This window comes from Oncorhynchus mykiss, chromosome 16, assembly GCF_057628025.1.
Source record: "Oncorhynchus mykiss isolate SJ-2025 chromosome 16, ASM5762802v1, whole genome shotgun sequence".
NCBI classification, from domain to species: domain Eukaryota; kingdom Metazoa; phylum Chordata; class Actinopteri; order Salmoniformes; family Salmonidae; genus Oncorhynchus; species Oncorhynchus mykiss.
The window spans coordinates 43,847,429-43,991,607 of NC_143037.1; the positions used below are offsets into that span (position 1 = coordinate 43,847,429).

General features: G+C 43.0%; 6 protein-coding genes across 9 annotated transcripts in view; 1 reads left to right on the forward strand and 5 right to left on the reverse strand.

Annotated features, from left to right (window-relative positions):
* LOC110491981 (low-density lipoprotein receptor-related protein 1) overlaps window positions 1-27,273 on the reverse strand; it is a 137,968-nt gene extending 110,695 nt beyond the window's left edge. The window contains exon 1 of one of the 2 annotated variants that reach the window (XM_036946892.2): window positions 26,303-27,273. In XM_036946892.2, coding sequence (XP_036802787.2) covers window positions 26,303-26,459 — 157 coding nt within the window. In that variant the 5' untranslated portion in view covers window positions 26,460-27,273. The remainder of the gene's footprint in view (window positions 1-26,302) is intronic. The other variant, XM_036946893.2, reaches the window with a different exon arrangement.
* Window positions 27,274-48,108: 20,835 nt separating this feature from the next.
* Window positions 48,109-84,780, forward strand: LOC110491055 (RNA-binding motif, single-stranded-interacting protein 2). The gene is made up of 13 exons (XM_036946902.2): window positions 48,109-48,351; window positions 55,174-55,346; window positions 60,317-60,375; window positions 60,976-61,067; window positions 74,349-74,506; window positions 78,089-78,168; window positions 78,668-78,777; window positions 79,196-79,242; window positions 79,612-79,705; window positions 80,105-80,161; window positions 80,423-80,533; window positions 80,995-81,075; window positions 81,231-84,780. Exons 1-13 carry the CDS (start codon window positions 48,280-48,282, stop codon window positions 81,306-81,308), a joined length of 1,212 nt encoding a protein of 403 aa, XP_036802797.1. The 5' UTR covers window positions 48,109-48,279; the 3' UTR covers window positions 81,309-84,780.
* A 72-nt stretch (window positions 84,781-84,852) lies between these two features.
* On the reverse strand, window positions 84,853-94,685 carry senp1 (SUMO specific peptidase 1). Its single transcript, XM_021565896.3, has 17 exons — window positions 93,888-94,685; window positions 93,399-93,448; window positions 91,985-92,211; window positions 91,625-91,709; window positions 91,304-91,499; window positions 90,922-91,060; window positions 90,396-90,514; window positions 89,880-90,160; window positions 89,599-89,662; window positions 89,473-89,511; window positions 89,243-89,327; window positions 88,829-88,963; window positions 88,484-88,615; window positions 88,093-88,296; window positions 87,625-87,789; window positions 87,413-87,508; window positions 84,853-85,808 (listed from the first exon to the last, which is right to left on the reverse strand). Exons 1-17 carry the CDS (start codon window positions 94,025-94,027, stop codon window positions 85,746-85,748), a joined length of 2,220 nt encoding a protein of 739 aa, XP_021421571.2. The 5' UTR covers window positions 94,028-94,685; the 3' UTR covers window positions 84,853-85,745.
* Window positions 94,686-95,017: 332 nt separating this feature from the next.
* On the reverse strand, window positions 95,018-102,456 carry LOC110491989 (protein lifeguard 2). Of its 3 annotated transcripts, none has more exons than XM_021565900.3 (12): window positions 102,005-102,456; window positions 100,916-101,036; window positions 100,691-100,800; window positions 100,406-100,470; window positions 100,061-100,114; window positions 99,923-99,973; window positions 99,748-99,787; window positions 99,545-99,582; window positions 98,992-99,079; window positions 98,746-98,841; window positions 98,331-98,384; window positions 95,018-98,228 (listed from the first exon to the last, which is right to left on the reverse strand). In XM_021565900.3, exons 1-12 carry the CDS (start codon window positions 102,017-102,019, stop codon window positions 98,076-98,078), a joined length of 885 nt encoding a protein of 294 aa, XP_021421575.1. In that variant the 5' UTR covers window positions 102,020-102,456; the 3' UTR covers window positions 95,018-98,075. The 3 variants fall into 3 exon arrangements, with proteins under 3 accessions (XP_021421575.1, XP_021421576.1, XP_090058921.1); XM_021565901.3 differs by having other exon boundaries at window positions 100,691-100,797; window positions 102,005-102,335; XM_090202795.1 differs by having other exon boundaries at window positions 100,925-101,036; window positions 102,005-102,279.
* A 1,766-nt stretch (window positions 102,457-104,222) lies between these two features.
* mfsd5 (major facilitator superfamily domain containing 5) lies at window positions 104,223-108,066 on the reverse strand. The gene is made up of 3 exons (XM_021565898.3): window positions 107,855-108,066; window positions 106,462-106,856; window positions 104,223-106,311 (listed from the first exon to the last, which is right to left on the reverse strand). Exons 2-3 carry the CDS (start codon window positions 106,771-106,773, stop codon window positions 105,178-105,180), a joined length of 1,446 nt encoding a protein of 481 aa, XP_021421573.1. The 5' UTR covers window positions 106,774-106,856; window positions 107,855-108,066; the 3' UTR covers window positions 104,223-105,177.
* An 8,324-nt stretch (window positions 108,067-116,390) lies between these two features.
* LOC110491987 (nuclear receptor subfamily 1 group D member 1) lies at window positions 116,391-133,381 on the reverse strand. Its single transcript, XM_021565897.3, has 8 exons — window positions 132,704-133,381; window positions 122,393-122,707; window positions 122,043-122,131; window positions 121,715-121,859; window positions 118,998-119,590; window positions 118,692-118,877; window positions 118,284-118,494; window positions 116,391-118,040 (listed from the first exon to the last, which is right to left on the reverse strand). The coding sequence occupies exons 1-8, from the start codon at window positions 132,717-132,719 to the stop codon at window positions 117,841-117,843; spliced, it is 1,755 nt and encodes a 584-aa protein (XP_021421572.3). The 5' UTR covers window positions 132,720-133,381; the 3' UTR covers window positions 116,391-117,840.
* Window positions 133,382-144,179: the final 10,798 nt, after the last annotated feature.

Sequence of the window (144,179 nt, forward strand, 5' to 3'; positions counted from 1 at the left end):
GCCCTAGCAACCGCACAGGGGAGGGGCAAAAATAAAGACAGAGGGAGAGAGAAAACACAGTAAAAAATATATATAATAATAATAATTAAATTAAGAACAGACAGAAGCCGATGACCGAAGGAACTTCGATGACATGCACACACCTAGTCCCAAAGAGGGCCCACTGAGATGGAACAAGAGGCGAACCATGGCCCGAGGGCTATTAGTAGTTACAGCTTCCTCTTTATTGGTCATTTATGACCATTTCCTGTATTTGTCAATTCTGCCATGCTGTAAATACATTAGCTCCCCTTGCAGTGATAAACAGTACTACCCTTCCATTGATACTACCCGTCCTTGAGACAGTCGCAACAGCTGAACATAGCCAGACAAAAGGGCAGGTCCAGCAATGAGGCCAGGAGAGGTGTGGTACTGAGCCCAAATCAGGCTGCTGTGTGTGGATATTCTCCTCCTCGTCCCCTGGCCTTTCTAAGCCTAACCTGGAGCATAGATTCAGGTAGGAGAAGGGATCAGAGGAAGTATTAAAGCCTTGAGTAGGATGCTATGTACGGGCATTTCCCTATCATTCCCCCGCCTCTCCGGAGCAGCGAGCCTGGAGCAGCTCAGCCACTTGTTCTCCATGACTGGGCATAAAAACTGGAAATAAAACATTGCGGATTCTAATTTTATCAACGCTCCACCATACCAGTGTGTACACACACACAGATGCACACACACACACACACACACACACGGGAGAACCTCCAGGGGTAATTGGAGGTTGCTGGCTAGCTTTTCCCCTCAGTCGTCCCCTTTCAAAGCACAGTACTGAAATATCTCAGACAGAGAGAGGGATTGTTAATTCCTTATTAACGACCTTATGTTTTCCCCAAAGGCAAGGCCAAAATGCTGCAGACGGTGCAACATCAACCTGGGATATGATAGTAATCATTTGAATATGTTTGAGCTCCAGAAGGGGGGCGAATGAACGAATGAAAGAAATAAATGAATGGCCTTTATTTACCCTCCTGGGACTGGCTGGACCAAACAGTAAACAGGGGGTATTTAAAAGGCCATGATGCCAGCGGAAGCCAGAGCTGGCATTGCCAGTTAAATGGACTTCCTTTTCCTGCCACCTCTGAAAGGTGACTTGGATTACATTACCATTGGTGCTGTTATGACTAGACCTCCGGGAACATCCATCAATTAATCATTTCTCACCTCACAGCATTTCAACCAAAAGGAAAACAGCCACAACAGGATTGTGTAAGTCATTCAAATGTGTTAAACCTCGCAAGGCTGCCGGCCCGGACGACATACCTAGCCGCGCCCTCAGAGCATGTGCAGACCAGTTGGCTGTTGTGTGTTCTGACATTTTCAAGTTCTCTCTAGCTCAGGCCGCTATCCCCACCTGCTTCCATATGCCCAATATCATCCCTGTACCCAGAAAACAGAAGGTAACTGAACTGAATGACTAACGACCCATAGCACTCACTTCCGTCATCATGAAGTGACTTCGAGAAGCTAGTCAGAACACATCACCTCCTCCCAACTCACCTACCACCCTGACAAATCCAAGGACGACGCAATCGCCATTGCACTGAACACTGCCCTCACCCACCTGGACAAAAATGAATGCATGTGTGAGGATGCTGTTCATCGACTACAGCTCGGACTTCAATTCTATAGCACCCTCTAAGCTCACGGCCCTGGGACTGAACTCTTCCCTACGGAACTGGGTCCTAGACTTTCAGAAGAGCCGCCCCGAGGTGACGGAGGTAATGTTGCCGAGCTTTGACACTGATTCTCATCACTAGGATCCCACAAGGGTGCGTCCTCGGTCCCCTCCTGTACACCCACGACTGAGTGGCCTCACACAGTTCCAACGCCGTCATCAGCGAACTTGATGACACGACAGTAGTAGGTCTGATTACCAACAACGACGGGACAGCCTACAGGGAGCAAGTAGACTGCCTGCCATCCAGGACACCACCACCAAGAGGATCATAAGGGATCTTGTCGCACTAAGAATGAGTCAGTGATTGGGGTTGTTATGTTTAACATGTAACAAGGTCATATTAGGATGCTAAACTGAAACGGATGAAAACACCTAAAATAAGGTATTTCTACCGTTTTGATGTCAATGACTGTCAAAACAGTCCTCGGGCTATGTATTACACTCAAAAATATCACTCTAATTTGTGATCCAGATTCAATTTGACAGCAAATTACAAGTACTCATTTCATATGTACACTACAGTACAAAAGTTTGGCGTCACTTAGAAATGTCCTTCAATTTGAAAGAAAAACACTTTTTTTTGTCCATTAAAATAACATAAAATTGATCCGAAATACAGTGTAGACATTGTTAATGTTGTAAATGACTATTGTAGCTGGAAACCGCTGAATTATTATGGAGTATCTACATAGGCGTACAGAGGCCCATTATCAGCAACCATCACTCCTGTGTTCCAATGGCACGTTGCGTTAGCCTTTTAATTGATAAACTTGGATTAGCTAATTGATCATTAGAAAACCCTTTTGTAATTATGTTAGCACAGCTAAAAAGAAGCAATAAAACTGGCCTTCTTTAGACTAGTTGAGTATCTGGAGCATCAGCATTTGTGGGTTTGATTACAAGCTCAAAATGGCCAGAAACAAATAACTTTCTTCTGAAACTCGTCTTCTGAGAAATTAGTGCTATCCCATGCGAGAAATTGCCATGAAACTGAAGATCTCGTACAACGCTGTGTACTACTCCCCTCACAGAACAGCACAAACGGGCTCTTATCAGAATAGAAAGACGAGTGGGAGGCCCGGTGCACAACTGAGCAAGAGGACAAGTACGTTAGAGTGTCTAGTTTGAGAAACAGACGCCTCACAAGTCCTCAACTGGCAGGTACATTAAATAGTACCCGCAAAACACCAGTCTCAAAGTCAACAGCGAAGAGGCGATTCCGGGATGCCTGCCTTCTAGGCAGAGTTCCTCTGTCCAGTGTCTGTGTTCTTTCACCCATCTTAATCATTTATTTTTATTGGCCATCTGAGATGTGGCTTTTTCTTTGCAACTCTGCCTAGAAGGCCAGCATCCCGGAGTCGCCTCTTCACTGTTGACGTTGAGACTGGTGTTTTGCGCTGTTCTGTGAAGGGAGTAGTACACAGCGTTGTACGAGATCTTCAGAATAAAGTTCTTAGTATCTGGTCATTTTGAGCCGGTGAAACAAACCCACAAACGCTGATGCTCCAGATACTCAACTAGTTCTTTAAATCAGAACAACAGTTTTCAGCTGTACTAACATAATTGCAAAAGGATCAATTAGCCTTTTAAAATGATAAACTTGGATTAGCTTACGCAACGTGCCATTGGAACACAGGAGTGATGGTTGCTGATAATGGGCCTCTGTACGCCTATGTAGATATTCCATTAAAATATGTATATATTTTTAAAAAAATACAAAATTCTGCCGTTTCCAGCTACAATAGTCATTTACAACATGAACAATGTCTATACTGTATTTCTGATCAAATTGATGTTATTTTAAAACGGACAAAAAGGTGATCTTCTTTCAAAAACAAGGACATTTCTGTAGACTGTAGTGTATATTACTGTATTTTATTCTACTGTATTTTAGTCAATGCCACTCTGACATTGCTCATCTTAATAATGATAGATTTCTTAATTCCATTATTTTACTTTGAGATGTGTGTATTGTTAGATACTACTGCACTGTTGGAGCTAGGAACACAAGCATTTTGCTACATCCGCAATAACATCTGCAACATATGCGTACTTGACCAATAAAATTGGATTTGAGGTGAACGCTCTAATAAACATAGCAGATGTTGCTGCACTCGCATTTCTTATTTACTACTGATTTATGAACCTCAAATAAACCTATAACTAATAGTATAAACTACTTATAAACCCTTATTCCTTCCATAAGTCAATGTTGGTTATCAGACAAAAATAACAATATCTCTACAGGCCTACTGTATATGGAGGCTTTGTACAGAGAGACGAGAGAGGCGAGAGAGAGTTCTATTGTAAATCAGCATTAAATATAAAAGCAGAGTTCCTCTCTCAATACCCATTAGAAGCTGAGGAATGCGCTCAGTTAGTCTGGCCCACTTTGTATGATTTGTCATAATATTTGCTCAAGAAATACCTGAGAGGTGAAAGCCTTTTCACACAGCTGTCTGAGGAGGTCACAGGAAGCTACTGTATGTCTGTATCCGTGTTACTAGCCAGTCTGGAGGAGGTACCCTGTCCTGTATTCACTCACACATTCAAGCATCTCAGAGTAGGAGTGGTGATCTAGGATCAGGTTCCCAATGTCCATATAGCTATATTTATTATGATCTAAAATGTTAAACTGATCCTAGATCAGCAAGCACTCTCAAATGCCTTATGAGTAGGATGTTAACGAGGCCTAACAATTCATTGATGTCGTGGTTTGTCAGTGCTGTATTTATTTTACATACATTTATATGCATAAGGCACATTTGAGGCAATTACCAATTCAGCACAGATAAAAGTTATTCTCGTCACACTCTGCTGGTGAATGTCAATGAGGTGGCAGAGGGCAGGATGAGACGAAACTAGTCAGCGTCGTTGCTCAGATCACAGTGTGTGTGTGTGTGTGTGTGTGTGTGTGTGTGTGTGTGTGTGTGTGTGTGTGTGTGTGTGTGTGTGTGTGTGTGTGTGTGTGTGTGTGTGTGTGTGTGTATGTGTGTGTGTGTGTGTGTGTGGTGATAAAGAAGAGGTAGAGAACAAGAGAGAGAGAGAGTGCCAGAGCGACAGAAAATAAACAAACTGGAGACAGCATAAAATGCCAGAAAGAGACCACAGCAGAGTATGGGACAGTAGAGTGGGAGTTGTTCCGTGTCACCACTATTTAATGAGCAGAGCAGGCAGGCATATGACAGAGGCCTCCAGACACCAAGCCCAGCTGGGGGACACCAAATTACGGGCCCACTTTAACTCCCTCCCTCATCCTGCCATCCCTGGCCATGTCTCCCTCAATACGCCCATCCCTCCATCCCACCAAATCAAAACCAGACCCTCATAGCACATTCCAGCACCTTTTAATTGATTTCATGTGTAGGGTTCTCGCATGTGTAGGGTCCTGCACCTAAATATAAAACAGTACCGGCACCCAAAGTGAGTACCGGAACCTATTTCAGTCCAAGTCGAGCACAGTCCCTATCTGTACAGAACACAACAGACAGCACAAAGGTTTACTAACTGAGTACACTCAAAATGTTAAAAACACTTCCACATGTTCTAGCACTGAACTAACCAAAGTGGAACAGCAGCCTTTCATCCTTCCCATTCCCCAGTGGGTCGTTTCCCCGGGCCTGGCGATAGTGATTGGATTATATTACATGCTGTTAAAAAGGTAAGAGCCCAAATGGGAATCTGAAATGAATGGAATAAAATGTATGAGTCATACACACACACACAGTCAAGTTTGGACACACCTACTCATTTAAGGGTTTTTCTTTATTTTGACTATTTTCTACATTGTAGAATAATTGTGAAAACATCAAAACTATGAAATAACACATGGAATAATGTAGTAACCAAGAAAAGTGTTAAGCCAAAATACATTTTAGATTCTTCAAATAGCCACCCTTTGCCTTGATGACAGCTTTGCACACTCTTGGCTTTCTCTCAACCAGCTTTGAGGTAGACGCCTAGAATGCATTTCAATTAACAGGTGTGCCATCTTAACAGTTGTGTTGTGACACGGCAGGGGTGGTACACAGAAGATAACCCTGGTTAGAGCCAGAACAAGAATAGACTGACGAGTTTCAGAAGAAAGGTCATTGTTTCTGGCCACTGAGCCTGTAATCGAACCCACAAATGCTGATGCTCCAGGTCCTCAACTAGTCTAAAGGCCAGTTTTATTGCTTCTTTAGAAATCAGAACAACAGTTTTTAGCTGCGCTAACACAATTGCAAAAGCCTTTTTTTAAATGATAAACTTGGATTAGCTAACAATGTGCCATTGGAACACGGAAGTGATGGTTGCTGATAATGGGCCTCCCCATGCCTATGCAGATATTCCATTAAAAAATCAGCCGTTACCAGCTACAATAGTCATTTACAAGGTTAACAATGTCTACACTGTATTTCTGATCAATTTGATGTTATTTTAAAAATTGGGAGAAAAAGTGTTTTTCTTTCAAAAACAAGGCCATTTCTAAGTGAACGGTAGTGTGTGTGTCACCCCTAATATATATTAGTATATATATATATATATTAATATATATTAGGGGTGACAGAGAGGTGGAGGGCTCTGCGGGAAAGAGAGTTAAACCAGGGCTGTTTCCCATCACATATTCATTCTCTCCAACCCACCTCGCTTTCTGTTATATGGAATTTGGAACTTCGACAGAGTTCAACACAGTTCCAAAAACTGAAAAAGCAAACCAACCACTAGTATGTAATGACACCCTGGAGGTCAATTTGAAATAATTTCTTTGTTGCTCAGTTTAACAGCAATATTTCAAAGCAAGAATCCCCCCGCTTTGAAAGTAACAATTAAAACCAAACTAGGACCATAAGAAAGAATGAAGAGAAAGAGGGCAGAGAAGCTAGTTGTTATTGCTGGAGTTTCTGTGGTTCATTAAATATACAGTGGGACTTGGCACAAAAATAAATTGTGCAAGAGATTTAAGGAGGTAGTTAGTTAAACAATGGGATGTTATAGATCGATGTGTGCCAAATAAAATATTTGTTAAACTGTCTAGTTTGTTTCCAGATTTCTATGAAATCTGACCTATAATTTATTTATAATATTAGTTAAATAAATTGTTTTCCTTCCCCAAAAAATGTAATTAAGTATGTTAAAAGCAGCTTATTTGTTTTGGAATGGTGGACTGGTAGACTGCTGATTGGCCAGCTCATCCTCCTCAGGAGGATGACATCATCCTTTGAGGAAATGGCAAGCATTTCTGAAACGGCCCGTTTGAAAATCAAGTTTGAGGTGGTGTTTTCGAAGTGTTTTTTCTCCAATTTATGCTTTGGCCCATATATGATTATATGACGAGTCAACATTATTTGGGTATGAGAATATGATCTTTTATAAAGTGAGATTCTCACGGGACAGTTACTTTAACAGTTTATATAAAGCTGCTGTTATACCTGTGTAGTAACACTATCGCTGTGTTCGTGTAAAAGTTGCAGTGTTACAACACAGGTATGGAGCATCAATGTAGAGTGGAAGGGAACAATAGTAGGGCCCTATAAAATCTGTTGTATTTTTAATCTGATTCCGTTTAGTTTTTTCTCCATTTCCATTTTGTTTTTCGGGGTTTTCGTTTTTCCCCAATTGGTTCAGGGTTTCTCTCATAAAAATCACACTTTTTTAACAGAAATTAAATTAATAAAATGGATGTTCCAAGTCCACAACAATGCCTAAAACACACTAGTAGACCACTTTTGAGGTCTGGGAATAATCTAAAAGAAATTGATTTTGGGGTGTAGATGCCCTTTAATTAAAGTGCGCACCAGCTGTAACTGTAACTGTAGCACTCATGTGATTGCAGGGTTTGCAAAACAAATGGCCACTGAATTTATGCAAATAATCCTGATATCATTCTGCCAGGTAGGCATTTTAATTGAGAAGCTCAGACACACAGGGCACACAGGTAACCTAGTGGTTAGAGCATAGGATTAGCTAGTTTGAAAGGTCGATAGTTCGAATCCCGGCGCCGACAAGGTGAAAAGTCTGCCAATGTGCCCGTGAACAAGGCACTTAATCGTAATTGCTCCAGGTTTGCCGTTGATAATGGCTGTGACCCCACCCTCCGAGGAGAGTTGGGGAGAGTTGGGCTATGCAAAACAAATAAAAAATAAATCAAATTCACAAGTGTATTAATACCCACTTGTACACGTGTGAAATAGGACAAATATAAGCACCCGTCAAATTATTATTACACACACACACACACACACCAACCTCGGTCCCAACTTATTCAATGGAGGCTCTGTGCAGTGCCCATCCAACAGGAACAGCCATTTAGCTTTGTGCTAAAGGAGCAACTGGCCATGCAGTTTGACTGCAGCTTACTTTAAGCATTAACCAGCTTACTGTTCTCACACAATATCCATGGGTCATTGAAGCCCATTCTAATCCCCAAGTCATTTTCTAAGTGGTTAAACATGCATACAACAGCTGAACTGTGAGGGCCAGGCAGTCATCTCGTACCCTAGCTGGCTCCCCTCCCTTTTTGTACCATAAGCACAACAAAGGGGTCTGGGGCTGAACTCTGATGTAACATGATGAGCTGCTGCACGCTGTCACATAGGGGGGGGGGGGGGGGGGGGGGGTTGATAGACATAGAGAGGAGCCTATAGCGATTACGAGTTGCTGTCAACTCACTCTCTCCAGCAGCCTCTGCTCTCTGACGGTGAATGTGCGGCAGGCTACACCTCACTACACTGCCTTCCACAGATTCAGCTGGTAAAAAAAAACAGAACATGGGAGCCACAAAATGAATCAACGCTGGACCACAAATTGACTGAGGCCTTCATTCATTGCAGCTCTACGAAAGCCATAAAATAAAATAAAACTCAATGCATGGCTTACTCTTTACTTCTGAAACCAAGACAGAAAACAAAGACTGGGGGAGGAATTAAGCTATATAGTAAACATCGTATGAAAATGTTTGACGAAACAAGACAACTTATTTCAGTTCAAAGGATTCCCACTGTATTCAAGGTTTAATGAGGTTTAATGATTTCACCGGATCTCTGCTAGTGTGTGTGTGTGTGTGTCTGGCTCAATAATAGGCAAGAATGAACGATAAATAATTATTTGCGCCTTTCAAAAATACCCAAGGGCACTTACAGAGTAAGGACTAAAATTGTGAATATAAATATGACAACAATAAAACGACACCCCAAAAAATTGCAAGCTCAATAATACACACAACAACAAAAAAAACAAGGTTATCAAGGCAGTTAAAATGAAGACGATTCGGAATTGGTAGATTAAAAGAAGAAGAAAAAGAGAGCTAGACCAAGGTTTCAAACTATTGGCTGAATCCTAGTCGGAAATGGGGAGTTTTAAGATTGTTTTTGAAGGTTTGGATGGGGTCAGATTCGCAGAGTCAGAGGCTGGAAGGCTGAGGGTGGGGGGGGGGGGTAGATGTAGATGTGTAGCATGACAGAGAGACAGAAGTCAGCCAAGCCATATAGGAGTGTGGGGTAATGTGCTCCCGGGGCTTGGTGTGGTTGAGGAGTCTCAGAGCTGTTTTGGATATGCTGAAGTTCGTTGAGGGAGCTGAGCATTGCAATAGTTCAGGCTTGAGGTAATGAAGGCACGTAGAAGGGTTTCACCAACTGAGTCGGTAAGGGACGGGCGGAGTCCGGCGATGTTCTACAGATGGAAAAAGGCAGATTTTGTGATGTTTTAATGTACGTATCAAAGGAGAGTGTGGAATTGAGGATGACCCCCAGATTCTTCAGAGAGACAGGACAGAGTGCAGTGGTCAATGATAAAGTCAAACTGCTCCACCTTCTTCAGGAGACATCTTGGTGACCACCAGCTTTCTGAAGCTCATTCATGATTGTATTTATTTTAGACAGCTGGAGTGAACATGTGTGTCATCAGTGTAACAGTGGAGAATCCCCTGGGACTAAGCCTTGGGGGACCTCTGGCGGACAAGAGCACGGGTGGATTTGAAGTGCCCCAGGGTCACAAACTGCTGCCTGTCCGACAGGTAGGACCTGAACCGGACCAGGGCTGTCCGACAGGTAGGACCTGAACCGGGCCAGGGCTGTTTTGGTGATTCCCAGAGGCCTCTCCATCCTTTTGTAGGATGAGGAGGATGAGATTGCCAGGCAGCTGCTAGTAATAGATCATTGACCACTTTGACCAGAGCCGTTTCTGTGCTGTGATTGGCCCTAAAGCCTGATTGAAGATGCTCAAAGAGGTCATGAGAAGTCCATGTGCTGCTGGAGTTGGGAAGCTACAGCATGCGCAATGACTTTAGCCACAAATGTAAGGTTGGACATGGGTTGGTAGCTGTTAAGGTTAGCTGGGTCAAGTCCTTGTTTTTTTTTTAAAAAAAAAATTTTTTTTACCAAAATGTGCCAGCGCATATGGGACACATTGACAATGTCAACCATGAGGGGAGAAAGCACAAGACAGGTCTTGACTAGGGTGGTGGGCATAGGATCAAGTGAGCAGGTTAAGGCTTTGGTGAGTAGACCAGAGATGAATGCAGCAGCAACATGGGACAAGGCAGAGAGGGAAGAAAGGATTGCTACCATTTATCCATTACTCATTCAATAGCCAAGCATGCTCGAAAGTAAATAAACCAGTAGCCTACTTCAAATATTTCACAGTATGGGTAGGCTACAGTATTGCTGTGCGATAGGAGCATGACATTCTAGACTTTCATCTCAGAGCCTATAACAAGGCAGTAGAAACAATCATGTATTGATGAACAAAATATTGAACGACAATTCGTCTTTTGGAAGTGTGGGCGGTCGCATTCACTTTTAAAAATTGTTTGAATAGACAATTCATCTTGCAGAATGCGCACTGTAAAAGATTAAAACATTCTGCCCAAACCTCTACAGAACAAATGTGAGCACATTTGCCATTGTGCTTTCCTTTAGAAACTGTCAAGGCCCAGTTCCAACGTCTCCAAATTATACAGCAAATTAGGGGGTTTCTGTTTCCACAAAAAGTTGGGGGTTGTAACCGCGGGGTTGTAACGCTCGTTCACGAGCGCACAAATACAGTATGTCTCGGATTTATCAATGAAAACATATGTTGCGTGTGACAGTTTGATAAATCCCAATGATCTGTTGCACACGCAAATCCTACAAGCTCTATGTACGCATGGTAGATAAATGAGATCCCGGATACTGAGCACAGAAGTCAGCTGAAGCAGTGAGGAGTGAGTCGTTAGGTAGAAGATTGTTGATTGTGGAGAAGAGAGCTCTCTTTACAGATAATGCATTAATGAGCTGCAATGCGATGTCATTTCAACGTGGCAAATCGGGTCATATTTGGTAGATACGTTGATCAATGAGATTTGCAACCCATTTTCATCCACTCAAAAAGACAGCCAAAAGTTGAATTCCCAACTATATGCTTTCAAACCATCTAAAAGCACAACCCAATTCCAAAGGAAAATCTGTCTGATTTTTGGTTTAGTTGTCACCTAAATGTGTTATCAGTAGTGATGCACCGATGACATTTTTGGCCTATACGGATATCCAATATATTCCTTGACAAAAAACTGATGCCGATAACAGATATTTTACATTTTAGAGTCATTTTAAGCATTCTGGTACAGTTAAATAGTTAACACACACACACACGCATCGGTCTAAGGCACTGCAAGAGGCGTCACTACAGTCCCTGGTTCGAATCCAGGCTGTATCACATCCGGCCGCAATTGGGAGTCCCATAGGGCCGCGCACAATTGGCCCAGCACTGTCCGGGTTTGGCCTGGGTAGGCCGTCATTGTAAATAAGCATTTGTTCTTAACTGACTTGCCTAGTTAAAAAATGGTCACACACACACACACCAAAAAGTTATTTTGTTAGCATTTACGTATGTCACCATTACCAGTAAAACATCATCAAAACCTATTTCTTTCACTTACTTGCTGTGCTGTTTCGTTGTTCATTTCTTCAGTCGTTTCATTCTCAACCAGGATTTCTATGGAACGCCGTTTGCGTCTTTGCGTGTCAAAAAATATACTATTTAACGTGTCAAATAAGCTTTTTGACCAGTCAGGACCTGAAAGACTGCACATCACATAAAAAAATTTATGAACACGTTAAATTATTAAGTAGTTATTACACATTACACTATCACTACGATTCATCGATACGTATGCTATGATGCTGGTAAAGTTATCGCGCGTACTTACAGTGCTGGTCATTTTTTTTTAAACTAGCTAGCTCATGGATGGAAACAATGTTCTTCCCCATAAACATTGCAAAATGACAATCTGTTTCAGTAGCTATAGTTAGCTAGCTAACGAAATAGCTAGGTGTCATCATCTAAAATAATTTATAAGACTGTTCTTATTTGATTAATGGTGGTCGGACCCATCTGTGTGAAGTTAGCCACAATAGTGACTTTGCGGTTAGACTTCAAAATAAAAGTATGGCAAAATTCTACTATGTATTAATTTGCATCACTGTCAATGACATACTTTCATTTTTAAGGCAAACCACAAATTCCACTATTGTGCCTAATCTTTATTGCGGCGAGCTTCACAACACCTAACCCGGTCTGGTCGAGCCGGACTAGCCAGATGAAGCTAGCTGGCTGCTTAGCTTTGGGCAACAGGGTTAAGTAGCTGGCTAGCTATTTATTTTCATGGACCGAAATTTAATTTCAATTTGCGAACAACCTATCTAATACTTACTCACAAGGATTCCTAAATCATTGCTAAGAATAATGAAAATGACTGCAGTTTCTACTGGTCATTATTTTCAAGTTGGTTGTATTGGTGCTAGCTAGGTACCAAGCTAAAGCTAGCTACCCCAGAACAAACAAACAATCAAATGATGCTTTATTACCAATTCGGTATTGTAAACACATTGTTAGTGGCCGGTATTTGCAGACTTTTTTGTACAGCTTTGACAGTGCTACTGTATCTTTTTTGACACAAAGACCCAAACGGCACGCCACAGTATGTATGTTGTAGAGCTAATAGCAGTGACACTATTACTGCGTAACAACGGGAGGGCAACATCTGAAAAATAGTGCACTTGGTAGTGTGTACCGGTGCTCGACCAGTCGGCGAAAGCCAACATCACCCACGACAGAGAACAGTTGATTGTCAAGGGCAATGAAATCCATTATATGGCTTTAATGTATTTCGCCTTTGAGTTGTCTCACTGAAATGTTGTTACTCTTTCAAATTACTACTCGACTTGTTGACTGCTCGATCCACACAGCAGACATTGTGGGCTAGTTTAGGAATGCTGTGTTGCACGTATAGCGCAACATTTTACGTGGTGTCATTACGTCATGTACCAACGTTATATAGGTATGCACGTCAGCTTTAACAATGGTTTTGCACCTCGGTGTTAAATTAGACATCGCCCGATACCGATGTTGGCATTTTTAGCTATTATCGTCCGATTCCGATATGTTCACCGATATATTGTGCATCCCTACTTATCACTGCGATTTCAACCATTTAAAATGCACTTTGAATACAGTTTGATTTAATCCTATTATTCAACTTTTATTTTGGGTTGAGATGGAGACGTGAATCCAACACATTTATTATTAACTTGTAGATTCTATATACTGTCTATTTTGGGTTGAATTTAAACAATAGCTGTTGATGACTTCCCAAATTCTATATACAATAGGCATAAATAGCAGTGGTATGAAGTACTTAAGTAAAAATAAGTACAACTTAAGTAGCTTTTATGGGTATCTGTACCTTAAATCGTTATATTTGACAACTTTTACATCACTATATTCCTAAAGAAAATAATATACTTTTTACTCCATACATTTTCCTTGAAGTACTTGTCACATTTAGAATGCTTAGCAGGACAGGAAAATGGTCCAATTCACACATTAACAAGAGAATATCCCTGGTATCTGCCTCTGATCTGGCTGACTCACAATCTACAAACAAAGCTTGTATGTTTAGTATGAGTGTTGGAGTGTGCCACTGGCTATCCATACATTAAAATAACAAGAAAATGATTGCTTAATATAAAGAATTTGAAATTATTTATAACTTTGGTATATTTACTTTTGATCAGATAGCGCGAGAGCGAGAGATTCAAGTAGTATTTTACTGGGTGACTTGTCCTTTTCTATAAAAGTATCTTTGCTTTTAGTCAAGTATGACAACTGGGTACTTTTTCCACCACTGCTAAATAGCAACATTGATAATGTATATGATTTGTTTGCTCTGTTGAACCTACCCTTTGGAATGACTTCGATAGCAACGGTGAATCTATTCAGTGGAGATTTATCAACCAATCCTTCTCACGATAGTACATTGGTAATAGTCAGTGACAAATATTAAAGCGAAGCAGGGCTGGGAGACTGAAGGGGTCGCTGTAGATGGAAACTCTCCAGTAGGACGTGCTATCCAGCCTATATATTACGTTGAAGATCTGACGTTGTTTCAAAGGTACAAAATCAACATTTATACAAGGTTTGTCTATGTTGAAAATTGGTCCCCAGGATTGAATAATCCTGTGGTGGAAACTTTACCCTCAAAACAACAGTTTACAATGTATTTTACACATCACAATGCGTTGACAAATTGCGTTGAAACAACATTGATTTAACCAGTTTGTGGTTAGTGGTCAAAGACTTTCTTGGTGACACAAGGCTGACAAAGTGATCAAGTTGTCACGGACAGTGTAGCCTTTGCTGAGCAAACAAGTCAAACAAAACGCCCAGTCAAGGATAACTAAAGAAAAAGCTGAGCAACTGTGTGAAGTCCATACGGCCCACCACCTCCTCAAAGACCTCAGTACCGGGAGAGTGGTTCATTCTCATCCTAATGTATGCCATATGCAGAGCCAATCAAGCCAATGGCTGTGGTTGCGTCCCAAATGGCACCATATTCACTATTCACCAGAGGGATCTGGTCAAAAGTAGTGCACTAGACAGAGGACAGGGTGCCATTTAGGACGCATGGGAATCTGAGTTCAATAGCTGTGACTAACAGAAGCAGACAAGTCTGACACATGGCAGTAGTCCATGAAATTGGAATCTTATCACCACACATCAGTTGCCTCTCTTCTCGCTCTCCTCTCTCCTCCTGGCCAGGTGTGAAAGCAGGCAGCAGAGTGGAGGAGATTGAACAGGAGGCCCCAATCGATTCTCCAGTCGAGCGCAAAACACACACAGCCATGGAACAGCCTTGGAATAGCCAATGTGTTTCTGGAGGTGGAACCAAGACTTTAAGACTGGAAGAGTGCTCAGTGTAACAGCCGTTCTGCCTCGCTGAGCCTCACTGGTCATCCCCAGGCTTCAGGTGAAAAGTTCACCATTCAGGAGATAGAAAAACAACAAATCTTTAGTCACAAAGCCAGGATTCACACGTTTGCGTCGGATGTCAGGCAAACGTTGCAACCAGTTGCGACATTTGAAGAGCTAGGTTTACTCCTTGGGCTCCATTTGAACAAACCTAGAGCAATGGTCAATCTAAGCTCCGGCGTTATAGGTTCGGGGGGGTGTCAAATAGTTTAGATATTTTCACAAGCACAATTATTGGCGCAGTTGCTGGCATTGGCGTGAAAAGGGCTGTGTTTTGATGAATAGGCTTGGACCCTCTGGCAAGGCAGACTGTGCTCCATGGTTAAATACGTGTTTGCTTTAGGTTGTGTATTTACGGGTTTTTATATAATCAAATCCAAATCCAACGTTAGGGAAAGGGAAAGACCTAGCCAGTTGTCGAACGGATTGTATTCGACTGAAATGTGTCTTCCGCATTTAACCCAACCCCTCTGAATTAAATTGACATCCACGTGTTAGTCCATTATAGTTTGTTAAACAGCTTACAGAAACAAACATGTAGACTATCCCATCATTGCTAAATATGTTAACTTGAACCTGTTGGTAGTCCACATTGTTCTGAGTAATTGCATGGCTTCAATGTGGAAATATGCATACTGTAGCATTCACCCTGATATAGGGGCTAGGCCTACAGTAAATTGCATTATGGCTGAGCATGGTCATGCTAAATGTTGTCCATGAGCAAGATTAAAATTCATTATTGATAAGGCCTAAAAAGACAGCGAATAATTCTAATCAAAACGTGTTTTAAATAGGCTGTCTGAATACACTTACCGGCACCATAATTGCTTCCTGTGGGCATATAATATTAAAACAACGCCGACTATGAAGGGTTTTACGCATATCCAAAACTTTTCACAACAACTGGACAAAAGATCCAATATGAAGAGAAAGGGAGAATGTTCACTGACCGTTACACTGCGCCCAAATATGTTTAATATACACATCGAACCCATCTTACAGATCACATTCACACTTCTCCTGAAGTTGCTTTGCATGCGTGCCACGGACATTCTCACGGACATTCTCACCATTAAATCAGGACAGTGAATAATTCGAAATAAGTTTGGTTTTAATAAATTGCAACCATTAAATTCCAACAACAATAAATAGATGTAAAACGTAATGACAAAAATCACCAGCATAAAAAAAAGACAACGCATTGTGGTTGAAACAGCCTTCGTTATCATAGGCCTATGGTAAGGGTAGTCTACGGAGGGCTTGGGTTTAAAAAAAATATGAAAACGGAAAACAAAATTGTTACAAGAAAACCATATCTAAATACGAGGTTCACCGGGGTTATCATCTCGCTTCATGATGGGCATGGATACATGTAGCGTCCATCAAGGAGGGGGTTTTATGCCCCTCCAAAGCATGGCTAAAATAATGTTGGCCTGCCTACAATACATAGATAAAAAGGTTACGTCAACTCACTGTTTTGCGCCTCTCAAACTTGATATTTGAATAAAGCTTTGGTGATGAAGATTGATTTCCAAGCCGTCTCACGAACTTTATCGACGGTTTTACTTGATTACTGTACATTGGGCAGGACAAAAATCAAAACAGCCTTTATTGAGAGAAGAGGCCATGCTTGGATTTTTGTCAACTAAAACGGAGGAAAAAACGAAGTTTCTAAATCCTAAGAAGACAGGCACCATGGGCAGTGTGCGTCACAGCTAAAACCAGTTGTTGGTTGGTCTTAAATATCCCCACCAAGCGCTGCCTGAAATTAGCCCTTTGGGTCATTGTTTTAAATGACACACCTCATATTTCCACCGCAAACATGCTAATGTTAGACAGGTAAATTGCCAAAACTGGCGTTAGGGCTGGAAAATGCCAGTGACCCAGTTTTTACATGACGAAATGTTTAACTAACGTGCGTTTGACACTAGCGCCGCCTTAAAGCCAGCCGACAAATAGAGCCCCTTGTGTGAAAAGCATGGAAAATACATAAGCATTGGATTAAGGGTTCTTTAAACCTGGGACTAAGCGAGTGTTTACACCTGCACATTCTAAACTGGGTTAGCACCGATTTTTCGGGGCTAGCCAATCACAGAGTTATTACACTGTTACCTAATTTGAATATTCTACTCCATAAAACGTGACATTTGGTTTCAGGTAGCTCTGGTTGTGTGAACACAGGCTAAGCTAGCCCAATGTCAGTCATAGCCTTGGGCTAAGAACAATGCTGTGTGAAAGGGCCTATCGTTTCTATAACCTAAAGAGAAATCCAAGGCATCTTCCTTGTTCTCCATCTACATCAACACCCACACGCCCCCCCCCCCTCCCCCCATTATGTTCAATAAACCAATCTGCTCCTTTCAGGGTCTTATGGGAGCTAAATGCAGAAAACACCAATTACAACACACCCCTGCTATTCACCATCAACAAACACTCTTTCATCTAGCGAGCCTCACGCCTTCGTACAGGGAGAAACCACACTGAACCATTCATGCTAATCTGTGCATGCGTCTCTAATGGCACCCTATTTCCCTATGGGGCCTGGTCATATATAGGGAGTAGGATGCCATTTGGGACGCATCCTGCCTCTAGCCTCCAGTCTGTGCTCAGGCTAAATCTACGATGCTTTACAGGAAGAGGGAGGAAAGAAAAATGGATTTGATACAGTTATTGTGAAGGCTCCCACTATTGCCACATTGTTATTTCGGTTTAGGTTAAACCTGCATTGTCTCCCGCTAGGAAGTATTAGTAGACACCCACCACCATAACCCTGCATTTACTACAGTCTATTCAAAGGCTAAAAACATGGGAGACCTGTTTGCATCTTAATTCCAAAAGACACTGCTCCATTTCCCACCCCCTTTTACATAACTAAGATACATGGCTTTTTCACAAATCTCATTACAGAACAAAAAATAAAATGATAGAATTTGGTGTGCCACCTGAGAGTGCGCTATAGCGGACTACCTAAAAGCTTCAGCTATGTTAGGCCAGGATGTTCTAGAATGTTCCTGGCAGATGTTTCCAGCGGAGGCTCTGAGTGTTCCCGACGGTTACGCCACGCCCAGTTGTTTTGCAACGCTCGCGCACGCACCGCGACCGATGTGGTCAGCATATTAGGGTTAGAACCAGGCCCCAGGTTCTGGAATTCACCCTCTCTTCCCCTCCAGACCCACAGACAAAGGTCCAAAAGAAAATGACCCCTGATGATCATAGGGGGTCATTTACTTAGGACCCTTTGTTGTTCTATTTTTTTTACTAGACACTAGTATGATCCTGGAGATAATAGGATGTTAAGTGGAAATGTCCCTTTAAAAAGGGTCAGGTAAACAGAGTCTCCTCTGGAATTCACACTTCACCTCCTGACCCATCTCCACAGTTCAGCTCAGCCGTACCTTTGTTGTGGTCACGTAAGTCTGCTCAGTATCATAGGGGCATAGAAATGTACTTGGAAGCAAGACAGGTAGATTTGTGGGAGGCTTGATATGTAGGAGGTAACATGTGCACATTATCTGTAATGGTAACATACAGCCGTGGCAGTCGGTGCAGTTTTTGATGAGGGAGGAAGATATATATTTTTTTATGAGCATGGCCTTTATTTCTATTATAGCATGTTGGATGACTGTCATTCATATTCCATTCACCCAGTTCAATGTAATGTCGATAGGCTTAGGCTACTACATGATACTCAAATTTTCCCTATAACAACCATGAGGTTGCTACAACCTAGCCTATGAACTCTAGTTTACAACGTAGGCGCACACAGGTCGAGAGAAAAATTTGAGGTGACAGACAGTGACACATTCAATACCGCTTTGCACACTCGACTGCATCTAGACGATCTAGGGTGTAATCATTAGTCCAACAGTTGTAAACGAAAGTTTCTATTGAACAAATTCAGGTATGTTTATCCCGGTTTTGTTCAGTTTGCTTCCATCAACAGAATCAGCGGAATGAATACACCGCTGATCACGCGTAAACAAAGTTCACTTTCATAGCAGCCACGTCGTATTCCTTCTCACATATGCTCTCCCCTCCTCTCACCTTTTCCCCTCACTTGTTGACTTCAAATGGACAACACATCAGCTGTATGTGACCAAGTCAAACCATTTAACCGCTACACACAGCCTACATCATTGTCACCATATTAGCTAAAGTAACTTCATAGTCAACATAGCTAATAGAACTAACGCATTAGTAAACAGGGTACAATGAAGCAGTAGCATTGCAGTGTATGGTCAAGTAAGCAGTTCCGCACTTACACCGGTGAGCCCCAGTGGCAATACATTTGTTAAACCAAAAGCTTACCTTGACGAGGAAGAGTTCCAGTAGTGTGTTGGATAGCCATAACCAGCTAGCTAACATAGCATCACTCTGTTTGAGCAGGGTGTTTGAGTAGGCTAAACTAGTTAGTTGCATTTGCTAGCTAAGTAAGTGGAACTGAAAGTAAAAAATAAAATAAAAATATCTTGCTTCTCCTTCATTTTGGAAGAAATTTATTTGTTCAAACCTGTTCAACTATTGCCTCTCTGAGTCAATTACTCACCACATTTCATACACTGCAGTGCTAGCTGGCTGAAGCTTATGATTTCAGTACTAGATTAATTCTCTGCTCTTTTGATTGGGTGGACATGTCAGTTCATGCTGCAAGAGCTCTGATAAGTTGGAGGACATCCTCCGGGAAGTTGTGATAATTAATGTGTAAGTCTATGGAAGGGGGTGAGAACCATGAGCCTCCTAGGTTTTGTATTGACATCAACGTACCCAGAGGAAAACGGAAGCTAGCTGTCCTCCGGCTACACCATGGTGCTACCCTACAGAGTGCTGCTGAGGCTTCTGTAAACCTTCATTGCTAAACAGTCTGTTTTAATCAATAAATTGGGTGACGTGAATATATTTTGTATAGTTTTTTTTACAAAGGAGTCTCCAGAGTATCTCTTACAGTAACATACATTGAGTGTACAAAACATTTCCATGACTGACTAGGTGAATCCAGGTGAAATCTATGATCCCTTATTGATATCCCTTGTTAAATCCACTTCAAAATCAGTGTAGATGAAGGGAATGAGTCCGTTCAAAGATGGATTTTATTGGGGCCTTGAAACAATTGAGACATGGATTATGTGTGTGCCACTCAGCGGGTGAATGGGCAAGACAAAGGATTTAAGTGCCTTTGAACAGGGTTTGATAGTAGGTGCCAGGCACACCGGTTTGAGTGTGTCAAGAACTGCAATGCTGCTGGGTTTTTCACATTCAACTGTTTCCCTTGTGTATCAAGGATGGTCCACCACCCCAAGGACATCCAGCCAACTTGAGACAACTGTGGGAAGCATTACTGAGTAAACATGGGCCAGCATCCCATCCCTGGGGAACGCTTTCGACACCTTGTAGAGTCCATGCCCCGACGAATCGAGGCTGTTCTGAGGGCAAAAGGGGGTATAATTCAATATCAGGAAGGTGTTCTCAATGTTTTGTACACTTAGTCACAAGTCATGCCGTTCATCGAGTGGGGTTAAAATGATCCTGAACCTGTATTTGTAGGAGGCAGAGGCATCATGTGTATCTATTCCTGTAACACAAGTCATTTGAGGGTCAGTTGCTCTGTGTTATTAAATCACTTCTAAGCAGAGTGGTGGTAAAATGATCCAGATCCTTGCTGATGAGAACATTACACTGCACACCATCTTAACCCTTAATTACATGTTAGTTAATGCATTGCAAAGGTATTGCATTTGCTAATTTTACAGCATTCACATGCATGTGATCACCAGGTCACCCCAAATTTCTGGTTTGGCATCTTTTAGAGGATCCTGACTCAAAGATCAACAAAGCTGATATACGATCCAGACCAGCCGTTTAAAATGTGCAGCTACGGATAAATAAACTATCGAGCTAGGAAAGGACAGTCCTGGAACAGAACACAGCAGGGGATGGCCTTGCCCTCTGAACTTGGCCTGTCCAATCCCCTCAACCCCTAAATCATGCTGGGGACAGCCAGCGGAGCCCAGTGGTGATGCTGATGAATCCACATGTTTCAGCTCAAGTGGCTGACCCCTGCCCTATAGCATAGCAGCATCACTCACACACACACACACACACACCCTCCCTCCTCTTCCCTGGCCTCTAACATAGCAGCATCCAGTCAAACACACACTCACTTATCCCTTCTCTACCCTGGTCTTGCATCTGGACATCTGTGACATGGTTCTTTGTGCTAACAGCACAAGATCAGGTTCCTGTACCTTACGGTCCACTGTTTCTCAACACTGGTCATACTGTACATAGTGTTACCCATTCTGTACTGCACTGCTCTGTCCAATGTTTCCCATCACTGGTGATTGAGTCAGAAAGGTTGGGAAACAAAGGAAACAAAATGTTACTCAGACGTCATGGGGAGGGGGGTCTATACTTCAGCTGGTTTGATTCCTGCTGGTAACGTTTGTTTTGTTTTTATCCTCTGTGTGAGTGAGGAGTCAGCTCCTCCCCCCATAGTCACATCACATACACTGTGGATTAATGGTCTCACTCTGTCCAGATGTTTCCCAGAGCTTGGGAGGTGGGAGGCTAAGACCCGGGAGAGTAGACCTATCTATGCTCGCTCACAACCTCAAAAATGGTCCCTATCCCAGGATATGTCAAAAATAAAATAAATAAGGAGCTTTATTGTTAGATCTGGGCTGAAACGTTTCTGGAATGTTCATTCTTTAAAGGTCCAGTGTAGTCAAAATTCAGTTTTGCCTGTATTTTATATTGTACAACATTGTAACACTGTAGAAGTGTGAAATAATTTGATCAGTGTCATTTCCTTATATTTGCTGGTTGACAACACTATCTACACAGGACCTTCTTATCAGCAGGTTTGCATGGACGGGAGTTTAATCTTTCCATGGTGACATCTCCATGCAGTAAATTGGTTGATTGACCAATAAAGTGAGTTCGAAACCGCTCTGCAAATAACAGATAGATTTCAGTTTTACCCTACCGACTCAGACCACACAGGCAGTCCTAGCAAAATTCTTGCTTCAGAAAAGCTTTTTTTGCCCATTTTAATGCTCATTCTTTTTTGTGCACACACATCACCATACACGTGGTCTGCGGTTGTGAAACCAGTTGGACGTACTGCCTAATTCTCTAAAAATACATTGGAGGCGGTTTATGGTGGAGAAATTAACAAAATTCACTGGCAACAGCTCTGGTGGACATTCCTGCAGTCAGCATGCCAATTGCACACTCCCTCAACACTTGAGACATCTGTGGCATTGTGTTGTGTGACAAAACTGCACATTTTAGAATGTCCTTTTATTGTCCCCAGCATAAGGTGCACCTGTGTAATGATCATGCTATTTAATCAGCATCTTGATATGCCACACCTGTCAGGTGGATGGATTACCTTGGCAAAGGAGACACTCACTAACAGAGATTTAAACAAATTGTGCGCGTATGGAACATTTCAGCATTCGGTGGGCCCGTTCAGTCAGCTTGTGTGTCTAACTACGTCGCGGTGGAGCAGTTGTGGCTCCTAGACATTACCACTTCACAATGACAGCGCTTACAGATGACCGGGGCAGCTCTAGCAGGGCAGACATTTGACAAACTGGCTTGTTGGAAAGGTGGCATCCTATGACAGTGCCACGTTGAAAGCCACTGAGCTCTTCAGTATGGGCCATTCTACTGCCAATGTTTGTCTATGGAGATTGCATGGCCGCATGCTCGATTTTATACACCCGTCAGCAATGGGTGTGGCTGAAATGGCCAAATCCACTCATTTGAACGGGTGTCCACATACCTTTGACCATGTGGATGTAAAACAAAACAAAAAAGTCTACCTGTTGGTTGCCTGTTGTCACTTCTTCTCATTTCGCTAGCTTTTAAATTACATCCCCCCCCCCCATTGCATTAGTGAACTCTCACTCCACATTGATCCACTTTGCCGGTTTGATTGGCAATCAACATGGTACAAATGTGAAGGCTACCAGTTGGCTTCTGGTATTTTTATGGGGCGCATGTCATAAAAACTACATTGAAAAGTTTGTTGTTTTATTAAATGAATCATTTCAAATGTCATGGTGTATCCTTGTACGTAGCAATGTCACATGGATATTTTTATTTAAATTTAGAAAAAGCCATTTCAGTGTCAAAAATAGGCCTATGTTTTACACACACACAAAAAAAAGGGAATACTCACACACAACTCAGTGTTTGAATAATAACATCCGTTCGGATATTCATAACCATGCACATCCCTATTCCAGTCCAGACCAAAAAATCAATGTCCGTGGACATTGAAATCAAGGCCGGTCCATACCACACCAAAAAAAAAAGATGGCCAGCCCAGACAGGACCAAAAAAAGACATTGGCGTCAGTCCGTGCATAGTGGGTTCATTCCATTTCATTCAAGTTAACCATGCCAGTGACACTACAAATTATGGTCTACTTGACACTTTGTATTGCCAAGACATTGCCAGATGTTACAAATCATTGGCTACAATGTTCTAGCTCTGAAAGTGCATGGCCACAGACAGAATCATTGTTGCAAGGACGCACTGTAGCCAGTCATTATTCTCAAACTAGCGAAGAGTCCAACGCAGCCCTGAGAAGCACATGAGGATTTTAGGATGGCAATACATTGCAACATTATTTAATTCAGTTCTCTATAGGCTACCTGACTGTCATCAATGTTAGTATCTGTTGTGATTCATGTAGTCGCCCCCCCCCCTCCCCCAGACATAAAATTCGCTGCATGTCGGGACAAGTCACGACAACAGCCTACCTAGGTATAAAGATCACAACTGAAAAACCAAACACAGTTGTTTTTACTGCTTGCAGCTCAAAACAAACATGAAAACGTATATATCAACACAGTGATTCTGTTTGAACTATACCATCTAAGGTGTAGCCTGGTCACTGCTAAAATCCTTAGTTTACAGCAGCCTGGTCTCAGAGTAGACGTAACGTAGTAAATGTAAATCTGGGACACTAAAATGTGTATGATGTTATGTTTGGTACGGTTACATAAGATAGAAGTTAACCCTTTGACACATACCAACACACAGGTGTGTTCATTTTACTGTGGTCCCTGCAGCTCTACGCTCAAACCGGTGTGATTAGAACGCTTATTTAGAACGTCCAGTTTCGATTGATGCCACAGTCAGCGTTTGAGCCGGCCACACTTTTTTTCACAGAAACATTTTGCACAAACACAGATCTTACAATGTTACGTCCTGAATGTGACCAGTTTATTTTTTTAGATGCAATGTTCAGACATTCACAGAAGTAGCTACAGCATAGCACAATCATCCAAACCCGAAAAATGTGGGCTACATTAGTGCACGCGCTAACTGAGGAAATATTGACATAACACAAGTGGTCATATTTAGCCAACTCTAGCTCACCATTGATCGAAATAGCTTTGTAAAACACTTTCTAAAAGTCAGAAGTACTTCGACGATGGGTAGTTTGTGCGCACTGCCATGTTTGTTTTTTCGTGTCAACCAAAGATAAGGAGACAAGATGAGTTTGGTCTGTTTGTAGTAAGCATGTTAAAGGGATTGCGTTCCCTTCCGGAAATCTACAAGAAAGATGAGTGAACCATCCGTTCACCTCATTTTGTCATAAGAACAGAAAATAAAGGCACTTACTTTGATAGGAATGCACACATGTTCAAAGAAAGCTATTGTTTGTAAGCAAAACAACAATGAAAGCAATGCGAGTGCCAGACAGAACATGTGCCAGGGGGAAAGGTTTCTACAAGACTGTGCCAATGTCTGCATACTTGATCTGGGGAAGTGCTTGGGCTCTCGTTGAAGAGAGAAGTTTGTCCAACTCAGTAAAGCCTCAAATATAAATTGTCTGCTACAGTGAAATGGGCTACTTCTATGTAAATGAATGAGGAGGCGGAACATGCCTCAAATAAAACTTGGGTTAACTGTCCTGTTGCACAACAATTACATTGGAACAGTTGAGTGCACTGTGACCTCACAGGCTCAATTATTATTTATTTTTTCCAATCACGCTGGGGCAACGTTAGAGCTATTTGGAACTCAATTGTGAAAAGATATTTAGGCAAAAACGAAAGGAGGGTGGTTGGTTGGGGTGGATCGTGGGTGTATAACGGTCGTGTGTTCAAATCTCATCACGGACAACTTTTCAACTACTTACTACTTTTTAGCTACTCTGCAACTACTTAGCTAACCCTTCCCCTACTGTTAACCTAACTCCTAACCTTAACCTAGCTAACTTTATCTAACTAGCTAATGATAGATTTAGCCACCTAGGTAACATTAATCACAACAAATTGGAATTCGTAACATAAGTTTTGAGAATTTGTAACATATTGTAGGTTTTGCTCATTTGTAACAATGCATGAATTGCACATTCATAACATACCATACAAATTGCAATTCGTAACATCACACGAAATGGATGATCCACAAATGTGTGTATGGGATTTATGTAGAGAATAATACGAAATGCTCTGAGAGCAGGTTGCAGCCAGACCAACAGCCATCGATTCTGAACCATAAACGATTCACACATAGAAGGCTACCGTTTAGAACCTGCAAATGATACAAATGTGGGGGATTCCACAGCGGAGAAATCGGTGAAAAGCAGAGGCATGTTGATCGGGTCCGTGTAGCCTACTTATCGAATCAAGGTAGTGTGCTGCTGTGACGGTCTAGCCTACCTAGAACTGGGGGAAAGCAGGCCTTTCACTGATGTGCTGAGATACCATAGCCTTGTTCTACCTGCTGAATGACCTTACAACATTGAACGACCACCTTCTACATGAGCATGACAACAACAGAACATGAACAAAGGGCATATTAATTCTGAAACATTTGTGGGGCTACATCTGGGAATGGGAGTAAAACAGAGTAGCGGGCAGCACAACACTGAAGTCAATGTAGCCATGCACCGCTTTGAATCCCCGCTGATTTAAGCCAACAAAATTAAGCCATATGAAACTCAACATCTGTGGACGAGCAGTTGTCTTTGTCATGTCAACAACACCCTAAAAGAAGCATGTATGCTAGGCTACAGCAGGTGGTTATGAAATGAGCAATTGCCAAAAGGTGGGCAAGCTAGATCGCCTTTAGTCTGTCACACAAACATGGCACCTCCTAGGGTGATTAGCTTAGCTAGAAGGAAAAGCCCATGGCTCATATCGATCACATCGAGTCTGAAGCCTATTGGTGTTATGAAGGCAAATAGGCTAGCCTACCGTGTGGTGAATAGGCCTACACTGTATAGGCCCTATGTTGCTAAGTGGACATGCAGTTTCACAAAGCCATAGGCTAGAACACTAGAATGTCACTTACCATCAATAGCTCCTGTAGGAGACAGGATCTCCAAACCGAGTAGAAATCCCACGAAGAACAACCTCATTGCTAACACATTTGCATCACTTCTGTAGAAAATAATGGATAGAAAGGTCGATGGAATTCTAAAATCAAAGAATCTATTCAAACACCTCATCCGAACCCCGGAACGGTCCGGTGCGATTGTCCGTTCTCTTTACGCCCTGCAACCACGTACTACGAATAGCAAAGGTAGCTTCACAGTCAGCGGTATGGATAAAACTGCAGAAACAGGGGGGGAGGCTTGTTACAGCCTAGTTGAAGCTAAGGGTTGTGCTCATGCACAGTCATGTATATTTCTTATATATACATTTCAGCATGCATAATCCATATAAACCCGCACACTATTTTTCAAATTAAAATCTGTTGTGAACACAATGTGGCTTCAACATTCCTTTAGAAAACGTCCAACTAGTTCTCAAGGTCCTCAGATCTCCGTCACTGCAGCATTGTTGAAAATATCCCATGCCTTGAACCAAAAACTAAAAGCGCCTTTTTATTTGGGAGCTCCACTGCCTGTGTTGCTGGTGGTTACAACACGTTGACTGGATGGTGACTCTGAAGCACCAACACACACAGCCCTCTCGAACCAGATGACATCACCAATTAAATTCATTTGGAAATCGCGAAAACTACGAAGCAAGCTCCCTCTGAACAAAGGTTTTCTCACGAATTTCAACGCTTTTCAAAGCATGAAGCTGGCGACCCTACACCAGCCATGTTGGCGCATGAATAGTTGTGCTCTGCGGTTTTCATTTGATACACATAAAATAATAATAGGCATCAACTTGCAAACAAGTGGACACTCTCAAATGTATCTATTACTTTAGTAACAGGTCAGAAATATTTTAACACATATACAATTTAAGAATGCCACCTGGGTCTTGCAACATTGTAAAAGTGTTCCCCTGAGCTTTTTGCACGTGTGAAGTAACTAAGTAGAAATACTTTGAAGAACTAGGCTACTTAAGTAGTTTTGGGGGGTATTTGTACTTTACTATTTATATTTTTCGCAACTTTTACTCTATATTCCTAAATAAAATATACGAAACAAAAATGTAAAAGCAGTTACAGTTCTTATAAGTAAATCAGTCAATTGAAATAAATCCATTAGGCCCTAATCTATGGGTTTCACATGACTGGGCAGGGGCACAGCCTTGGGTGGGCCTGGGGAGCCAGACCCAGCCAATCAGAATGAGTTTTTCCCCATAAAAGGGCTTTATTACAGACAGAAGTAGGCATTGGCGTCGGCAACAGGTCTGGTGGACATTTCTGCAATCATCATGCCAATTGCACGCTCCCTCAAATTTGAGACATCTGTTGCATTGTGTTGTGTGACGAAACTGCACATTTTAGTGTCCTTTTATTGTCCCCAGCACAAGGTGCACCTGTGTAATGATCATGCTTTTTAATCAGCTTCTAGATATACCACACCTGTCAGGTGGATGGATTATCTTGGCAAAGGAGAAATGCTGACTTACAGGGATGTAAAACAAATTTGTGCGACAGTAGGGATGACATGTTATATTGATAGGTGTGTGTATTAGACCATATTGCTGTCCTGCCTGAGCATTCGAAATGTAACGAGTACCTTTGGGTGTCAGGGAAAATGTATGGAGTAAAAGTACATACACTGAACAAAAATATAAGCGCAACATGTAAAGTGTTGGTCCCATGTTTCAAGAGCTGAAATAAAAGATCCATGAAATGTTCTGCTGCTGGTCTTCCATTTTTACTTGAGTCCTTTGCTTTTCCCACCACTGACACACAGCTGCTCTAAAGGTTATGTTATACACAATCTCTGATAATTGTGCATGGTAGAACTCTCCAGAATCGTAACCTTAGGCTACTATGTTACCATACTGAAAGATGAGATGCATCCCGGACAGGGGTTGGCGAGTGGAAGGATGTTCTATTTTCTAAACAGTTCGTTTAATTTTCTATTCCATGACATCCAACTCAAGAGAACATTTCTGACTCGGACCCACTCCAAGTGCATTTCTCAGGTGAGAACCCCCTCTGGTGGTAGATGAAGGACATAGCAGATCATTTAGAGTGAGCGCCCACTGTTCATCTCAATAGTGTAACGTGCTGAACAATAACTTTAATACCCAAACATTTGCACTGACTTCAGACAAAAGCACCAAAGTTAATGAAACATAACCAAAACTACAGTACTCTTTGAAAATTTACTCTGGACTCAGACATAAAATCTGACATCATGGTCAAATCATTTCTGATATATGGATTCCCATCCATCTATGAATGTCAGCTGACTTCACAGTGCTTTATTAAAAACAATATCTACATTTCCTTCCCAAAGCAGCAGAGTTGTATTCTGGTTCCCAAGGATGTGTACCAAACGCTTCAAGGTCCTTCACTGAGGACCTGAAATGGGCCCACCACACCGACACCATGGGGAAGAAACCCCAACAACGCTTCTACAACCTATGGAGGCTTGTGTGCGGTAGCTCAGCCATGGAAACCCATTTCATGAAGCTCCCGACAAACAGTTATTGTGCTGACGTTGCTTCCAGAGGCAGATTGGAACTCGTTAGTGAGTGTTGCAACCGAGGACAGATGATTTTTACACGCATCAGCACTCGGTGGTCCTGTTCTGTAAGCTTGTGTGGCCTACCACTTTGTGGCTGAGCCGTTGTTGCTCATAGACGTTTCTACTTCACAATAATAGCACATATGTCACGCCCTGGTCTTAGTATTTTGTGTTTTCTTTATTATTTTGGTCAGGCCAGGGTGTGACATGGGTTTATTATGTGGTGTGTTTTGTCTTGTTTTTTTTGTAGGTATTGGGATTGTGGTATAGTGGGGTTTTCTAGGAAAGTCTATGGTTCCTGAAGTGGTTCTCAATCAGAGGCAGGTGTTTATCGTTGTCTCTGATTGGGAACCATATTTAGGCAGCCATATTCTTTGAGTGTTTCGTGGGTGATTGTTCCTGTCTCTGTGTTAGTTTGCACCAGATAGGCTGTTTAGGTTTTCGTGTTATGTTTTTGTATTGTTCGTTTTCATCTTTATTAAAGATGTATAAAAATTACCACGCTGCATTTTGTCCGCCTCGCCTTCACCGCAAGAAAACCGTAACAACATACAGTTGACCGGGGCAGCCCTAGCAGGGCAGAAATTTGACGTACTGACTTGTTGGATAGGTGGCATCCTATGACGGTGACACGGTGAAAGTCACTGAGCTCTTCAGTACGGGCCTTTCTACTGCCAATGTTTGTCTATGGAGATTGCATGGCTGTGTACTCGATTCTATACACCTGTCAGCAACAGGTGTGACTGAAATAGCCAAATCCATTCATTTGAAGGGTGTCCACATACTCTTGTATATATTGTGTATATTTTGGCGTATACAGTTGAAGTCGGAAGTTTACATACACCTTAGCCAAATACATTTAACCTCAGTTTTTCACAATTCCTGACATTTAGTCGAAGTAAAAATTCCCTGTCTTAGGTCAGTTAGGATCACCACTTTATTTTAAGAATGTGAAATGTCAGAATAATTATTTGTTACAGCTTTTATTTCTTTCATCACATTCCCAGTGGGTCAGAAGTTTACATACACTCAATTAGTATTTGGTAGCATTGCCTTTAAATTGTTTAACTTTGGCCAAACGTTTCGGGTAGCCTTCCACAACCTTTCCCACAAAAAGTTGGGTGAATTTTGGCCCATTCCTCCTGGCAGAGCTGGTGTAACTGAGTCAGGTTTGTAGGCCTCCTTGCTCGTACACACACTTTTTCAGTTCTGCCCACAAATAATCTATAGGATTGAGGTCAGGGCTTTGTGATGGCCACTCCAATACCTTGACTTTGTTGTCCTTAAGCCATTTTGTCACAACTTTGGAAGTATGCTTGGGGTCATTCTCCATTAGGAAGACCCATTTGCGACCAAGCTTTAACTTCCTGACTAATGTCTTGAGATGTTGCTTCAACATACCCGCATCATTCTCCTCCCTCATGATGCCATCTATTTTGTGAAGTGCACCAGTCCCTCCTGCAGCAAAGCACCCCCACAACATGATGCTGCCACCCCCCGCGCTTCACGGTTGGGATGGTGTCTTCGGCTTGCAAGCATCCCCCTTTTTCCTCCAAACATAACGATGGTCATTATGGCCAAACACTTCTATTTTTGTTTCATCAGACCAGAGGACATTTCTCCAAAAATATCTTTGTCCACATGTGCAGTTGCAAACCGTAGTCTGGCTTTTTTATGGTGGTTTTGGAGCAGTGGCTTCTTCCTTGCTGAGCGGCCTTTCAGGTTATGTCAATATAGGACTCGTTTTACTGTGGATATAGATACTTTTGTACCTGTTTCCTCCAGCATCTTCACGAGGTCCTTTGCTGCTGTTCTGGGATTGATTTGCACTTTTCGCACCAAAGTACGTTCATCTCTAGGAGACAGAACGCGTCTCCTTCCTGAGCGGTATGACGGCTGCGTGGTCATACATGGTGTTTATACTTGCGTACTATTGTTTGTACAGATGAACGTGGTTCCTTCAGGCATTTGAACATTGCTCCCAAGGATGAACCAGACTTGTGGAGATCTGAAGCCATGACATCATTTTCTGGAATTTTCCAAGCTGTTTAAAGGCACAGTCAACTTAGTGTATGTAAACTTCAGACCCAATGGAATTGTGATACAGTGAGTTATAAGTGAAATAATCTGTCTGTAAACAATTGTTGGAAAAATGACTTGTGTCATGCACAAAGACGATGTCCTAACCGACTTGTGGAGTGGTTAAAAAAACGAGTTTTAATGACTCCAACCTAATTGTATGTAAACTTCCGACTTCAACTGTATTGAATTTGTTATTTGGATTGTCAACTGAATTCATTCTGACATTCGTGGTTTTCTTGTTTTTATTATTTTTGTTATTGTTGGTGTACTTGGTTGACATTTTTGCTGCACTGTTAGGAGCTAATAACGCAAGCATTTTGCTGCACCCGCTATAACATTTGCTGAACTGTGTATGAGACCAATCAACTTTTATTTGAAATGGCAATCCATTCTCGGTATAGTGCACTCCCCATGGGCCCTGGTCAAAAGCAGTGCACTACACAGGGAAGAGGACGCCAGTTGGGGAGCAGACAAGGCTTGAGGCAATAGAGGAAGTTGGTTTCCATCTGGTGTAGTGAGCCAATGACAATGTCTATGTCCCCCTCAGAGAGAGACTAAGAGATCTGAAGCTGGCTAAGATAACTAGCCATAACAGAACAAGATTGCTGAGTTTAGTGGGGCCCACCATACTGTGCCTGTAGTCATTACTGAACTCTCTCTCACTTTCAGTCTCTCTCTTCCAGGCTCTCTCTCAGTCTACTTTGAAGACTGATACTCCAACAATCTGAGTGACTGAGTTGAAAATAAAATGATAACTGCTCCAACTTCCTACACAGTATACTGTGTAGTGAGTATGACTGTCCCGGGCAGTGGATTCCAATCGAAAGCATGTAGACGGTGTGTCAAGACATGTGAATGTAGCAAAGTTCGGGCCATTCATAATCCATTATCATGGCCTTAGAAAACATACAGGGATTTGGCCTGGTTTCCAAGGCCTGGAGCGAGAGGGGAAGTCAGAATCCAAACAGAGATCCTGTCTAGATCCCCCCCCTCTGAGAGAATCTCTATGTCCCAAATGGCACGCTATTCCCTATATTGTGTACTCGTTTCGTCAAAGGTAGTGCACTATGTAAGGAATAGGGAGTCATTTGAAAGGGATACAATATAAGGCTGGGTTAGGCTCCTACTGCTATAAGAAGTAAGCAACTTTTTACAAAATGGAGAGGAGGGATTTGGAGGGAATCTCTGTCTGAGTTCACTGTGTCCCTTACCAGACTTACTAGGTCTGTCATATTGAGACGATAACAGTACTATATTTACCTTACCAGTGATACCTAGGGCTAGAATACATGTGCTTACTAGGTCTGTCATATTGAGACGATAACAGTACTATATTTACCTTACCAGTGATACCTAGGGCTAGAATAAATGTGCTGTATGTAAAACCCAGTGAGGCAGACCATCAGATCACAAACACATATTTTGCATGCCTCTACACTTGACTTCTGCGTACAGGAGTTGACCTGGTTTGTTGCCATAATCAAACTACAATATCAGCAAACTATCTCAAAAAAGTTCTCGGCACAAAAAAAGTTAATTATATTGTGATGATATGCCTGCTGATGGATTTTAGATAGAGAGCTTATGGTCGGTTGATTTTAGGTGATAACACCAACATCATGTAGACTGCAGAAACTCTGCTTCTCTAGTAACCCTTCCAGACCTGCAGAGGGCGCTGAACACTTCACATGGTGTAAATGGAACGACCGCTCACTATTGTATAGATTTTCAACGGATATCAAACATCAAGATATGTGGGATCAATTATTATTGATGACAAATTATTATCAACACATATTTAGGGGTCTTTAATATGTTTACTTCTGTTATTTCATCTAAGAGCACAATAGCCATTTAATAATTGTAATAATATACTAATAACATGGAGATTCATTTTAAAAGTGGGATGAACATTTTATAGAAGTAACGGCTGCAGCGTTCATTCGTGACGTTTGAGCTTACTCTTACCGACAAAAAGGCTGCAGGGTGTGTTTGGTGCAGAAGTGTTCCAAAGCATTGATTGGTAGGAAACTAGATTGAGCCACAGTACGTTTTTTTTTGTCTGATCAGATGGTTGGGTGGCCCGAACATAATTATAATAATTTTTACACTGCAAATGGACCACAACAAAGCCCAAAAAGAGATTGTATTTGAAAATGACAATCATTCCATACTTTGATTACATTGAGACACGATCACATTTGTCTATTTTTTTTATTTTTATTTGTGGGAATACTTGGTTTCCTAAATGAAACTATTTTTTTGCTGAATTCTTGATGATTTTTTACATTTATTTGTAAAAATTTGGGGGGCCAAAATAAAACACCCGGGGCCACCTGTTGCCAACCCCTGCCATAGATGTTTGTTAAGAGACAGAAGTATAGAATGGCAGAATGTGAGGTATGTAGAGAATCTGTGAAAAACAGTGTCTGGGTATCCCTAGACTACAGCAGAATGTCCAGATAATCACACCTCAGCCCTTAGCTGAGAATAAACAAGATTGGGAAGCTGAAGTGAATCAACCTCACTACAAAGCAACATATCTGACTGCCTTTTATATTTAGTTTAGCATATACTTGAATTCCTTTTATAATCCTATTCAGTTGTAATTTGTTCTTTTAATACAAATAACCGACAATGATCATTTTTCACAGTTCAACCTGATAATCCCCCTAGAAGTCAGTGCTGGCATTGTGAAGCTGGCATGGACACAGCATGTGTGGGAGATAGTTTGAGAGAGTGCCAAGGTAAACAGTGCCTGACCACATGTTCTCCCAGGCAAGGCAATCTGGCCCCTTTCCAGACTGCACATCTGCAGCAGCGCACAGTCAATCCCCCTGCTTAACTGACCCAGCCAAGGAGAGGAGACAGGGGAGGGCATGAGAGGAGAGAGTCTAGGGGTGGAAGGGAAGAGAAGGAGTAGAGGGGGAAGGGAGGGAGACTAGGCCAGGGGGAAGGAGTGGAGGGGGGAGGGAGGGAGTCTATTGGGGGAGTAAAGAGGGAAAAGTAGCAGAGGAGGAGGTGAGGAGGGGCATTTTCCCAGACAGAAAGAACCTGCTTCCGTATCACAGACAGAGAACCCCCCGACAACCCCTACACAACCCAGCCCAGGTGAAATGACAAGAGAAGTAGGTCTACCTGCTGATATATGGGACAATTGAACAGATGAGAGACAACACAGGTGGAAAAACCTGTCTTCGAGATAAGATAAGCTAACTTGCCATCTAAATGAAATGTGAATCCATGGACCCATATGCTGACAGTATGGGATTGATGGAGGTCAGTGTCACACAGCGATTGAGATGTGTCCACACATTCGCAATGGAATGGTGTAAAAAAACAACATTATACCAGCAGCTGAATAGTGTCCCACTACTGGAGCTGTGTCAACATTACCCAACTGCATCGGCCCTCAGCCTTGGAATAAGAGGGATTGTTGTTGCATAAAATAAATGATGTTCTCTGTCACACATGTCCAGGTTCCGCTAGTACGCTGTGCTTCCATCTACAGTATGTTTGCAAGGAAACAAACAAGAACATGTCCATGCCTGTACACAAATCCTGGGCCTTGAATGAATTGGAGACAGTTATAGTATGTGTGCCTGTTCAATAAGCCTGTCTTTAAGAAGAATGACTTCTCAAGCCATCTTGTGACAGTCCGTGTGAGTGTGTACTTCTGTCTGAAGTCCATTGGTATTATCAGATAGATTAGTGGTTCGGGTCATCGGGCTTGCTTCCTAACACTATACTACAGCTTAATTGACCCATATCTCATTTATTGCAATATTACCTGAGCTCGTACATATGGTTCCAATCTCTATGCATTACTCATCACACAAAATAAATTTGCAAGACGAGCCACCCCCTCTAACTACTTGGCTCCATCTGCTCATCTGTTTAAGAAACTCATTATATTGTCTCTATCTATATCGTTAAAATACTCCAATTATGCACCTTCATCTTCAAATATACATACCTCCCAGACAGCCTACCTAAACCTTTCAATGGAGTCTGCCAGGATCATTCCCAAATCCATGCATGCAACACAAGACACTGTGAAATCCTTCACCCTCTTCACCTCACATAGTCAATTCTCTAGCAGATACAGAGGTTCCATTCTTTGTCATTCTTATCTTCATATTGCCAAAACATCATCAGTCCCCTAAATAACTTCAAGCGTAGACTAGGGGTCAGGCTGATGAACCAAACTACCAAGTACTCCCCTCCATGTAGCCTAGCTGTTACTATCACGTTTCAGGTAAGACCCAAATGCAGACTGTGTTGAAGTAAAACATGTTTATTACAGCAACAGGGGCAGGCAAACGCCAGGTCAAGGCAGGCAGGGGTCGATAATCCAGAGTAGTGGCAAAGGCACAGGCTTAGGGTCAGGTCAGATCAGGTCAGACAGAGTGGTCAAACAGGCGGGCTCAGAGTCAGGACAGGAAAGGGTGAAAACCAGGAGAGCGAGAAAAAGAGAGACGGGAAAAGCAGAAGCTGAGACAAAATGCTGGTTGACTTGACAAACAGGACGAACTGGCAACAGACAAACAGAGAACACAGGTATAAGTACCCAGGGGATAATGGGAAAGATGGGTGACACCTGGAGGGGGGTGGAGACAAGCAAAAGGACAGTTGAAACAGATCTGGGCGTGAAAGTTACACTCATATACACACACATGCACACACAAACATTATCAAACATGTTTTTTTATATTAATTTTCTAGGGGGTGGATCAGCTTGAATATTGCAAATAGATTGTGGCTTCTATCAATGTAATTGTCTGCACATTTCCAATCCGCCATATACATATGTTTTATAAATACAGTGTATATATATATATATATATTATTAATTTGATTTATATATCTACACTACCGGTCAAAAGTTTTAGAACACCAACTCATTCAAGGGTTTTTATTTATTTTGACTATTTTCTATAGTGTATAATAATAGTGAAGACATCAAATCTATGAAATAACACATATGGAATAATGTAGTAACCAAAAAGGTGTTAAACAAATGAAAATATATTTTATATTTGAGATTCTTCAAATTGCCACCTTTGATGTGATGACAGCTTTGCACACTCTCGGCATTCTCTCAACCAGCTTCATGAGGTAATCACCTGGAATGCATTTCAATTAACAGGTGTGCCTTCTTAAAAGTTCATTTGTGGAATTTCTTTCTGTCTTAATGTGTTTGAGCCAATCAGTTATGTTGTGACAAGGTAGGGGGGTATACGGAAGACAGCCCTATTTGGTAAATCTCAAATAAGCAAAGAGAAACGACAGTCCATCATTACTTTAAAACATGAAGGTCAGTCAATACGGAACATTTCAAGAACTTTGAAAGTTTCTTCAAGTGCAGTCGCAAAAACCATCAAGCACTGTGATTAATCTGGCTCTCATGAGGACCGCTGTCACGAGTCCGACCGAGGGTGTTTCCCTTTCCCGGGCAGGTGGCGCTCGGCGGTCGTCGTCACCGGCCTATTAGCTGCCACTGATTGTTTTTCCTTCCCCTCCTTGTATGTTGAGTGGTAGCACCTGTGAATGTTTAATTAGTTTGTCTTTATTAGACAGCTGGCCCGCCTGGTTGTTGTGCGGGATTATTTCTATGTAAACCTTCGGCTCTGTGGTATAGGCACGTGTTAGTGTCCGGTCGGGATTGTTTCCCATTGTACATTTTGATTTCCCTGTGTTTTGGGAACGTAACGTTTTTGTGAGCACCCTGTGGTGCATTGGTGCGATTAAAAGACGCGCAGCATTGAACTCTCTGTCTCCTGCATTTGACTCCACACCCACGACACCCGGAGCATTACAGAATCCCACACCTATCAAATTGATGGAGTCAGCAGGAGCAGCAGCCAACCCTCTCCCATCGATGGAGGAACGGGTTCTCCACCACACCACCGTCCTTCATCGGATCGGATCCGCGATGGATCAAGTGATGGAGAGAATGGACAGATGGGAGAGGAGTGGGCTCCTCTCTCCACCTTCGGCACCCACGGTTCCGGACTCCCCATCTCCCGACTCCAGCACCATCCGTCTGACGCTACCGAGGGCTTATGATGGAGCGGCGGCGGGTTGCCAGGGGTTTCTGCTCCAGCTGGAGCTATACCTGGCCACCATCAGACCCACTCCCTCAGGAGAAGAGAGGGTGAGTGTCCTCATCTCCTGCCTCACGGGTCGTGCCCTGGAATGGGCGAACGCGGTCTGGAATGGTCCAGACTCAGCGCGGGAGCACTACCCAGAGTTTTCCCGTCGCTCCCGCGCCGTGTTTGATCACCCTCTAGACGGCCGAGCGGCGGGAGAACGACTATTTCACCTCAGGCAGGAGAGGAGGAGCACCCAGGATTACGCGCTGGAGTTCCGGACCTTGGCAGCCGGATCTGGGTGGAACGACAGGGCCCTCATGGACCACTACAGGTGTAGTCTCCGAGAGGATGTCCGCCGGGAGTTAGCGTGTCGGGACACCACTCTGTCACTGGATCAGCTGATTGACATGTCCATTCGACTGGATAATCTGCTGGCTGCCCGCGGGCGTTCAGAGAGGGTCCTGTGCGTTCCACCACCCAGCCCCTCCGCTCCCATTCCGATGGAGTTGGGAGGGGCTGCGCCGAGGGGTACCGGAGGAGGAGGCCTTCCCTGCACCAACTGTGGTCGGAGAGGACACACGTCTGATCGGTGCTGGGGGGGTCCGTCTGGGAGTAGAGATGGCAGGCGGAACGCTTCTCGGTCACCCCAGGTGAGTCAGCATCAAACTCACCCAGAACCCCCTGTTGGCCACATGTTTGTCTTAACTTTTTTCCTTCGCTTTTTTCCCTCTTCCCAGCATAGGGCGCTCGTCGATTCAGGCGCAGCTGGGAACTTTATGGATCGCGGACTCGCCCTTAAGTTAGGGGTTCCGCTGGTGCCGATAGATTCTCCTTTCCCCGTGCACTCCCTAGATAGCCGGCCATTAGGGTCAGGGATGGTCAGGGAGACCACGGTCCCACTGGACATGGTGACGCAGGGGAATCATAGGGAGCATATCAGTTTCTTTATTATTGACTCGCCTGCGTTTCCAGTGGTGCTGGGGACTCCCTGGCTGGCCCGGCACAATCCTAAAATTTAGTGGAAACAGGGGGTTCTCCAGGGGTGGTCAGAGGAGTGTTCTGGAAGGTGTTTGGGAGTTTCCATCGGTGCCACGTCGGTGGAGAGTCCAGACCAGGGTTCCACGGTGTGCATTCCCCCCGAGTATGCCGATTTGGCAATCGCTTTCAGTAAAGTGAAAGCGACTAAATTACCACCTTATCGACCGGGAAGGGATTGTACGATAGATCTCCAGGTAGACGCTGCGCTTCCCAAGAGTCACGTGTACCCGCTGTCCCAGGAGGAGACGTTGGCAATGGAGACATATGTCACGGAGGCGCTGGGACAGGGGTACATTCGGTCCTCCATTTCACCCGTCTCCTCAAGTTTCTTTTTTGTGAGGAAAAAGGAGGGAGGCTTGCGTCCGTGTATCGATTATAGAGGTCTAAACGCCATCACAGTGGGGTATAGTTACCCTCTACCTCTCATCGCTACGGCGGTGGAATCGTTCCACGGAGCGCAGTTCTTCACAAAACTGGATCTCAGGAGCGCGTATAGTTTGGTGCGTATTCGGAAGGGAGACGAGTGGAAAACCGCATTTAGTACTACATCAGGCCACTATGAGTACCTCGTCATGCCGTATGGGTTAAAGAATGCTCCAGCCGTTTTCCAATCCTTTGTAGACGAGATTCTCAGGGACCTGTGCGGGCAGGGAGTGGTGGCTTATATCGATGACATTCTGATCTACTCGGCCACTCACACCGCGCATGTGTCTCTGGTGCGCAAGGTGCTTGGTAGACTGCTGGAGCATGACCTATACGTCAAGGCTGAGAAATGCGTGTTCTCTAAACGAGCCGTCTCTTTTCTGGGATATCGCATTTCCACCTCGGGGGTAGTGATGGAGGGTGACCGCATTAGGGCCGTGCGTAATTGGCCGACTCCGACCACGGTAAAGGAGGTGCAGCGTTTTCTGGGTTTTGCCAACTACTACCGGAGGTTTATCCGGGGTTTTGGCCAGGTAGCGGCTCCCATCACCTCACTGCTGAAGGGGGGCCCGGTGCGTTTGCAGTGGTCAGCAGAGGCGGACGGAGCATTCAACAAGTTGAAGGCGCTGTTTACTGATGCGCCCGTGTTGGCGCATCCGGACCCCTCTCTAGCATTCATAGTGGAGGTGGACGCGTCCGAGGCTGGGGTGGGTGCCGTGCTATCACAGCGCTCGGGTACGCCACCAAAACTCCGACCCTGCGCTTTCTTCTCAAGGAAGCTCAGCCCAGCGGAGCGTAACTATGATGTGGGGGACCGGGAGTTGCTAGCGGTGGTTAGAGCTCTGAAGGTGTGGAGACACTGGCTTGAGGGGGCTAAACACCCCTTTCTCATCTGGACCGACCACCAGAATCTGGAGTATATTCGGGCAGCTAGGAGACTTAACCCACGTCAGGCAAGGTGGGCCATGTTCTTCACCCGGTTCCGATTTACTTTGTCTTATAGACCGGGCTCCCAGAACGTGAAGGCTGACGCACTGTCCCGCCTTTATGACACGGAGGATGGGTCCACCGAACCTACTCCCATCCTTCCCGCCTCGAAGCTGGTAGCCCCAGTGGTATGGGAGGTGGACTCGGACATCGAGCGGGCGTTACGGGCTGAACCCGCGCCTCCTCAGTGTCCAGCGGGGCGAAGGTACGTGCCGCTTGGTGTTCGGGACAAACTGATTCGGTGGGCTCACGTCCTACCCTCCTCGGGTCACCCTGGGGTGACGAGGACAGTGGGGAGCCTTCAGGGGAGGTATTGGTGGCCTACGTTGGCTAAGGACGTTAAGGGTTATGTCTCCTCCTGTTCAGTGTGCGCTCAGAGTAAGGCTCCTAGGCACCTTCCTAGAGGGAAGCTACAACCCCTCCCTGTTCCACAGTGGCCATGGTCACATCTGTCCATAGATTTCCTAACCGATCTCCCGCCGTCTCAGGGGAACACCACGGTTCTGGTAATTGTGGATCGGTTCTCTAAGTCCTGCCGTCTCCTCCCGTTGCCCGGTATCCCTACAGCCCTACAGACTGCGGAGGCGTTATTCACCCATGTCTTCCGGCACTACGGGGTGCCGGAGGACATCGTTTCTGATCGGGGCCCCCAATTCACGTCCCGGGTATGGAGAGCGTTCATGGAACGTTTGGGGGTCTCTGTCAGCCTGACCTCCGGTTATCACCCCGAGAGTAATGGGCAGGTGGAGAGAGTGAACCAGGAGGTGGGTAGGTTTCTGCGGTCGTATTGCCAGGATCGGCCAGGGGAGTGGGCACGATACATTCCCTGGGCTGAAATGGCTCAGAACTCACTACGCCACTCCTCTACTAACGTGTCCCCTTTTCAGTGTGTGTTGGGGTACCAGCCGGTCCTGGCACCATGGCATCCGAGCCAGACCGAGGCTCCTGCGGTGGAGGAATGGGTACAGCGCTCCAAGGAGACCTGGAGGGCCGTCCAGGAATCTCTACGACAAGCGAGTGGACGGCAGAAGAGGAGTGCTGACCGCCACCGCAGTGAGGCCCCCGTGTTTGTACCGGGGGACAGGGTCTGGCTCTCGACCCGAAACCTACCTCTCCGCTTGCCCTGCCGGAAGCTGGGTCCGCAGTGTGTAGGGCCCTTTAAAGTCCTGAGGAGGATAAACGAGGTGTGTTATCGATTACAACTCCCTTCCTATTATCGTATTAACCCCTCGTTTCATGTGTCTCTCCTCAGGCCGGTGGTAGCTGGTCCCCTGCAGGACAGTGAGGTACCGGAGGTCCCTCCCCCCCCGCTGGACATCGAGGGGTCCCCGGCGTACACGATCCGGGCCATTCTGGACTCAAGACACGGGTGAGGGGCCTGCAGTACCTCGTGGACTGGGAGGGGTACGGTCCGGAGGAGAGGTGCTGGGTACCGGTGGGGGACATCTTGGATCCCTCCATGTTGAGGGATTTCCATCGCCTCCATCCGGATCGTCCTGCGCCTCGTCCTCCGGGGCGACCTCGAGGCCGGTGTCGGCGCGCTGCGGGAGCCACGCGTCGGGGGGGGGGTACTGTCACGAGTCCGACCGAGGGTGTTTCCCTTTCCCGGGCAGGTGGCGCTCGGCGGTCGTCGTCACCGGCCTATTAGCTGCCACTGATTGTTTTTCCTTCCCCTCCTTGTATGTTGAGTGGTAGCACCTGTGAATGTTTAATTAGTTTGTCTTTATTAGACAGCCGGCCCGCCAGGTTGTTGTGCGGGATTATTAATATGTAAACCTCGTATAGGCACGTGTTAGTGTCCGGTCGGGATTGTTTCCCATTGTACATTTTGATTTCCCTGTGTTTTGGGAACGTAACGTTTTTGTGAGCACCCTGTGGTGCATTGGTGCGATTAAAAGACGCGCAGCATTGAACTCTCTGTCTCCTGCATTTGACTCCACACCCACGACACCCGGAGCATTACAACCGCCACATGAAAGGAAGACCCAGAGTTACCTCTGCTTTAGAGGATAAGTTCATTAGAGTTACCAGCCTTAGAAATTGCAGCCCAAATAAATGCTTCACAGAGTTCAAGTAACAGACGCATCTCAACATCAACTGTTCAGAGGAAACTGTGTGAATCAGACCTTCATGGTCGAATGGCTGCAAAGAAACCACTACTAAAGGACACCAATAATAAGAAGATACTTGTTTGGACCAAGAAATACGAGCAATGGACATTAGAAGTGGAAATGTGTCCTTTTGTCTGGAGACCAAATTGGAGATTTTTGGTTCCAACTGCCGTGTCTTTGTGAGATGCGGTGTTGGTGAACGGATGATCTCCGCATGTGTATTTCCCACCGTAAAGCATGGAGGAGGAGGTGTTATGATGTCGGGGTGCTTTGCTGGAGACAATGTCTGTTATTTATTTAGAACACTTAACCAGCATGGCTACCACAGCATTCTGCAGTGATACACCATCCTATCTGGTTTGGGCTTAGTGGGACTATCATTTGATTTTCAACAGGACAATGACCCAACACACCTCCAGGTTGTGTAAGGGCTATTTTACCAAGAAGGAGAGTGATGGACTGCAGACGACCTGGCCTCCACAACCAAGTTGAGATGGTTTGGGATGAGTTGGACCGCAGAGTGAAGGAAAGCAGCCAACAAGTGCTCAGCATATGAGGGAACTCCTTCAAGGCTGTTGGAAAAGCATTCCAGGTGAAGCTGCTTAAGAGAATGCCAAGAGTATGCAAAGCTGTCATCAATGCAAAGGGTGGCTATTAGAAGAATCTCAAATATAAAATATATTTTGATTTGTTTAACACTTTTTTGGTTACTACAGGATTTCATATGTGTTATTTCATAGTTTTGATGTCTTCACTATTATTCTACAATGTAAAATAAAATAAATAAATAAATAAAAACCCTTGAATGAGTAGGTGTTCTAAAACTTTTGACCGGTAGTGTATATATATATATATTTTTTTTTTCCTCTGTCATTTTCCCCTAACCCTACCACCCCTCCCCTAATTGGAGTAACCTAATGGACAACAACACTTAGGCTTCTACTTCCAGCTTATACATACTGAATACTATTTACGGCCACATTATATTTTGTATTAGTTTGTTTATCGTTAGTTTATTTTTAGTCTCATCATTCAGCTACCTTCAACCCCTCCCATCTATCTCTGAACACCATCCAGTTTTAATTTCTACGTGCCATTTACATTTCAACTGTGCTCTGATGTTTCACAAAAGTTCTGAACCTTTCTATTCTCATAGTTTCTACAGGTTGTAAACAAAATAAAACAATTTTGCGAAGAGTATAATTATACTATTGATTCATATCACTCAGCAGTGCTACTTGCAGAGTTAACTCCGAGTAAATGTTGCAATTCTTCAGCCACTCCGAAACCTGTGACTAAAAACAAGCTACACATGGACAGTACCAAAACAATTTAATGATTACGTCTCTTCGCAGAAAGGTCTGCAGAACTGGAATGGTTGTATCCCCCATATACAGTACATTCGGAAATTTTTCAGACCCCTTGTCTTTTTCCTCATTGTGTTACGTTACAGCCTTATTCTAAAATTGATTAAATAGTATTTTTCCCCCTCATCAATCTACGCACAATACCCCATAATGACAATGCAAAAACAGGCAGAAGAGTTCAATCTTGGTTTCATCAAATCAGAGCATCTTGTTCCTCATTGAATGAGAGTCCTTTAGGTTCCTTTTTGGCAAACTCCAAGCGGGCTGTCATGTGCCTTTTACTGAGGAGTGGCTTCCGTCTGGTCACTCTACCATAAAGGCCTGATAGGGGGAGTGATGCAGTGATGGTTGCCTTCTGGAAGGTTCTCCCATCTCCACAGAGGAACTCTGGAGCTCTGTCAGAGTGACCATCGGGTTCTTGATTACCTCCCTGACAAAGGCCCTTCTCCCTGATTGCTCAGTTTGTCCGGGAGCCAGCTCTAGGAAGAGTCTTGGTGATTCCAAACTTCGTCCATTTAAGAACAATTGAAGACACTGTGTTCTTGGGGACCTTCAATGCTGCAGACATTTTTTTGCTACCCTTCCCCGAATATGTGCCTCAACACAATCCTGCCCCGGAGATCTACGGACAATTCCTTCGAACGCATGGCTTGGTTTTTGCTCTGACATGCACTGTCAACTGTGGGACCTTACAGGTGTGTGCCCAATCAGTGTCCAATCAATTATATTTACCACAGGTGGACTCCAATCAAGTTTTTGAAATATCTCAAGGATGATCTGAGCTCAATTTCAAGTCTCATAGCAAAGGGTCTGAGTACTTATGTAAATAATATATATATATACATTTGCAAACATTTCTAAAAACCTGTTTTCGCTTTGTCAATATAGGGTGTTGTGAGTAGATTGACGAGAAACAACATTAATTTAATTTTAGAATAAGGCTATAAGGTAACAAAATGTTGAAAAAAGGAAGGGGCCTCAACACTTTCCAAATGCACTTTACATCAAAAATCTCTTCCCAACTCTTTAGCAATCTGTATGGCACAGGTGTCCATTTTTTGGTCATTAAACAAAACTGGTATTCTTTTTTATTTATCACAATTTCCTTTAACCCATTTTGGTTTTTAATGCAGGGCCAACAGACAAGTTCCTTACTTTCTCCCCCTTCCTCCTGCCTCTTCCATTTTTTAGGTAATGCTGCGATTAGTTGGTTGTTTTTATTTCAAAAATGTTTTTACCTTTATTTATACAGTTTTTTCTCATTGAGATAATATCTCTTTTCCAAGAGAGACCTGGTCCAATAGCAGCAGGGGGAACAACGCTTCACTGTGTATTTGTGTTGTATATTTGTTTTAAATATATATATTTGTTTAATCAATTAGTATATTTGTGTTTAAGCATAATATTTGTTGTAATATTTCTTCTGTCTTTTCTGGTGGATTAAACTGAAATTGCAACTAACTTTCAATGGCTTATTTTGAAAATAGCGATATTTGGGAGGTTATTTAATTTACAAATAACCAAAAGAGAGAGTTTGTAATCTGAATAAAGATTTTTAGAAAAGGCCATTCTTGAACACGGGGTGAGCCATTCTTACTAATCTGTTAGAGAACCAGTTCAGATTTAAGTGGAGATTTTGTATGATTTATGACTTTAGTGAGAGTCATAATGCTTTCATTTTTGTACTATCTGCCCTCCGAATTCATATCAACTGTATAAATAGGCCATTTTAATTTTGTCTGGCTTGCCATTACAAATGAAATGGGATATATTTTGCTCATATAATAAAAATAAAAACAATTAGTCAGGTGTAGGCAGGCCCATAAGCAAATAGGTAAGGTTGATTTTTCCACAAATAGACAGGTATTTTCCTTTCCATGGTAGCAAGATTTTAGCTATTTTTGCTAACTTTCTAAATCTATTGTAGTGAGAACCTTTTTTTCTTTCAGGATATGAAAACTGGGTATGTCCACTTCACCGTTAGACCATTTCATTGGTAAATTACAGTTATGTAAAAGTAGTCTTTTTTTAGTGATCCAATACATCATATAGAATTTTTTATTTGGCTGTAATCCAGAGAGATTGGAAAAAAATATCTAGATCCTCTATGAGTTTATAGTGTGCTCAGAATTGTGGATTTAAAAGAAAGCAGGAATCAATAGCGTCCAATGACACCTTTGGTTATAAGCGCTGGATTTCAAGCCCCTTGATATTGTTGTTGGGTCTCATTTTAATAGCTAACATGTATATGGCCATAATAAAGAAATATGTCGATAGTGGACAACCTTGTTTCACTCCTTTCTAAGAAGTAGCCATTATTTACTATTTTATACGTAGGGTTACCATACATAACTTTAACCCATTGTATAAGAGATTTTCCAAAATTGAAATATTCTAGGCATTTATATATCAATTCCAGTAGTACTTTATCAAAAGTCTTTTCAATGTCAGTTATGAATACCAGGCCTGGTTTCCCAGATGTTTCATAGTGTTCTATTGTTTAGGGTGACCTTTGATTATCCCTAGTGCAAGGTGCACCTGTGTAATGATCATGCTGTTTAATCACTTCCTTGATATGCCACAACTGTCAGGCGGATGGATTATTTTAGTAGAGGAGAAATGTTCCCTAACAGGGATATTAACACATTTGTGGACATTCGAGAGAAATGAACTTTTTTTGCGTATGGAACATTTCTGGGATATGTTATTTCAGCTCATGAAACATGGAACCAACACTTTACATGTTGCACTTATATTTTTGTTCAGTGTATGTAATCTCCTGAGCTGCTTCCCTAGGCTTTCAGGTACTGTAGCTATAGCCTAGTTAAGGGTGTGTGTGTGTGTGTTTATGTGTGTCTGTTACCTTCCAGGGTATCTAGCCTTGTAAAGGGAGTATCTGCATGTTATCACAGATAGGTAATTACTTAGCTGGCAAAGCTGACCTCAGGAATGTAGACTTTTCCCTTCCCCCTAACCCCGCCCTTCCCCCTCCCGCTACACCCCTCCCCCTCTGCCCTTCTCTCCCATGTCTCCCTTCCCCCGGAACTCATTCACCTTTACCTTCCCCCCTGCACTCTTTCACCTTTCCCTTCCCTCCACCCTACACTGGCATTCCCCTACCTCCTTTCTATTACACTCACCCCCTTCCTTCCCTCGCTTCCTCCCTCAACCCCTCCTTGACGGCACACCCCCTCTCCCGTGAGGCTCAAAGTTCACCCCGACGCTTTCACAGAATTCTTAGATTACCTGTAATCTTCTTTTTTTCTAAAGGAAAGGGGAAAAAAACCTGTTGGTACAAGGCTGAATGGAATGGAATTATCAGTGATTTGGTCATAGCGAAAATGGTATATCGAGGGATGAATGTAAAAGTACACCATTGCACAACACAACAGAGTTTTCCCCAAAGACTGAAAAGCATATCTGGGGAATCAGTTGTCGTCTGCTTTTCACCAATTGAGGAATTTGACGACCTCAGTCACCGCAGCTCGGCTCCTTTCCTGACTACTTCTTTCCCGTTACTTGTGATGAGGAGAGTTCTGCTGAAGTCCCAGGCTTGCCTCCCAAATGGAACCCTAGTCTTTACATAGCACACTACTTTTGAACAGAGCCATATAGGTCCTATAAAGGGAATAGAGTGCCGTTTGAAATTCAGAGAGGTTGGAAAAAGGCTTTATGCTGGCTCTGACGCATACTGACTGAGTCACTCTACAAACTGTCCTTGAGCAGAGGGAAACACACTCCTTCTTGCCAGGACTGAACATCAACAGAGGCGAAGCCATGGCAGAGCCGGGCATAGGCACTGCCAGATTGAACACTGGCCCTCCCAATCAGGATGGCTTAAAATATATATTTTTTCAATATAAAATTAAATAAATGATTTTGACTTGTTGTTTGTATTGCCTCCTTACTAATCATACATGTTGAAAAATGCAGTAGGAGGTTCCAGGGATATAACTGGCTATATCGTAATTATATGGTACAACTTATTGCAATAGCCATAGATATGGATCATTGTTATATTGTCTGTGGTAATAACAATAGCGGCAGGCTACATACATTGTAGCCTACTTACAACTGTTACAATCTACCTGTCCCCATGACAACGAAACAATATACTCTCAAAAGGATAACGTTGATTTAAATGCAGGCCACTTGCACCCAGCCAATAATAACATTTCATAATTTGGTTTCAGTCACTTTAGTCACGCGGTCCTGGCTCAAGACGCAAACAAATGATCACACTATGATGACATCTGGGTGAAATCCCACGTGCCTTATATTCTGTATATCAAGGAGATGAGAGCTTATTTCTGTGTGCTGACTAGCCTAAGCTGACATTTAAACGAGGTTTAAACTGTCATTTGTGACTGTTCGGTGTATTTCTCTATCAGAAAGAACACTAGTAGTTGTATCTGTCATGTGAATTCATGAGTTATGCTGTTATGTGTTTATTATCTAATATGAATGCCACAACCAAAGTTCCCCCTGGGAACAATAAAGGTCTTCTATTTTTACTCTATTCTGTTCTATGCACATTCATACTACTATGTGGCTGAGAGTAAGCTTTTGCATACACACGTTGTGCACACTTGAGGGCTAATCAGGGTAGATACACAAGGAGTCAAGGCAGAGGGTTGAGGGACTGTGTTGCCAAGCAACTTGCAGTTGATTATAAAAACACTTGTGCCATTACATGATAATACGAGCCATCCCAGGACATCAGTGTCCTGATAATGACTAGGTTTTGAGATCATCCATGACCCACTGCCATACTTTTTTTTTACTGATGGTGTAATGCCATGTACCTTTGCCAAAATATTGGGCCATGGTCAAGGTTAGGCCATGGTCAATGTTATAACATTAGTCTATTAGTCCCTATGTTAGATATGATTAATGATGTGTATTAATAATTGATCATGTTATTGAAGACTATACAAGCTACAAAAAGCCTTTATAAAATGGCAATAAAAGTGAAATGTGTGTCCAGACTTTCATAGGAAATAGTAACATGTCCAAAGTCATACGTGTTCATTGTCTGGTGGTTTCCAGGTTTACCAAACAGCCTACATGGAAAGAGGAACACAGAAACGCGCGCTTTTTTTTTTTTTTTAACGCAAAGTCACATAGAAGGCTACACAATACCAGTGGCTGGGAGCTGGGAGAGCGCTAGTCAAATCACAACCCCAGTCAGATTCTAAACTGAATTTCCCTGTCTGACGTCAGCTGACTGCCTGCCTTGGCTGTGCTCTTCGCTCCAGACATAGTGCTGCTGCTGAAAAAAATGCTGCTCTCTGTGCCGCCGAGGACAGGATTCAACCCATACAACGGCTACACTAACAGAGCCAGTAAAAAGGTAAAGCGATGCTGTATTTTACTCCATCTGAATAATGTGCTATATGTTATATGTAGGCTATATGCCGGTCTCATTCCTCCTGGATTGTTTGTGGCAGTTGGGTTGCCTGGTTATTAAGCTGCAGTGTCCTTGAAAGTGGACCATTTATGCTACAAAATAACTATAGGCTATTTTGTCGATTTAAAATAGCTTGTAACTCTTGTCTATCCCCCAAACAAGATTGGGAATAGATAATAGAATAGAATACCGGTATAATGCATGGATTTATTGTAGGCTATGCGTCGGGGTGAACGTTAGTGCTCTTCCTCGCTCTGGTCATTGGCACAGAGAAAGTCAATGTACGGATTAAACTTGCGCGGCGAATAGCCTAGATCATTTTTGCGCTCGTTCTCGGGTTTATACCAATGTCTAATTGTTAACTGAACGACCAATTGTTGGATGTGTCAAATATATTTTTCATCGTGACGAGAGTAAGATCTCTCTTTGAGTAGACCGTAACGTAAGTTAACCAAATAAGTTTATTTAGTGTAAAGATTTACACCACCCCTTGAAATCCAACCTGGTCTCAGAGTATTTCGTATTATTCTTTATGTAAATTCGAGATACGCCAATTAAACGTATAGGGAAAGGAAACTGAATGTATTCACCTGGAATTAGTATGATATATTATGTTTCGTATGAGATGTATTAATTTGTGGCTGTCCATAACTAATTTTGTATGTTATGTTATGAATTTGCAAAATGTATGATATGTTAGCAAGGTGGATAGGTGGTGAACATTAGCTATCTGGCTAATGTTAGTTAGACTAGGGGTTAGGCGTTAGGTTTACGTTTAGGAGTTAGGTTAAAGGGTTAAGGTTAGGGGTAGGGTAAGGGTTAGCTAAAATGTTTAGGGTTAGGGTTAGCTAACATGCTAAGTAGTTGCAAAGTAGCTAAAAAGTTATAAGTAGTTGAAAAGTTACTAATTAGCTCAAACGCTAAAGTTGTCTGTGTTGAGATTCGTACTCACCTTTGTGTTCCTAGATGTTTGCTTTATACGCCTATCCGTCCACCCCAATGTGCGTAACCATACCAAACGTAATACATCATACTAATTTGCATGTCCCGGATTCACATTTACTATGTTACGTCTAGTCTATGAGACCAGGCTGTGATTGTCCGATGGCTGGTCAATATAAAACAGTGATTTATAGATATGGAAATATGAATATGCACTGCTGTACATAGTGTAGCCTTTTGAAATTGTTCAATTCAATATGCTGATTATTATTCAACATATTTGTAACAACCTAACAGTTTGTAATGATAAATTATATTTTTGGGAAGTTGATAAAAAAAAATTACATGTAAAATGAACATCCAGAAAACAGAAAAAATATAATGATGAAGTTGAATATGGAGTGTTGGATTGGGTGAGATATTACGGGAATTGAAATTAAGAAACGATAAAGCATATCTTTTTTCAAATGTAGCCTAATTGTAAAATTCTTTTAATACATTTTTTTGTGATCCTAGTTTTGATCCTGATGCTTTCACATTATGGATGGGGAAAAAAATGCATGTTTCTTGTGTCAAAAGCATATTCTATTATTCTGCATTGTGAATCTTGGTGTTGACTTGGTGCAACATTGCTGAAATACGCATTGGAAGTGTTCAACTTTCCTGAAACATAACCCTAGCTCCCACCTCCCAGGGCTGTGTTATTCGTTTCCCTGCGTCATGGTTTGCAGGAATTCAGATTGCTCAGATTAATTGCCTGGAATTCCTGGAATTCTGCATGCATCCCAAATGGCACCCTATTCCCTATACAGTGCACTACTCTGCCTTCAAACAATGTGCTCGTGTCAGGATAGAAGGGGTGTCTGCTACTCTGCTTTTGCAAACTCATGCCTTTTTTTTTGCTCATCGTGAGAGCTCAAACGTCACTCTGAGGGAAAACATGTAAACCCAAGGTCAAGTGGTAAACCCTGCTTTTTTATACCAGGAAAAAAGGGTGGAGGAAGGAGAGGGATTAAGATTTTTTTCTTTCTTTCTTTCTTCTGCTTTCGATTACGCACCCCTCCCTTACCCTCCTCTCTTCCCTCCCCCATTTTCTTCTTTTTTCCCTCTCACATACCTTGATTTCTTTGGTTGTTAGGGGTTCAGTTCCCGTGGACAAGGGAGCCACCAGACCTTTCCTCTGTATAGAGTAAAGTGAGCCACTTTTCTCAAACCCAATGTGTTTGTCTTATTCATCAGATTGCTCTGTCTTCATTTTCTCTTTCTTCAATGTCTTTTCTGCATATCTGAAACAAACAAAAAAAACGGTTTAGTTTTTTTTTGTACTTTTGAGTGTAGAGTTGGATCGACTCAGAGAGGGAAGAATGAAGACCCACCTGCCGTCTCTATGTTGTTGAAGAGTTGGTGAGGTTGCAGGTTGAAGTAGAAGCACCAGAAGAGTGCCATCGTTGTGTCCCCCCCCCCCCCCCCCCCCCCCCCCCAAAACCTTTTCTGCACACTGTGGCAGAATACAGTACCAGGCAGCAAACACAGAAAGCTTATACTTTCAGAAACATGATCTTTTCTACCGTGCCTTTGAAAATCTCTTGTGCCAAGCAGGTAGGCCTTTGCTTATTTAGACAGATAAAACATGCAATGTGTGATGTGTTTGTTGACAGATTTTGAAAATGTGTTTATGGAGAACTGAGTATAAATAGAACTGGGATCATTTCAGTGGGAGATCAAGTTTTTTTTCTCTCTCCTTGGATTTTCTCCTCAAAAAGCTTTCCTTGCTTCCCTGTGACGATTTGAGAAGGAGGCAAGGAGGGTGGATGTGAGGAATCGAGGAACATATTTTTGAGACTCCAGCTGTGGCCTGAGGTGTGGGAGCAAAACTCCGTCGCTTGCTGTGTACAGCAACATACTGTACATTGTGGAAACATACATCCAATAACCTCCAGGGCTAATACTTACAGTGCTGTAGTTCAGTGAGAGAGGAAGGACCAGCTCAGAGCTATCACCCACACTTAAAATGTCTCTTAAATATGTCCTATTGTGTACTGGTAAAGAATGGAAAGACTGCACTCAGATGAGGTATTATATATCTCACCATATTACAATACATTCTAAAGGCTCTACGTGCTTATAATGATATATAGAGCATTGTATATTTAGGTAATAAAGTGTAAACCATGTGATTTTTAAAGTAAGGTTTTCCTAGCCTGGTGTTGCATCCAGCCTGCTTGTGCTATAAGCCAACTCCTCTCTATGTTCGATGCCTAAGATGTTTGGCTTGCCAATGGTAGAAGTGTCGCCTACAGCACATACAAACAGTATGGGGCAAGACTAGGAGTTTCCCAGTACTCACTCGGTCATATTTAAAGGAAAACTCCACCCAAAAACAATATTTTGATATTTGTCTCATTAGTCCATTGTTGTCCATCATTTTTTTTATTGTATTTATTTAATTGAACCTTTATTTAACTAGGCAAGTCAGTTACAAACAAATTCTTATTTAGAATGACGGCCTACCCCGGCCAAACCCTAACACGGACGATGCTGGGCCAATTGTGCGCCGCCCTATGGGACTCCCAATCATGGCCGGTTGTGATACAGCCTGGAATCGAACCAGGGTCTGTAGTGATGCCACTAGCACTGAGATGCAGTGCCTTAGACCGCTGCGCCACTCGGGAGCAAAAGAAATGCGCGTAATGTTTTACATGTCAGCAATCAAGTTTTGAAGATATATGACTTTCAAAATAGAGAAAAACAGCCAGTATGATGCATTCTGCATCACGTGAGGCAAAACGCAGCATCATATTTCTGTATTTTGAAAGTTGCATATCTTCAAAACTTGATTGCTGACATGCAAAACATTTTGGGACTATATCAACAATGGACTAATGAAACAAATACCAAAAGATAGTTCTCGAGGGGAGTTTTCCTCTAATCCTTCATTGTCTTGAGAGACACATTCTTTAGTCTGTGTTCCGGTACTAATGAGGCTTTTAGGAATGTGGAGAACGTGAAAACGGCCGTAGAAAAGAAACCCCCTCTGTCTTACCCCCAATTCTGAGGGTAACTAACTAACACAAACATTTGTTTATGGCGTGGGAATGTAAAGAAATAATTTAACTCCACATTCTAATGCTGCTGCTGTCTGTAAGGAGCAGTGTGAACAAACATGTAGGAGGCTGTGTGTTTACAGTAGGGGAACAGGACAGGAAGGACTTCCATCAGACGCCAGTGTGGGTCAAACTCAATGCAGTGATCAAGAGTGCATATAAGAGCACACATTGTTCACACAATGCTGCAAAACCAATCTACCGGTAGCTACCGAATGGTAATGACACAAGATTTGTGATTCATAAGCATGTTCAGAAACAAATGAAAGATGGACTACGCACACTGACTGCACACATTGCAGCACATTAGCTTCCCCTATGTGTATTTGGGATGTACCTAGTTACAGCTAGTGTATGCACCTATACATCATGGAAATTCCACAAATTCATTTATTCATACCAATGCTATTAATCATGCACTGTGTTTTGTTTGTTCTTTATCCAACCAGGTGAATCCCATTGAGATATCAATCTCTTTTTCATGGGAGCCCTTCTGTACTGTTTGGTAGAACAGAACACCTGGAGCTGGCAGGCAGGCCGAAAACAGGCAGGCAGGCAGGCCGCAGGCAGACAGGCAGGCAGCAGGCAGGCAGGCCGCAGGCAGACAGGCAGGCAGGCCGCAGATAGACAGGGAGGCAGACAGGCAGATAGACAGAGGCAGACAGCAAACAGACAGACAGGCAGGCAGATGGGAGCCTGGTGGGTGTGGATCCATCTCATTCTCTGGTTCTCTGCCATCTTCCTTGTCTCAGAACGAGCAGAGCAGAGCAGCCTTAATGAGACAGTACCTTCTGACTGGAGAGCACATGAGAGGGATTAGCGCCTTCCGCTAGCAAGCTCCCCAATTATCTCCCCAATTAGATAGGCTTCAATGGCCCAGGCCCCATCCATCCATCCCCATTCATCCATCCATCACATAGATCCAGACAGGTCTCGTCCAACAGCATACAGCTCTATTTAGCACCAGTGCCAGGCTCCATCCTCTATCAAGCAGCACACCAATCCTTTAGCCAGGCCCAGGCCACATCTATCCAGCCCCATCATCCATCCAACACACACATCCAGACAGGCCTCATCTAGACCTAGGCCCCATCCAGCATACAGATTATATCTACTATATCTACCAGGCTTCATACAGCTCCATTCTGTACCATACAGATTCTATAGCCACACCCAGACCCAGCTCCATCCATTCACCAGCCACATACAGATCCCAGTACCCAGGCAGGTGCATCCCTCCTGATAGGGTTTACATGCAGGCTGGTATGCTGGGAGTAAAGGCAGAGCTAGCCACAGGGAGAGGTCGCGGTTGTAGGAAAACAAACAATGTGCTGCCCTGCTACTGATGCTGAAAAGAGGCAGATTAGAGGTGTAGAATGGGTATGGTGAATGAATGGGCTCTGTGAGAGTAACAACAGTGATTAATGACGGGGTGGTAAAACTCCTATGGAGGGGTTCAAGGCTGCGTGCTGCTGGGTGTTGTGAAGGCCATGATGAATGCAGAACTGTGGAAAAGCAGACAGAATGGTATAGCAGTAGAGCAGTGGTTTGGGAAGGATGTAACTTGTTAGAGAGAGAGGAGGAGGAGGAGGAGAAAAAAGGGGAATAAAGAAGAAGAGGAACTGTTTCATTAGAGCGGGTTACCAATTACACTTGCAGGAAACAATGGGCCAGCTAGTTGGACACCATTAGGTCAGCACTGGAGCAGAGTGGAGCGGAGTGGGAGGTGACTACTGAGGGCTGGAATCAAGCTCATTCGGGCTACTTTAGAGACACTAGGCGCTTTCCAGTTTTTCCTGTGTCTAATATGCTCTCATTTTCGACCGAGCTGACCACATCGATTCACAGGGGGACTGTTATAGGTTAAAACAGTAACTGATTTCCCCTCCAAAGCGGTGTCAGCTCAGTATTGATATAAATTGAGTTGTGGCTGTAGCAGCCCTGCAGAGTGCCGACTCGACTGAAATGTGATTCATGCGAGGAGTCCTCTGTCTAGAAGTGTATCCATGGTCTGGTGTTTATAGGTCATGATGGTAATGTTTTATGTTATTACTGCCCCCATTAGCAGACCATAGTAGCCTTACACTGAAAGCCTATCTAGCAGACAGTTAAGTACACTGAAATCCTATCTAGGAGGCAGTTAAGTACACTGAAATCCTATCTAGGAGGCAGTTAAGTACACTGAAATCCTATCTAGGAGGCAGTGTAGTGAAATAACCAAATTGCTATTGATTTCGCAGCCCTGGCCCCGGATTTGTAGGGTACTATATTGACATGTTGCCCTTTGCTTAACCACCCACTGTAACAGGTTATCCTGCTAATTGTTTCCTGAATAGATTTTTGTAGATTAGGTTACACTCTAGTTAAATATAAATCGGTGGATCATGAACAGCCTGGAGAGTTGACTGATAACAGCCCAGATGTGATCTAATGGACGTGCCTATTCAGGACTGTCGAGGAGTGTAGCATTTTACTGTGACAGATTGGGGTTCAAATCTTGGTTTCCTGCACATTTTAGCTAAAGCCTATAGGCATAAAGTCTCAAGCAAGGTTAGCCTACTCATCATGCCAATTGGTTTTTACCAAACCACCTCCCTTATATCCTCACCAAATGTCTAATCTCACCCAGAATCAAATTTTTCATACATGCTAGCCAGCGACTGCCCAATGTAATCATATCCTGTTTCTGATGTCATATCCTGTCTCTGCCTCGCTCCAGCCGACGTATGTGTCTTCCAGCCACCAGATGGCTCTACCCAGCCCCAACCACACCACCAGCAGCAGCAGCAGTAACGGCAGCCTCAGCGCAGAGCAGCTGAGCAAAACTAACCTCTACATCCGCGGCCTCCACCCGGGAACCACAGACCAGGACCTGGTCAAACTGTGTCAGCCGTGAGTAACTCATCAACAAATCACTCCGCCACCACACGTCTCAGTGAATCTATGGCTCTGTGTAAAATGAACGAACTGTGGTGGAAGAGAATAGTGAGAGAGGAAATTGTGTTAATGGGGATAGACAGGGCCTGAAATAATGCTTGAGCTGAAAAGGGCAAGAAGCGGGTGCACCTTTCACAAGTGTCTCACCAGTCAGTGGCCTGTGGACAGATCAACTGGACGTTTCAGGCAGGCACAACTGAGGGCAGACTTTCCAACAGCTAGCTTACTAAGCACGTTTTGTCTCTCTCCCTGGCGCTTCCTCTCTGTATGATGGTCTTGCCATCACCAGAGAATGGGCTCACTCAGCTTCCAGTGGTCTGAGTGGTTGGTATCTCCGCATTCAAATAAATCAGATGATTACAGCATATCCAATATGCATTAGACACACGGCAGTGATAACCAGAACTGTCATGCCAGAGCCACTTGGTCTGTGTCTGTTCGGTCTTCCATGAAACACCAAATGAAGAAGCCCGTTGGGTGAAGATGAAGGAGTTGGCTGCCCTTCATTGAATACTGGAGCCTGAGGAGAAACGAAACAGTAGAACGAGTGAGACGTAAAGATAGATGCTGAGGGAAGGAAGGAGAAAGAGGAGGGGGAGGGAGAGGGAAGGAGAGATTAAATGGGGAGAAAGGGAATGAAGGAGAGAGAGAGTGTGGGAAGTAAGAGAGGGAGAGGAAGGGAATCAGATGGAGAGAAAGCGAGAGAGAAGGCAAGAGGGAGGGGGAAGGAGAGAAGCAGAGTGAATGAGGCCTGCTATTTTCCAGCTGTCTGGAAGATATGGCTCATACGAGGCTGCCCAAACCCACAGGAAACCCTGAGCCCAGGGGAAAGGGAAATACAAACAAGGCCAGTGGCATGAAGAGGGGGATGGAGAGAGACAGCGGGAGAGAGAGGGGGGTGGAGGGAGAGGGGGAATTAGGAGGAGGAATGTAGGGAGTTAAGGTTTTCTGTGTGAGGTGGTATGTGGGTAGTTCTGCTGTTACAGAGTAGATACAGTCACTGTATTTTCTTGTGAGTAGAGGAGGGCATTAAACAAGGCGTACGGTTTTGTATACCACTGTTGAGATGTAAATATGCTTTGTTAAAAATAGGCAATAAGAATGGATGGCGCTATGCAAGGTCTACTCTACTGTCCACTGAGTGTACAAAACATTAGGAACACTTGCTCTTTCCATGACATAGACTGACCAGATGAATCCAGGTGAAAGCCATGATCCCTTATTGATGTCACTTGTTACATCCACTTCAATCAGTGTAGGTGAAGAGGAGGAGACAGGTTAAAGAAGGACTTATAAGCCTGGAGACAATTGAGACAATGATTGTGTATGTGTGCCATTCAGAGGGTGAATGGGCAAGACAAAATATTTATGTGCATTTGAACAGGTTATAGTAGCAGGTGCCAGGCGCACCGGTTTGTGTCAAGAACTGCAACGCTGCTGGTTGACGCTCAACAGTTTCCTGCGTGTATCAAGAATGGTCCACCCCGAGGACATCCAGCCAACATGACACAACTGTGGGAAGCATTGGAGTCAACATGGGCCAGCATCCCTGTGGAACGCTTTCGACACCTTGTAGAGTCCATGCCCTGACGACTGTTCTGAGGGCAAAGGGGGTACAACTCAATATTAGGAACGTGTTCCTAATGTTTTGTCCACTCAGTGTATGTAACTATAGAGCACTTGGCAATACAGGGAAGAACATGAATAAAGTGACGAAGTGAAAACCACAGGAAACATGAATTTGACATAACTAACTAACTAACTAACTAACTGCCAGTTGCTCCATGTGAGGCGAGGAGCTTTGAGCACTGATGGGGGTATCACACCTGGGTTCAAATAGTATGTTAAATCCTTGAAATACTTACTCTGTGTTTGAATAGGCTTTCCTGGTGCAATGGAATCAATGGATGAGTTTCATAAATACCAACCTTGCCCATCCGGCTCACAACTGACATGCTTAATCAAACTCTCAAATGATTTGAAGGAAAACAAGTACCGTTTGAACCCAGGCCTGGGGGTTATGGAAGGGAGGTTGTTCTGCCTCCTAGCCCCAGCAGCGCACCCTCTTTGGGTGGCTGGCTCTGGCCTGGTTCTAGCTGACTATGGGTGCAATGCTAGACACTGTACTCTCTGCTCTCTGCTCTCTCACACATGGCGGAGTCTCCTGCCCCTCCAACCTCCCTCTCTCCACACCATACAGCCACAGGGTTAGACCTCCCAGCTGAATGCACTAGTAGATGGGCATCTCTCCATTGCACAATTAAGGAGGCCAGCAAATACTGTACTGTACACAACTAGTACCCAGGAGGAGAGAGAGAGAGAGAGCTTGTAGCAATCTTTCCCTCATGCAGTATTCTATGGGGATATCCATAGTTCAACTAAGGAGGCCTGCAAATGCGATATAATGCCCAGAACAGAGAGCTAGTAGCAACCAGTTTCCCCCGTGTAGTTGTCCTATTCTAGGGATTGCTTTTCATTTGCACACAGAACAGTACTATCCATAAATAATGTTACTAGAAAACAGTGGATATGTTATGCCAAAGCATAATGTATTTGATGGCATAATGTATGTGATGGCATAATGTATGTGATGGCATAATGTATGTGATGGCATAATGTATGTGATGGCATAATGTATGTGATGGCATAATGTATGTGATGGCATAATGTATGTGATGGCATAATGTATTTGATGGCATAATGTATTTGATGGCATAATGTATTTGATGGCATAATGTATTTGATGGCATCCTGCATAGATCAGCAAACGTAACATGAAACACTAATGTTACATTAGAGGTCATATGGGACAAGTTTGCTTTAGAGCATATTTACAGTATGGTGGAGAATGTCCTTTAGCGAATTCAAATCTCTAAAGTTGTTTGGAATTGTAGTGTAATATATGCAGAATAGCTTCATTTCCTGTTAGGTTTTAGTAGCCTGTTTTTTGGAAGATGCCAGTTGGAGGAACATGTGTATAGAAAGAGCATGGGACACCTGTCCGGTCTGTCTCTGTTAGTAGGTTGAGAAACCATGAGAGGATTTTCTAAGCAACAGCCGTCTCCTTAACAAGTGTGTGATGTTCATGTGCTGTAGTAAAACAAAATAGTTCAAGGGCAGCCTTTACTCCTTTGGTTCGTGTGTGTGGGGGGGGGGGGGGGGGGGGGGGCTATGCTAGGGAGATAGAGGAGCAGTTAGGACCCAGAGATGAGGCTCTGTTCTGGGCGTTGTGTTAGCTAGCAGAGTGAGAGAGAAAGTGTTGCTGTGGATCCCAGCCAGCCAGCCAGCCATGCAGGGTTGCTTGTACAGCACAGAACAGCACAGCCAAGGCAAGGAGAGTGAGATCAGGTTACAGAACATACACATGCCTTAGAGAGATGCAGGGAGCTGATATCCTGCTTCTGCAGTGTTGGTGTAGAAACAGGGGAGATTGTAAAGCTAGGTCTACCGTACAAATAATTTATAGAAGGCAATGTACAAGCCCTATATGTTCCTCCTGGAACAAAGATGATAAAGCCAAGACTTCTACATATACAGTGAGCTCCAAAAGTATTGGGACAGTGAAAAAATGTTTTCAACATTTTTATTTTTTGGGGGGGCGGGGATTTGTAATGATACAATGACTATGAGGTTAATAAAGTGTAGACTGACAGATTTAATTTGAGGGTATTTCCATATCGAGAGAACCGTTGAGAAATTACAGCACTTTTTTTTACACAGTCCCTGTCACGGATCCCTCCGGAACTTTCATCCCGCACACCTGTCCCCTATTATCACTTATTAGTACTGGTATAAGTGTGTTCTTGGTTTACCATTGTCCGGTTGATTATTGTTACAATGTCCGTTGGTTTGTGTGAGTACCTGTGCTGTGTGTTTTGGCTTTCATGCCATTGTGGATTACGCAGATAATTACTAATCATTGTGCGCTTGTGTTATTTATTCGAGGTGCTCCTCACTCTTTTGTTTGGGTTTCAACCCTGTGTTTTGTGTTGTGTTTGTTTGGTCTTTGTCCCCGTGCCTTTACACGGCACGCCGTAATTTGGGTATAATTTAAAAAAAAACTATTACGCATTCCTGCGCCTGTCTCCCGACCCTTCATACTAGTTTTTTGGTACCAAAAGTATTGGGACAAATTCACTTATGCGTATTAAAGTAGCACAAAGTTTAGTATTTGGTCCCATATTCCTAGCACGCAATGATTAGATCAAGCTTGTGATTTTACAAACTCGTTGAATGCATTTGCTGTTTGTTTTGGTTGTGTTTCAGATTATTTTGTGCCCAATAGAAATGAAGGGCAAATAATGTCATTGTATCAGTTTAAATCCAAAGTGCTGGAGTACAGCGCCAAAACCACAAATGTTTCACTGTCCCAAAACTTTTGGAGATCACTATTTCCAACTACAACAACACAATTAGCAATCATGCATTGGGTCATTTGTTATAAGCTAGGTCTGTAATATGCATTAATAGACAGCATGTACAGGCCCTATATGTTCCTCCTGGAAAGAAGATAATTAAGTCAGATGAGTAAGATAGAAATGTACGGCTGCCAGGGAAACAGAGATCCTATTGGTATATTTATGTGTAGTACTACACAGTGTGTAATGTAGTATTGCTTATCTACAATCTCAGGAAATACAACCGTACACCAACACTCCATTTCAGTGTGCTCCGCCTTGAGATGACACGGTTAGGGTGAGCCTCATAGACAATGATGGAGTGATGTTGGATTGAGTAGGATGTGGGCATCCTCATGGGAATCACTCCACCGGTTCTACCCCCCCCCCCCCCCTTAAATGCCTTTAAAATACCTCCACCCTGCCAACTTTACTAATGTGATATGACGTTAGTGATGTCTGTACGCAGCAGAAGCGTTGCTTGGTCCCCAGAAACCCTGACCATCCATCCACCTCTGTGTTTTCCAGGTATGGGAAAATTATGTCCACTAAAGCCATCCTGGACAAGACCACCAACAAATGCAAAGGTGAGGAGAGATACACCCACCCAAACACACTCACACCTACAGTACACACAGATGTATGTCACGATCGTGATGTGACCCAGAACGTTGGTTACATGCAGGAACTCCACATCTGGCCACAGTAGAAGGATAGACTATTCTCCTAAACCTGCCTCCACCACAGAGGTTCTGTTCTGTAGCGTTATCCTAAACCTGCCTCCACCACAGAGGTTCTGTTCTGTAGCGTTATCCTAAACCTGCCTCCACCACAGAGGTTCTGTTCTGTAGCGTTATCCTAAACCTGTCCACAGTGCAGTAGTGGAGAGATTCTGTTCTGTCATATTATCCTTAACCTGTCTGCTGTTTCAGCCCCATTCAATGCTTACTGCACAGGACCTGCATGATTTGAGGTGTCATGGCCATAGCTAGATACTGTATCTATCTCTATGTTCATGCCTAAGGACAGGTGGTTTTCATTATCATGTTACAGTCTATAGTTTTACTTTTTTCCTGGTCAGGTCACATAGTCCTAGTCAGAAAACTCCCTGCCCTAGGCCTGTTGCCATAGTATGTACTTCTCAGTGTCACAACTCAAAGTATATTTGTCTGTCGTTGTCCCTGCAGGCTATGGCTTTGTTGACTTTGACAGTCCGTCCGCGGCACAGAAAGCAGTGACAGCACTGAAAGCTGGTGGAGTCCAGGCTCAGATGGCTAAGGTAAGAGGTCTACTCTCTCTCTCTCTCTAGCTCTCCCTGTTTCTATATCGCTCCCCCCTTTCTGAGAGCAGAGCTCTCCTTGTTGTGGTTGTTCTTTTGTCTTTGTGTGTTGACCCTTGAGAGAGTAGTGTGTTGACCAATTAAGCCCATCGGTGTGTGTATGTGTGCCTGCGCTTGCCTGCGTGTGTGTTTTACAGAGGTGCTCAGGGAGTGTGTCCCAGGCAGGCAGCTCCTGCTCCCTCAGCAACCTGTACAAAGGGCTAGCCTGTTCTCCCTAGTGGAGGGAGGCAGGAGGCTGAGTCACTGTCTGAGCAGCTCTCTCCCCAGCCCAGTACCAGGGCCCAATGCCCAGCCACGAGCCTTGTCACACCGGCTGGCCTCTCGGCAAACTCTCAAACCACACATTTGGCATCCGCAAACACTCACACACAGACTGCTTCAACCTCAGACCCGCACCATCTCTGACACACACTAAACGTACACTTGGCAACTACACACACACATACAGTCCGTCCATGGCACAGAAACACACACACTGCCCACAGGATCAGAACGAGGCAGATGCGAATTTCACCAGAAATGACTCACAACACATTTGGCAACCGCGCACGCACGCACGCACGCACAAACTGCTCCAACCTCAGCCCCACACCATTTCTGACACACACTTAACTTACACTTGGCAACTGCACACACACACACACACACACACACACATACACACACACACACACACACACACACACACACACACACACACACACACACACACACACACACACACACACACACACACACACAGGATCAGAACAGAGCAGATGACATTTCACCAGAATGACTCACAATGAGTCAGAAATGTGTCTGGGTAGGTATCAGCCAAGGTTGTAAACCTCCCAATGAACACCAGACATATATACAGACTGAAATATGGGTTATTCAGTATGTGAGAACACTTGTGAATGTCAGTAATCCAGCACGAATGGAGATCAGCTTCCCAGCTAACAATTCTAGGGAGAGAGAACGTTTTTGTAATGTTAGCCATAATGTTCCCCTAACGTTTGAGTGGTCCAGTTCTCCGTTAGTCAGGGGAACATTTTATCTATTGCTTCTGAATGGCGCAGCGTTCTAAGGCACTGCATTGTAGTGTTAGAGGCGTCACTACAGACCCTAGTTTGATTCTGGGCTGTATCACAACCGGCCATGATCGGGAGTCCCCTAGAGTAGGGCACAATTGGCCCAGCATCGTCCGGGTTAGGGCTGGGGTAGGCTGTCATTGTAAATAAGAATTTGTTCTTAACTGACTTGCCTAGTTAAAGAAAAGTTGAAGAAAAATAAATCTATGTTAGCAAAAACGTTCTGAGAACCTTTTTAGCATATTTTGGTGTTAACGTTAGGAGAACATTCCCTTAATGTCGAGAATAACTTATCTACCATGTGGTTATAATGTTCTCAGAATATACAACATTAATGTTCTAGACACGTTGAATGGGACATTGCTGCAACATTCATGTGTCCAGTTGTCTGAGGGTTCGAAAAAATATTCCATCAAGGTCCCATCAAACATATACAAAACATGGTTGCCATGTTCTCAGAATATAAGATATGAATGTTCTAGACAGGTTTTATGAGAACAGTGAAAGAACATTCTGGTTTCCAGTTTTCAGGCCTTGTTACTGTTTCCAAGCCTATGGGTTTGTAGCTTCAACCCCGCAGGACACACGCACACTAACACACACCAACGGATTAATGGCCTGCTGAATGTTGTTTTCTCTTTTCTCTTGATTAGTTTGTTCATTTCCATATTATGTCTAACTCTGAGAATCTACCCAGGGCTGACAATAGCCCATATTAATATATGTACCCTTAGAAATAAGGTTCATGACATCAATAACTTGCTAACGTCAGATAACATTCATATATTAGCCATTTCTGAGACTCACTTAGATAATTCCTTTGATGATACAGCAGTAGCAATACAAGCATATAACATCTAAGAGACAGGAATGCTCATGGGGGAGGTGTTGCTGTATATATTCAGAGCCATAGTATCCCTGTATTGCTTAGAGAAGATCTCATGCCAATTGTTATTGAAGTGCTGTGGTAGGTAGCAGGTTCATTTGCCTCGTCTAAAGACTATTATTTTGGGGTGTTGCTATAGACCACCAAGTGCTAACAGTCAGTATCTAAATAATGTGTGAAATGCTTGATAGTGTATGTGATGTAAACAGAGAGGTCTACTTTCTTGGGGACCTGAATATTGACTGGTGTTCATCAAGCTGTCCGCTCAAGAGGAAGTTTCTCACTCTAACCAGTGCCTGTCATCTGGTTCAGGTTATTAATCAACCTACCAGGGTGTTTACAAACACTACAGGAACAAGATCATCCACATGTATCGATCACATTTTTATTAGTACTGTAGAACTTTGTTCTAAAGCTGTATCTGTCCCCATTGCATGCAGTGATCACAATGTAGTGACTATATCCAGGAAAGCCAAAGTTATAACAGCTGGGCCAAAAATAGTGTATAAGAGATCATACAAAAGATTTTGCTGAGACTTATGTGGATGATGTAAAAAATATTTATGATTATTAAGGGGCATCCAGATGCTGCACTTGATGCATTTATGAAGTTACTTCTTCCAATTATTGATAAACATGCACCTGTTAAGAATCTATATGTTACAACTGTTAAGGTTCCATGGATTGATGAGGAGTTGAAAAGCTGTATGATTGAAAGAGATGAGAGGAGTGGCTAATAAGTGGCTAATAAGTCTGGCTGTACATCTGACTGGCAGACTTACTGCAAATTGAGAAATGATGTGACTAAACTCAACAAAAAGAAGAATAAACTGTATTATGAAGCCAAGAATGATGGAACAAAAACATTTGAGTACTTTAAATGAAATTAGGTGCAGAAAGACAAATTCAACTCTTTTATCGAAGGTTAAGTGCAGCTGGCCCAGAACAGAGCAGCATGTCTTGCTCTTCATTGTAATCAGAGGGCTAATATAAATACTATGCATACCAGTCTCTCTTGGCTAAGAGTTAAGGAAAGACTGACTGCATAATTTCTTATTTTTTATAAAGAAACATTAATGGGTTGAAAATTCCACATTGTTTTCATAGTCAACTTACACTCAGCACTGACAAAAAGCTCAAAGTATTATCTAGAGCCATGAGTACATGGAACTCCCTTCCATCTCATATTGCTCAAATAAACAGCAAACCTGGTTTCAAAAAACAGATAAAGCAAAACCTCACGGCACAACACCTCGCCCCGATTTGACCTAGATATTTTGTGTGTGATATGTAGGTTATGAATGTCATTTTTAAATGTACGTAGTTCTGATCTTGAGCTGATCTTGTCTATTAATGCTCTCTTTATTATGTCATGTTTCACAACAGCTAGTTGGGATTTTCCAACAGCTAATGGGGATCCTAATAAAATATCAATACCAAGCCCATCAAGGCCCTGATTGGTGAACCACTGATCCATTTATAGCTCTTTCCGTCTGTTGGCAAGTTTAGGGATACACACACACACACACACACACACACACACACACACACACACACACACACACACACACACACACACACACACACACGCACAGTGCTTTCAACACACAGTGTTTTCAACGTACATACTTGTCAGACTTCGACATACATGATTACATGTTCATGTATACAGTAACTATAGGTGTAAGCAGTAGGGTGAATGTACTTTGAAGTATTTATTTATTCATTTCACCTTTATTTAACCAGGTAGGCCAGTTGAGAACACCTTTATTTAACCAGGTAGGCCAGTTGAGAACACCTTTATTTAACCAGGTAGGCCAGTTGAGATCACCTTTATTTAACCAGGTAGGCCAGTTGAGAACACCTTTATTTAACCAGGTAGGCCAGTTGAGAACACCTTTATTTAACCAGGTAGGCCAGTTGAGAACACCTTTATTTAACCAGGTAGGCCAGTTGAGAACACCTTTATTTAACCAGGTAGGCCAGTTGAGAACACCTTTATTTAACCAGGTAGGCCAGTTGGGAACACCTTTATTTAACCAGGTAGGCCAGTTGAGATCACCTTTATTTAACCAGGTAGGCCAGTTGAGAACACCTTTATTTAACCAGGTAGGCCAGTTGAGAACACCTTTATTTAACCAGGTAGGCCAGTTGAGAACAAGTTCTCATTTACAACTGCGACCTGGCCAAGATAAAGCAAAGTAGTGCGACACAAACAACAACACAGTTACACATGGAATAAACAAACATACAGTCAATAATGCAATAGAGAAAAAGTATATTTACAGTGTGTGTAAATGATAAGATAAGGGAGGTAGGCAATAAATAGGCCTTAGTGGCGAAATAATTACAATTTAGCAATTAAACACTGGAGTGATAGATGTGCAAAATATGAATGCGTAAGTAGAGATACTGGGGTGCAAAGGAGCAAAAAAAGAAATAATAAATAACAGTATGGGGATGAGGTAGTTGGATGGGCTATTTGCAGATGGGCTATGTACAGGTGCAGTGATCTGTGAGCTGCTCTGACAGCTGGTGCTTAAAAGTTAGTGAAGGAGATATGGAAAGCTCTGTTAAAAGTACATTCAAGAAAAACTTGTATTGATCATGGTGATTCAGGAGTACAATTAAAACAGGTTAATATGCCCCACCAACATCAGACAACTATACTGAAAACCCTTAAATTGTTGAAATAAGTCAATCAAGTCACTGATGAGGACTGTCAGATTAAGTGGTACCTGCCATGGACATGGTTGTGTAGTAGGAAGATCGGCCTACAATGAACCAGGAGGTTGTGAGTGCAAATCCCAGGTCAGGATATGATGAATAATAATTACTGTATAAATGAACGTGCACAATATAATCATGTGTGTCACATATGTAAGTTAAAAAAATTGTACACTGAGTGAACAAACAATTAGGAACACCTGCTTTTTCCATAACATAGACTAACCAGGTGATGTCACCAGTTGAATCCACTTCAATCAGTGTAGATGAAGGGGAGGAGACATGTTAAAGAAAGATTTTTAAGCCTTAAGACAATTGAGACATGGATTGTGTGGGTGCCATTCAGAGGGTGAATGGGCAAGACAAAATATTTAAGTGCCTTTGAACGTGTCAAGAAGGCAAAGCTGCCGAGTTTTTCTCGCACAACAGTTTCCCGCGTGTATCAAGAATGGTCCACCACCCGAATGACATGCAGCCAACATGACACAACCATGGGAAGCATTGGATTCAACATGGGCCAGCATCCCTGGGGAACGCTTTCCACACCTTGTAGAGTCCTCGCCCCGAAGAATTGAGGCTGTTCTGTGGGAAAAAAAGTAGGGGGTGCAACTCTATATTAGGAAGGTGTTCCTAATGTTTTGTACACTCAGTGTATAATAAAAGCACCGTGTGTGTGAGTATCCCTAACCTTTTCAACCGACTCAGAGGGGAACGGATCAGTGGTTCACCAATCAGGACCTTGATTGGCCCTGTAATTTTTCTTGGGACACAAACGTTCTCGCAACGTTCCCATGAAACGTGTCTAGAACACGAATATCTTAAGTTCTGAGAACATGGGAAACAGCTTCTGGGTATGTTCTATGTTACATTAAGGGAATGGTCTCTTGGAAACATTCCTTGCACATCACAGGAACATTCCTATGAAAACATCACCTTTTGAGACGGTCGTACCCCCATCACAACCAATAATATAAGCTTGTTTACACAATTGTTTGTAAACAATGCAATTGTAAACCAAGCCTCAAAACATGATTAAAACAATATTTTGGATATCATGGATGGTCAGTCCTTGCATCCATACCTCTATGAATTTGAGAGGGGTTATATTTCTCCAGCCCCATCCCTCAGCTGTTTACCAAACTGCTTTGTTATTGTTTGAACTGCAGATTGCCTCGAAGGGAACGTTGTCTAAAATAGTTGGGTTCTCAGTGGTTTTGGGTGTGTGTGTCTGTGATGGTTGGAATAGTGTGTGTGTGTGCTTGCAAAGTGTTGATTTGGTGTTGGTTGTTGTTGATGAGAGGTGTGTGTGTGTGTGTGTTCCTCGGGGAGAGACAAATCACCTTCACTGCAGGTCGCAGTGATTACACTATGCATAATTCATGAGCTTGAGATGAATATCAAATGCATTTTACAGCTTTTTAATCACATCTGCACACTAATGAATATGCAAAACAGTTATGGTTGAAATTCAGATACGCTATCATACAAGTATCTTACTTTGCTGTTAATTCAATTCAATTTGTTTGGGCAGGCAGGTAGTTTACTGAGTAGAAGTGGAAGATCTATCGAATGAATCAAAAGCATATGACATCATCCAAGCATTCCTACTTGGGAAGGACTACTTTGAGCTTCAGATCGTATTTGTCACAGCTGCATAATTTTACTGATGCCTGCATAGGAATTCAAGGTCAGGATTATGCATGTGACTGACATATTTGGTCATGCCCTGGTCAGAGCCCCATTGGGAATATGATGGTGCGTGGAACCATAGGAATGAATCAGAATGATTTCCAAAAGTCTCTGTCCAAATCTGCCCTCACACAGTGTATAATTCTCCACAAAGATCACCCAATTATCGTAGAGACTCAGAGCCCATTGAATTGCAACTATTCTATGATATCACATTACTTCACTGACGCATGAACCCGCAGTGCTGTTAACACAGCTAGTCTCACACAATGGGCCTGTCTTCTTCTCTCTCAGTGACTGGCTGTCTAATAAAGTGTTGAAGGGGGGGGGGACTTGAGAGAGACGGACTTGAGAGACAGAGAGAGCGAGTGAGGAAGTGAGGCAGAGAGAGAGAGGGAGTGAGACAGAGAGAAAGGAAGGCAAAGAGAGGTGCAGAGAGAGAAGTCCAGCCAGACTCCCAGCTAACAACAAACGTTCCCACAACTTGAGAGAACGTGTCCTTAAGAGTCTCATTAGGTCATTAACTAGCATTTTCATAGGAATGTTCCTGTGATGAGCAACTGTAATATCCTATGAATCTCCGAGTCATGGCTGAACAAGGACAAGGAAAATATAAAACGAACACGGATTACAAAGGGAAATCCAACTGCAAGCTGCCCAGTGACACAAGCCTACCAGATGAACTAAATTCCTTCTATGCTTGCTTCGAGGCTAGCAACACTGAACCATGCATGAGAACACCAGCTGTTCCGGACTACTGTGTGATCACACTCTCCGTAGCCAATTTGTCTTTTAATTGTTTTAATTTCATCTTTATTTAACTAGGCAAGTCCGTTAAGAACAAATTCTTATTTACAATGACAGCCTACCAAAAGGCAAAAGGCCTCTTGCAGGGACGGGGCTAGGATAAAAAATATATATATAGGACAAAACACACATCACGACAAGAGAGACACCGCAATACTACATAAAGAGAGACCTAAGACAACATCATAACATGGCAGCAACACAGCATGGTAGCAACACAACATGGCCACAGCACAACATGGTAGCAGTACAAAACATGGTACAAACATTATTGGGCACAGACAACAGCACAAAGGCAAGAAGTTAGAGATAACAATACATCTCGCAAAGCAGCCACAATTGTCATTAAGAGTGTCCATGATTGAGTCTTTGAATGAAGAGACGGAGATAAAACTGTCCAGTTTGAGTGTTTTTTGCAGCTCGTTCCAGTCGCTAGCTGCAGCAAACTGAAAAGAGGAGCGACCCAGGGATGTGTGTGCTTTGGGGGACCTTTAACAGAATGTGACTGGCAGAACGGGTGTTGTATGTGGAGGATGAGGGCTGCAGTAGGTATCTCAGATAGGGGGGAGTGAAGCATAAGAGGATTTTATAAATAAGCATTAACCAGTGGGTCTTGCAACAGGTATACAGAGACCAGTTTACAGAGAAGTATAGAGTGCAGTGATGTGTCCTATAAGGAGCATTGGTGGCAAATCTGATGGCCGAATGGTAAAGAACATCTAGCTACTGAAGAGCACCTTTACTTGCCGATCTATAAATTACATCTCCGTAATCTAGCATGGGTAGGATGGTCATCTGAATCAGGGTAGTTTGTCAGCTGGGTGAAAAGGGAGTGATTACGATAGAGGAAACCAAGTCTAGATTTAACCTTATCCTGCAGCTTTGATGTGTGCTTAGAGAAGGACAGTGTACCGTCTAGCCATACTCCCAGGTACTTGTATGAGGTGACTACCTCAAGCTCTAAACCCTCAGAGATAGGAATCACACCGGTGGGGAGAGGGCTTTCTTCTTACCAAACCACATGACCTTTGTTTTAGAGGTGTTCAGAACAGGGTTAAAGGCAGAGAAAGCTTGTTGGACACTAAGAAAGCTTTGTTGTAGAGCGTTTAACACAAAATCCGGGGAGGGGCCAGCTGAGTATAAGACTGTTTCATCTGCATATACATGGATGAGAGAGATTCCTACTGCCTGAGCTATGTTGTTGATGTAAATTGAGAAGAGCGTGGGGCCTATGTTCGAGCCTTGGGGTACTCCCTTGGTGACAGGCAGTGGCTGAGACAGCAGATGTTCTGACTTTATATACTGCACTATTTGAGAGAGGTAGTTAGCAAACCAGGCCAAAGACCCCTCAGAGACACCAATACTCCTTAACCGGCCCACAAGAATGGAACGGTCTACTGTATCAAAAGCTTTTGCCAAGTCAATAAAAATAGCAGCACAACATTGCTTAGAATCAAGGGCAATTGTGACGTCATTTAGAACCTTTAAGGTCGCAGTGACACATCTATAACCTGAGCGGAAACCAGATTGCATACCAGAGAGAATACTATAGACATCAAGAAAGTGAGTCAGTTGATTATTTACTAGTTTTTCAACACAGTTAAGATCAGCTTGATCTCCCTCTCTAAATAAAGGACACACGTGGCTGCCTTCCAAGCAAAGGGACCTCCCCAGAGAGGAGAGACAGGTTAAAAAGGTCAGAGATAGGCTTGGCGATGATAGAGGCTGCAACCTTAAAAAACAAAGTGTCTAAACCAATTGAGCCAGATGTTTTTGGGGGGTCAAGTTTAAGGCACTCCTTTACTGTCAGACTCAATGACTTCCTGCAGGGAGAAACTTTGTAGAGAATCGGGGCTAATCGCATTAGAAGGGGTGGAAGATGAGGAAATGTTGGACGGGCAATGAGGCATGGTTGAGTCAAACAGGAATCCTGACTTAATGAAGTTGTGATTAAAGAGCTCCTTGTCAGTAACAACCACATCATCAACATTAAAGGACATGGGCAGCTGCGAGGAGGAGGGTTTATTCTCCAGGTCTTTAACCGTTTTCCAGAACTTCTTGGGGTTAGACCCACAGAGAGAGAACTGCTCCTTAAAGTAACTAACTAAGGCCTTCCAGATAGTCTGAGTGCACGTATTTCTCATTTTCCTGAACGACAGCCAGTCAGCCTGAGTATGTGTGTGCCGAGCCTTTCTCCAAATGGAATTCTTGAGGTGGAGTATCTCTGTCAGATCACGGTCGAACCAGGGGCTGAACCAAATTTAATTCAAATTTTCTTTATGGGGCGTGTTTGTCAACAATACCACTGAAAATGTCAAAAAAGAAGGTCTAAGCGTGTTTGACAGAGGGGATCAAGCTGATTCTATACCATTTTACAGAGGCCAGGTCATGAAGGAAGGCTTGCTCATTAAAGTTTTTTCGCAAGCGTGTATGACAAATCAGGAGAGGTCGTTTCAGTGAGCAGCCATTACGAACACAGGCTGTAAAACAGTGATCACTAAAGTCATTACAGAAAACACCAGACTGATACCTATCAGGACTATTTGTGAGGATAACATCAAGGAGAGTCATACCTTGTGGGATTGGTAATAATCTGAGAAAGATTTAGGGAGTCCTATTGTTTTAGGGCTTGGTCAGGTGGTTTAAGGAGGTTCCAGTTTAGGACAAATTCAGACATAGTAGAGCACTAGGGAAGGTAGAGCACAGGCCGGTGTTGATGGTGGACAATGACACCCAGCAACAGTCAACAAGAAGCTATTTGAAAGTGTAATGCTTAAAACCAGCAGATCAAGTAGTTTGGGGACAGACTTGGTGGAGACAACCGAGCACTGAAGGTGTTCCTTGGTAAAGATTGCTACTCCACCACCTTTGGAAGATCTGTCTTGCCAAAAAGGTTATAACCAGAAAGGTTAACATCAGTGTTCAAAACACACTTTCTTAACCACGTCTCAGTAATGACCAACACATCTGGATTGGAGCTGTGAACCCACACCTTCAATTAATACATTTTAGGTAATACGTTTCTAGTGTTAACATGCAGAAAACCCAGACTTTTACGAGAGCAGAAATCTGTGGAACAGATATCAGAGCACAAGTCAGATTGGGGATAGCAACAGTAGATGGCCCAGGGTATGCATGCACATTTCCAGATATCATCAGCAGTAATAAAATCAGGGCACGGCAGAGGGGCGAGCTCTGCAGTGTTAATTTTTGATGACATTTGAATGTGCATCAGATGGCAACAAGATTATATTGTACAGCAATGTCATCAGATAACATGAATACAAAGCCGGCGAGAGGTGGTTAGAATAGGATGGGAGGCCGAGAGTCTGTCGAACCAATAGAGAGTCAGAGTCCCTAGTGTGGGAACAAACATAGTCTGTCCCACAGTTGGGTAAACAAGCACATTCATAGTCAACAAATCACGCAGGAGTCATGAGGCAAATAGCATAGAGCACAAGAAATAGATATAACGACTATAACGGCCATTGTAAGTTTAAAGAGTCACTCGCCCCAACAAGACAACTTGAGAGAGTAGCTCTCTGAGTCCAGTAGGCTACAAAAGTCTGAGATAAAATCAATAAATAGTAGTCCTATACTAGTTAATTTAAGTGCTTCTGATGAAGCTCGCATAATAAGCTTCACAAGTTAATTAGCCTACCTAAAATTCTGATCAGTCCAAAGTCTGCAGTGTGTGTGTGTGTGTGTGTGTAAGTGTGTGTGTGTGCTGGAGGCCAGTGAAAGCTCGGGAGAGGAAGACCTTTAAACAACATTCACAAGGCCGCAAGGCCAGATGGATTATCAGGAAGCGTAGTCAGAGCATACGCTGACCAGCTGGCAAGTGTCTACACTGACATTTTCAACCTCTCCCTGACCCAGTCTGTAACGTTTCAGGCAGACCACCATAGTCCCTGTGCCAAAGAACGCCCAGGTAACCTCTCTAAATGATTATCGCCCCGTAGCACTCACATCTGTAGCCATAAAATGCTTTTAAAGGCTGGTCATGGCTCACATCAACACCATCCTCCAGGACACCTTGGACCCACTACAATTCACATACCGCCCCAACAGATCCACAAATTATGCAATCCCTATTGCACTCCACACTGCCCTTTCCGGCCTGGAATGCTGTTCATTGACTACAGCTCAGCGTTCAACACCATAGTGCCCTCCAATATCATCACTAAGCTAAGGACCCTGGGACTGAACACCTACCTCTGCAACTGGATCCTGGAATTCCTGACGGGCTGCCCCAGGTGGTGAGTTTAGGCAACAACACATTCGCTATGCTGACCCTCAACATGGGGGCCTCTCAGTGGTGCGTGCTTAGTCCCCTCCTGTTCACCAATGACTGTGTGGGCTCGCACGACTCCAACACCATCATTAAGTTTCCAGATGACACGACGGTGGTAAGCCCGATCACTGACGATGATGAGACAGCCTAAAGGGAGTAGGTCAGAGACCTGGCAGTGTGGTGCCAGGACAACAACCTCTACCTCAATGTCAGCAAGACAAATGAGCTGATCATGGACTACAGGAAATGGAAGGCAGAGTATGTCCCCATTCACATCGACAGAGCTGTAGTGGAGTGGGTTGAGAGCTTCCAGTTCCTCGGTGTCCACATCACTAAGGACCTATCATGGTCCAAACACACCAACACAGTCGTGAAGAGGACACAACAACACCTCTTCCCCCCCAGGAAGCTGAAAAGATTTTGCATGGGCCCTCAGATCCTCAAAAAGTTCTACAGCTGCACCATTGAGAGCTTCTTGACTTGCTGCATCACCGCTTGGTATGGCAACTGCTTGGCATCCGACCATAAGGCGCTACAGAGGGTAATGAGTACAGCCCAGTACATCCCTGGGGCCGAGCTACCTGCCATCCAGGACCTCTATACCAGGCGGTGTCAGAAGAAGGCCCTAAAAAGTGTTAACCACTCCAGCCACCCTGGTCACAGACTGTCCTCTATGCTACCACACGGCAAGTGATACCGGAGCGCCAAGTCTGGGACCAAAAGGCTCCTGAGCAGGTTCTACCATTAATCAAATGGCTACCCTGACTATTTGTATTGACCCCCTGTTTATCTGCACTGGCCCTCTTGCACCGGCTCTATGCACACTCACTGGACTCTCCCCACACACTCAGACATACTACAATGACACTCCAACACACACATAGGCTACATACGCTCACACACACAAAACAAACACACACACATGCATATTGATGCCACACACACATAGACACACTTTCACACCTTTCACATACTGTATATATATATATATATATATATATATATATATATATATATATATATATATATATATCTGCTACTCTGTATATCATCTATCCTGATTGCCTAGTTACCCCTACCTACATGTACACATTACCTCAATTATCTCAAGTACCCCATACCCCTGCACATAGACTAGGTACCACTACTCCTTGTATATAGTCTTGTTATTTTTATTTTATTGTGTTACTATTTCCATTAAAAAATATATATATTTTTAACTCTGCATTGTTGGGAAAGGGCTCATTTCACGCTAAAGTCGACACCTGTTGTATTCGGCGCATGTGATAAATAACATTTGGTTGGTGTATGTTCTGTTTGACATTAAGAGACTGTTTTCCTAACTCTAACACCAAACCATGCCCAAAAAAGATTCTCAGAAGGATTTTGCTAACATAGATACAAAATGTTCCCCTAACTTACGGAAAACTGGACACTCAAACATTAAGGGAATGTTACAGGTAACATTAAAAGAACATTCTCCCTAGAATAGTTTTCCTCTACATCTCCAGTTATTTCCACTCCACAGCCTCCTCAAAACATTGTCAAGCTTAGAAAGGCAAGTGTGTATGTTGTTAAAGGCCCCTCTTTCTCTTCTCCCTGTCTGTGATCCAGCAACGGGAGCAGGACCCCACTAACCTGTGCTTCTCCAACCTGCCTGTGTCTATGGACGAGCAAATTTAACCTTGTATTTCTCCCTCCCTCCCTCCCTCCCTCCCTCCCTCCCTCCCTCCCTCCCTCCACAGCAACAGGAGCAGGACCCCACTAACCTGTACATCTCCAACCTGCCTGTGTCCATGGATGAGCAGGAGCTGGAGAATATACTGAAGCCCTTCAGTCAGGTCATCTCTACACGCATCCTCAGAGACGCCAACGGCACCAGCAGAGGAGTGGGCTTTGCCAGGTAACCAACTTTGACACCTCTGAAATAAAGTCTTAGGTCACAGCTACTTTAGGAAATGCAAAAAATAGATTCCTGCGTACTGTATCATGTAAACAGTGGGGCAAAAAAGTATTTAGTCAGCCACCAATTGTGCAAGTTCTCCCACTTAAAAAGATGAGAGAGGCCTGTAATTTTCATCATAGGTACACTTCAACTATGACAGACAAAATTAGAAGAAAAAAATCCAGAAAATCACATTGTAGGATTTTTAATGAATTTATTTGCAAATTATGGTGGAAAATAATTATTTGGTCAATAACAAAAGTTTATCTCAATACTTTGTTATATAACCTTTGTTGGCAATGACAGAGGTCAAACGTTTTCTGTAAGTCTTCACAAGGTTTTCACACACTGTTGCTGGTATTTTGGCCCATTCCTCCATGCAGATCTCCTCTAGAGCAGTGATGTTTTTGGGCTGTTGATGGGCAACACGGACTTTCAACTCCCTCCAAAGATTTTCTATGGGGTTGAGATCTGGAGACTGGCTAGGTCACTCCAGGACCTTGAAATGCTTCTTACGAAGCCACTCCTTCGTTGCCCGGGCGGTGTGTTTGGGATCATTGTCATGCTGAAAGACCCAGCCACGTTTAATCTTCAATGCCCTTGCTGATGGAAGGAAGTTTTCACTCAAAATCTCACGATACATGGCCCCATTCATTCTTTCCTTTACACGGATCAGTCGTCCTGGTCCCTTTGCAGAAAAACAGCACCAAAGCATGATGTTTCCACCCCCATGCTTCACAGTAGGTACAGTGCCTTGCGAAAGTATTCGGCCCCCTTGAACTTTGCGACGTTTTGCCACATTTCAGGCTTCAAACATAAGGATATAAAACTGTATTTTTTTGTGAAGAATCAACAACAAGTGGGACACAATCATGAAGTGGAACGACATTTATTGGATATTTCAAACTTTTTTAACAAATCAAAAACTGAAAAATTGGGCGTGCAAAATTATTCAGCCCCCTTAAGTTAATACTTTGTAGCGCCACCTTTTGCTGCGATTACAGCTGTAAGTCGCTTGGGGTATGTCTCTATCAGTTTTGCACATCGAGAGACTGACATTTTTTCCCATTCCTCCTTGCAAAACAGCTCGAGCTCAGTGAGGTTGGATGGAGAGCATTTGTGAACAGCAGTTTTCAGTTCTTTCCACAGATTCTCGATTGGATTCAGGTCTGGACTTTGACTTGGCCATTCTAACACCTGGATATGTTTATTTTTGAACCATTCCATTGTAGATTTTGCTTTATGTTTTGGATCATTGTCTTGTTGGAAGACAAATCTCCGTCCCAGTCTCAGGTCTTTTGCAGACTCCATCAGGTTTTCCATCAGGTTTTCTTCCAGAATGGTCCTGTATTTGGCTCCATCCATCTTCCCATCAATTTTAACCATCTTCCCTGTCCCTGCTGAAGAAAAGCAGGCCCAAACCATGATGCTGCCACCACCATGTGTTGCTTTTACGCCAAACATAACGTTTTGCATTGTTGCAATTGTTGCATCTGACCAGAGCACCTTCTTCCACATGTTTGGTGTGTCTCCCAGGTGGCTTGTGGCAAACTTTAAACAACACTTTTTATGGATATCTTTAAGAAATGGCTTTCTTCTTTCCACTCTTCCATAAAGGCCAGATTTGTGCAAAATAACGACTGATTGTTGTCCTATGGACAGAGTCTCCCACCTCAGCTGTAGATCTCTGCAGTTCATCCAGAGTGATCATGGGCCTCTTGGCTGCATCTCTGATCAGTCTTCTCCTTGTATAAGCTGAAAGTTTAGAGGGACGGCCAGGTCTTGGTAGATTTGTAGTGGTCTGATACTCCTTCCATTTTAATATTATCGCGTGCACAGTGCTCCTTGGGATGTTTAAAGCTTGGGAAATCTTTTTGTATCCAAATCCGGCTTTAAACTTCTTCACAACAGTATCTCGGACCTGCCTGGTGTGTTCCTTGTTCTTCATGATGCTCTCTGCGCTTTTAACGGACCTCTGAGACTATCACAGTGCAGGTGCATTTATACGGAGACTTGATTACACACAGGTGGATTGTATTTATCATCATTAGTCATTTAGGTCAACATTGGATCATTCAGAGATCCTGGAGAGAGTTTGCTGCACTGAAAGTAAAGGGGCTGAATAATTTTGCACGCCCAATTTTTCAGTTTTTGATTTGTTAAAAAAGTTTGAAATATCCAATAAATGTCGTTCCACTTCATGATTGTGTCCCACTTGTTGTTGATTCTTCACAAAAAAATACAGTTTTATATCTTTATGTTTGAAGCCTGAAATGTGGCAAAAGGTCGCAAAGTTCAAGGGGGCCGAATACTTTCGCAAGGCACTGTATGGTGTTCTTGGATGCAACTCAGCATTCTTTGTCCTCCAAACACGACGAGTTGAGTTTTTACCAAAAAGTTATATTTTGGTTTCATCTGACCATATGACATTCTCCCAATCTTCTTCTGGATCATCCAAATGCTCTCTAGCAAACTTCAGACGGTCCTGGACATGTACTGGCTTCAGCAGGGGGACACGTCTGGCACTGCAGGATTTGAGTCCCTGGCGGCGTAGTGTGTTACTGATGGTAGCATTTGTTACTTTGGTCCAGCTCTCTGCAGGTCATTCACTAGGTCCCCCCGTGTGGTTCTGGGATTTTTGCTCACCGTTCTTGTGATCATTTTGACCCCACGGGGTGAGATCTTGCGTGGAGCCCCAGATCGAGGGAGATTATCAGTGGTCTTGTATGTCTTCCATTTCCTAATAATTGCTCCCACAGTTGATTTCTTCAAACCAAGCTGCTTACCTATTGCAGAGTCAGTCTTCCCAGCCTGGTGCAGGTCTACAATTTTGTTTCTGGTGTCCTTTGACAGCGCTTTGGTCTTGGCCATAGTGGAGTTTGGAGTGTGACTGTTTGAGGTTGTGGACAGGTGTCTTTTATACTGATAACAAGTTCAAACAGGTGCCATTAATACAAGTAACGAGTGGAGGACAGAGGAGCCTCTTAAAGAAGAAGTTACAGGTCTGTGAGAGCCAGAAATATTGCTTGTTTGTAGGTGACCAAATACTTATTTTCCACCATAATTTGCAAATAAATTCATTAAAAATCCTACAATGTGATTTTCTGGATTTTTTTTCTCATTTTGTTTGTCATAGTTGAAGTGTACCTATGATGAAAATTACAGGTCTCATCTTTTTAAGTGGGTGAACTTGCACAATTGGTGGCTGACTAAATACTTTTTTTGCCCCACTGTATCTCCACACTTAAACATTTATTGACAAATGCAATGTTATGATCATATATATCTTGGCTTTGTCAAGGCTTGCCAGGGTCATATTCAGTTGCCAAATGTTGTCGAACATTGCAGATAGAAATGCCATGAATAGTGGTGATGTGATTCTGTATGTTAGAGAGGCATGTTTGTTAGCCTATTTCTCTCTGAGCGTTCCAAAACATTGTGTCCTGCTTGACGTGCCCCTGGTAAACTCACCTGTCTGCTGAGCCCTCTGCTGGTTACTGGGGATCGTACAGCATCCTGTAAATCAAGTTTTATTTGCAGGATGGAGTCAACAGAGAAATGTGAGACTATCATTCAACATTTCAATGGCAAATATATCAAGACTCCACCTGGAGTACCCGGTGAGTCATCTTTATCACATCATGTTTTCAATTTCTTTTGAGAACAAAGTTTATTCTGTATGATGCCTTGGTTGAAAGGGTCAGGAGCAACAGAAAGGCTAGATCTTCCACAGTATCTTGGTTCACTGTCATATTTTAATTAAGCAATAAGGCCCGGTGGTATATGGCCAATATACCACGGCTAAGGGCTGTTCTTAAGCGCGACACAATGCCGAGTGCCTGGACACAGCCCTTAGCCGTGGTATATTGCCCATATATCACAAACTCCAGAGGTGCCTTACTGCTATTATAAATTGTTTACCATCGTAATTAGAGCAGTAAAAATAACTGTTTTGTCATACCTGTGGTATACGGTCTGATATACCACAGCTGCCAGCCAATCAGCGTTCAGGGCTCGAACCACCCAGTTTATAATGTATAATATACAGTATAAACACACAGATTATACCCCTTCAGTGCTCCACAGTCACTCAACCCTCTTCTTCTCCTCTCCTCCCAGTGCCCTTGGAACCCCTGTTGTGTAAGTTTGCAGACGGAGGACAGAAGAAGAGACAGAGCCAGGGAAAGTACCTGCAGAATGGCCGTCCCTGGACAACAGATGGGGAAACGGTGAGTTCTCATTCAGACAGTCAACAGTCTGCCATCTTCCCTGTAGTCTTTCTTGTTGCCATTTCACCAAGGCTGTTCAGGTACTTTCAACTATTTTTAAGTACAGTGACATTAAAGTAACTGTGTTGCTTCACCTTCTACAAGGAAATAGCAAGCATTTTTTAAATGGTCGGTTTGAGATACAAGTTTGAAGTGTTTTCTCTCCAATTTATGCTTTGGCCACAAAGTATAGGATGAGTCAACAACATCATTTGGGTATGAGGTAACAGAACATGAACTTTTAAAAGTGAGACAGTTACTTTAAAGCTCAAGCGGGATTTTTTGTCTCAATTTCTTTCTGGTTAGATATTTCTCATTCAAACGCATGTATTACTGTATGTGTGCTTACTGCATTGTATCTGAATGTGTTTGACCACAGGGAGGAATGACACTGACCTATGACCCCACCACAGCCTTACAGAACGGGTGAGCGAATACTCCACCAACGCCTCCACCACACCAACAGCAGTCATTGCATTTTGGTACACCGTTCCGACGGAACGCTGCGCTTTGCCTTGCAGCGTTGCGGAGACAGTGGCGGTGCGCGCCGTGTGGTGCGTCAAACTGTAGGCGTAGGCGGCTTGACAGAAATGGTAGCAGAAGGCGAATGTCGAACTTTTGTCGCGCACACAGCCAGATGATGCCGCGTACCATTTTGCGCCGCGACGCTGTCGGTTTGATCAAAGGTGTTAAAACCTCAATGAGATGATCCTGGACGTATGTACAGCAGGGACGACCGTGTGTGTTGGACACTGATGGGTTTCTTCTTCTTCTTCTCTCTCTGTGTGTCTGCAGGTTCTACTCCTCTCCCTACAGTATGGCCCCTAACAGAATGATCGCTCAGACATCCCTCGTCCCCTACATGCACTCTCCTGTTAATACCTACCAGGTCCGTCTGTTGTATTTCTGTGGATATAATACTGTGTACAGAGGATTTATTTATTGTTATAAACTGGGCGGGTTCGAGCCCTGAATGCTGATTGGCTGACCGCCGTGGTATATCAGACTGTATGCCACGGGTATGACAAAATGCTTGTTTTTACTGCTCTAATTACATTGGTAACCAGTTTCTAACAGCAATAAGGCCCTTCGGGGGTTTGTGGTGCATGGCCAATAATGCCACGGCCAATGGCTGTGTCCAGGCACTCCGCGTTGCGCCTAAGAACAGCCCTTAGCCGTGGTATATTGGCCATATACCACAGCCCTTCGGCCCTTATTGCTTAATTCTGAACATTTGCAGAGAGCACACATCTTATGTTGTGTGTCTGTCTTTTTTTCTCCGCTGCAGATCCACAGTCCACAGTCCTGGATGCATCATCATCAGTCGTACCTCATGCAGCCCTCAGTGAGTTTTACCCACTGCTATTGTGGGTCTGTTACTGCCTATTAGTGAATCAGTGTGATCTTCCTGTCTCTCACTTTCTGTGTCTGAGAGAAACACCTGTTAAACATAAACATACCGACACTGTGTGATGTTTGCACTCAATGTTTGAGCTGCGTGACAAACAATTGTGTGTGTATGTGCATACATGCATACGTGCATTTTTGTTTGTCTATGTGAATGTTAACTCTGTGTGTGTGTGTGTGTGTGTGTGTGTGTCCATAGGGCCAAGTCCTGACGCCAGGCATGGACCATACCATGTCCATCCAGCCAACCCCTATGATGGGGCCTCTCACACAGCAGCTCAGCCACCTCTCTATGGGCAGCAGTGGCACGGTCAGTCCCAACGGAACACTACTGTCTAGACATACAGTAGATACTTTGGACAAAGACATTGTGTTGTCAGTGCCATCCATAATGCCACTTTCTATCCCTCAATGAAGACAGTTTTACTCAGAAAAGAGACAAATGTGAATACAATTCTAGAATGATTACCAGGGGCGCAACTTTGGTTTAAGAAGTGGGGGGGGGGGGGGGGGGGGGGGGGGGGGGCATAATCCATTTTTTTCTCTCTCTATTTTTTTATCCAGTTGGATAAACACTCCAAACAGCCTACCCGGCCTATTGGAGGCGTCCACATGGTCCTAAAGCACAACGCTGCCTCATTTTGTATCACATTCCAATGATAAAACAAATGCAATTTCAGAATGTGGGTGGGGGGACATGTCCCCCCCGTCCCCAGTGAAAGTTGTGCCCCTGATGATTACGTTCTAACAGTTTCCTCCTCTCTATTTTAGTATATGCCTGCAAACACACCTATGCAAGGGACCTACATCCCCCAGTACACCCAAGTGCCTCAGACCACTGTTTCAGTCGAGGTAAGAAACGTCCTACTACAATTTACTTTACTGACTTTATTGTCCCTGTGGGGAAAATGTGTTGCATTTACACATTTCAAACTATAATGTGGTATGAAACAACTGGTCTCTTTACTGACGATTGATTGATGAATTCTTCTTCAATATGTTAACAGGAAAGTGCCATCCAGCAACAGGTTTCCCTGGAGACTCCCACAGAACACACAGGTTACTCCTATCAGCTTAGAAAGTGAAGAGGAGGGACAGGTGGGTTATACTAGAGTCTATTTCCTGGGCCACCTGCGGTCCCGTACAGCTCAGCGCATAGTGACTCTGGACAGAAGCACCAGACAGTCACACTATGGACAAAAGGATATTTCAAAATCAGAGGTTATGGTAAACTCTTGAATACAGATGAATGGATACTGTGAAAATGAACAGAACATGGGGCATCTATTTTGACCACAGAACATGACTCTACAGTCGAAGAAAGAGAAACCACACACAGGATTTTTTTTTTTGTGCACATATTAACAAATTATTTTCCTAAATATTCTGGGGAGTCAGAATGAAATCAGGATCATAAAAGTTACAACAACATGCGTTGTCGATTAGCTGTACTTTTTTTTTTGTAAAATATGCTGATTTCGTTTTTCATTTCATCATCTGTTATTTGTAAGCTTTTCACCTGTATTTTTTTGGTATAGATTCAAAAAGTCACTAATCAAAGATTTTTTTTGTTCATTTCACAATGCCATTGTTGTTTTTGTTCATTTCACAATGCCATTGTTGTTTTTGTTCATTTCACAATGCCATTGTTGTTTTTGTTCATTTCACAATGCCATTGTTGTTTTTGTTCATTTCACAATGCCATTGTTGTTTTTGTTCATTTCACAATGCCATTGTTGTTTTTGTTCACTTCACAGTATTTTTACTGGTACATTTTTGACGAGAGAAGGCTGAACCAACTGCTTAAGTTACTTAGATCATAGACGGTGTCATATCTGGTACTATCAACTCAGATACCGTTTTTAGCACTTGGGTCCCTAGTTGAAATTCTCACAATAATTCTCAGAATCTAAATAGATATTTAGAAATAATGCTTAAGACAATCAAACATTGAATTGATTATTTCCTGATTCTGGCCAATTATAATAAAATCATGCAGGGAATAAAAATATATATATATATGCATGATTCAATTTGACATGAAATACATTTAGTTGCTGGTTGTATTTGGGGAATTTAAGCTTATATTTCTCCAATGCCAACCAACAACATAAATAAGTCTTTACATTTGGTTTTAGTGGGTTAAGCTGCTACCCTTTTAAACAGACCCAAAGTTGTTGTCAGGAGTTCACATTATTGAGTGTTGCGCTCGTAGTTTAAACAAGTAAATTCGAGATCCAACGCTACTTTCTCTCTGTCTGTTTATAGATGCCTCTGTTTTTGTTTATTCGGTTTTGTTTTGATTCCGAGTGACTGTTTTTTTTTTATTTAAAGAAAGTTTGTGAGATCTTTTTTATTCGATTTAATACTTTTCAGATTGATACATTTATTTTTTTGGTAGTGTGCAGCGAGTGGTTACATGTTTCTATGGACAAGTAGATTTGTTTTTGAAAGATTTGTTGGCTTTTTCTTTTGGAATGATGTCTGTCATTAGTCATTTTTGGTTTTTCTTGTTCTCAATCTCTGTTTTAATTTTCAATCACATGGAAAATGCTCTAAATGTTTGAGAGATTTCAAATCAGTCTGTGTCATCAGTTTTGGCACGTTCACCGTTTTAAAGAGGTGTGCTCAACTACTCATCACTCCAAGATAATTATGGGCTCGATTCAATCCAAATTGAAATGTAAAGGCAATGTGACCGCATTCACGGTAAACGCTGCATATGTTGGCTCAATTGGAAATGACCATTAAATGTCTATTGCGCAATCCGTAACAATTTCAGCTTCGCTGACTGAATCGAGCTCTAAGTGTAATGCCTCTTAGAAATGATTTCAGAAATGTGTCCTACGTGGTAGAGTAGTCACTAAATCAGTGGTTAGGGAATGCGGTGTGAAAAGTAATAATACCTCCTACCCAACAAGAGCAATGTAAAGTCAGCTGAGTGTTCGTGTGCAAGATTCAGAGACGTTTTCTAAGCTCTTAACTTCTATGGTTCTCCAGGCTGCCCCGCACAGTAACAGCGGGTAGTCTCCATAGCTTCACTCTTCCGTCAAACGTTCACAAACCAGGCCTAAATCCCAGGTCAAACATCCAATCAGACTGTTTTGTTTCTTAAAAAGGCCAGTGATCTATGCAATTAAAAAAAACAAAAACACACACACATCCACAATAATGCAATACTTACGCTATAGATGAATTTCAGAACTTTTTCAGGTGACAATGGGCTGTTTGTTTGTCAATAGTGACTTTTGAAACTTAGCATTCTGCGATTGGTGGCTTTCATTTGAGTTCATCCAAAACGTTTAGTTGTAAGATTACAAGCCTCGCTGTTCATCAAAATGACAGTGAGATCGCTGCATAGAAGGGAATATCTGTATATGCTCTACAGGCTGTCTACTAACCCTAACCTTAAATCGGTGATAGTATGACCATCTGTAGAAAGAGCATCGACAGGTGGACTATCCAAATAAAGTGTTACCATGTACAGCATGGTTCATGAGGTTGGAGAAAAATCACTCGGCTATCTTGCTAAAGGCCTCACACCATCTCCTAAAAATGGGATACTGACTACCTTGTCCATCCAGATACACAGTCCTTATTGCTGGTCAACCAAAATATTGGTTGTTGATTTTTTTGTTTGTTACCAAAGACATCATCCGGTAGACATTCAGACATTTCCAAGTGATCAATGCTTGGTTTAGAATACATCTGTAGTTCTTTCTTTTTCCTTGATTTGTGACTGTACATGAAAAGGTTTGTTGACACTAGTAATAAGCTTTATGAATTGTCTCATGATTTAATTTGTGGTAGGAAGAATATTATCAGAAATGCCTTATAGATTTCATCAAGAGAGGATTTAAAAAGGGTGCTACACACTAAATTGCTATCTGGAAAAATGTATGCACTGTCTGCAAAGTGTTTGATAAAACAGGAATTATTTTCTTGTAATATTTACGCCCACGTAGTATCAGTCTTAGGAAACCACAATTTAATGTTTGTTACACTCATTTAATTTTGAGGACAATCATTCCAGATTTGAGTTGAAATCAAAAAATATTCAGCATTAGTTTGAGATGTCGGAATGCCCTTGCCCTTTGCCGTAGTTCAGACAATCATTTACATGAAGTCCACTTGAAACATCTTGCTGCTAATTTAGGATTTTAAAGGTTGCGTAGGAGTGGGCTCTACTGCTTTGTGTTTCATTGTACAATGCCAACTAGAGGGAGGAAATATTAGTTGAAGCTCCGTCCAGCAATAAGTCACCAACGTCATGTCAGGTTAAAAAGGAACACATTTCAGTCATTGGCTCACAGCCTTAACATCTACTATCCCCTGGCTTTATCAAGTCCATTATAAAGCAATCATGTACAATCTTTTTCACTTTTGTCAATCATTAATTTGCCCTTACGTGCCACACTAGCAGGTCTATGGCGGTGTTTTAAACACAGCCTTTTCTAGACTAACAGCTTTTCAAAATGATTTTTTTGGGGGATTGATGTTATTTTTGAACTAGGTCATTTTTTTTAATTAAAAGGAATCCACTTTTTTTTTTTTACAGTTTGTCCATGTGCCTTTTATTACCAAGTGTGTATGTCATGTAAAGTACACCTTTCCAAACAGATGCACACACACAATACTTGAGGAATTTATTTCTAAAAAGAATTTGTTCTAGATACAAAACAGATAATAAAAAGGTACAAAATGTATATTAAATACATTATCCAAGAAACTGTATACTCATCAGTATATACACATGTTGAAAATATCCAGAGAAAAATGCACTAACGTTTTTTTTTGTTTTGTTGCTTTGCTTATTAAAACAAAATAGACTTTACATTTCAGGTTACACAATTTAGTCTTGGAATAACAGGTCTCTTGGTCAAGGAAGCATCACGGCTGCTTATCTGTTGATGGGGTCCAATCAACCAATGAGGATACTCGTGTCACCTCAAGTACCACACAATAGCAATGTATGGAAACACACCACTGCCATATCTAGGCCTACCCTTTTACAAATTATACTCTGAGGTCAGTTGCATATATTTTCCATTTAGCTAAAAACCACTATCAAAATGTGGGTTTCCAGATATAAAGCAAAGAATGTCACTGCATCTCGAACTCTGTTCTCTCATTTAACCAGTTTATTGAACCAGGTAAGGGGTGTTGACCGTAGACTAGAAAAATAAAAGGTGTTAACAGTCATCACATCACCAAGCTCTCGTCGAATTATACTTCTGAGTAGTTTACAAAAATATCGACAGTGACAAAAATACAAGCAGTTGCACTGGTTGGCCCAACTTCACTAGACGCGATCCTCTGACGGGAACATTTCAGAGTATCATTTGTAAAATGAGAACAACCCCCAAAATTGAAAGAGAGACCTTTGCTTGCTAATACACAGGAGGTTGTGGTTGCAATAAATGTATCCTCCTGCAATGGAACAGCCACAGCGTCATGGGCACCGTCCTCATTTCAGACACTTCCTCGCTCTTGACCTGTTCAGAAATCTCTTCCCAATTTCATCACAATAGTTTCCGATTCAATATCTCCCAGACCATGCGTCTCCTGAAGTAGGGCATGTGTTTCTGTCAATTGGAGGGAAGGGAAATACGGAGTTAAATACTGAGTTAGTTACTCATAGGCTCAATCCCAATGCCCCCCCCCCCAATATATGGGCGTTTTACATTTGTATGAATTGTAATTCGTGTTTTAGGGACTCCTGAGCAAACAGGGCAGATTTAGAAGAATCTAGCTAAAGCATTTAACGTTTCTGCAAATGTAAAAAAAAAAAATTGCAAGTTTGCCTTCCCTTCATTAAAAAAACTTTTAAAAAACAACGTAAAAGTCCGACTTGTCATCGTTCTTCATTGTGGTAACGTTAGAGATTGAAAATATTGGTCAGTAATGTAGCTACCAAACTGCTATTATGCAATATCGTGCTTCAGTACTACTCCACATTGGACTACAGCCAGAGGATGGGTAACGTGACAGGCACATTGTTATTTTGTACTTGTCATACTACGGTGAGAAATGGAAGGAAAACCATTACTACCGCAGCTACAGGCACTGTAGCTCGTCGTCAATGAATTGCGTGGTAGGTTACCCTTTGGCCGCTACTGTTGTTCCCGAGTGATGTCCCGTTCCACAGGGTTATTCATCTCTCCCTACCACTAGTTGCTCTGTTTGAGGGACACTCTTCCACCGGGGGGGGGGGGGGGGGCAGGAATGCTCATGCTTACCGTTACACTTCCATTAAAAGCAGAGTCGCCAACAAGTGCCAATCTCTTATAGTGACCGGGCATCACATTTGAGCAAATAAACAGCGGTCTCTTACAAGTGCCAGGTTAAAAAAGCTTTAGGCCAGTCTGATCTGGTGGAATTTCCCAGCATCTCTCTACCTCGCGCTACCTGATTGATCCCTGCATTTCAAAACGCAAGTCTGTCCGTATAACCAGGGAGAAATACTGATCAATTCAATTGCTTTGGCAACATATGGAGTGCATTCTAAATGCAGCCAGTGTTCCAAATATAGAACAGGGCTGCTTTAGAGTCTATTGACACACCCATACGTCAATCCAAGTAATATAATAATAAAATCCATCAAAATCCAACAGTTTAAGCTAAAGATATCCCTTTATTTGCATGGGCTGCATCTCAATCCATCGCATCAGTGTTTGTCAGACCATGAAACATCCCGGAAAATCAGTCTTCTCAGAAAATGAATCCTTAGGTCCGAACAGTTAGGCCTACAAAACGAGTATGAACCATCCATTGAAAGTTGACTCTCACGAACACGATGGTGTTCTCCGTTTTGCTCTATGACCCCCACAGGTGGCACGGGACTCGTCTGAAGCTAACCCAAACAAATGAATGGAAGTATGGAGGTAGTTTTGTGCCTACAAAAATAAGGGGTGTGTCAAAAAAAAACAAAAAAGGCTGAGGAAATATATTTTGTTTATCTCCTAGATATAGGACAGACACTTTGACACCGCATACATTTTTTGGACTGTCTTTTTTTGCCATTTCTGAATGTGTTATTCACTGCGTTATGGGCTATAGTAGTAAAGGCCAAATTCAACATTTTATCAAATAAAACATTTTCAAAACACCTCAAGATGGTATTAAACACGGGCCTTCCCCCCCCCACCCCCAACAGACACAGTGACAGCTTGGCGGTTGAAGTACTTACTTGTGTAAATGTGATTGGCTTGTCTTTGGTGATGTACTCAGCGTATTTGCAGGTGAACATTCCACAGTCACTTCCGTTCATCTGCTGAGGAATCTCCTGTTGGGAGAAATGGCTTGAGATCCATTTTTCAAAAGACGGCAACATCTATCAGTGAAGTGTCAAAGCATGTTGAGTTGAGAGAGATCTCGGGTTAGATATAGTGTAACACATACGTTGCGTTTCTTGCTTTGCAGAGTCCATTCTGACGTATCCAGGTCTTTGCCCTTCTTGTCCTTGCTTTCCTGCTGCAGGTATTGCAGCAAAATCCTGCAGGCTTCGTCATTGTTCCCTCCCATTGAATCAAAGTACGTGACAGTCTTCTTACGGAGATCCACCACCTGAGAGAATTATTATATATTTTTTTTTTAATATTAAAAAACAAGAGAATATTTCATATTAAAAAATATAACAGTCAATATAAACATCACACGACAGATTCTGTCTAGTGTGATTCCCACTATAGAACCAATCTAAACCGGACTGCGCTGGCTCCGATTTTTTTTCCATTTTCACAGAGTCCTTTCCCAGCATGGCTCCAGCAACTATGGTGGATGCATAACCAGGCCAGGCCACTGTACCCCCCCCCCCCCCCCCAGGTAGACAGGCAGCAGCAAAGTACAATATATTGTATGTTAACTCACAGAAAGGCACCAGTGCACCCCGAGGTGGACGGGCACCAGTATGATGTCCACTGAGAAGATGTCCATCTTTTTGGTCCAGCGGCGTACGGCAGAGTAGCCTGCGCCGCGGAGCTTGGGGAAGAAGAAGGTGTTGAAGGTGTGGACCGTCGGCAGGCCGGGATCCTTCCCGCGCTCCACTAGCAGGTTCATGTAGAAGTTGATCACCTTGGAAAGAGGAAGCGGGGGTCAAGCAGAGAAAACAGCATAGAGCCACGGATAAACCCCTTCTGTATTAGTTATTCTCTTGTCTGTATAGGCACAGACACACAGAGAGAAGAAATTACTAGCCGCCTCCAAAAACAGTGGTATGAGACGGCGATATAAACAGAAGCAGCGTGTGACGTGCTCTCACCTCGTCGTTGAGCCAGTTGAGGTGGCTGAGTGTCTGGAGGTCTTTGCGTGTGATGGTGAGTCTGAATCCTTCACTCAGCATCTCGTCCTGGCTGCCTCCCCTCAGCGCCCGGCACACCTCCCCCTCCATATCCTGGCCACAGACACGCAAACATGCTGGCTCAGCTAAAGGCTGCTCGCTATGTACATTCCTGACGCACACAGTGAGCAAATCCATTTCACTTATTTAAAAACACACTTAGTACAATTATTGCAATGCAATTTTATTGGTAATGAGCTGGCTCACAAACGCAAAGTGCAGAAATAGGCACAACATACGGGGCTAAAAACAAACGGTGAATTGTACCTCGGTGAGCTCAGGGAACTCCTCGGCGGGTTTGGGTCCCTCGACGAGAGGAGCCAGAGGAACCTCCTTCTCCAGAGGGACTCTGACATGCAGCTCCACGGACCTGTTGCCCAGCTGGCTGTCATCTGACAGACGCTGGACCAGACCACAGGACAGGAGGGTTAGACAGACCACCAAATCATTTTCTATTGAGTACAGGCTTAGCAGGACAAGCTGAGTTGAATGCTGATTTCAGAGCGGTCCTCCCCGTGTAAAAGAGCATCCTCATTTCATATGGCTAATAACCTAGAGGTTGAACGAAGCATAGAGGGGAAAACTTCCTATATTTTCCCAATGGGTGGTCAATGTGGGACTCGGTATAGACATGAGGGCTGACGTCACACCATTGAGGGCAGAGAAGGGGATGCTAACTACCTGTCTCAGCAGCTGAGCAGCTAGGGCCTCCTGCTCCTCGATCTGCCTCCGTCTCTCCCGGGCACGAGAGTCATACATGCTAGTCCTGGAAAACACAGACACACACATCCGACTTGAGGACTTCTAGAATGAGCTAGAGGAGGATTTCAATTGTATTCAGTATGCACAGGGGCACAGCAAGATACGCCGTATGAATTTATCAAGGAATGGTGACAAATTAGGGGACTTACAATTCCTTGATCCAGAGTTCAGCTTGGAAGCATGGCACACTGGAGAGACAGACAGAGAGTAACCAGGCTAGATGGGAAACACAAAGTAAATAACGCACACCAACATAAACGATTCAAAACACATACCTTGAACTGCATGGCTTTTTGCCCTTCTTCTCTTTCACAATGATTACGGAGTCCCCATCATGCGCTGCAGAACAAGCCATGGTCCAAATTAGTACAAGAGAGACAAACAGGCTTTTATAGAAACACAACACATAAAACTAAAGATGGCACTGCGGCGTTATCATGTCCTGTCTCTGTATACAGCTGTATACTGCTGGTGGCGATAAATCAATGTACCTCCTTGGGGTCAATAAACTACTACACCAACTCTGATGAAGTGGAAACGGGCTAAGACGTTTCACCTGATGACTGTGTGTCCTGAGAAGAGGTGTCTTGTAGGGTAGCTGGAGAGGGGGCAGACTGTAGTGTCTCTGGTCCCCTGGGGCTGAGGTCTGAGTTGGGGGCCCAGGTGTGGTTCCCTGCCCCACTGGAGGAGCCCTTCCCTGGGCTGGGGACGTTGCTGTAGCCCTGGCTGAACTCTGGACGGGGGCTTGGGGGTTCACTGGGGCCCTCGGAGGCATCTCCTGCCCCCGTAGGGGACGAACACTGGAGCAGATGCCTGCTGGTGCTCAGGAAGCTGGTGCTGAGAGAGCGAGAGAGAGCGATTATAAGAAAGGAGCACCAGCACACCAAATGGCCAAGACGTAGGACAATCAAACCCAGGGAAGAAGTAGAAAAGGGTAGATTTGATGAAAACGTGTGTGGTTGCATCAACGTGAGAGTACAGGTCCTTGAGCACGACTGAACTGTCAGTCATCCTCGGGAACTTGAGGAGAGCGAGAGGACTGTAGCATTAGCGGTGTGCTTGTTGTACTCACAAGTCTCTGTGTGAACGCGGAAAGCCATGGGGGCTGCCGTTGTGGAACGACAAGGACTGGCCACCTGAGACCATGGCCAGCAGCTGTCTGTACACAATCTTCTCCTCCTCACAGACAGACTGGAGCAACACAGAGAGGACCCATCACTCTATATTATAAATAAAGCTTGGATATGAGGTAGAGGCAACATTCTCCAGGTATATTCAGGACTACGTGATATGAGCAGGTCGTAACTGAACTTCCCCCTGGGGAAAAATACTTATTCTATTGTATGTATATGGACTTATGTTATGCGAGACACACAGGGATAGACACAATAGAATAAGTATCTTTCCCCAGAGGGAAGTTCAGTTACACCATGCTTCTATCACGTAGTCCTGAATATACCTGGAGAATACCTGGATCCTTTTAGCCGTTGGGCTGTTTTCAAATAACTCTGTTACATAATAGCGTTATTTGAAAACAGCACCAATAGCAAAAGTTCAGCAAGTGGGAGCCATAAATATTCTGGTAGCTGGTATCTCACCTCTTGCGCGGTGCAGCGAGCCCCGGCTCTGAGGAGGCGGTTGGAAGGGCTGCCGTGTGAAGGACTCTGCACAACGCGGATGGGGAAGGACTTCTCATACATGCTGGTGAAAGAGCTGCATCCTGCTGAGGTCAACTGGCTACAGAGAGAATTCAATTACTGCACCGAACATGTTACTCATATTATTGTGAATAGAACCATATCGAGCACAGGAAATAGAACACTTTCAAGCACTTTGAAATTCAAGCTCTTTAACAACCTTGCAAAGGGCCCTGTTCAAAAATCAAGCCTTTTCAAGGTTTTCAATGCTTGATTAATAGCAGAATGCATTTTTTACCCAGTCAGAAAGGCAGGCCTAGATCTATTGACAATATGAACATACCTTGTTGATGCAGGTGTTCTGAGGTGGCTCCTGCCCAGACGGGTAGAGGGACATGGCTTAGGGGTACTGCTGGAGGAATGAGGCAGACTGACAGAGTGCCCATTCGTTTTGGGCGCATCACGATGTGTGAGAGCCATGCACACTTGCCGTCTGCAAACCTTCGATCCTATCATCGTCTTCTCAATTCTAAAGGACTCTGCCGTGAGCGGAGGAGGAGAGAAAGTGTCGATTAAACAACAGTCCATTTCCATATCAACATTACTGACATTTCCAGCCGGCAGCAGGAATGGTTTCATAGACATTCTTAGAAAAGAGTATTGCCTGATTTAGAGTTTCTCCATTCCAGAGTTGTCAAGGGAGCGACACACATCCCATCCAGGGGATCAGAGTACCTCACCTCAAGGACCTGAAAACAATACCATAAAAACAAATGGCATCATTGTTCAATAAGAATATAACAGAGCGCTGGCCTGTAATAAACTGGAGTAATGAATACGTATGAATCTACTACTAGATCTGGGCTCATATTCAAAAACTGTCTCAAAAGTGCTGATCTATAATCAAGCCCCCCCCCCCCCCCCCCCCCTATTCATTATGATTTAAAACTCGAAAACTTATCCAAGATTAGCACTAATACTTTGTGAATTAAGAGCCCTGAAACATCATAAAGAGATCCAATACCTCAGTCTCTTCCCAGACAGATGAGGAACGAGGTGCAGAAGTTGAGGGTTCAGGCTGAAGCTCTTTTGCTGGCTCTTCATGAAAGTGTTCTTCCGGAGGGGGGTCTGGGGAAGTGGGCAGTATGTTCCTCAAGGTAGGAGTCACACTATTCCGTACCCAGGATGCCACGTTGGAGCTATGGCTCTTCACCCCTTCAGCTGCAGTCTTCACTGTGTCAATGAAGACCCCTGTTGTCATATGCACAAACACATCATATCAGTTCAGATAGGGAACCATGGACTGTATACACTACATGACCAAAAGTATCTCATTCCAAAATCATGGGCATTAATATGGAGTTGGTCCCCCCCTCTACTGCTATAACAGCCTCCACTCTTCTGGGAAGGCTTTCCACTAGATGTTAGAGGGACTTGCTTCCATCCAACCACAAGAGCATTTGTGACACCGGGAATGTTGGGCGAGTTGGCCTGGCTCGCAGTCGGTGTTCCAAATCATCCCAAAGTTGTTCAATGGGGTTGAGGTCATGGCTCTGTGCAGGCCAGTCAAGTTCCTCCACACCGATCTCAACAAACCATTTCTGTATGGACCTTGCTTTGTGCACGAGGGCATTGTCATGCTGGAACAGGAAAGGGCATCCCAAACTGTTGCCACAAAGATGGGAGCACAGAATCGTCTATGCTGTAGTGTTAAGATTCCCCTTCACTGAAACTAAGGGGTCTAACTCGAACCATGAAAAACAACCCCAGACCATTATTCCTCCTCCACCAAACTTTACAGTTGGCCCTATGCATTGGGACAGGTAGCGTCCTCCTGGCAGCCGCCAAACCCAGATTCGTCCGTCGGACTGCCAGATGATGAAGCATGATTCATCACTCCAGAGAACGTGTTTCCACTGGTCCATAGTCCAATAGCGGCAAGCTTTACACCACGCCAACGACACGTGGCATTGTGCATGGTGTTCTTAGGCTTGTGTACAGCTGCTCTGCTATGGAAACCCATTTCATGAAGCTCCCGGCGAACAGATCTTGTGCGGACATTGCTTCCAGAGGCAGTTTGGAACTTGATAACTTGTGTTGCAACCGAGTACATACAATTTTTATGCGCCACGCGCTTCAGCACTCCCGTTCTGTGAGCTTGTGTGGCCTAGCACTTCACGGCTAAGCCGTTGTTGCTCCTGGACGTTTCCACTTCACAATAACGGCACTTACAGTTTCCCGGGGCATGCTGAAAGTCACTGAGCTTTTCAGTAAGACCATTCTACTGTAAATGTTTGTCTATGGAGATTGCATGTCAGTGTGCTCTATTTTATACACCTGTCAGCAATGGGTGTGGCTGAAATAGCCTAATCCACTCATTTGAAAGGGTGTCCAAATACTTTTGCAAAAATGCACAGCCAAGATTGCTGTTAGCTTACCCATCCGAAATCTCTTCACTGCCAGGTCATCTTGGTCACCATCCTCCAAACTATAAAAACAGGGGGGAAACAATATCCAACATGAACATGTGCCAGAGAATCACTGACAGTGCCGCGGCGGCGGCGGGGGTCTTGCTGAGTACGCACTTTGGTTGCTCAACCCAACTGTGTCAGACAGTGTGCCATACTTCTGTAACGTTAGCTAGCTAGTAGTAGCTAACTGGCTGGTCGAAATCTCACCACCATCTCAAATAGACAGGTCCGCAAGTTTAGCTACAACTCACACATAGTTGACAATTAGCTAAACATAGCATTTAGTTAGGTCATCCAGTGCCACCACGAGCAGGTACACTAAGCTAAATTAGCTAGGTAACGTTAGCTTATTAGATTACTAACGTTAGTAAACTAACGTTAGCCAAGTTAGATTACTACACAACAAATAGATGACAGATAAGTTAGCTAGCTAACATTAGAATAACCTTAACTTACCAGTCGATGGGTCTTTTTGTCCTTATCCGACCACCTTGTTGTACTCCGTGTGTATCATTATCTCGTTGGTCGGGAGCTGGTACTCCATTGCGGAGATTAGCGAAACCCGTTCCAATTAATTCATAAAATTTATTGAACATGTTTAGAGAAGTTTAAAACCTCCCGCCCGCGAAAATGTGTATCGCTATGGTTGCTTCCAACCCGCCTGCCAGCGCAGGAAAAAGCACATAAAGCCACCCAACGTCATTCAACCGGGGAAAGTAAATCGTTGCTAGTTAGCTAAACAACACTGCTAACCAGCTAGCTATCAAGTTACCGTTCTCCGTCCCTTGAAATTAGCTAGCTTGTGGTTAGCTAAACTAGCTAGCTAACAATCCTGGTTATGTGGCTGTAGCGACTAGGATTTCAATCACTACTATCACATTCGACAATGCCATGTATATTTCTTAAATAGCAAAGAAGTCCAAAGTACTTCAAATAAAAAATAACTCATTAAACGATAACCTCTAACCTCTCCCGCTTCTTCCTCATTCAAAACCACAACATGGTCGTCACTAGTTACCACAGCCACTAAGTAAAAAAACATCCCTATTTCTAAAATGTATATTTTTAAAATGTGATTTTAAACCTAACCTTAACCACACTGCCAACCATATGTATAACACTAAACTTAAATTAGGACCAAAAAGCAAATGTCTTACAAATTAATTTGTAGGAAATAGCCAAGTTTGACTTTGTGGCTGTGGTAACTAATGGAAACTACGCAACATGGCCGACCTTGGCGTTCTACCATGATACGTTTTCATTGGATGAGCAAATTGAATAGATACAATTATTATGAAACGCGATTGGCTGGTTGGAATGCTTTTTTCATGGCGCTTCTTTGACGAAGTCAACGTCAGTTCAACTCCTATCAAAAAGTAGAGGCGGAACGAGAGGGTTTACTACATCCGAAATCTGTCCGCCAAAATGAGACCACAAAGTGAGGAATTTTTCTATGGAGGATAAAATGAGTTTCGAATGTGGAAAATGTCCATTTGTTAGAGCGGTCCCTCGACTATCTTGTCAATATAATATACATCGTTGCTCGTATCTAGTTTAGTGTCGGAGATACAAAAAAACCTAGAAGATTGGTGAGTACATTTTTTATTTTATTTACAGCAAGAATTGTAAACAAAAAATGAATTTCCTAACACACTATGGAATAACACTCAACGCACTTAACCAAGAGAAACATTTTTTTTTACAACAGCAAATTAAGTACAATTTGTTCAGATAAGACTATTCCAAGGCCACATATTTCATACACAGATGAACCATTCAGGGTTTTATTAAGAAAATATATGTACGCTTTTTTCAGGCCAAATACACTGTAGTATTATTTTCTTGCCATGTACACATCAAGAAAGTTTGCAAGCATGTTTAAAGTTAACTCTTTCATGTCACAATAATCAAAACTCTTTGCTTTTACAAAAAAATATCAACTCTTTCAGTGTCTATAAAAACATTATGCCACGAGGTTAAGCCATCAATTTACAGTGCCCTCTGTAATTATTGGGACAGTGATTTGGTTGTTGCTCTGTACTCCAGCACTTTGGATTTGAAATGATACAACGACTTTGAGGTTAGAAGTGCAGACTGTCAGCTTTAATCTGAGTGCATTTTCATGCATAGCGGGTGAACCGTTTAGAAATTACAGCACTTTTTGTACATAGTCCCCCCCCCCCATTTTAGGGGACCCAAAGTATTGGGATAAATTCACTTATATATGTACAAGCATTTCACTTAATAACATCTGCTAACCATGTGTATGTGACCAATAAAATTTGATTTGATTAAAGTAGTCAAAAGTGTAGTATTTTGTCCCATATTCCCAACACGCAACAATTACATTTAACTTTTGACCAACAACTTGTTGGATGCATTTGCTGTTTGTTTTGGTCGTGTTTCAGATTATTTTGTGCCCAATAGAAATGAATGGCAAATGATGTATTGTGTCATTTCGGAGTCACTTTTACTGTAAATAAGAATAGAATGTTTCTAAACACTTCTACATTAATGTGGATGCTACTATGATTACCTCCCCTGATATTGTAATGGTGAGAGGTTAGCATGTCTTGGGGGTATGATATTTGTGCGTCTAACTTTCTCACTCATCGTTATTCACGGTTCATTCAGGACTATCCGTAATCATGGTAGCATCCACATGAATGTAGAAGTGTTTAGAGACATATTATTTTCTTATGTACAATAAAAGTGATTCTAAAATGACACGATACATTATTTACCATGAATGTCTATTGGGCACAAAATAATCGGAAACACAACCAAAACAAACAGCAAATGTATCCAACAAGTGTGTAGAGTCACAAGCTTGATTTAATCATTGCGTGCTGGGAATATGCGACCAAATACTAAACTTGACTACTTTAATACACATATAAAGGGAATTTGTCCCAATAATTTTGGTCCCCTAAAATGGGGTGACTATATACAAAAGGTGCTGTAATTTCTAAATGGTTCACCCGATATGATTGAAAATACCCACAAATTCAAGCTGACGGTCTGCATGTTAACCTCATGGTCATTGAGTAATTTAAAATCCTAAGCGCCACAGTACAGAGCCAAAACAACAACAATGTGTCACTGTCCCAATAATTATGGAGGGCACTGTATAACTAACTACTGGAGCAAATACATATATTTTCCACATCCCCACATTGTAAAGGTTTTCAAGATTGGCCCCCAAAACATGCTTAGCAAAGCATATGTATCGAATCATTGGTTTAACCCAGTCCCAGAGTCATATATTTAGATTCTAAATACAATCCACTGGGCACACACTGGTTGAATCAACGTTGTTTCCACGTCATTTCAACAAAATGACGTTGAACCAATGTGGAATAGACATTGGATTGACATCTGTGCCCAGTGGGATGACTCCTGTTTAGCTATCTGTAAATAAATAAAAACTTAAAAGAGTTAAATAGCAGCCAACCTAGCTGGAAAATTGTAACATGGAGGGAATAATACAGAACAGAATGTTACAAAGAAAGAGAAGGGTGGTGAGTAAACCCCTACTGACATCATTGGACTATGGCTCATCATATTGACAGGATTGCATTGCATCTCCAGTTTTAGTGCAACTAGATTAACTCATGTTTCGTCTAAAGCAGCTAAGGAAAGCCAAGCAATTTGCCTACGTTCAAATGAAATCAGAATTGGCTTGAATTGCCTGCATGCTCCGGATCTTGTGTTCCTTTGAGATTTCAACCAGTAGGCTAAGAGTTGACAGACTGGAGGAGAAACAACAAACCATCGACTTGCTGTGCACAGATGCCATTGATTTAAATGTGTCTTAATATGTGTGTCATTTATTTTGTCATGGATACGTGTCTTGTCCTTTTTTGGATTTATTGACGATGCTGAGTGATAAAACAATTTCCCAAGTTTGGATCAAAAAAAAGGAACTACTTTACTCTCTCTCGCTCTCTAAAGCTGAGGGTCACCACAATGTGTTATGCGCTGATGGAATTGGATGTAGCCTAGTGCACTACTGATGAACTAAGCACAATGATGTCTACGTTGCTACACTGAAAGATATTCAGATATTCATGCCTTTCAGGGCAGATACTTTTAAGTTCCTCTTCATAAGAGGTGATAAATAGTCCTGTAGAGCAGTGTTATTCATGACTGTTGTTGTTAAAAGAGAAAGCAAGGACATCACATCTGCATAAGACAAAAACACCTACAGTTCTAGCTTTTAGACAGACTCAGTGTTTTGCATGTGTTTTTCACACCTATCTACCGTTAGCAATGTAATTCTATAGATCGCCGACCCTATAGGTGAAAAGTACTGTACATTCTGGAGATTGACAGCTAAGCAGACAATAAAGTAGTATAGGTCCATATCATGCTAGAGGGGGAAGGAAAATCACACTAAGCTGAGACTGTGGGAAGAAGTGGTGGATCAATAGGTTGTGTACAGTACATCTGGTGAGATCAGAGCCTGTATTCATACCGTGTCTCCGAGTAGTGTCGACCTAGGATCATATCCCCCCCTGTGTGTATGACACTTCACTGTGATCTAAATGGCAAAGCCGATCCTAGATCAGCACTACCACTCTGAGACTATGAATACGGGCCGTGTTTGGATGGAAAAGCTGAGATGCTGGCCTGGAGGTGGATTCAGTTTGTCCTCTCTGTTCCGAACAGGGACAGGAAGAAGGAGAAGATGTAGATAATGTCGAGGTAGATGTTGAGAGTGGCAAAGACGTATTCCTCTGGACTTATTGTGTAGCGCTTGTTCCCCATCAGTAGCTGGGTGTCAAACGCCAAAAACTGAAACGGAGAAAAGAATTGAAGTATTACAGTAGTTGTACATCTCTCTTTGTCATTGGTGGACTGTCAAGTAAAAACAGACTATATATGTTTTACACTTACCATGGTAAAAAGTAACGCTCCCAAGGCACCATAGACACCATGCACCCAGGGCACCTGGAGCACAAAACAAGCTGATATTATATCTCTCGAAAACGTGAACGTTCAATTAGATCTGATGCAGCTGTATGCTTGATGTTTTTTTTTTCTCTCACTAATTGGTCTTCTGACCAATCGGATGAGCTCTGAGAAAGATCTGATCTGATTTGTCAAAAGACTAGTTAGTGGGGGGGGGGGGGGGAATGCTGCCAATTCCTCATGTTAGTCTCCACCTGCATTTACTTATTCACCTCATTCATTATATAGTTTCTGATTAGGGTAGTTTTACTTCCTGCTATGTATAGCACTTTACTTTGCAGGCTTTCATGTATGACAATGTGCTCTACAAATAAAGTGTATTATTATTATTAGAACTTACATATCCGTAGGGCAATGCAATGGCCAGGACCAGTCCAGACACCATCATGACCATGCAGAAGGTAAACAATACACCTTGGCATGATGTCACATCAAACTGAATAGGGAAAAAAAAGGGAAGATAGGGCAGCAAAAGAGAAGGTAACTTGGCCATGAGGAATAATAACAACCTATAACCAATTGTGAATCATAGAAGCACAGAGATCCTATTAAATTATAGAATTCCCTTTTTCACAGGCAGACTGACCTTAGTTTGGAAGCTGACGAGAGTGACAGTAAGACAGACCATAGCAGTAATACCCAAACACATCACCACTGACTTGGTGTTGTAATAACTATTAGAGGGGGGAAGATATGGTACAGAAATTATTTGCCAAGTATTTATTTACTAAGAAATGACACCAATTTTTTTTATACAGGAATAACATATGAATGACTTATTTTGGTGAATACACAGTAACTAAGCAAGCCTAAAATGTAAAACAGTGTTACTAAGCCCATGTATACCTTTGGCATATCTGATCGACACTGACACTGGTTAAAGCAGGGTTGCACCAAACCTCTTCCTGGAGATTTACCAACCCATACGTGTTTTCAACCCAAAACTAATTTAACCCACCTGATTCTACTTATTAGCTGTTCACCGAGACCTTAGCTGAATTTAATGTTACACGTTAGCTGTTTAACTGGCTGCAAAAACCATCGTGCTAGCCATACTGAAAGTCTGAAGAAGCAGGCATGCAAAGCATAGCGGACAACGGAGACAAACAAACTGTAGACACAGCTATGGGAGACTGTACCTGGATAGCATCCCTGTCATATAGGAGAGAGAGAGGGTCTGCAACAGGAGAGATTACAAAGTGAACAGACATTACCGAGAAAGAGGGGTCACACAGAGGAGAAGTCTGTGATTCTGAATTATGTGTAGTACTTCAAAGTCTTTGGACAATGTGTATAAATGTTGTAAAGATATGGATTGTTTCCAACACTCTATGATACGTACAAAGATGGCGAGCAGGATCAGATTCCATGGAAACTGTCTCCTGTGGGAAATACAAATCAAACATAATAAGTACTGTAGTTAAGTACTGTTGTTAAATTCTGCTAAAATGATACATTCTCTAGTATCATAATAACTGAAGTTGTGTTCACCACACACATTAACACTGTGAACTCACCTTGGTCCAGGACAGCAGACGAGTGTAATATATGTGACAAAGAACACAGCACTGTGTGAAGAAATAACATATATTTTAGTACTTTCAGAATGAAATCAACATAGTAATGATGTATGCAAGATCAAAGCTGTGACTTACTAGGAAGCCCAGTACCATCCAGGGTTGGACTGAATGTAGTTCTTCACTGGTTCACTGATGAAGGGACCAAAAATAATTGTAAATATGCAACGTTTGCCCATTTTCATCAAAGTACTTGTTCCTGTGTGTGTTTTCCTGCCTGTTATGGTAACAGGCCTGTTATGGTAAACTGCTGCTTCCTATCTAGCACCTGTGACAGGTTTATGTCTGGTGCACAGTGATGTAACATCACTGTATCAAAGTGTAGGTCTTCCTGCGATTGTCCTGACCATCTATTGCCTGTCCAGGTAAAACTATAGAAGGATGGAGAGTGGCATCCGTATTTAGAGGTTATAGAACACGTACCAGAATGTGAAGAGAGCCACAATGGAAAGAGTGACAAGAAGTTGAATCATCAAGATGGCGTAAACCTAAACGGGGGTAACGGGGGGGAAAAAGACAACTAAAAGGAGGTAATGAAAAACACAGCTTAAAAATAGCATACAGTATCTGTATGGCCTTAACATACGGTAGTAATAATGTAGTAATGGGGTAGTATTATAGTAGTAATTGGCTTGCATAGGTAGTGCAATGTAATAGGGTGATAAGGTAGTAAGTAATAAGGTACTAATAGCTATAGTAATAGCCTACCTTGCGGATAAAGATCCGTCGGATGTTTTTATCACTCCAGCTGAATTCTGTGAGCATCTCCCCATCACTAGGATAAGCCCCACTGTAACAGGGGCTGCCGCTGATGCCTGCTGACAAGTTCAACACAAACACACACACAGGAAATGGTCAGTTGTTTTTTCACACTTTTGTTCATAAAGAGAGGGGAGTGAAGAAATGACGGTTCTTTCTGCGACACTGACATACCTTTCTCACCTGCGCCAGTGGCCTCCTCATAGGTGGGAGGGGCCGGTGGCCCTCCTGCTTCTCCACTTGAAGTGCCATACTGCTTCTCTCCTGCTTCAGCAGCCTTGTTTGCGACTGTAAGCTGAGGGTACATAAGATAACGGACTCAGGACTAATCAGGACTAAATAGCTGTTTGGAAATAAAAATACCTTTTAATAAAACAACAGAGGATGATTATGAGCCACTAATCAACTGAGAAACTTGAGCAGAAACTTTTAAATCCAAATTCCTTTTTTAAGAACAATATATATATTTTTTAAATCCACATTTTAAAAGCAAATACGATGAATTCAGATTCACAATTTGGGACTAATTTGAAATCTGATCTGATGCTCTGATTGCTGACTGTCCGATTTGGACTGAGATCGGTCCTTAGACAAACCCTCTGCTGTAGCAAAGCTCCACAATGTGGGTGTAGACGATCCAGGATCAGTGAATGAGTCATCATTACACAACACTGTCCAGATGGCTAATGAATGTGCCAATGAATATCCCTCTCCTCCCTCTCCATATTTCCTACATAAAAATTGAAATCTGTTGTGACCTCATTTACAGTCATTAGTACGGGTAGGCTAATACAGTTTCTTTAACTTCCTCAGCTTTGAGTCAATGCATAACAGCAACACTTAAGGTTATATATAATGGGGGGGGGGGTTCATCCGTGTCTCTGGACTGAAGGATAGTGACGCAGGCTGAACATTACCCTCTCTCCATCTCCATACAATCGAGTTTTATAGCTGTCATTTCGTCAACTCTGCCATTCTCTGATGACAATATTATTCTCTGCTGCCGAAGAGACGTTGCGTCGTTACTGAGCAACACAAGGAGATTAGCTCCTCAACAGAGGCAGGTGAGAGGATGGAGCGACAGGTACAGCCTACGTACATGCTGCCACAATGATTACGTAACATTGTGGACCACACGCACTGACATAAAAAATATAAGCCAAGAACCTTCCTTTTTTTTTGACTATGGGTTTACTGCAGATTGAGCATGGGAATGAATGAGGATACAGTGAGATCTATAGGATGTATCTGTAAAGCCCTTACCTTGCCCTGGGTCATAATGGCTGTGTCTGGTGTCTGCAGCAAGCACTATGAGGCTTTATTTATCTCTCTGCTCCAGTCAAAGAAGCTCTGTTTTCCTCCTTCCTTTGATATTCTATCCTCTCTTGTATGTGTCCTTGATGCCCAGCAGTTCTTGTACAGTCAAGTAAAAGAACTGACAACGGGGTAAGATAGAGCCTGGGAAATAGTGTCTCCCTCTGCTGATGCTTCTCGTAGATTAAACCCCTTCTGATGCTGCAGCAGTGGCTTAATCCAACAGCCCACGCAGTTAGGATTCTCACAGACCCCCCACCCCCAAAAAAAGGAACATTCTAGCAACATCCAGGTGAAGCAGCAGTGCTGTGGGAAGCTTGGACAGTACCAAACTGCTTAGCAAAAAGGGGTGGGCAGATGCTGTATCGGTATGTGAGGATAGGGCCAGAGAGAACTGGAATATTTGGTCTGCAGTAAAAAATAAAAAAGGAGAGAGGGTGACGTAGAAGGGAATACGTGATCTGAAAGTTACATATTTGCCCTCTACTTCTCTGTCTGTAGCACTTAGGCTAAAAATAAAACCTTTTCTCGTTTTGAAATCACATATATTTTCTCCATTAACTAAAGAGCCAGATAAAGCATCAGTGGTTTAAAATGTTCTATGTTTAGGTAATGCACTGATGCAGTGTTCGGCATTCATTCATGAAAGGCTACTAACATTCACGAAAATACTGGAAGCTCCTACTAATAAAACATTCATGTAACACTGTAGAAGAGGCCTGCATTTTATCTACATACACCAGACAGTTTATTAGGTACACCCATCTAGTACCGGGTCAGACCCCCCTTTGCCTCCAGAACAGCCCGAATTATTCAGGGCATTCTACAAGGTGTCGGAAAACTTCCACGGGGATGTTGGTCCATGCTGATGCGATGGCATCGCGCAGTTGCTACAGATTGAATGGTGGTACATTCATGCTGTGAAAAGCCTGTTCCATCTCATCCCAAAGATGCTCTATTGGGTTGAGGTCTGGGGACTGACCGGGCCACTCAAGTAAACTGAATTTGCCGTCATGTTCCAGGCAATGTTTTTCCACATCTCAGTTGCCCAGTTTTGGTGATCATGTGCCCACTGGAGCCGCTACTTATTTTTAGCTGATAGGAGTGGAGCCGGTGTGGTAGTCTGCTGCAATAGCCCATTCGTGACAAGGACCAACAAGTTGTGTTTCGAGATGCCGTTCCTCACGCCCGTGGCCGCCGGAAGATGTTGGGGGTGATGTCAAAGTTATTATAAATGTTTTCATTTCAATTTATCAGGAGGTGCTGCAGCAACCTCAGTAACTGAATACCTCAATGCCTGTCTTCCAGATTTTTATAATCAAAAGAGAACCATAGGGCTCTTCCAGAGGCTTGGCTGATGTGTAAAACCTGCAAATTCAGATAAACAAATGGGTTCACACTCAAAAAGTTGTCACAAAGCTTACTTCAATATTCTGTTTAATTATTTTCACTGCATCAGGGATAGAGTACAGACGTTTCGGCTTTACAGCCTTCTTCAGCGTGTGTGAGGTACAATATTATTTAATTCAAAACAGCATTTGTAAAGATCCACAGATGAGCAGCAAGTGCTTCTAATCAGGATTGCCAGGGATGAAGCTTTTCCGGTCTACCTGTCTACAAATTATTCACAAAGAATTACAGTCCATATCAAATTTTGCATGTTGTTTATGAGTTGACCCCACATATTTATGAACGGCTTTGCCTGATGTCCTTGAATTGATATGATGCATTTAGGTGAGCGGACACCTGGGGCGATTGATTTGTGAGTTGCCCTTCGTGCCCAATCCCATAATTCTATTTCTTTGTGACTAATTTGTACACAGGTAGACCAAAAAAAAAGCCACATTCCTGATAGTCAAATTAAAATAAAATTGTACCTACACACACTGAAGGCGGCTGTAAAGCCAAAACGTCTGCGTACGCTATCCCTGATGCAGTGAAAATAATAAAACACATAGAATAACAAAGTAAGCTTTTTTGAGTGCGAACCCATCACCCCTTTATATAACAAGCCACGGCCAAGTGACTCACTGTCTGTTGGAGCGATCCATTTTTTGAGAACGGGGTGGTCTCCCTAATAAACTGGACAGCAAGTGCATGTGTAGTATCACAACCTGAATCTGTCTAACATTATCACTGCAATTCAAAAGGATCACACAACGACAAAGACGGTATTAAAATCACATTTATTCCATATTTACAATATGTCCTATTTTACTGAAGGTTCTGGAGAATAGAAAGCGAAAAAGAACAAGGCAAATACACACACACACCTCTCCAAGACACATTAAGTATCCATTCAGAATCTAAACACCCTTAACATTGGTGTTTAATTACTACAATGTACCTAGCAAGCCCCATAAGTCAAAATAGCAACTGTTTGTATACCAAAACAGGCATTGATAATGGAATGGCCCCGATATTCATCCACACAACAAGCTATTTATAATATTTTTCCCCCCCTTTTGGACACTACTGACAATGTCAAGAACAAGTGTAGCTACACATGCCCACTGATTGACTTCACAGTTGCTTTCATCATAAGCAGTAAGACTGAATTGATATATTTGTACTTGTTTTAAATGATATGAGAGTGGGTGATAGTTCTGCCGAAGCGAGCAGCTGGGCTAGTGATGTAAGCCCCGTTCTGCTGTGGCTGAGTGGTACACCCTGAACAACGCAGTTGATAAACACTACAGCATGTACAGGCTAGAATATGAAGAACATCCTGGAGCAAGACTGGCACCACCTACTGGCACAACATTATTACACCAGCATGTGCGTCAGTGTGTATGCAAGTGTGCTTCAAAAGAAGGGAGATGACGCAGACTGCAGCATTATAACTTAAGAACATATTTTTCTTCATATACCCAACAATATAGCGAAACAATTGCTAGTCCCTGTTAACAAAACGAAAACAAATAAATATCAGGAAATCTTGTAACCTTACCGACACCAGATTATTTTAAATCATTGTCTAATATTGGTAAATCCTAGGTTGATTAAATGTCAGGTTTCAGTCCCTCAAAAGCTCATTTTACTTTCCCAAACGAGTCTTCATCTGTCAACAAAGCAGTAACTGTATTCCAAGTCATTGTTGGGACAATAAAGACCTCTGAATGTCATATCTCTCCCTCTCCTTTGGGCCCCTCTAGTCTGAGATCCACATCATTCCTTCCCAGAGTAAAGAGACTAACCACAGCCAAGAGTGCAGCTAGCATCATAACAGCACAGCCCCCAAACATGTTTCTAGTTCCACTACCACTCTCACCCCCTCCAGTCCCAGACACTTCTCCATGGAGCGCCAGGAGCCCCAGGCAGGCCAGAAGGTGCAGAGGCAGCCTGAACCAGGCCAGCACCCCGGCCCTCTTCTCCTCCGGGATCACCCTCCCCTGGAGGAAGCTGACAGCGGGGAAGTAGAGGCCACTGGCCAGCTCCAGCAGCAGGAAGGCCAGCAGGGACTCGCGGGGTCTGGGCTGGCCCGGGGCAGTGGAGAAGATAAGCATGAAGAAGGAGAAAAATGCAAGCAGCATGGAGAAGCAGAGGAGGTGACCAGGCTGGAGGCGGTAGCGGGTGGATGTGGCCAGGCGGTAGAGCAGGGACCCAGCCATACTGGCTGCCATCAGGCAGGAGAAGACAATGCCCAGCGGAGGGCCGTGGGGGTCCAGGACCGGGGTCCACAGGAAGACAAATATATAAAGTACACTCTCAAACAGAGCTTGGACACCTCCTAGCAGCATCACCCGTCTGTCTGATAACAGACAGCGGAGACATTCCTGACAGCTGCGCCAGAACCGGGCCCGTGCTGATGCCCGGGCCAGGGGCACTGAAGCAGCAGGACCAAGCAAGGACGTCTTGTCCCTCTCCTGGCCTCCCTTCTCCTCCGTGCCCCAGTCAGTCAGCACCACCCAGCCACAGGCCCCCAGGCAGGGCACAGCCAGGAGGAAGGGAGCCACAGGCCCCAGGTGGAGCCACTCAGCCAGCATGTTAGCCACCAGCCCAGCCCCCACTGCCAGCCCGTGGTTCCAGCTAGCAGCCTTGGTGAAGGTGCTGGGGATCCATTCTTTAGGGAAGTCGTGGGCGTTCACATGTCGATGCACGTACCAGGCCTCGAAGGCTGTGGAGAGCAGAGAGGTGGACAGGCCCCCTAGCATGCGACCCACGATAAGGACAAAGTAGTCACGGGATAGCTTGGTGAGGCAACAGGCTGAGTAGGCTACGCAGAAGAGCAGGCAGGTCTGTCTGCGCCCCAGGACCTGAATTAATGCATTTAAAAAATATATATATATTTTTAAAACACATAGTTGCCTTAGCCATACAACAATACATGCATAAAACAATTATTGAGGATACAAATTTTAAAAAGTCTAACAATGTATTTACTTCGTGGTCTTCGTTATTGTTACCTGAGGGAGCCAGCCAGCCACGGGGGCAAACAGCACACAGGAGGCCAGACCAACAACATACAGGATGGCTATCTGGGACTCCAGGAAGCTGTAGTGACGGTACAGCTTGTAGAGGTATGGCCCCTGCAGCCAGTCAGCCCACAGGGCTAGGAGGTAGCCTCTTAGGAACAGGGTCTGGAAGCGGCGGAAAGCAGGGTTGGTGCCCACAGCAGAGGGAGTGGGTTGAGGCGCGGTGAGGCGACGTGCCGTGAGCTCCAGACCGACACATAGCGCCAGTAGGACCACGATGGCCAGGTAGGCTGTCACCAACATGGTGAGTTTGTCCAAGTGACACTGTTGGGATGAGGGAGGTCTATTCACTCCGGTCTTGTAGCCCTAGGAGGATTAATCAAAGGCTGTGGAGAAAGAGACATAACCTTTACTTAAAGACAGAAATATTGAATATCTGGTAACACAAATAAGGTAGGCCATGTCAACGTGGCATCCACACTTGCCAGATAAGTTGTTTGCTTAGTGTCATCATCCTTCATGGTGACATAGAATGTAACCTAGTCTATACTGTGTTCAAAATGTTCGAGGCTGAAAACTGAACCAAAGATCAGTACGGTGGCAACCTCACTGACCACCAATGTAAATGGTGTACGTTTGCTGACGAGAATCAGATATTTCACAAGTTAAAAGCAGCTAGCCTAGGCAGTTAGTTAGTAACGTTAGCTTAGTTATATGCAGCCAAAGCATTCTTTAACGCCGTGCGCATTTCCATTTATCCCTCCATTATAGTATAATTTTCGTAGTGACAACGAAGTTTTCTATGTATGTGCAAACTATCGTTTTTCTAAAATACAACCTAAACTTTTGAACAATTTGTTTACCGCCAGTCTAGCTGTGGTGTGGTCAATGCGCATACAACACATGCGCAAGGACAACAGCTAAACAGTCTACTTTGGCGACATTGAGATACAAGTTCCTCAGCAACATTTATACTTTGGTGAGTAACAAAAGTATGTTGAAACCAATCATTAAACTAAAGCGTGAAAAACATACTATGGAGGCATGAATGAAAAAGATTCAGGGAGTTGATTTGATTGAAATTTCAAGCCTCACGTAACGGTCGTCAGTAGTTACCACAGTCACAATTATGGCTAAACCCCGCCTTTTTCTACAATTTCTTAAAAATCTGATTTTGAACCTAACCTAAACCAAACTGCTACCCCTATGACTAACCCGTATCTTAAGACTAAATGCATTTTTACGATATAGCCCATTTTTGACTTTGTGGCTGTGGTAACTAGTGACAGCTGCACTGGGCCAGAGCTAGGCAGATAGCATAGTTAGCCATTTTGCCATGTGACGCCACCTAATCGGCTACAAACAAGCTGACTGATTTGCTTACCATCTTGTTTGATACTCGCATCATACCACTTTACATACTCAAAGTCGTGTTAAAATCAATAAGAACGGAATTAGCTAGATAGCTAGCTTCGAAGTACGATAAACCGCGCTCTACAACAACATCCTCCTTCAACTTCCGGGTTTTGCTGCAGTTCTCTTTTCAACTTGACCACTGAGCGGCAGCCTTTCTCTATACTGATGGTGCGGTCAGACTTCTTCTTTGGTATTATGGCGGTCCGCAAACAAATGTTATAGGTGCACGCCGCCACCTATTATATTGGCTGTGTATATGCCCACAATGCTGTAGTATGAATTCATTACATTTTGTGAAAAAATTGCCATACCGACTAACTCTGCACCCATTAAAACCCTCATCCCTATTCCACTACTTTGGCCTTACCTGATCCTACTCCAGGCCAGCAGCCTGGGAGGATGGGACACTATCGTTCAAAACATATTTGAACTATTCTGCAGTAAAATCTTGTACACTCAAGTGCTTCTCTGCAGTTGTCACGGCCAACATATATCCTCTGTGATTTCCGTTCCATTCCTGCGGTACTATTGACAACCATGGCCATGACGGCCAAATAAACAACCTCGAAAATGCTATTCCTATCACTATTGTCCTCGGCCTACTCACAGATCCTCTTAGGATCCCTCGCCCTGGACCCATCTTCCTCTACTACTCTCTTCACTGACTCAACATTCGACACCTGCACTACTCTGATCCTGGTAAGCTGAACCTGCCTTTCTATCACCGGACACCTCTGATCTCCAGCACCATGGGTAGCCCTACATTACACACACACAAACTTTCCCACCGATACTACACATTCCTTTGTCTCATGTCCTCCTGCACACTTCTCACATCTAGGAATCTCCTTCCTACACACTGCTGCCACATGACCATGAACTTTACGCCTAAAACACCATAATGGATTTGGGACAAAAGCTCTTACAGGATAACTGACACATCCCAACTTCACTTTATCTGGTAAAGACTGCATCAAAGTTCAGTAGTACAGACAGTATCTTCTCTGTTTCACCACACTCTCCACCGGGTCTGCGTTGCACCAAATGGCGGGAGTCACAGACACTGGGAATCTTCAACTCCAGATATCACTCCTTTCAATGGCGCCCTGCTCTGGAGTGGAAAGCAAGTCACAGTTCTTGTCTCCAGTTGTGTGATGTGGAGCACACGTGCCCTCTGGACGGAAGAAATGCAACAAATCAACACGATTCCACTTTGAGACACTTTCGCCGACCCTTTGGCTGAAACAGCATTTCAGCCGTGTTTATATCAGACAATATACCACGGGTTTGATGCAAAAATATGTTTATTCTACTTATATTGGTAACCAGTTTAGAATACCAATAAGGCACCTCTGGGGTTTCCGCTTAGCATCGTGCCTGAGAACAGCCCTTAGCCGTGTTATATTGGCCATTGTATTACTGTGAATACGTTTGTCATTACTAGTTTGAAATTCTTTAAGGCATAGTTTTATTTACAGCGCCTTCAGAAAGTATTCAGACCCCTTGAGTTTTTCCACATTTTGTTACGTTACAGCCTTATTCTACAATGGATTAAATTCACATTTTCCTCGCCAATCTGCACACAATATGAATAATGACAACGCAAAAACAGGATTTTAGACATTTTAGCAAATTTATAAAAAATATAAATACTTTATTTACACAAGTATTCAGCTTTTGCAATGAGACTTGAAATTGATCTCAGGTGCATCCTGTTTCCATTGATCATCCTTGAGATATTTCTACAACTTGATTGGAGTCCACCTGTAGTAAATTAAATTGATTGGACATGATTTGGAAAGGCACACACCTGTCTATATAGTGTCCCACAGTTGACAGTGCATGTCAGAGCAAAACCAAGCCATGAGGTTGAAGGAATTGTCCATAGAGCTCAGAGACAGTATTGTAGAGGCACAGATCTGGGGAAGGGTACCAAAATGTTTCTGCAGCATTGAAAGTCCCCAAAAACACAGTGGCCTCCATTATTCTTAGACACTTTAATGTAATGGTCCTACTGCTCAGTTGTGCACCGGGGCCTCCCAGTCCTCTTTCTATTCTGGTTAGAGCCAGTTTGCGCTGTTCTGTGAAGGGAGTAGTACACAGTGTTGTACGAGATCTTCAGTTTCTTAACAATTTCTCACATGGAATAGCCTTCATTTCTCAGAACAAGAATAGACTGATGAGTTTCAAAAGAAAGTGCTTTGTTTCTGGCCATTTTGAGCCTGTAATCGAACCCAGAAATGCTGATGCTCCAGATACTCAACTAGTCTAAAGAAGGCCAGTTTGATTGCTTCTTTAAGCAGAACAACAGTTTTCAGCGGTGCTAACATAATTGCGAAAGGTTTTTCTAATAATTAATTAGCCTTTTAAATTATAAACTTGGGTTAGCTAACACAATGTGCCATTGGAACACAGGAGTGATGGTTGCTGATAATGGGCCTCTGTACGTCTATGTAGATATTTTTAAAAAGCTGCCGTTTCCAGCTACAATAGTCATTTACAACATTAACAATGTCTACACTGTATTTGTGATCAATTTGATGTTATTTTAATGGACAAAAAAATGTGCTTTTCTTTCAAAAACAAGGACATTTCTAAATGACCCTAAACTTTTGAACAGTAGTGTATATGTACAAATTACCTTGACTAACCTGTACCACCGCACATTGACTGGGTACCGGTACCCCCTGTTTATAGGCTTGTTATTGTTATTTTTTACTTTAGTTTATTTCTTAAATATTTTCGTAATTCTTTCTTGAACTGCATTGTTGGTTAAGGGCTCATAAGTAAGCATTTGACAGTAAGATACACCTGTTGTATTCAGCGAATGTGACAAATATAATTTGATTTGATATTGTCCAAAGGCAACAATGTTGAAGATTTATTTTCACCACCAACCTCTGTACAATCAGCCTCTTTGTGTTACAAAATGCTGTTAAAGGTTAGTAATGACACCTGTGAAAACGTGAGAATTGTGTGGCAAAGGGATTTAGAATGGTTGTATATTATTTCAAATATTGGGCAAAATGTCAGAGAAGCTAAGGGAAAAGGTATCCAATTTAATGTTTTTCATCAATTTTATTTCACTCCCCCAAGGATACATAGGATGGGTTTGTCAAAGGATGATGTGTGTTGGCGATGTGAAGGGGCAAAAGGAACCCTCCTACATGCGCTGTGGAGATGCCCGGTTGTGCGCCCCCTATGGGAAAAAGCCTCACAGTGCATGGGAGATGGCCTTGGATTCCATGGCTGGATTCCACCGAGACTGTTGAGTGACAAGGGTTAAATAAGACAGAGGTTAAAATATTATGTTTAAGTATTGTGTCTGTGTTAAGGCTGGTCCTGAAACATTGGAAAAGCTCTAGTAAGCCAATGTTCATGGAGTGGATGAGTATGCTGTTCAAAACAATATCATATGAACTCATCTCGTCTCCCAAAAATATATGGGAATGATTCTTGTGTTTCCTTACGAAGAGCACAAAAAAATAATACTAATGGCATGAAATAGAATTTATCAGGAAAGATCTCCCTATTCTATGTGGTTTTGTATTTGTGTTGTTTAATATGTTGGTTGTTGTTTTGTGTTTAAAGATTTTACATTTAAAACTGTCTACACAATAAAAAAAGTAAATATGTATCTCATGGATTGTTTGCCAAACCTCCTGTAATGTTTACATGCTGATTTTTAAAAATTCTGTTCATAGGACAGAATGAACACCAAAGAAGCAACGCAAGAGGCAGAATTCAATAGGTACATCATTTCATCTTTATATCTTATAATGGAAGAAATAACAATTTACAAAATGTAGAAGATGTGCTCAATCAACCATAATCTCAACTAGCAGTGAGTGGATCAGATCTGTAGCAATCAAATGAGATCCTCCACCTTGAACGTATCTTTTTTCAGTTTGTATGACAAACCTTGGGGATGGGGATAGGGGAGAAGGTGCATTTTGTGGGTTGTGGAGTGAGGAGTGCTGGTGAATGCAGGTATTCTGCTGGTTTGGTACCTCATCCGATCTGATCTGACACCATGGTGAGTGTTACTGGCACAGTCCCTCTCACCAATACAATACAGAGCCCTCCCCAACATGATTTCCTCCTGTGCATAACCCACTTCTTCATTGCCAAACCCCACTCTTTACAGATGCTCCATTATGTTCCTATAATATCTGATCCATAGGCTTATCTTATACACTCTGATCTTGCCCAGCAGATCTGCCATACATTGTTATTAATACAGAGACATTTGAATAACAATATTATTTACAACAACAAAATAATCAAAACAAACCTAACATGCTTGGAGACAAAGTTCTGGTTCTGTCTCCATTACACCTGATGTGATTCCTGATGTAGACTTAATATACCCACACAGACAGTGTTGTGAAGAAAGCGCAACAGTGCCTCTTCAACCTCAGGAGGCTGAAGAAATTTGGTTTGGCACCTAAAACCCTCACGACTTTTTATCGATCTCAAGGCCATCAGACTGTTAAAAAGCCATCACTAGGCGGCTTCTACCCGGGTTACGTAACCCTGCACCTTAGAGGCTGCTGCCCAATATACAGTGGGGAGAACAAGTATTTGATACACTGCCGATTTTGCAGGGCAAAGCATGTAGAGGTCTGTAATGTTTATCATAGGTACACTTCAACTGTGAGAGACGGAATCTAAAACAAAAATCCAGAAAATCACATTGTATGATTTTTAAGTAATTAATTTGCATTTTATTGCATGACATAAGTATTTGATCACCTACCAACCAGTAAGAATTCCAGCTCTCACAGACCTGTTAGTTTTTCTTTAAGAAGCCCTCCTGTTCTCCACTCATTACCTGTATTAACTGCACCTGTTTGAACTCATTACCTGTATAAAAGACACCTATCCACACACTCAATCAAACACTCCAACCTCTCCACAATGGCCAAGACCAGGGAGCTGTGTAAGGACATCAGGGATAAAATTGTAGACCTGCACAAGGCTGGGATGGGCTACAGGACAATAGGCAAGCAGCTTGGTGAGAAGGCAACAATTGTTGGCGCAATTAGTAGAAAATGGAAGAAGTTCAAGATGACGGTCAATCACCCTCGGTCTCGGGCTCTATGCAAGATCTCACCTCGTGGGGCATCAATGATCATGAGGAAGGTGAGGGATCAGCCCAGAACTACACGGCAGGACCTGGTCAATGACCTGAAGAGAGCTGGGACCACAGTCTCAAAGAAAACCATTAGTAACACACTACGCCGTCATGGATTAAAATCCTGCAGCGCACGCAAGGTCCCCCTGCTCAAGCCAGCGCATGTCAAGGCCCATCTGAAGTTTGCCAATGACCATCTGGATGATCCAGAGGAGGAATGGGAGAAGGGCATGTGGTCTGATGAGACCTTTTTGGTCTAAACTCCACTCGCCGTGTTTGGAGGAAGAAGGATGAGTACAACCCCAAGAACACCATCCCAACCGTGAAGCATGGAGGTGGAAACATCATTCTTTGGGGATGCTTTTCTGCAAAGGGGACAGGACGACTGCACCATACTGAGGGGAGGATGGATGGGGCCATGCATCGCGAGATCTTGGCCAACAGCCTCCTTCCCTCAGTAAGAGCATTGAAGATGGGTCGTGGCTGGGTCTTCCAGCATGACAACGACCCAAAACACACAGCCAGGGCAACTAAGGAGTGGCTCCGTAAGAAGCATCTCAAGGTCCTGGAGTGGCCTAGCCAGTCTCCAGACCTGAACCCAATATAAAATCTTTGGAGGGAGCTGAAAGTCCGTATTGCCCAGCGACAGCCCCGAAACCTGAAGGATCTGGAGACAGTCTGTATGGAGGAGTGGGCCAAAATCCCTGCTGCAGTGTGTGCAAACCTGGTCAAGAACTACAGGAAACGTATGATCTCTGTAATTGCAAACAAAGGTTTCTGTACCAAATATTAAGTTCTGCTTTTCTGATGTATCAAATACTTATGTCATGCAATTAAATGCAAATTAATTACTTAAAAATCATACAATGTGATTTTCTGGATTTTTGTTTTAGATTCCATCTCTCACAGTTGAAGTGTACCTATGATATAAAAACATACAGGCCTCTACATGCTTTGTAAGTAGGAAAACCTGCAAAATCGGCAGTGTATCAAATACTTGTTCTCCCCACTGTACATAGACTTGAAATCGCTGGCCACTTTAATAATGTTTACACTACCGTTCAAACGTTTGGGATCACTTAGAAATGTCCTTGTTTTCCATGAAAACATACATGAAATTAGTTGCAGAATGAATAGGAAATATAGTCAAGACGTTGACAAGGTTATAAATAATGATTTTTAATTTAAATAATTGTGTCCTTCAAACTTGGCTTTTGTCAAAGAATCCTCCATTTGCAGCAATTGCAGCCTTGCAGACCTTTCGCGTTCTAGTTGTCAATTTGTTGAGGTAATCTGAAGAGATTTCACCCCATGTGTCCTGAAGCCCCTCCCACAAGTTGGATTGGCTTGATGGGCACTTCTTACGTACCATACGGTCAAGCTGCTCCCACAACAGTTCAATAGGGTTGAGATCCAGTGACTGTGCTGGCCACTCTATTATAGACAGAATACCAGCTGACTGCTTCTTCCCTAAATAGTTCTTGCAAAGTTTGGAGCTGTGCTTTGGGTCATTGTCCTGTTGTAGGAGGAAATTGGCTCCAATCAACCACAGGGCGTTGCAAAATGGAGTGATAGCCTTCCTTTACCATTTACATATCTCCCCCTTTACCGTCACCAAAGCACCCCCAGATCATCACATTGCCTCCACCATACTTGGCAGATGGTGTCAAGCACTCCTCCAACATCTTTTCATTTGTTCTGCGTCTCGCGAATGTTCTTTGTGATCCGAACACCTCAAACGTAGATTCGTCTGTCTATAACACTTTTTTCCAATCTTCCTCTGTCCAGTGTCTGTGTTCTTAATCTTTTATTTTTATTGCCAGTCTGAGTTATGGCTTTTTCTTTGCAACTCTGCCTAGAAGGCCAGCATCCCGGAGTCGCCTCTTCACTGTTGACGTTAAGTCTGGTGTTTTGCGGGTACTATTTATTGAAGCTGCCAGTTGAGGACTTGTGAGGTATCTGTTTCTCAAACCAAACACTCTAAAGTACTTGTCCTCTTGCTCAGTTGTGCACCGGGGCCTCCCACTCCTCTTTCCATTCTGGTTAGAGCCAGTTTGCCCTGTTCTGTGAAGGGAGTAGTACACCGCGCTGTACGAGATCTTCAGTTTCTTGGCAATTTCTCGCATGGAATAGCCTTCATTTCTCAGAACAAGAATAGACTCACAACTTTCAGAATAAAGTTATTTGTTTCTGGCCATTTTGAGCCTGTAATCGAACCTACAAATGCTGATGCTCCAGATACTCAACTAGTCTACTTTAAAATCAGCACAACAGTTTTAATTTTCTAACATTATTGCAAAAGGGTTTTCTAATGATCAATTAGCCTTTTAAATGATAAACTTGGATTAGCGAACACAACGTGCCATTGGAACACAGGAGTGATGGTTGCTGATATTGGGCCACTGTACGTCTATGTACAGTTGAAGTCGGAAGTTTACATACACCTTAGCCAAACACATTCCAACTCAGTTTTTCACAATTCCTAACATTTAATCCTAGTAAAAATTCCCTGTCTTAGGTCAGTTAGGATCACCATTTTATTTTAAGAATGTGAAATGTCAGAATAATAGTAGAGGGAATGATTTAATTCAGCTTTTAATTATTTCATTACATTCCCAGTGCGTCAGAAGTTTACTTACACTGAATTTGTATTTGGTAGCATTGCCTTTAAATTGTTTAATTTGGGTCAAACGTTTCTGGTAGCCGTCCACAAGCTTCCCACAATAAGTTGGGTGAATTTTGGCCCATTCCTCCTGACAGAGCTGGTGTACAGAGTCACGTTTGTACAGTTGTACTCCTTGCTCGCAAGCGCTTTTCCAGTTCTGCCCACACATTTTCTATAGGATTGAGGTCAGGGATTTGTGAAGGCCACTCCAATACCTAGACTCTGTTGTCCTTAAGCCATTTTGCCACAACTTTGGAAGTATGCTTGGGGTCATTGTCCATTTGGAAGACCCATTTGTGACCAAGCTTTAACTGACTGATGTCTTGAGATGTTGCTTCAATATATCCACACAATTTTCCTCCCTCATGATGCCATCTATTTTGTGAAGTGCACCAGTCCATCCTGCAGCAAAGCACCCCCACATCATGATGCTGCCACCCCCGAGCTTCCGGTTGGGATGGTGTTCTTCGGCTTGAAGGATCCCTCTTTTTCCTCCCAATGTAACGATGGTCATTATGGCCAAACAGTTCTATTTTTGTTTCATCAGACCAGAGGACATTTTTTTTCTGATGTCTTGGCTGATTTCTTTAGATTTTCCCATGATGTCAAGCAAAGAGGCAGTGAGTTTGTAGGTAGGCCTTGAAATACATCCAGAGGTATACCTCCAATTGACTAAAATTACGTCAATTAGCCTATCAGAAGCTTCAAAAGCCATGACATCATTTTCTGGAATTTTCCAAGCTGTTTAAAGCCACAGTCAACTTAGTGTATGTAAACTTCTGACACACTGGAATTGTGATTAAGTGAAATAATCCTTCTGTAAACAATTGTTGGAAAAATTACTTGTGTCAACTATAGTTTGTTAACGAGAAATTTGTGGAGTGATTCCAACCTAAGTGTATGTAAACTTCGGACCTCAACTGTAGATATTCCATTTAAAAAATAAGCCGTTTCCAGCTACAGTAGTCATTTACAACGTCAACAATGTCTACACTGTATTTCTGATCAATTTGATGTTATTGTAATGGACAGAAAAAATTGACATTTCTATGGGACGCCAAACTTTTGAACGGTAGTGTACATATTTGAGCTTTACTCATCTCAAATGGGGCGGCAGGGTAGCGTGGTTAGTGTTGGACTAGTAACCGAAAGGTTGCAAGTTCAAATCCCTGAGCTGACAAGGTAAAAATCTGTCGTTCTGCCCCTGAACAGGCAGTTACTCCTCTGTTCCTAGGCAGTCATTGAAAATAAGAATTTGTTCTTAACTGACTTGCCTAGTTAAATAAAGGTTAAATGAAATTAAATATGTATATACTGTATTCTATTCTACTGTATTTAGTCTATACCACTCTGACATTGATCATCCTAATATTTCTATATTCCTTAATTCCATTCTTTTACATTGTAGGTTGTGTGTGTGTATTGTTAGATATTACTGCACTGTTGGAGCTAGAAACACAAGCATTTCTCTACACCTGCAATAACATCTGCTAAACATGTGAATGTGACAAATACAATTTGATTTGCCAATATACAGAATATCGCATTTCTATATGCAATTTGTCTGTTGAATATATTTGAGTCTTAATTGTATATTTAAACCCCAGATGTGTTTATAAGTGAAATGGGAGTCATATGAACTTAAGTGTAAATTGTATGTATTATATACAGGGTCCCTTTCTCTTATACAAACACTAAACACCCACACATTCAGTCACCAATAATGGTCCCTAAACTTATCATTGTCCACAAACATCTTCCTCTCTGATTCTCTCTCAACTGTGGTTTGGCAATGGTCGGGAGATTAGGATTAGACTTTTGGTCTCTTAAAGACTGGAAAACAACGGGTAAACTGCCATACACATCTGTCCAAAAGGGTAACGGTAAGCCTAAAACACTGATGTACGTTCTAACAGACTATCTTTCTCCATGTGTGGTTGTGTGTGTGTGTGTGCATGAAAACAGGATGGAGATCAATATATTAATTATTGTCCTTTTTCAAACATGCATCTTGAACATTTTTGTTGTTGTTGTTTGATTGCCCAAGTCAGTGTTCCTCAATCTCCTGGGAAGTCTTGCCCTGAGAGAGTGGTGGTGGTCGGCGAGTTCTGAATTGCTATGTGTGTGTGTGTGTGTGTGTGTTCAGGGCTGTTCACGAGTCAATCCGGAAGGCCAGCAGCTTGTCGGAGTGCAGGTTGTTGAGGGTGCGCAGGTCTGGCAAGTGCAGGAGCAGCTTGGGGAAGATGGACGCGCTCTCGTCGGGACGACGGCAGTGGATGAGGGAATGCAGGGCACGGATTAACCCCTCCTGGAGCTGTTCTACTGCCCCCATATCAACGATGCCAGAAAGGTCTAAGGAGACAAGAAGAGAGGGTGAGAGCTTGTTTGAGAGACACAATAGCTATCTATCTATGGATGTCTGCACAACTTTTGTCGGTTTATCGTTATGCTCATATTAAGCTCTTCATGCTTACTCGGTCACATTTTCTTATCATACCATTTAAGATCTACATCTCTTCTATGACTTCCTAATGCCATGTTGTTCATATTGACACTGCTTTAGTGATGAATTCAATGGCGATTTTCCCCCCTCACCTGCAGAGACCAGCACCACAGCCATGAACAGAGCCATCTCATCAGGCTCCAGCCTCAGAGTTCCCAGCTTCTCACTGAAGTCAAAGATGGCGTCGAGCAGCGCCCCCATCCCCAGCGCCCGCAGGGTGGACAGAGGGTACGTCTGGCCATTCAGGAAGGTCACCGTCCGCTCCTCAGGGTTAAACATTGTACAAAACCTCACCATCAACACCTGACCGAGACAGAAGACCCAGTGGAAGGTTAGTCGATATGGATCGGGATTACATTTATTGGGAGAGAGAATTAAGGCGTTTTGTCCTTTTCGTATTTCTATTTTCACAGCTGAAATAATCAGATTTAGGGCCAGTTTCCTGAGTACAGGTAAAACCTAGTCCTGGACAAAAATAGACTACTTTAAGCGGTTATTACCTGGAAGGTGCCTGATTTGAGCAGCATGACCTGGTCGTGCTGGCTGAGCTCCTGGAAGCCAGGGATACCCTTAGCAAACTCCACCACTTCCCTCACTGCCGGGGTGAAACACTGGGAGAAAGACTCCCATATCTGCTGTCCAGAACGACTGGCCGCAGATACAGGACACGCATTGAGAGGACAGGCCTGAGGGATAGAGAGAGAAAGTTAGATTCAAATCCATACTATACTGTTTTGTTTAATTTTTTTAAACGTCACATATGTAAAGCTTTATAACAACTTTCTAACGACTCTTGGTTTACTCACCAGCACTTTGGTTCCAGCGGCTAATTTCCATGGACAGGATGTCTGAGTTTGCGGCTCTTGGGTCTCTTCCTTCATGGAGAAACTGTTGTGATTGGCCAAGCTGCCCCGTTGAGTTGTGCCCACATTAGACTGTCCGTGGTCATGATTGGACAAAGTAGCTGGGCAACTATAGCGACTTTTGTCCACAGAGGGGAACGTATGGTGGTTGTCATTGGTGTCTGGGCAGTGAGGGGCAAGGCCTGCAGGACAGGACTGGTACCCCTGGGTGGAGTCAGAGCCGAGGTGGGAGGAGCCATTGGTGTAGCTGGTCTCCTGAGATGTGTTGCTCTTGAACAGAGATGTTGGTAAGTTGGTGATGTTGAGTTCACTCTTGGCTGCCCTGTCTTGGCTGCTGGAAGAGATGTCCTGATAGGCCCGCGAGATGGCTCTGATGGCCTCTTTAGAAGGAACCTCTGCTGGGCTGGGAGGGGCTTCGGAGACGGGGGAGGACTCTATGTCCATGGTGGCAGACTCATTCAGGCTGTTCATGTAGCTTTGCATCTCATCCAGAAGCCTCTGCTTCTCCCTCTTAGGGATACGGCCAAAACGCACAGCTGATGAAGACACAAACAGAGGGGACTGGTCAACGTCTGGCCATAGTTCTCTTATAGATATTAAGTCTTAAGGTCCAGTCTACACAGAAACAAACAGAATGTTCATACATTCCGCTTCGTAAACAAAAATGCATTAATTGCATCTTGTGTATTTCATGCATGAACGTGTAAGCAGTCTTTTGTGGGTCCCATCCCTCGTACTCTCCATCCCCCTTGCCAACAATATCCATCAGCTGAAAATGCTATTTATAGACCTCCATCTCTCGCTCTCCTCTCCTTCCCTCCCTCTGTACTTTGTAAGTAGGGCAGTGGCTCATCGTGAACGTGATGTCACTGCTACTGCGACGGAGGGAGAGAAATAGAGGTGGGCTAGCACGCAAGGGGGAGGAAATAGGATGTAGAGGAGGGAGGAGAGGTTGCAGAGAAGTAAGGTGAGAGTGAAGAGTAGTGTTGAAAATAGGAGCTTGCAGAGAGAACGTAGTGAGTGAAACACCAAAGTGGAGTGTGACATAAGAGAGAAGCTTCAAATGGCAGTCCTGCTGCCGAGAGTTCTTCAACCAAGCCAGCACAATGCATATGAGGCAAGATGTAAATGATCTATAATTCATAGAAACAAACTAACTTAAAGTGTTTGAGATCAAAACAAGATACTGCACTAAGCTATGACATCGGGAGAGAATTTTTTGTGTTCTGCTTCAGTGAAATGTATGACTGAACATCTGTGTTAACACATCTCTGGCACCATTACATGATCTTGTGGGCCTCTCTCTGCAGTGTGCAATGCACTGTCCCTAAAGAGCATAGGATCTAGATCATGCTAAAAAAAAGGGCTATAACAGTGACATTCTGTTACAGAAGATCTATGGAATTCTGCTATAGTCATTCGCATCAATCCACTTTGTTACGCGTGCATGGATAGTCTCTCGACTTTAGCTGGTCATTACAGTTGTGAGAATGGGCTTTAATGAACTGCGTTGTGGATGAAAGTATTGGCTGTGTCTTTAAGAAAATGAACTGGTTTCGGGGAGGGAAAAGGACTTCAATATTTGCCTTGTCTATATGGTAATCCCAAGACCCACCAATCACAGGCTCCTGAGAAATCAGGACGTCTCCTGTCATGTGGACTGCAGGCAGTTGACTGAGAGGTTTTTCTGTTTTCACAACAGCTGCAGTCGAAGGAATGAGGTTTCTAGGTTGTGGTTCTTGACACTTTCGAGATTGTGTCTTTAACAGGGTCAATATGAGCGTTTTTCCTTCCATCAAAACATCTTCACTGGCCTCGTTTCTCGTACCCCACCTTTTCAGCGCCCAAACTGTCGACTGCATGCAGAAATCTCACTTGGTTCTCTTGTAGATTAGGCAATGGATTAAGCACGAGAGAGAACACAGGAGGGTTGAAGCCACACTGAGAAGACACTGAAGGCAGGCAAACTATCCCAACTAGGTCACCATGTACCAGCATGCTATAGGTAAAATGCTTGCTTTGCTTTTTTAGGTCAACGGAAACCATCCCACACTATTTTCGTAACCCGTTATGATGGGGCAATTTATCAATACTTAGCTATCAAGGCTAAAAGTAAAGTAGGTGAGATTAGCTTTGCATACGGCTGATTAATTGTATGACAAGGACGGGCTGTTTTGTTCTGCATCTCGAGCTTAATTGTTTGCCGTCTCCCTCATTAATTGTACAAGATGTTATAAGGGTAAACAGTATACAAGGTAATCAAGTTGCCCCTGTTCCAATTCCCAAAAATAATTCCTGTGTTTGCTGCAGTTTTCTGTATGACAGATAGCTTCAGGGACTTCAAGGCTCCCGTTCTCATAAATCACTGTCGGAGAGGAGAGAAGAGCGGGATAGAGGGAGAGCTCAGGGAACACGGAGGGGAGGAACATGGAGAGGGGAGGAATCTGAACAAGAGGAAGAAAGCCTGACTTTGAAACTTATGAATGTGCAAGAGGCTGTGTGTATATAGGTTATTTTCCAACGTGTGCCCTTCAACAGTAGGTCAGTGCAATGTCTCAGGCGAAAGATAAGGCTGGCGCAGTGCTGAGAAACTCGCATTGTATGGCCTCTAACGATTGTCTGAGCCTGCACTCTCAGTAAGATTTCACTCTAACTCTTACCATCTCTGGACATGCCCACGGAGAGGCATTTCTTGAAGCGACAGTGTTGGCAGCGGTTGCGGTTCATTCTCATAATGAGGCAGTTCTCGTTCTTCACACACATCTTGTAGTTGATGTTTTGCTGAATGCTGCGACGGAAGAAGCCCTAGACAGGATATTCAAGCAGATGTACAGTTAGTTTGAAATGGTGAACGTGAATGTGACCCACCACCTTATTATACACAGTAGGAGTGCATCCGAAATGGTCAAAAGAGGTGTGCTATATAGGGACTAGGGATCCATTTCAGGGTCACTTACTGTATGCGTTTAGTCATCATGGTCTTCTTACCTTGCAACCCTCACAGGCGTGCACTCCGTAGTGGAACCCAGATGCAATGTCTCCACACACTGTACACAGGAGCACCATACCGCCAGTCTCTGTAGAGAGAGAGAGAGAGAGAGAGAGATTATATATATATGTGTGTATATCTAGAGACAGAGGAACAGCCAGTCAGAAATGTGATCATAAGTGAAGGTGACTACCGACCGACGTCACAAGCAACAAAAGACGTCGTGTAGTGTACATTACAGAAAAGGATTGTGGGAGGAGATGAGTATTGGATAGGGGTGGATGTTTTGGTTTAGGCTAGAAAGAGTAAGGAGGGATGACAAAAGAAGTCCGGAAGGAATGCTACTCACTGGTGAAAGGTCCTGTGAATCCACTAGGCCTTTTCCCAGCGATGGGGTGTTGGTACGAGTGCTGGTTTGTGGACGTTGATGTAGCCACATTGTAGACTTCTGGGAAGTGGAACACCAGCTTGGAGGATGATGGAGGTGTGCATCCTCCCCCTCTCTGGCCCTTCAGGGACCCCAGGGGCCCGAGTTCTGTGAAGGTGATTTCCTCTGGGGAGGAGGGCTGGGAGAGGGTGGAGGAGGGGGACTGGGTCTGGTACCCACTGGACGGGCTGCCAGGGCTGGGGCTGCCGGAGGAGCGCGCATACAGAATAACACCTCCTGTTGGAAAAACAGAGACCGATGTTGTGGGGTTAGTCAGATAGCTGAAAAGAAGTTTACTCTAAAAAAAAAGGTCACCGAGTTCAGGAAGGGGTGCAGAATGCAACGTTTAAAGGCATGCAAAAGCATACAGTGGTTCTTCCTTTAAAAGTTGAGGTTATGCCGCTACCGTTTGTAGTAGATGGTGGCAAAAGACAGCTCTCTGTAGGACTAATAGGTATAATTGTGCATCCAGGGAGAGAAAAGGTGGCAAAAATGGTTGGAAGCACAGTAACAGAGTGAGCGCAGATTCTGTCTCAACCAAACTCACACTAACCACGTTTCCATCCACAGTTTTATGCGCGTAAAGTCATAAAATCGTTTTTCACAACAGCAGTGATGTTTTTCACAACAGCTGTGATGGAAACAGGAAGTGTCAGTACAATTTCATAAATGCCAACAGATGGTTTGTTTGTTTGACATGGGGATCTTTTAGTGTCTGTAAAATAAATGACGTGAGAAATAGCGGTGGAAATTATTTTATGCGCAAATATAGATATAATAACCATAATATGGAAGTAAATTTGGAGTCACACGATTACATGTTGTGTGGTCCTTCCACTATGACTCGTTGGGAAAGCATGCAAGTTACCAGAGGTTGAGGCTAAAGATGAAATATGTTCCGATGTACTTCACAGGGTGGTGAAAGTGCAAGCTGATGAGCTTGATGCTCCTTTCCAATAAATAGCAAGGGTCTTATTCTGGTGATATAATCATCAATGCTTGGCTACCATTTGTCATATAAAAATAAAATGTTGGTCTTTTGTCCACAATAATCTCATCATGTAGGCCAAGGTTCTCCAAATGGCAACCCGCGGGCCATTTGGCCCCCAAGTTCTGAGCAACAAAAAAAAATTGTGCTTAAATTTTTTAATTCATTGTTGTAAATAAAAGACTGTAAAAACACCAGGAAATCCACTCCAAGTGATTTTTGTTTTGGAAATCTTTTCCCATGCATAATAAAGAGATGTAGAAAGTATTCACAACCCTTTGACTTTTAACACGAAAAAAAAATTGTGTTACAGCCTGAATTTAAAATGGATAATAGTGTTCAACATGTTTTTTGAATGACTGCCTCATCTCTGTAGTGAATTTCAAACACAGATTCAACCACAAAGACCAGGGAAGTTTTCCAATGCCTCACAATCTATTGGTAGGTGGGTCAAAATAGTTTTAAAAAAGCAGACATTGAATCTTCCTTTGAGCATGGTGAAGTTATTAATTACACTTTGGATGGTGTATCAATACACCCAGTCACTACAAAGATGGTGTCCTAACTCGGTTGCCGGAGAGGATGGAAACTGCACAGGGATTTCACCATGAGGCCAATGATGACTTTAAAACAGTTAGTTTAATGGCTGTGATAGGAAAAAACTGAGGATGGACCAAAAACAGCGTAGTTACTCCACAATTCTAACCTAAATGACAGAGTGAAAAGAAGGAAGCCTATACAGAATGCAAATATTCCAAAACATGCATCATGTTTGCATCAAGGCACTAAAGTCATACTTCAAAAAAATGACAAAGCAGTTTGTAAGTTTCTATTTCTAAGTGGCCGAATTACAGTTTTGACTTAAATCTGCTTGAAAATCTATGGCAAGACCTGAAAATGGTCATTGATCATTGCTCAACAACCAATTTGACAGAGCTTTAAGAATTTTGAAAACAATAAATGGGCAAATACTGCACAATCCAGGTGTGGAACGCTCTTAGAGATTTACCCAGAAAGACTAATCTCTGCCAAATGTGCTTTTACAAAGCATTGCCTCAGGGTGTAAATACTTATATATTTTTGCAAAAATGTCTAAAAACACATGTTTCTACTTCAACATGATGGGATATTGTGTGAAAAGTAGAAACATGTTGTGTGTTAAAGTAGAAACGTGTTTTTACACCCCGAGGCAATGCAAATACTTATATATTTTTGCAAAAATGTCTAAAAACACATGTTTCTACTTCAACATGATGGGGTATTGTGTGTGGATGAATGAGAAAAAAAGTACATTTAATCCATTTTTAATTCAGGCTGTAACACAATGTGGAATAAGTCAAGGGGTGTGAATACTTTGATTGCACTGTATGTGATCGTATACAAATGTAAGCAAGGGATGAAAGTATTGTTTCAGTCAAATATTATGTCTGTTTTGGCTTCTTTCGGTCATTTTGCAATCTAAAATGTCTTTTTTATTATGTTCTGGCCCCCCGACCAGCCGCTCAAGAAAAAAAATTGGCTGAATCTAGTTAATGATCCCCGATGTAGGTTATACGTGTGCTATATAACAATATTTAAAAAATGTGAGAAAACCATCAGTAAAATTGCGATGAAAACCCATTTAATTTGCATTTTTTTTATTCGGTACATGGGAATTTAAATTATATGGAAACACATTTCTGGTAGGAAAGTGCGCATATTGTTTATGCGGATTTGAGAATATTCACATGAAAATCTGTCGCCAATTGAATGGAAACCTAGCTAGACATTTTTTGCGTCACGAAAACAACTTCAGTATTTATATAGGCAGTTAATATAAATTACAGTAAATAAATCAACGTTGCTCTTTTTCTCTTTTTCATTTAAAAAAAAAGTTTGATCCTCTCTGTTCGTCTGCCTTCGCATCCTCTCTAAAAATCTTTTTGCATCTCTTGCATCTCCCGAGACACGGCCGCGCGGGCTATGCGGTGCTTCCGCTCCCTCCTTGCCCAGCGCCCGCAAGCAGCACGACACCTGACCGCCGACTCACATGGACTTCTGACACGGTTACTGCCTGGACCAAATTTGCAGTATCATGTAGACATTTACAACAATCACAAACCGGTTCCGTGATTAAAATAAATATACTGGGGGAGTCCCAGGGATGCTGTGGTAGTGAACTGTACTCGTTTCGTCACCGACAGTAAGCTGTGGGGAAAGTGAATCCCGTTTTCTCATAGAGAGAGAACCACTCGAACGGGCTACCTAATAAAAAAAATATAAAAAAACATTTCTTGATGAGTTTGTGAGACAGGTGGCTGCTATATTTTTATCACTGCCCTACACAAGGTGTCATGGTAATAGTTAGCCTATCGTATGTATACTTCGAATATAAACTACACTGAACAAAAATATAAACTAACATGTAAAGTTCTGGACCCATGTTTCATGAGCTGAAATAAAAGATTCCAGAAATGTTCCATTTGTGCACAAATTTGTTTACATCCCTTTTAGTGATCATTTCTCATTTGCCAAGATAATCCATCCAACTGACATTGTGGCATATCAAGAAGCTGATTAAACAGCATGATCATTACACATGTGCACCTTGTACTGGGGACAATAAAAGGCAACTCCAAAATGTGCAGTTCTGTCACACAACACAATGCCACAGATGTCTCAAGTTGAGGGAGTGTGCAATTGGCATGGTGACTGCCGGAATGTCCAACAGAGCTGTTGCTAGAGAATTTAATGTTCATTTCTCTACTATAAGCCGCCTCCAATGTCATTTTAAAGAATATGTCAGTACATCCAACAGGCCTCACAACCTTAGACCACATGTAACCATGCCAGCTCAGGACCTCCACATCCAGCTACTTCAAAAAACAGATAAAGCAACGCCTCTCCCCTATTTGATCTGCATAGTTTGTGTGTATGCATTGATATGTAGACTACGTGTGCCTTTAAAAACAAATTAGTTCTGTCCTTGATCTGTTCTTGTCTATTAATGTTCTGTATTATGTTCCGTTTTATGTTTTGTGTGGACCCCAGGAAGAGTAGCTGCTGCTTTTGCAACAGCTAATGGGGATTCTAATAAAATACCAAATACCTGTGGGATCGTCTGAGGGGGTGGTGAGGAGTTTTCTGTCTGTAATAAAGCACTTTTGTGGGGAAAAACTCATTCTGATTGGCTGGGCCTGGCTCCTCAGTGGGTGGGCGTGGCTCCCAAGTGGGTGGACCGATACCCTCTCAGGCCCCATAATGACAAAGCACATTTATAAAACATAACTGACATATCACATTTACATAACTATTCAGACCATTTACTCAGTACTTGCTGAAGCACCTTTGGCAGTGATTACAGCCTTGAGTCTTCTTGTGTATGATGACACAAGCTTGGCACATCTGTGTTTGGGGAGTTTCTCCCATTCCTCTGCAGATCCTCTCAAGCTCTGTCTGGTTGGATGGGGAGTGTCACTGCACAGCTATTTTCAGGTCTCTCCAGAGATGATCGATCGGGTTCAAGTCCGGGCTCTGGTTGGGCCACTCAAGGACATTCAGGGACGTGTCCCGAAGCCACTCCCGAGTTGTCTTGGCTGTGTACTTAGGGTCGTTGTTTTGTTGGAAGGTGAACCTTCGCCCCAGTCTGAGGTTCTGAGCCCTCTGAAGCAGGTTTTCAACAAGGATCTTTGTACTTTGCCCCTTTAATCGTTGCCTTTATCCTGACTAGTCTCCCTTTCCTTGCCGTTGAAAAAACATCCCCACAGCATGATGCTGCCACCACCATGCTTCACTGTAGAGATGTTGCCAGGTTTTCACCAATACGTGATGCTTGGGATTCAGGCCAAAGAGTTCAATCTTGGTTTCATCAGTCCAGAGAATCTTGTTTCTCCTGGTTTGAGAGTCTTTAGGTGCCTTTTGGCAAACTCCAAGCGGCCGGTCATGTGCCTTTTACTGAGGAGTGGCTTCCATCCGGCTCTACCACACAGGTCTGATTGGTGGAGTGCTGCAGAGTTGGTTGTCCTTCTGGAAGGTTCTCCCATCTCCACAGAGGAACTCTGGAGCTCTGTCAGAGTGACCATCGGGTTCTTGGTCACCTCCCTGGCCAAGGCCCTTCTCCCCCGATTGCTCTGTTTGGCTGGGCGGAGAGCTCTAGGAAGAGTCTTGGTGGTTCCAAACTTCTTCCATTTAAGATTGATTGAGGCCACTGTGTTCATGGGGACCTTCAATGCTGCAGACATTTTTGGGCACCCTTCCCCAGATCTGTGCCGCGACACAATCCTGTCTCGGAGCTCTGCGGACAATTCCTTCGACCTCAAGGCTTGGTTTTTGCTATGACATGCACTGTCAACTGTGGGACCTTATATAGACAGCTGTGTGCCATTCCAAATCATGTCCAATCAATTGAATCTACCACAGGTGGACTCCAATCAAGTTGTAGAAACATTTCAAGGATGATCAATGGAAACAGGATGCACCTGAGCTCAATTTCAAGTGTCATAGCAAATGGTCTGAATACTTATGTAAATAAGGTAGCAGATTTTTATTTGTAAGACATTTGCTAAAATCGCCCTAAATCTGCCCTGGGCTTGTATTTCTTTCCTCTTATTGACTTCTCCGTTTTTCCCTGTGGTGCTGCTGAACCTAGTATTTGTTTATCTCCAGTGTTTTCATAATCCCTCAGACAGCACGTGCTACAGGATTTATTATTGACACACTGCAGAGCCAGAGATCTAGAGCAAGTCTTAGCAGACATATGACAGGGACCTGCTGTCCTGTCCTGGCCAGCCACTACCTGAGACTGGAAACAGACTGCCTCCAGACCCAGCCGGGGCTTGCCAAACCTCCACACCCACCCAAACACATTGCATATCCACTTGAACACTCACATGTGAGCTACTTCTGTGTTTACGTTTGGGAGCGCCCTTTAGGACTGAACTACCATGCCATAAATGGTAGCCTAGTCAATAAATAATCAGCTTTTACAGGCCTCTTCCAAGGCTAAGCTTGACTATACTGCCATATACTGTTCGGTGCTCCCATAATATACCATTACATAGAGCTCTTTGCCAAGTATGAGTATAGGGCCTGGCCTTTTTGTCAATTAACTCCAATTCAGAGGACATCATGGCCCTCATGACAGGAGAGAAAATATAGGGGGCCATAGGAATTTGTGAATTGTCTTTGACGTTCACCCAGTAGGATTATAGTACATAGCCCATAGCAAACTCCAGAGGATGCCCCATGTAACTCAGAGAAGACAAAAGAGCCATACACTCACTGGCAAGCCAGTTAGAATTGAGGTCAGTGCAGACAGACACTAGTGTTAATTGTGGAATCGGCAGCAGGTTGGAGAGTGAGGCGAGCAGCTTCCCATCGTGAGGTCAGTAACCCCTACAGCCACTAATCTGCCTGAGTGGGTGAGTAGAGCCAGGCAGGCAGAGAAATGTGAGCATTGAGCACTTTACAGGCACAACAATCCTTCCGCCCATCTTCCTCCCCCCTATTCTATCCTTCCTCTTGTTTGCGCTCTGCTGTGCTGTGGGTCAGGAAGCCACACACACAACGCTGTAAGCCTGGTAAGGCTGCTAGTGTTTTGTGCAATGACGGGTCATGGAGGGTGGCACACATTCGGCTCCATACGATGTTTACGCCACATAAATGTTAGATTATAACAGTCAGTGAATTATTGTTGATGTAATATTAAAGCCAGGATCCAAATGTACAGTTGCAAATGCATCCTATGTAATACGAGGATGCAACAGGATGATGAGCTAAGTAAATACTGTACATTACAGTAAACATCATATACCCATGAGGAGTGTGTTTCGATGTCTATAACATTAACCTAGCTAGGAGTAGAAAAGTAGGTCACGGTCTCAGTTAAAGGTGAATTGTCTTTGGATGTGCACTCTGTGGCTGAAACAGATGCTGCAGCAGGAGGGAAGCATTCACAGCTTGTCCAATTTCACCTGCCCCCAGTGGGCCAAAGGGCCTCAACGGGGGTGAATAGAATGAGTTATATTATGTTATGGGATTGCCTGCATGTATATTTAATGTATGAGTTTGGGACAGATGTTTATGCAAGGGACATACGCTATAGGAATCAGGACTAATGTATTTGCTTAGAATACAATAAAGTGCGCATGAGATGGGAAAACGTGACTACAGATAAAGTTAATGCATGAAATGGCTGATCCACTGACCAACCCCCCCCCCCCCCCCCCCCCCCCTTCCATCACCTCAGGCAGCATCACAACAGAAGTGTCCGAGAGAGAGAAGACAGAGCTGAGAGATAGAGAACTGCAGGGGAGGAGGTCCTGGGAAATCACGCGCCGCACGCGGCTCTGCAAGTGCGTCAACGTGAGGATGAATTGAGAATGCGAGGAGTGCATTCAGTGGGAAGACTCGCGCTGCATGAAGCTCCCATCAGAAGTCAGAATTTCTAAGCACCCCACGCGGCATATAGTCTCTGTCATAATTAAAGAGGAAAAATAAATAGAGTTGGATGTAGCGTTGGCTGAGGATGTTCTGAGTTCGCGCCAAGGAGACCCATGCACCGCATAGCACAACCTGGTCTCAGAGCACTTTGTGTTATTCTGTATGTAAATCAGGAACACCATTTAGTATGATATGTTATGTTTGGTATGGTTACATAAAACATAATGGATGGGTGGGTGTGGTATGGTTATATAAGACAGGGTGGATGTATAACACAAACATCTAGCAAACCAAGTTAGAAACTTATCACAGACAACATTAGCATTTTAGCTAATTAGCTACTTTGCAACTATTTAGCATATTAGCTATCCCTTCACCTAACCTAAATCCTAAATTTAACCCTAGCCAAATGTAGGCACATATATAAAGGCCAATAGTTACAGAATATGTTATTGATTTAATTTTTTTACCAATAAATTATTAATAACTGACATGGAACAAGTTCTGACATGGAGCGTGAGCCTTCCCACTGAATGCACTCCTCGCATTCTCAATTCATCCTCACCTCGATGCACTTGCAGAGTGCATCACAATATTTGTTCACCTATTCCACTTCCAGCTGTTGAGTGGTTCCAGTCCATGTGATGGAAACGACTGTGTGCCTTGACCCAAGCCGTTTCCATCCATGTACTGGAACGTGACTGCAGAGTTAGTAAATTAATTACCACTCAACATCCGGAAGTGGAATAGGTGAACAAATATTATGATGCCTGGTGTACTTTGGCTAACCTCAATGAAACAACCCCCAATGCTCCATGTGTAACTGTAGAGCTTCCCATGGCCATAAACTTTGCCTTTTGAACCAATATCACTGCTCCCGCCTCCAATAGTAATCACAACACTTCTTCTACCTATTTATTATCTCAATGCCAACTGGGTGGTATAGAGCAGGAGTTTACAAACCTTTTCACTCACTCCCTTCCATCATTGGGGAATATCCCATGGCCCCCTGCGCACCCGTGCCACATCTATTTCTGTGTGCACAAGCACTGTTCTTGACACAAATTGTTCACACCCCTCTTGTTGGTGGAGACAATTTTGCCAGTTTAAAGCTTAGTTCCTGCAATTCTATACATTTTGTCATGTGGTGCGAAGAATATTTACCAGTTTTAAAGCTTATTTTTGTGCAATTCTATAAAGAAATTATATTCAAAATGGTTGTAATCTATGGGCTAAAAAGAGTTGCAAAAAAAAGCCACATCTCAAGACTGGCCAATAAAAATAAAAGATTAAGATGGGCCACAGACACTGGACAGAGATATGGCTTTTTCTTTGTAACTCTGCCTAGAAGGACAGCATGCCGGAGTCACCTCTTCACTGTTGACGTTGAGACTGGTGTTTTGCGGGTACTATTTAATGAAGTTGCCAGTTGAGGACTTGTGAGGCGTCTGTTTCTCAAACTAGACACTAATGTACTTGTCCTCTTGCTTAGTTGTGCACCAGGGCCTCCCACTCCTCTTTCCATTCTGGTTAGAGACAGTTTGCGTGGTTCTGTGAAGGGAGTAGTACACAGCGTTGTACGAGATCTTCAGTTTCTTGGCAATTTCTCGCATGGAATAGCCTTCATTTCTCAGAACAAGAATAGACATGACTTTCAGAATAAAGTTATTTGTTTCCAGCCATTTTGAGCCTGTAAACAAACCCACAAATGCTGATGCTCCAGATACTCAACTAGTCTAAAGAAAGCCAGTTTGATTGCTTCTTTAAATCAGAACAACAGTTTTCAGCTGTGCCAACATTATTGCAAAAGGGTTTTCTAATGCTCAATTAGTCTTTTAAAATTATAAACTTGGATTAGCTAACACAACGTGCCATTAGAACAAAGGAGGGATGGTTGCTGATAATGGGCCGCTGTAGATATTCCATTAAACATGTTTTATTTTTATTTATTTTAAAATCAGCCGTTTCCAGCTACAACAGTCATTTACAACATGAACAATGTCTACAATGTATTTCTGATCAATTTGATTGGACACTTTTTTTGCTTTTCTTTCAAAAACAAGAACATTTCTAAGTGAAGCCAAACTTTTGAACGGAGGTGTATATAAAAAAAGGGGTCGCCCCACAGTTTGGGAACCACTGGTATAGAGAATCATTTGATTTAGATACGCACGAAAACAAAATAATCTGCCTACTGTTTGCAAAAGGCATCGAATGCGTTGGAACCAATGACAGGTCGCTCCACGTGAGTTTGTTTTTATGAGGAAAAACAGGAAGTGGATCAACAAAGCTGCGTGAACTTCAAGCACTGTCACGTATCATCATCGTCAAACTGTGTAACATTTTCGGAGTGCACCTTTGCAGGCTTAAAAGAAAACACCCACTTCTTGGGATGTTACAACTTTCATAACTTATATCAAATCAGGGTTGATTTTATTTTCCAGGTTCATGCATGGGAGGACAATGCACAAAAAGCATGACGGTCCTGCAATAAAGATGAATTGTTCTCATCTCGCAATTTGATAAACATATAGAATTGGACATAGCCTAATAACATTGTTTTCAATCGTATTAACTCGACTGCCTTTCTAACATATGCTGATGAGGAGACACTTAACGCAAAACCTCATAATGGGAACGTATTTGCGCACAATTACGCACGACTGCAAAGAGAAACCATACCAATGCAACACAATAACAAAAATGTTAAAAACAATTTAAAAAACCTTCAGCATTCTCAACTAAACAGGTATAACTCCAACGCCAAATGCAATATTGAACTACAAAAAAATGGCAACAAATATAATCACAATCATAATACTTACCACCTGGAGTGTCCATGTTTCTTGATGTGTCTTTTGTTTGCTGTGGTGAACGATGCTGACTTTTCGATATATAGCTGCAGGATCAATACTCAAGTGGAGACAGGTAGGAGTCGAGAACTAGTTGTGCGTGGATAACTGACCCATAGAACGAGCGCGCGGTTGAAGACAATCGTATTGATCTGCCAAACGACTGAAACTTCCGTCGTATACTGTAAGCACAGTTATGTCCAGCTGTATGCTATGCAGAACAGTTATGTCTAATTGTCTCAGGTGTGCAGGAGAGATTTTCTCGGAAGCTACCGGAATCCGTTCTGCGCTCTGAAGAACTCTAGGCTACTAGACTAGTGAGTTGCTTGGTTCAGCGGATTTGAGTGTCACAAGCCGAGAACAAACAAGTGATTTTCTGAAATCCCAAGAATACACAGCCCCATCAGCATCTCCGAAAATGAACTGAATTTAGCCAGGCTAGACACACCCAATAATACACCAATCCACCACTCCCACATCAATAACGTTTTCAGGTAACTGAAATAAATGGGACTCGCTCCTGGTGTCCTCTCTCAACTTCGGTTGTGTCTGTTTGGTTAAAGGGGTGCATCTCATCTCACTATATGTCCCCTGTTAATTCACTCTACTGTCACTCTCTCCCTCCTTCCTTTTACTATTGGGTGTGTTCTCATTGGCCGGTACCCAGAGCTGAGGGGAGTTTTAATGTGCTTATTCAACCTGACCTGCTATGTTTTTACTAAAGCCACGATGCATGTGCACTCTGCATGTGCAGGGGCGAGCGCTCAGCGCTGCCCTACTGACATACATTTTATGCATAATACTGAGCGTGCGATAACGAGAGGTGGGAGGATAAGGCACATGCACAATGGGCAGGGCTCACCGTGACTGGTATGGTAGTTGTTACAAAGATTGGGCGCGTTGCATTACTGACACATGACAGATCTTACAAGGCCTGGATAGGTATTTTAAGTATCAGCAAACCATATTATATGTTAAAGCAATCGGTCAGTCGATGACACTGTCGATTATGTGGCACCCAACCATTGGTTGATGCATGCAATGTCTGAGCAGGGGAGTGCGACCATTATTTATTATATTGACAAGATACTCGAGGGACCGCTCTAACAATGGAAATACATGTCCTCAAAAATGGAAGGCAGGCGGGAGGAGGCGAGATTAGGTAGGACCATTCTAGCCAATGAGAGGGCAGATAGGCGCCAACAGGCACAGACAGCTCTGATATGTCGTTTTTTTCCAAAGTTGCCGAAATGCTACCTAACCATTATGAAACTTCTATTTGATCAAATAAGCCTCACGTTGGAAATGAGCAATTATGTTTTGCTGTTAACTAAATTTTGGGCCGTTTTTTTCGCTTCTTCCTCTTTAGTTGTTAGTAGCTGATGGCCAAACGTTCAGATCATGTGTTTTAGGAAAATGTAAACAAACAAGTAATACACGTTGGGGCCATACTTGCGAATATAAGCAACCATTTAAATGTAAATACTTTCTCCAGCTCAAAATGCCTATCAGCCAATTCAAATCATCGATTTACTTGCACGTGACAGAACGCTAAATTGTAGCTGGTCCCATCAGATAACATGGCACACGTTAGCCCTAATGCTAACCTCACCAGGTGGCAGTGATTATATCCTGTAACAAATTCTTAATCAGCCTATCAAAGGTCTTAGTCTTTATATGCACCAACCAATGGCATTTCTTAAAATCGATCAACTGTCGCCACCAGAGGGCTATTTTAAACCTACAAATTTAAGGTTTACTTCTGTTATGTTGGTCTGAAACAAAATGTTGTGAGCTGATATTGCATTGATACATGCTTGACTAGGATTCTAGCTACTACTAACATTAGACAACATTTTCGCTTATATGACAAACTCTTGTGTTTTTGTTACTGTTTCACACACCTCCATGTGCTTTTAAGGCAAAAATATAAATTAGTTCCTTCCGTATGTTTATTGTACATCGTAAAAAAACAAAAACAGAAGAGCCTTAAGGATTTGCCAAACAGCAGTCATGAAGGCTACCATTTTTTTTAGGAAAAACTGTTCACTGCCGGTCCTCGATGCTCGATTCAAAACACATGTGACGAAATGGATACTTACTAATGGTAATTTACACTGATGTCTCCTCGCCAGGAGAGGTCGTAATCAGTCTATGGGTAGGATCCACCAGGCTTTCACCCCATCAGCCTGGAAGCAGAGGCTACGTATGGAATACAACCAAGGTGGCTAATGGGGTTCATCATGAATTGAGGTGTACCATATACACATTCAAGCTGTTGGATGTAGACTATGTCCCTTTTCAACACACTAACACGATACATGTAAATCAAAAAACAAATAGGGGGACTCATGTGAGATTCAAACTTTGCAAAAATCTGCAACAATTACATTGACCCGTCACTTTACACAGAGAGCAATTTGACCAGTCTGTCAAATACAAGGGAGAGTTGCTTTGATGATCAGAACATGCTGTTGGACTGAGGTACTGTATGTTAAGGACGCTTACGTGAACAATTGTTGGAACACATTAACGTTAACGATTTAATTGGTTGTTTCAGGATATAATCACTGCCATCTGGTGAGGTGCGCATAGCGCTAATGTGTGCCATTAACTAATGGGACCAGCTACAATTTAGCGCTCTGTCACCTGTCACGTTAATTGGTTGATACACATTTTGAGCCAGAGAAATTGTTTACATTTAAATAGTTGCTTATGTTTGGAAGTATGGCCCCTTTGTCATATGTTTATATGTGAGAGAGAGAGAGAGTTTGCGCGCGTGTGTGTGGACGTGTTTAGCTATATTTGTGGGGAACAAAGTCCCAACGAGAATAGTAAACAAACAAAAATGTGACCAACTACGGACATTTTGTTAGTCCCCACATGATCAAATGCTATTTCTAGGGGGGTTAAGGTTAGAATTAGTGTGGCCCATCAAGTGCAACTTATTCCTGTTATAGATAGGGCCTACTATGTTCATTTACATAGACAGATGCCGGCAGTGGTCAAATGTGGCTTGTGCACACCGAATGGTCTTAAAGAAGGTCTCTTCCTTTTGACTTTTGTTCTCACCTTCTGTGGAGCCTGCACAAATAAATGCCTGCTGGTTTGCATGAAGAATGCACTGGATTATAAGTATGGTAACAATCAATTGCAGTTCATCCTTTTGTCACTAGAGAGAGCTGCAATCCCATCGTTGTTATCTCAACCCCCCCCCCCCTGGCATGCTTGCAGCTTTCAGATTTTTTTAAATTTTGGGGATGATAGTCGAGATGGCCCATTGAGCAGACAACAAATGTAGGCCTCATTGATCAGATAACGTTTAGATTAATATGCAGGGCCTTTTAGGTACAGGGCCTGCTCAAGGCATGAGCGACATAAGCAGTTGCTTAGGGACCCAGGCTGCTAGAGGGCCCCAAAAAAATACGAATGAACAACTTTAAAAATAATAAACAAATTGGGGTCTCATCTCACTGTTGAGCTTTAGAATAGTAGAATACACAATGTGCAAGTACGAAATTTTGCACATCATAATTATTTTTGTCTTGTTATATCTGTCACTGACAGTCACTCAGTTAGCCATGTCAACTAACAATTTTTCGATTGATAGGTTTATCTAGCCAGCTATTTAAAACTTAATGGCTGACTCGACCGGGAGGGCACATGCCCAGGGGCCCTAACCTCCAGGGGGTCCCTATAGATTTTCTTAGTCACTCTCACTCAGATATCATTAAAATGGCATAAGGGTGGCTATACAGTGCATTGGGAAATTATTCAGACCCCTTGACTTTTTTCACATTTTGTTACGGGGGGGGGGGGGCAACCAAATCTTGTTTAGGGTCCCCGAAAGGCAAGAGCAGGCCCTGTGTAAAGTATGAAGATTGAGATAGCATACCATGATATTAGGGCTAGGCCTACTTGACGATGATGTTGTGTAAACACGTTGTTCATCTGTTTGTCTTTCTCAAGCAACATGGCATGAAGACTTGACTGGGTCATTCTACGCTTGTGCTGCCTTTTTGTCACTGGTGTTACCTATATTGTAGATTATAATTCAGGCTTTCCAGAATGTAATTTGACTATTTAATTTGCATATATAATCAAAGACAGAAAGGGTTAATGATAATATTAAGAACATGTTTTGATTAGTAATAATGTACTTTAAACGGGTATGTGTAAAGTTATATTGTATGACATTGTTCTATTAACACCAGTGACAGTAACACCAGACCAGTAACACTATTAACGCTACTCCATTACCACCATGTAGTGACTAGTAAGACCAGTGACAGTAACACCAGTGACAGTAACACCAGACCAGTAACACTATTAACGCTACTCCATTACCACCATGTAGTGACTAGTAAGACCAGTGACAGTAACACCAGTGACAAATAAGCAGACAAGATGGCAAAGCTAAGATGGTGGCCACAGTAGCTCAAACCACACTTCTTAAATTGTAAATATATCACTTAATCATGTGATTTGATCAATTATTTTAAACACGTAGATTTTTTTCGTTACTATAAACTGTGTAACCCCATTGACACATATTAAGGCCTTGCATAAAATTACAAAATTAATAATCAAATTGCCAACATATGAAGAGAGAGTGCAGACTCATGTGCTTTTCAAAACAGCCCCGCCTCCAATGAACCTTTGACCCAGGAAGAAGTTAAGGATGTAGAATTTTTTCAAGGTGGTGTTTTTTTATAAAGGGTAACATCTTCTGTCATGTCTCGTGGGTTTCATAACCATGTCTATAACAATTCAATAATGATGTGACGGGAGATGGGAATCAGTTTAACCATTTATCTTGAAGGTGCTCAGTCTACAATACATAGAACCCATAGTAAGGTGTGTTCCTATAGGATATCACAAAGCTGTTCAAGTCCCTTGACCCAGAGACTCTTTTAAGGCATGTTTCATGGTCAAACCTCTCCGCTAACCCTTTGGTAGATGGATGATCCGGCGAGGACCTGATGGGTTGTACGCCATTCACCTGTTGCAACGTGACCATTTCTTGCGACACTGGCTGTGGTCCGTTGTCCCTAACGAGTTGGAGTGGCAGCTAAACATTTCTCCAAGCATCTCGATGGTCTTCACAGCAGTAGGACATGATGGCAACATCTGGCCACTTGCCATGAGCCTCCACGACCACAAGAAACATTCTGTCTTCGAATGGACCTGCAAAGTCGATGTTTATGCGTTGCCATGCCTCCTCCGGCCAATCCCACGGATGAAGAGGTGCAAGTTGTGGTACGTTGCGCACCTTAAGGCATGAGGAGCATGTTTTTACTTTTTCTTCAATGCTTCCATCTAATCCAGGCCAGCAGAAGTGACTTTGTGCGATTTCCTTCATGCGAACCATTCCACAATGACCTGAGTGTAGCTGTTGCAACACAGGTTTCCTCAATGAAGGCGGAATGATATCTCTCCTTCCCCACAGCAGACAACCGGACTGTACTGACAGCTCAGTTTTCCTCGAAAGGTAAGGTTTCAGTTCCGGGGCATCCCCCGAGGCACTACCTCTGATGACGATGTCCATCACTTCAGATAACACTGGGTCATTTCTGGTGTTTTTCCAGACTTGTGTTGAAGTGGCTGGTGCATTTTCCACTTGTTTGAAGTAGAAGATGTCCACTTGACATGAATCTGGCTTGACCACAGGCAACCTGGAAAGTCCATCTGCGTTGCAGTGCTGTTCTGACTTGTGGTACTTGATGTTGTAGGTGTGTGCTGACAACAACAAAGGCCACCTTTGCATTCAGCTTGCAGCAAGTGACGGAATCACAGTATGCGGTCCAAAGATGCTCGTCATCTGTAAGAAGGGTGAACTTTCTCCCATAGTTACGAACTCCATAAACAATGGTTGGATAGGAAGAATCTTGTTTCTCCTGGTTGGAGAGTCCTTTAGCGGCCTTTTGGCAAACTCCAAGCGGGCTGTCATGTGCCTTTTACTGAGGAGTGGCTTTCGTCTGGCCACTCTACCTAAAGGCCAGATTTGTGTAGTGCAGCAGAGATGGTTGTCCTTCTGGAAGGATCTCCCATCTCTACAGAGGAACTCTGGAGCTCTATCAGAGTGACAATCGGGTTCTTGGTCACCTCCCTGACCACGGCCCTTCTCCCCTGATTGCTCAGTTTGGCAAGGCCGACCAGCTCTAGGAAGATAAACTTCTTCCATTTAAGAATGATGGAGGCCAATGTGTTCATGGGAACCTTCAATGCTACAGTCATTTTTTGGTACCCAGAACTGTGCCTCGACACAATCCTGTCTCGGAGCTCTACACACCATTCCTTTGACCTCATAGCTTGGTTTTTGCTCTGACATGCACTGTCAACTGTGGGACCTTATATAGACAGGTGTGTGGCACGCCTTAGCAACTCCTGTGGTGGGCCGGGCGTATGCACGCTGACACGGTCGCCAGGTGTGCGGTGTTTCCTCCGACACATTGGTGCGGCTGGCTTCCGGGTTAAGTGGGCATTGTCTCAAGAAGCAGTGCGGCTTGGCTGGGTCATGTTTCGGAGGACGCACGGCTCTCAACTTCCATATGGGAGTTGCAGCCATGGGACAAGACTGTAACTACCAATTGGATACCACGAAAAGGGATTACATTTAAAAAATATAAAAAATTATAATAATAAGGCTGTAACAAAATGTGGAAAAAGTCAAGGGGTCTGAATACTTTCTGAATGCACTGTGCATATGCATTGATAACACCTTTATGGAATCATTCATAACCCCTTCATGAATGTTGCAGTATCATTCATAATAACTTTCAGTATCAACCATATGTAATCTTCAAAACAGAAGTCCTGTTTTCATTACAGTATTCTAAGTTATTTTAATGTAAAAATATCTGGTTGGATTGAACGGTTGCTGGTGTTACCGGCTGGATTAGTTATTTCATATTCTCTGCTGAGTTTAAGCCAAGGTGTTAGCTTGTGATTTCAGGCAAGTTTACACAACATGTTCATTTGACACCAGTTGCCCTGGTGCCATCCAGATCTGCCATTCAGATTTGAAATTGTTTAAATACTTTGAGGGTTTGCTTGAGCCTGCCTGGAGTGCCAGATTGATGGATTTTATATAGCACTTTTCTACCAATTTAGGTACTCAAAGTGCTTACATAGTAGGGGGGAAACTCACCTCATCCACCACCAATGTGTGGCACCCACCTGGGTGATGCACGACGACCATTTTTGTGCCGGAACGCTGACCACGCATCATCTGGAAAGGTGAGGAGTGACATATGCCAATTAGGAATGAGGGAGATGATTAGATGGCCATGATGGAATGAGGTGTCATGGGATTTTTTTTATGGCCACAGTGAGTCAGGACACCCGATTAACATCCCATCTGAAAGATGACACCCTACGCAGGGCAATGTCCACTTCACTGCCCTGGGATCTCCTTAGAAGAGAGGGAAGAGTGCCCCTTACTGGCCCTCCAGCACCACTTCCAGGAGAATCTGGTCTCCCATCCAGGGACCAACCAGGACCAAGCCTGCTTAGCTTCAGAGGCAATCCAGCAGAGTGCGTGTGTGTGTGTATGAGTATACCTGTTTGATGTGGATGAGTTTGTTTGTGTTGTGATTAGCAGGAGGGGGTGGGGGGTACAGGATGTGGGAAGTAGTACATAAAAACATAGACTTTGGTATGTTATTACATGATTGGTTGAAGATATTAAATTATTCAACAACAAAAAAAATCACTGGTTAATGTAATAAGTACCGGTTAATGTAATAACTTATATAACTTATATCACTTACCGGCAAGTTATTACATTTACCGGTTTCATTACATAAAAAAATCAGAAAGTTATTACAACTAAAAAAGTTGTTACATTTACCGGTGTCATTACATTTATCGTTGTCACAGTGTATTTTTGTAGACTTAGTCTGACACAAGGGATACAGCTGCAGCTGCTCCATATGCACCAGCTGCCCCTCTAGCAAGGGAGAGGCATAGTAGTCAGTATATCCAGTGTGACTTCCTGGTCTGATGAGTCACTCACCTCAGTGTTCTCCTGCTCAACAGCATGAACACGTCTCTTTTTCTTTTGTTGGAATGTCTCTTTCTTGTTTCCTTGACGATATCTCTGAGATCTTTTTGTTTCTGTCGGCTGGTTCGATGTGGCCCTTTTTATTAGCAGGCCCAGCAATTCATGCCCTTACACCAGCATGTAGACGTCTGATGCCCCCGCTTTGCTACAGTGGAAGTATGTGCCTTGTTTTCCCCGTCTCTGATTTTAAGTTGCATTTCTGTGCTCTCGTCCTGATTAACTCAAGTGCTGAGACTAGTCTGTCTCTAGTGGTGTCATTTAGAACAGGGCTCCCCAACTGGCGGCCTCGTGGGCCGAATTTGGCCCGTGGGTGGTTTTATTTGGCCCCACAAATTTTCTGAGCAAGTGGATAAATAATTGTTGGACACAAAAGACTGTAAAAACACCAGGAAATCAGCTCAAATTGATTTTAATTTTGGAAATCTGTTCCCAAGTATTCTCACGCATAATAGAGAGACGTGATTGTATAGAAATGTAAGCAACGTTTATTAAGTTTTAGTCAAATATTATATCTGTTTGGGATTCTTGCGGTCAAATTGCAGCCTACAAATGATTTGTAATTATGTTCTGGCCCCTTAGACCATCCGCTCGAGAAAATCGGCCTGATTTTAGTTTCTTTAATGCAACAGCAAACATTATAACTGATTCTCCCTTTTCCTGATTTGTTCTGTGGAACCTTTCAGCAATAAATAGTGGTTTTGGTGAAAAATGTCCTTTAAGTATTGCCACAATATCCCCATATGTCTTATTACCTGGCCTGTCTGGCTTTAGCAGGCTGCGTAGTAAATTAAATGTATTTGGTCCCATTACACAAAAAATGTAGGCACAATTTAGTCTTCATTAATGTGATGTCCAAGAACAGCTGCACTACCTGAGCCACTTGTGTGGGTTGTAGACTCCGTTTCATGCTACCACTAGAGTGAAAGCACCGCCAGCATTCAAAGGTGACCAAAACATCAGCCAGGAAGCATAGGAACTGAGAAGTGGTCTGTGGTCCCCACCTGCAGAACCACTCCTTTATTGGGGGTGTCTTGCTAATTGCCTATCATTTCCACCTGTTGTCTATTCCATTTGCACAACAGCATGTACAATTTATTGTCAATCAGTGTTGCTTCCTAAGTGGACAGTTTGATTTCACAGAAGTGTGATTGACTTGGAGTTACATTGTGTTGTTTAAGTGTTCCCTTTATTTTTTTGAGCAGTGTATTTTAATATATCAATAAACCACAACTCATGACCCGAGGGTCAAGCCAATTGTATTGTACTGACCGTATTTTACAATTGGCCCAGCGTCGTCCAAATTTGGCCGGGTTAGGCCGTGATTGTAAATAAGAATTTGTTCTTAACTGACATGCCTAGTTAAATAAAGGTTAAATAAATAAAACATCTTTCCTTCTATCCTGACTAGTCTCCCAGTCCCTGCCGCTGAAAAACATCCCCACAGACTGATGCTGCCACCACCAAGATTTACCGTAGGGATGGTGCCAGGTTTCCTCCAGACGTGATGTTTGACATCCAGGCCAAAGAGTTCAATCTTGGTTTCATCAGACCAGAGAATCTTGTTTCTCATGGTCTGAGTGCCACGACTCCCACCGAAGGTGGCTCCTCTTATTGTTTGGGCGGCACTCGGCGGTCGTCGTCACCGGTCTACTAGCTGCCACCGATCCCCTTTTCCTTTTCTGTTAGTTTTGTCTTATTGGAGAGGAATTCTGGAGCTCTGTCAGAGTGACCGTCAGGTTCTTGGTCACCTCCCTGACCACGGCCCTTCTCCCTCGATTACTCAGTTATGCCCGGGCGGCGAGTTCTAGGAAGAGTCTTGGTGTGTTGGCCTACAGGTGTAGCCTACTGCCAGGAAATATAGCGCTCTCCGGCTTTGCTCTTCTTACATAAATCATTCCCTGCCTGAATTAATTTGGTGTCTCGGATTCTAAGTGTGTCAAATGATGAAGTGTGTGTGTGTGTTGGCCCGATTCACGCTCATGTCATGATGAGAACATGTTATGGCAGGGCACGCAGATAATTACAGGGTGCTCTCACTGTTTGGGGACTGAACAGAACAGAACAGAAGTTGCTGCCAGCATACACACCTGCAAAACACCTTGTGCCTCAGGGCTAAAGAGAAGTCTCTCTCTCTCTCGCTCTCTCTGTAACCCTAACCCTAACCTTAACCCGAAAACCTTACCTTAACCCTAACGCTAGCTCCTAAAACTAACCCTAGCTCCTAACCCTAAACCTATTTCTAACCTTAACCCAAAAACCCCTACAAAAAGCATTTGACCTTGTGGGTTCTAACAAAACTTCCCCAGTCAGTCAAATGTTTGTTTGTGTCCCCACAAGTATAGTTAAACATACACGTACACGCACACACTTGGCCCCTACACTGCAGGCAGGGGTGCCTAAACACACACACACACACACACACACACACACACACACACACTGTTATATTTGGTTGAAAGAGTTCTTTGTTGTGTGAAGTGATGCCAATATAGCTGTGGGTGATGAGAGCTTTAACAAGTTTATACCGGGCTGAGCCTTTCTTCACAGTGAGTTTGCTTAGATTGCTTATAGAGCGTCTGATTATGCTTCAGAAAGCACACTTCATGAGTACAGAATGCAGAAAGCAATTCTAAGAAAGTGTGGTATTATTCCTGCTTTTAACATGGGTTTACAATTGCATGGGAGACAGTAGCGCGTCTGTATCTTTCTAGAGTTGTGTTAATCACACTTTAATCACACTATGGTTCATTGATTCATGGATAAGGCATAAAACTAAAGCTTTTTTGTTGTTGTTGACATACACTATGTACTCTTGAGTTGCCTGTGTTCTCACAAGGGTAGCTTTATGTGCAGGGAGAGACGGACGGAAGGAGGGATGGAAAGAAGGACCTTTCCTTTAGAGCTCAGAGATATGCTGTAATTACTTGAATCGCTTCCATATGTGACACTGGCTGCTTTCTAGCTGCCTGCCGGACCCCCCCCCCCCCCCTCTCTCTCTCTCTGTCTCTCTCTGTCTCTGTCTCTGACTCTCTCTCTCTCTCTGTCTCTCTCTCTCTGTCTCTGACTCTCTGTCTCTGACTCTCTCTCTCTGTCTCTGACTCTCTCTCTCTCTCTCTCTCTGTCTCTCTCTCTCTCTCTCTCTCTCAATTCAATTAAATTCAATGGGGCTTTATTGGTATGGGAAACACGTGTTTACATTGCCAAAGCAAGTGAAATAAACAAAAGTGAGAAGACACAAAACAACAACAACATAAAACTATTAGAATTGAACTCAACATTTTTTTCTAAATGATAAAGACATTTCAAATGTTATATCATCAGCTATGTAGAGTGTTTTACCAATGTGCAAATAGTTGTGGTACGAGTCGCACACCTCATGTGGCC

Coding starts and splice junctions, on each gene's coding strand:
- LOC110491055 (XM_036946902.2), top strand. CDS start 48,280: ATGCTGCTCTCTGTGCCGCCGAGGACAGGATTCAACCCATACAACGGC. Junction 55,347..60,316: donor CTGGTCAAACTGTGTCAGCC/GTGAGTAACTCA, acceptor TGTGTTTTCCAG/GTATGGGAAAATTATGTCCA. Junction 60,376..60,975: donor GACCACCAACAAATGCAAAG/GTGAGGAGAGAT, acceptor TTGTCCCTGCAG/GCTATGGCTTTGTTGACTTT.
- senp1 (XM_021565896.3), bottom strand. CDS start 94,027: ATGTTCAATAAATTTTATGAATTAATTGGAACGGGTTTCGCTAATCTC. Junction 89,328..89,472: donor GAACTCTGGATCAAGGAATT/GTAAGTCCCCTA, acceptor TGTGTTTTCCAG/GACTAGCATGTATGACTCTC. Junction 87,509..87,624: donor TGCAAAGCAAGAAACGCAAC/GTATGTGTTACA, acceptor TTCTCCCAACAG/GAGATTCCTCAGCAGATGAA.
- LOC110491989 (XM_021565900.3), bottom strand. Junction 100,115..100,405: donor GTGGCTCTCTTCACATTCTG/GTACGTGTTCTA, acceptor TCCCTTCATCAG/TGAACCAGTGAAGAACTACA. Junction 99,974..100,060: donor GGATGGTACTGGGCTTCCTA/GTAAGTCACAGC, acceptor TTCTTCACACAG/TGCTGTGTTCTTTGTCACAT.
- mfsd5 (XM_021565898.3), bottom strand. CDS start 106,773: ATGTTGGTGACAGCCTACCTGGCCATCGTGGTCCTACTGGCGCTATGT. Junction 106,312..106,461: donor TGGCTGGCTGGCTCCCTCAG/GTAACAATAACG, acceptor GCATTAATTCAG/GTCCTGGGGCGCAGACAGAC.
- LOC110491987 (XM_021565897.3), bottom strand. Junction 122,132..122,392: donor ATTCACAGGACCTTTCACCA/GTGAGTAGCATT, acceptor CTCTCTCTACAG/AGACTGGCGGTATGGTGCTC. Junction 119,591..121,714: donor CGTGGGCATGTCCAGAGATG/GTAAGAGTTAGA, acceptor TGTCTTCATCAG/CTGTGCGTTTTGGCCGTATC.